Source organism: Pagrus pagrus (genome assembly GCF_965226575.1).
Source record: "Pagrus pagrus genome assembly, chromosome: 4".
Lineage (NCBI taxonomy): Eukaryota > Metazoa > Chordata > Actinopteri > Spariformes > Sparidae > Pagrus > Pagrus pagrus.
The window spans coordinates 30,791,934-30,913,829 of NC_140188.1; the positions used below are offsets into that span (position 1 = coordinate 30,791,934).

The following is a 121,896-nucleotide window of genomic DNA, read 5'->3' on the forward strand; positions in this document are numbered from 1 at the left end:
TGATTATTTGTGTTATTATGCAGCCTAAATGTGGCGATCCTTGAAGTCCTCAGAGATTCAGCAGGTCATTGTGACCGTTAGCAAGCAGACAGAGAACATACACACTAATCTATCACAGATATCTGTTACTGCTGTTTGCTGTTCACTTTGTGAAAGTAGGTTAAGGTGCTGATAAACACATGTGGTGCTGTTTCTGAGGCCTTATACTGACAATCACAGCGTTTATATTAGATCCATGTATTATCTGAACTGGCAGATCCAGTTTATTTGTCAAAATGCAACTTGTTTTAGCTCTCTATAACATGTGGCCCAACCTTTTGATATGGTAATTAAAGGTCCACTCCACTCCAGTTTTGCTGGAGAAGCCTTTTATGGCTGCAAAGGAGGCTGCATTTAATCTAACAAGTTGCCTCCAGTGATGTCACTCAGTGGCTTAATTGCATTATGGGTAATGTAGTTGCCATGTTTTGGAAAAGGAAGAAAAATGTGTGCAATACCACTGAATGACATCACTGAAGGCAATTTATCAGGTTACATGAGCCCTCCTCTGGAGCCACAAAACACGTTATACCATCAATACTAAAACATCCTTTAATGTGTAAGAGTGGTGGAGAAACCCTTTAATTACAATTCTCCTGTCTTGTCAGTGAGGTAATTTGCCAGCAGGGGTCTCTGTACACCTCCAGGACATTGTTATTATTGTATATGTTGACTTGGGAGCATAAACCACAATGTTCTTCACTTCAATGTCTTACAGTGGACACTAAGGCAAGGGTTTTCTAGTGTCAGTACAGTATTATATATATCAAAACTTGGGCTAAAAACCAAGGCTGTGCAGATTTTATTGATATATGAACATATTGAGTTTTCTTAAAGGAATGTAGCTGTAAGAAGCAGCAGCAGCAGATTGTGAGGACATTCAATTTAGATTCATACATTTCCCAGAGCCTTTGCCTGCCTTGTCATGTTTAACTGGTCATTGATGAATGTCATCAGATTATATTTGAAAGAGTCAACTCTGAAACCTTTTTTGAGTAACTTGAACCAACACACAAAAACTGTTTTATGTCATGCCAAAACTATAAAACGCTTCATGAAATATAAACAGGCTCCTTTCATATCAGCTTACCTTTGTTCTGTTAATGCTAATATAATATTTAATGATCTCTAAGATAGAACAAGTAAACTTTTCTTCAAGAGCCAAAAACACCATTATGTACCGGTGTCAAGTGGGCATCAGATTAGAAATGTGTTTGACTTCAAGTGAGCAAAACATAATGAAATAGCATTCATACTGTGACAAACAGAGCACTCATAGCCAATGTGCTTCATATAAATGTGCTGAAGAAAGTACATGTCAAATAAGGTGATTAGTTTATGAACAATACATGTTGACATGTATCTTTCCTCACAGTTAACAAATAATACAGAATACACGTGTGCTAATGTTGAAGCACAGATCAATTCAATTTTACATCTCTTCTCTTTTACCACATCTCCTGTATATGCAGGATGGAATCAGGCATATTAGAAACAGCCAATTAGAGTCAACTTGGATATTTTGCTACGATACACAATAACTAAGTTATAAAGAGGGGAACTGATGTTTATTTCATCAACTAAAAGCAACCCTGATAGCAGCGCCAGGGAATACAGAGGAAGTCCTAAGATGTATGATAAGCACCTGGATGAACCTTCCATCACACCTACATTGAAGGGGTTGAAGGGACTACATCTGGTTCACTGTCTACAAGAAGTTCAATAAAACAATACTGAGCTGCTTGGAGTCTCACTAAAAACTTGGTACTTCACCTGGATGGATGTGGTTTTGCAGGATGTGGCAGTGCACACTTAGGTGCGCTCGGGGACAGTCTCAGCCTGGGCTCTGAGTGCATGTTGTTATTCAATAATTTGTGTATTTATCCTCACAGCTATGTGACTGTTTAGTTGGTTGTGTGAGAAGTTTGCTGCTGGAAAACCTTTCAGGAAAAGAAGGCTCCAAGGTGATATAGTTTAAAGATGCTCAGTTACTTCAGTCTCCATTAAGTTGTGCTGTATGTGATGAATGGATCCTTCACACGACTTTCATACAAGCAACTGGAGTTTGTGTCTCCTGTGTGTTTTGTTTTATGGACTTTTTTTTTTTGTGAATTTATTTTGTTTTCAGATATTTAAACAAATACTTACAGTGTTCAGTTTGGTTTGGTTTGGTTTGGTTTGGTTTAGGCAATAAAAGTACTTGGTTGGGGTTACGCAACAAAACGCTCCGGTTAGGTTTGGGTAAAGATCATTGTTTGGATTAAAAAAGTGATCGTTGACTTTTGGTTTAACACAGGAGATGAACAGCGATGATCACAGAGAATAAAACATCCACTCTGTTGGAAGTTAAAACTGACGAGAGCCCCTGGTATGCACACAACTCACTGTCACTGTGTGCTAGAGGATGAAACTGAAGTTTACAGTCAACTATTAGAGTGAGGACAGTGATCCAGTACAGCCCAGAAATGGACTCTGTGGCCCTCTAGTGGTCTCTTTTTAAACACAGACGATTGACCATCCTGACAGTGCCAACTAACATACATGCTGCATCACGAGCAGATCAAGGAAATATTCTTCTCTAGGAAATATTCTTGTTCATTAAGGAAGACAGAAAATCCACATGTACAGATGATTGGCCTCAATAATGGTGGATTATTGCTGTTATGAGAGAAAAATGTGTCAGTTGGGTGTGAATGTCCAAATGTCCTCTGGATTGCAATGATCTGCAAAGTGTTTCTATCCTGACTTGTGCTGCCCTATGAAGAACCAAGTTGGTAATCGATTACCTGGAGAGTGGACCATTTATTGTCAAGTTGGTGACACCAGGCCTTAAAAAAACAAGTGGAGTAAAAGGTTGATTCTCAAAAGTCATTAGGAAATAGATGACTTATCACCTCACGGCTGGCACTTAATGACAGGATATAACACTCACTGTTGACTCTCAGTTAAACAGATATGATTTTACTTTCCTTACTTTGTCTGGAGTTGAAGACAAAGCAGAGCCAACAGAGTTTTGTTTACAGTTTTTGCCTTGAATGCCTTCTCAGTGAAAGTTAGATGAGAAGATGAGAGCCACTCTCACAATTTTCCTTAAAGGTCCAGTGCGTAGGATTTAGTGGCATTTAGCCAGGTGAGGTTAGATTGCAACCAGTTAAACAACCTTTGTCTCACACTCCCCTATGGTTGCCATTAGGTTAAAAAAGGCCCTCTCAAGAGCCAGTGGTTTGTCCGCTCTGGGCTACTGTAGAAACATGGCAGTGCAATATGGATGACTCTGTGAAAGAGGACCTGCTCCTTCTGTAGGTATATAAGGCTCATTCTAATGTAACAAAAACACAAGGATTCTTATTTTCAAGTCATTATGAATATAAATATTCCATTAGAATCAGGAGAGAGGAGAGAAGAAGATAATGTTTATGACAGTAGATGATATGAGATAACTGAGAAGTACTTGAAACTTAGACTATACAGGGAGTGATTTTGTGATTGAGGGGTGTCTGCCCTGAGCAGCAGCAGCAGCAGCAGTTACATGGAGTCCAGACAATTGCAGTGGTGGTGGCTGATGACTCTGATGAGCCTGATGAAATGGTGAAGCAAGGAAATGTGGGAAGACTGGGCGGTGATGGGGAGGTGGAGGGGGTGTGCGAAGCAGCAGCATGAATGAACTACATGCAGAGAGTGAGTCATATTTTAAAAAAGAAAAACAGCAGCAAGATGATAGGCTACAAGGGAAGGTGTGTTTCTGAGGTGTTGGATAGATGTGACCAGCATGACCCCAGATAATGACAGCAGGAAATTATGAGTGAGCATGTGTGAGAGGAGTAAATGACAAAACTTTCATAGGGCTTCACAATAAATCCCCCTGATCCTACACACTGGACCTTTAAGGCAGCAGCAGGCAGCCAGTTACTTTAGCATGAAGACTTTGTACAGGGAGGAGCAGCTTCCCTGGCTCTGTCCAAAGATAACACAGCTGCCAACCAGCACCCCAGAAGATCTCCAATTAACATGTTACAACGTGTTACAATGTTAGTTTTTTTAATTCAAATAAAAAAGTGTAATGAAGCAGCAGTTTTTCAGGGGGGCATGTGCAGGACAATTTTTTTTTACTCAGTATTTTGTATTAATTATTGAGCTTTAGAGGCACTGGTTGGCAGATTGTGTTACCTTTGTACAGAAGGCACTTTGGATAATAACGTCTGCCAGAACCACTCTAAGACTCTATCATCATCGAGCAAGCCTGAATATATAAATGAATCCTCTTGAACTTGTTATTTCAAGAGTTAAATGACTTTTTACTTGCCAGACTGGGTCATGTCTGCACAATTCTTCAAGGCCACAGTAGCAGAACAACCTTCATTCTTCTGTCAGAACAGTAGGGCAAAATTCCACCGTAGACGAGGAACTCTTCTTTTAAAAGAACTTGGATTTGTGAAAAAATAAACATGCATTTCAAGTTTTTTAATGCTAATGGGTGATGAAGCGTTCAAAACCAAAAAGAATGAGCCCACCCACGTATCTCTCCAGTGCCGTGAACAGGCTGTGTGCTGCATAATGTACTGCAATTCTGGCCCGAATTTCCCGCGCAGTCTTGCAGATGTGACGTCAGATGACGCTGAATGCACGTCCTTGGATACGGAAAGAAGACAAGCGCAGTGGACCCAAACTAGTGTTTGGGTAGTGATGGATTCTGCTACAGCCAGCAAACGACCCACCACCACACAAAGTCCACTAAAAAGTCATACTAAGAAGAAAACAAAGGTTTTATTGATGAGTCGAAACGAAATTACGACCAAAGCCGGGCTGGCACCCCAATAAACATCGGATAAGTGTTCGACTCATGGAGGCAGCTTCAACTTGAATTGGGACTGAAAACAGATGCTGACATGGCTCATTTCCTAGTAACCAGGTAATAAAACATTACAGGTCATGTTTAGAGCTTGATTTGAAAATCATATGAGATCACAAGGACTCGGAGTGACCTAATGTGCAAAGTAGCGTTAGCTGCAAACATGTAACTTAGTCCACCGCTGTGTATCACTGAACAGTTACAGACTCCGAAACATAAGATGTGGTTACATGGACAATATTTCTTCAATCTGGTTGAAATTATTTTGATTGGAGATACCAACGTAACTGTATACATGGACATCGAATTAAAATAAAACGCATGTTAACATGCCCGGAGCAAATAATCAGAACTCTTTTGACATGCGCAAAGTGCTTCCACCTGCTGTGAAGGGTCTAATCTGCTGGAAATATAACAGCAGAAGAAGAACAAGAAGGGTTTCTTTCTTTCTTTATTGAGAAAATTCCATTCATTATTCATTCATTCATTCATTTATTCGCACTGACTGTTAAAACAATTTTCAAGATAGACCCACTCTGTGTCCTGGGATCAGTATATGGGTTCTGCCGTTCTGCATAATCTGGAGTGATCTTTGGGTACAGGGGACAGTGAAAGAGGACCTATTATAGCTCATCAAGAATGGTAAACTTGGATTCCAGCTTTGTTGATCTTTAAAACAATTCACTGGGAGCTTAAACAATCCCTTAAATCTTTTACAATGTCAAACTAAAAAGTTGTATCAGCCACAAACCAGTTCTGTTTTGTTACCACCATGTTTTTGTCCCTTCACAAAGCAACGCCACCTTGTGTTACCTCCACGTGAGGTAGAGGTGCAGAAAGGATATGTTTATTCCAAACAGAGAGAAACATGTTTTCATGGTTATTAGGTACAAATATTTTCCTAATAACTGATCATCAAAGGTTTACACCACCCTTCTTGATCTGATAGAAAATTCATTCAAATCAGGTCAGACCCGATCAGTCTCCTCTGATTGAGGTGGCTACATGAGGTATTTTGATTGTGATTGGGCTATCACTCTGATTCTTAGTGAAATCTGCGAGCCAGAACGCCCCAGGGTGGAGAGAGTCAGGATGTAAGAGCTATGCTAATCCAACTTAGCAACAAAAATCAACAGAAACAGAAAATCGAGACTGTTGCGTCCACATCTTTACAGAGACCTGTCTCCACCACAACTTCCCGGACTCGACTCCCACTGGACTCAACGGGCGGACAATGTTCCACGCCGACAGAGTGCAGGACTACAACAACGAGGCCGGATGAGGACAGGTGGACTCTGTGTTGACATCATTGATGCTTGGTGCTCACACGCAGTCAAAGACTGTGTTTAACTGATGTCAAACTTTTAATGTGAAGATGCGGATCATATTATCATCGTCTTGTTGCTGCTGCTGGCATTCACCCCGATGCAAAATGAAGAAATGCACTACGTTTATGTATATATGTACGTAAATAATAAGTGTCCTATGTTTGTGTAGCATGAAGGATTTTACAAACTTTAATTTTGTCATGTAACACTGTGTTGTATAATGACAAATCACCTTGAACCTTAAAGGTACAATAAGTAAGAATTGGCCACCTGTCAAATTCATTCCCAAACCAGTCGGGGGCATCATGTCACTAGAGTTACCACTAACTGCTGCAAACTGTAGCTGTTGTTGGCTGGTTAGCTCAGTTAGCCGTGCAGTTAGCGACCTGGACTGGGTGCTAGAAGCACCGGGGGAGTGTTGGTGTTAGCACCGTTAGCGCAGGAGCTTTTGACCAGGATGGGCCATGGCTAGCTGGTTAGCATGCTAACTTCAGTAGATATCTCTGCAACACAATACATAGATGACATAACGTCAAACTGTTTTTCTTCACATTCTGTTGATAATTTTCAGACTTTTTTTTATGTTTTCAACTAAAAATCTTACATATTGCACCTTTAATATTAGGGTCCATACAAAAGAGGTGATCAAAAGAGGTGGTCACATTTAATGGAGTTGGCCATAGCTGAGGAATTGCAACTAGATATATATCACACCATCCCCAACAGGTGTCTGATATTACAAACAAATTATTTTTTTGCACTGTAATCTCAGAGAGCTGAGCCAGGCCAGAGGGCTAATTACTCAACACGCCCAGCACAAACATTTAACAGGTAAACAGTCATTCAAATAACTTTAACACCTTTCTTTCTGGGCCTTTTACTTACAGGGAGGGGTTTTCATTCATTCATTCATTCATTCAACCTTTATTTACATCTCAAAAAATCATTGAGGGCAAGCCCTCAATTTCAATGATGTCGAGAGCACAAATAAAAACAGAATAGAATAGGTGCAAAAATGTGATAACAAACAGAAACAACGAACATAATCAGAGAGCGAATAAACAGAATGGGTACATAAAAATGATAACAGATAAGAAGCATTATGACAGAACACAAATAAAACTGAAAAAAGTGCTTGAAAATGATATGAAATTACAAACAAACCTGACAAAAAACAAATAAAACTGAGGTGCATAAACAATAAATGGCAGACAACCATACAGGACAGCACGTAGTTAAAAACAGTTACATTCAAATGCTGAGTAGTTTGAATTCAAAGTCTTAAACTGACCTATAACCCAGGTATAACTGTATCAAGTTTAAATGTACATTTTAAAATGTTCCAAGTGTAGCACTGTAAATGAAAGCCGTTTTCCCAAATTCTGTGTTTACCCGGGGAACTTGGAGCATTATACCATCTCTATGTGTTGAATAGTGACTCTGTGAGCAGTTTAATAAAGAGCTGATGTATGGTGGCATGTTGCCCTTCAAGGCTTTAAAAAGAAACAGAAACCAATGGCTGTCACGTCTTACTGTTAACAGTTTCATATAGAATACATTGAGTGGAATAACAGTCACCAGTAATGAATCTGAGGGTGGAGTGATAAACCCAGTGTAGTGCAGTAGGAGTGGAGACAGAGGCATGTCTATAGATAACATCAATAATCCAGGACAGATAAAAAGACAGCCTCAGTGATCCGTTTCCTACAGAACATGGGGGAAGTAGTTCTGTTTCTGTATAAATAACCAATGTTTTGTCTTAGCTTGCTAACAAGTGTGTTAATATGAAATTTGAATGTGAGTTTCTGATCCAACCAGATACCCAAATATTTGTATTCAGAAACCCTTTGAAACTGGTCATACTTTGTCACCTGGTGCTGCCCCTCCAGAACAAACCTCACCTTCTATATGTGGCTATATGTCTTTTTTTAGTAGATACTGAGACATCAAATTCAAAATAATACTCAATAATAGGACAATCTGAGAATCTCCACTTGCAAGCAATCATCCAGTTTAAACCCCCATCCACCGCAGACGTCACTGTGGGTGTGAGGCATCCCATCTGAAGTGCCTCATCAGCCCTGTTTGACACCAGGTATGTTCACCTGAGAATCCCTCCCCTGTGGCAAGTTAGACGGACAGTTAGAGATGAATGAGAGACAAGAGGGGGGACAGAGAGAATAGTATGTGTCTGTACATTGTATGGTGGTGTGTATGTTTGCAAGTATGAACATGTCAGGTCAACATGTAGTAGTAGATACAGTCTCTGAGATATGTGTTCCTGGGTGACGAGTCGTGGCTTGTTGCCATTTGTCACATTCCCAAAGTCTCTGAGGAATCTCCAGCTTCCACAGGATGTGTCAAAGCAGCCTGAACCTGGAGACATGAGCACACACACAGGAAGACAGGTATCTACTGAGTATGGCCTTCAATCACAAAACATCAGTTTCATCAAAAAGGTTTTATGTTTAAAGATAATTTCAGTGACTGTCAATGAATTCAAAACAAGTTAGAATTCATTTTAACTGTTGAATCATTTTGAGGCTGATGTAAAGTCTTTATACACGAATAAAAAGAAAACACACACACACATTTAATTTGTATTGAAGCCCTGAGAGGTAACTAGAAAACAATTCTGGTGATCCATTTCCGTCTGATCTAAACCTTTCCTTCCCCCAACCTGTTTCACAGATGAAGAAAAGGAGGATTATAAGGAAGATTTTCGTGGTAAAACCTATTTTTTTCACTTGCTCTTAAATAGCAGAGAAAACACTTTGGATCAGATCTAGAAATGGATCACCAGAATTGATTGTTTGTTTTTTTCACTTGCCTCTCAGGGCTTCTGTAAATTTAAGTCAAGGTCCACTCACAGCTTTCAGTCACATCTTTCTCAGTGGATGGAGTGATGCTTAGCTGCAGAGCAGACTGAGCAAACTACTGATGAAGAGTGTGAGATGTGATTGGGAGCTCAGGAGGACTCCATATCACAGTATTGACTTAAAGATCCTATTTATTTATTTATTTATCATGATGAAAGTACTCTTTTTAAGGTCAAGAATCATTTTTTGTCAAAGTGTTAAAAATGTCATTACACTGATTTGTCTTAAATGTTTTCATCAATTCACAACTTATCACTTTAAATAGGCCAGAGTTTCACAGTAGACGGTTTCTATATTACTGGAGTGGAAACCAGATCTTTAGCCTCTCAAAATATTGCAACAATAAAGGATAAAATTGTATTTTTAAGGTTTAGAAGGTGTCAAATTTAGGTCATCCAGGAAGCTGTTGAATATGTAGAGAGTTCCTGTTTAAGCAAGTGAAATGTTTACAGATATTAGAAATTAATTTTGATAATAAAGATGAGATGACTACTACTACTAATAATAATATTAATAATAATAATAATAATAATAACAATAATAATAATAATACCTTCACATAGCCTGCCTTAATCTAAGTCAATGTTAGTTAGCCTAACTTTGCACACTTTGAAGTAAGACCTGGTGGGAAAAAGCCTTCAGCTGAGCAGGTTATAGAAATGAGGCTTATATAAACATAAGCCTACACCTGTCAGCCATGATGAAGATTTGAAAAGGCAGAAATCCACATTTCTACGAAGCAGAGGAGTCATTTGTTCCCCCTTGTGACCCGGCGCTGACAGGAGGCTCTGTACAGTAAGTCCAGTGTCCCTCCTCCATCCTCCTCTCCTCTCCTCTCCTCTCCTCCCCCGCCCGGCCCGTCCCGACCCGGCCCGCCCTCCCCGCTCTGCTCGGCTCTGCTCCGGCTCTCGTGCGGCGCTGCTGTAGATGCGGCAGACTGGAGCCACACGCTGTGTGACAGTGGATGCAGCAGCGGGGAGGATAACAGCAGCAGCAGCACCCTGACAGACAGACAGACAGACAGACACCGCGGAGGACAGAGACACTTCACCGTCAGCAGCCACTGTGAGCTCCTTTCCTCTTCTCTTTGATTTATGAGCTCCTGTTGCTTCTGATCTCAGGCTGTCCCCTGTCCACTCAGACAACTCTGTGTAATGATGATGTGCAGTCCATTAACAAGCTTTTTAAAGTCATTTGTAACACAGCTTACATCCAAGTAAAGACAGTGAGTATAAATTGTTGCATTTCAAATGTAGCTTCAAATGTATATTAAACTAGCCAGGCTATGTCATTCACTTTTAACTGAATAATTAACAATATCACTGAGAGCCTCCAGTCAGCCATTGTCCCTGTGAGATTCATGATTTAACTTCCAAGAGTGAGTAAAGCTGTGTCTACACAAAAAACATCCAGAGGCTGTTATCAGTCTGATGAGTAACTGTCCATAATGACTTTGACTTGTGAGACTGAATGAACTGTGAGACAACATCTCTTGTCTCAGACGTATCATATTTATTAGTGGGATGCAAACAGTGCTGAACCCAATTAATTCACCGTTGTTTTACACAGAATTCATGCTCATACTCATACAGTTAACATTTAGTGGCCCTTTAAGGATGAAAGAGAAAAAAAATACCTAACACAACACATTTCTGTTGCGGTTAGTGCTCGTCCTGTTACACTCACTGGCATAAAACATGAAGTTCAGCTTTTCTTTTAATTATCCCTTCAGTGCTGATACAATCTCAATCAGCTGAGACACGAAGGTTTGAATGCTTTATGAAATGGTTACACTCTCTGAAGACAATGTCCGTTCATCATTGTGGAAATTATTCTGTTGAAAGATCTGAAAGAGTTGAAAACAGAGTGAAGTCGTGGTTGATGTGGCAGTTGGAATTGAATTACTGAAAGAAAGTGAAGCGTCACGTTAAGTGTTAACACTGAGTGAAGCTGAAGTTTCATTTGAAGTGATAGTGCTGTAAGGAGCTGAACTCAGTGCATGTTGAAGCAGTACAAGGAGCTCAGCTGTCAGTGATAACAAAAAAGTTTCCCCTGTGTTGAAGTCCTGAAACAGAAATCAGTGCTAGTTCGTGTTTGAACTGACTATGATATACGTTATACTGCATGTCATTATATATAATATAAGTCAACCAAAACAAGATTTATGAGGCCCACTCTGATATTAATATGTTTCAAAACATATATTTGGTATTTCTGTACTGTATTTTCTTGCTATTCATCAGCAGACAAATCTGCCTTATCTGTAAAGAGCTAATCGGCCAACAGTGCTGCAGGGATGCAGGGTATCTGTAGTTAACACTGAAGTTAGCATCGATCTTGTTCCAACACAAAAAGCCTATGAGATTTTTGAATTGGGTTTTGGATTATTGTAGAAAATAAACTTTATGATACTTGCACGTTTTGTTCAGCATGATAATCTTCACGGATGAACACCACTTTAATGATTTTTGAAGCATAAATGCAACGCCAGAGGTGAAAAGCTAATGTTAGGCTACAAACAAACATCGTGGTCACATACCTTTGACGTCACCGCCACAAAGCGTCTTACTATGCTATACACACTTTACTATAAATTGATCAATCTATGAGTTGGAAAGTTAGAGTGGCAATGATTTGCAGCTACAGTTACTGTTTATTTCTGTAGTCACATTTGGACACCTTTTTTGAGGCATGTAAAGACACTTCATAATTCAAATGAGGGTATTTATTGACATATTTTATGCCATAGAACAAAACAAGAAAATCTATGTAGCTTGTGTTAACTACAGACCTTAATTCAGACATTTAACCAAAGACCCATTCAAACACCTATTGACTCAGAGTGGATGGAAGCAGAGGTGCCATAATGCTAACTTATTTCCAGTATTTAGGACTAATTTCTGTGGCACTCTATATTGGTTGGGCTCTAATGTATTTTATGAACTCAATGTATTACCAGTTGTTTTTTTATTTATTTATTTATTAACAGTAAAGTTGTCTTCAGACTCATCCAATAAACATGAAATGACCTTTTAAGAGTGAACGAAACAAATTTAAAAGGTTTTCACATTTGCTGTTATTTGCCTTGTGAGGATGGCTGATATACATTATTATTATTATACATTAGTGCTGCCACTGAAGTCTCTCTTTATTCATCACGTGATCACTCATTAACTGTTCGACTGGGATATTTTGCTACTGTAAATTAAAGTTCCTTCTCTTTGAACTTTCACAGAAACACCGACCCTCCCCCTCTCTACTTCAACTTCTGTCTCATGAGTAAAAAGTGCTGCTGTAGCTTATGGAGCCGCTGTGAGCTGTAGCTCTGACTAGGAATGTACGTGAGCTTGTAGGGCTTTTTTTTCTGCTAAAGCCTCCTCAGTGAATTAGCTCTCATTCTTACAAAGTCATGGGGGACCAGCACTGTTAACCCACTTCCCTGGGTCTGATCTTCAAATCCTTGCGTTCAGTCTTCTCACGTTATGTAAGAACAGTCAGTCTTTCTGGGAGGCTGCTGTTCACTGGCAGAACGAAGAGTTAAAGTCAGACATGTGTGTCTTCTTTTCTGCATGTTATTGTGTTATCTAAATGTTGGTGTTCAGTTGACACAACGGTACTTATTCCTGCAGCGCTTACTGTACTTAGACAGGACTGTTAGCAGTCTGTGAGTCATCAAGTACTCACCTCTGCCTCCAACCTACACACAACATACGTTCTCATTTATGTACAGTAGTGTTGACTGACTGTCTCAGCCATGTTGTTGCTGACTATCAAAGTTGAATAATATAAAGAAAAATAATGGACATGATGTCAGCTTTGTGATTATTATATCAGTGATGTGGAAAATGTGGTCTGCAGCCATAGAGTATTAAACATATCAATCAATCAATCAATCAATTGATCAATCAATCCAACTTTATTTGTATAGCACTATTCACACATCATAATAACACAAAGTGCTTCACATAATGAAAACAATAAAAACCTTCCACCCCCCACCAAGCCCGGCTGAGCGCACACAGTCATCAAAGCAAAAGGGGGACACACCAAACATCAAGACACCCCAAGACCCATGCACAGCCCCTGGAGACTCAGCTCCGCACCCAAACCGCCAAACCCATACCATCCTCCACAATGAGAAAGACAGCATCACACCCGAAACAAATGCAAAACAGAGGCATCCCAACCAGCGGCCCCAGACTCCCCAACCCATCCAGTGAAAGACAAGGAGACAAACAAACAAACAGAAAACACATAGCTATTATAAATAAGGCACATAAATTATTCAGAAATGAAGTACATAAATAAAATAAAGCAATATCATAGATAAAATATATCAATAAAAACAATAATAAAAACAATAATAAAATGCAATCTAATTCAATCAGAAAGCCATATTACTGCAAACGGCAACTCACGAACATTAAAGACAAACATCCGCAAAGAAAAGACAATATGTGTTCGGTACTGTACAGAGTTACTGCACTGAGGAAGGGAGAGTATATTTCATTTGGTTTTCCTGACAAATATCAAGGACCAAAAAAAAACATAAGGTCAGGAACTCAAGTTGATCGGGACTGTCTCAACTAGCACTGACTCTATTGGACCTCAGCTTCAGCCCAAGTTGAGGACACTTAGCCAGCTCTTACTAAACAAATGGACCCTCATACAAAAGGTTTGAATAGACTCATTAAAGCTTGTTGAGGAGTCATAGTTTGTTCACTGACTCTGTGTGTGGTCATTACTGTCACTCAGTAGGATGTCTCTGGGTTGCTGGGGGCCTTCCTGTGTGGAGTTGGCATGATCTCACCATGCCTGCTTGGATTTTTCAACGATCAGTCCACAGACGTTTAGTTTGTTAACAGTTGTCTGTCTCTATGTGTCAGCCCTGTGATTGACTGTCAAATTTGGACAGATTGGAATTTGAATACCTTAAAAGTGCCATATGTAAGATAGTTGATTGTTGAGTCTCATTCACAGGTTGTCAGATACTGATGCTCTGGGTTGGTGGCTGGCTTGACCTACCAAGACTAAACAATAAGCCATCTATTTCTGGAATTGTTTTTGCAGCTTTAAGACAGGGACACATCAGCTTAAAGCTGTCCAAAAATATTTATTTTAGAAACTAGAAGTTTAATTCTGTTTCCTCCTCAACTTTTAGTTTTGCAGATGTGATGTGCCACAACATTTGTTACAGTGACTAACTAGATGGTAGGTCTATCCAATTGCATCCAGAGGCATTTTGGTCACATCCTTCCACTGTACAAAAGTAAGTCACAATATTCCCTGACACGAGTGCTGCCCAATTGTGCTGGTGATGTCATTTGCAATCTGTGCTGTAGTGATCGGTCGGTGGAGCTGTGGCATTGAGCTCCATTGAGTACACCCACCCACTCAATCGCGATCATGGACAACCCGTGTTGTCCACCTTAATGCACGCACACTGGCACGCCAGCAGTTAATTGATTGATGGTGATGATTCTGACAAACTATAAAAAATGTAGTTTTGTTGCACATTTTTCCCCAGCTGGGTGAAAGTTAGCATTCAGAAGGTGATATAGCATAGATTAAGCAAGCAGTTCCTTTTTTTATTATTCATTTATGCACTAAAATTGTTTAGTTGTACTTGTGTGTGATCAGAATTTTAAAAACACATTCATGCTTACAACTCATGGAGCACAGAGGAAGTAGATCAGCGCCCAGCAGCAAATATGTATCAAAATCTCTATTGAAGGAGACCTATTGTGAGAATAAATATTGTTATTACACCGTGGAAGGATCTTTTCTGATAGTGGCATAAATTGTGTCCGCAAAGACAGTCTGCAGCTGCCAGACTTTTAATGAAAGAGGGTTTCATAGCCTTTCATAGTATCTTCACACACTTTGCTTACCCTGTGCTAAGACCTCAGTTTCAGGTTTACTTTACAGTTCTCTTAAGACAATCCTAGTCAGATTCCACATTGAGAACCAGTGGCGCTGTTAGGCATTTTACATCCAAAACACAAAGTTTTAAAATCACTTCTGTAAATGAAGGTCCTAATCAAGTTCTTGTAATGTTTAACACCAAATTAATTTTCAGAAAGTTACATCCCACCAGTCTTGTAAAATAGTAAGTATGGAGCATCATTTTCAACACAACCCATGACTGTGTATGTCTCTCTCCAGAGGAATTTCCTTAAAGGTGCACTATGAGAAGAGAACAAGAGAAAAATGGAAGAAAAACATCTGTTATGACTGATTTTCATGACTGAATAAGCAGAACACACTTTCACTGTTATACTCTGTTGATATTTGCAGGGCCCTTCTAAGTAGACACCTCCCTAGTTTCAAACAGACTTAATTCCCCACTGATGATGGCTTGTTTATAATGGAAATATATCAAATACATATTTTTGAGTTTGTATTATTATCTTATTAATGTTGTAGATATAAACTTTCTGAGATTGATTTTCTTTTCCAAAGTACATAGTGTACCTTTAAAACAAAAAGCCAGCAATTTACACTTTGTCTCCTTAGTTTAGAGCAGAGAAAAATGGTGGCTTAGGGCTCTATCTTATGCTCGGCGCAAAGCAGCACACAGCACAAGTGTCATTACTAGTTTCAGACAGACACAGTTGTCATCTTCACTCCCAGCACCCACGTTGTGCAAATAGTTAAGTAACTCACACCCACCTGTGCACCCCTGGATGTGTTGGTCTTACAGGGAGGTGTGGTCAGGTGCACTGATGGAGGATTTCTATCATGAGGCAGCAGAAAGTGACAGCACTATAGCCCAACAAAAAGCTGGTCTGAAGTCAAAGGCGCAGTCTGTTTTCTGCTGTTTAAAGGACGCATTAGAGGGGCCCACACAGGCGGGTTCACACCGTTCATACACTCTGATTTTATGATCACTTTTCCATGTCATGTCACTGTAGCAAATATCGTGGCACAATTAATCAACAAATCTAAAAGCTGTAGTCAGGAGTTTTAAATAATCAATGAAGTTTATCAGCTGTTCCTTGTGTGCAAATTTGCATGTTAATGTAGAGATACACTGTTTCTGCTGCTGGGGGATCTCTGCAGGTGATGTCATTAATATTTTCCTCATTAAGGACGTATTTCTCCCCTCTCATCCCACCTGTTATTGATCAGGATGACTTTTTATGACCCGTCCCATCTGGTCCACGGACTGAGATCAGTGCACACATAGAGGGACGCAGCAGCTCCTCCTCCTCCTCAGTTTAATGTCAGTGTATTTTTTCATATGCAGTCAAACAGAGTTGTTGATGGGACAGATGATTGCCACTGGTTAATATGTGTCCTGGCACACCTGGCTCTTAAAGGAAATGGGAGACGACACTCGGTTTATCTTACGCTCGGCACAAAGCCGTGACACTTGGTTTGAATTATGTTCCGCCCAAAATACACCCATGACTAAGTCAGAGTCTAAATACCACCTCTTTGTGCCATTTGCCTCACTTTGCGCCCAGATTATCCGCTGTTTCACTAGCAAAATGAACTTGGACTAAATAGGGTCCTTAGTGTGAACAGAGGGCCAAACATCAAGAAAATATTAGCCTTTTTCAGAGCTGATTGGCTTAAAGGAATAGTACGACATTTTGACATTCTTGTCCACTGAAAAATTCAGTACCATCTGCTTAATATTAAGAAAGTCATCTGTGACTTCCTGGAGGTTCTCAGCCAAGATGCCAAGAAGTAGTATTTCTTTAATGTTAGCCCTGGACTGAGGTGATACTAGCCTTGAGTATTTTGAATCATGGACTATAGGTTAGAGGCAGAAAAATCTTTATTTGTCCCACACGATCTTTCTCAGAGCAATGTAGGGAAACCTGTTCTCTGCATTTAACCAATCCCTGAGGAGCAGTGGGCAGCCATTATTTGGCTCCTGTGGACTATCTCCAGCTCTAGGTCAGTGCCTTGGTCAGAAGCATTGGAAGGAGAATTAACATAACAATCAGTGTTTTGATGGTGGATGAAACGGCAGCCTGGCTGTCATTGACAGCCTGGCCGAAGTCACATTGTCACATTATGCCTTTGTATGTTTAGTCACGTAAGCTCTGTTTACGTGACTAAACATATGAAGTAAGCCAAAGCATGATCTTTTTTAAAGTAGTTTTGGTGCCTAAAGCTAACCAAACACAACCCTCTGCACAACTGAAGTAGCAACGAACGCTGCATGATTACTATTGCTAACTAGACTGTGGAGCCCTTCACGTGTAAAGCTAACACTGGAGGGGTGAGTACAGTGTCATTGTTGGAATCTTACAGTAAGGCCTCTGACCAAGCTGCCGAATTTGACGAGTCGTGAGTGAGAACATGTCGCAGCCCACTGGGTTACCATACATGCTGCCTTCAGTCACCATGCTGCCCACTATGGTTCAGACATTTAGTTCATACATACGCATTTAGTGCTGTACCAGGGTGGTTTTTGGTCTTATTTTCAAAGCGACCTGTGGCACAAAAAATCTGTAGCTTAGAGTTTTGTTCTGAGTTCATTCCAGTTAAATCAGGCATTTGGCATGATTTTGTATCATCACTTTGATGTCTCCATTTAGCTGACCACTTTATTTGATTCTAATGTGCCTTTAATCCAGGGCATCAAGTCTTAGAGTCAGATACAGGTGTAACAGTACTGTACTGTAGATAATCTGAAGCAGTACGATCCCAGGTCACTGAGTTCTCTGCCTCTCCTGTCTCCCCTCTCGTCCAGAACAGTGCAGTCCCATCCAGGTTGACTCGTGACATGTTGGCATACGTAACCTCTCTCCATTTCCATGGCTCCTTCTTATCAGTACCTCTTGACACCCAGAAAATACTTTTCTTTGGCTTCTCTCTCCTTGCTGTCAGTGAAATGTGTCTGCGTGTAGGTGTGATCAGGAGGGCAAGTGAAGGAGCAGTCGATTCCCATACATTAGCTTGGCTTGGTGCTTGGTGGTGTACCTGAGTCTGCAGATTTTTTCCCAAGCTGGTAACTCCAGCCCCCTCCGGCTCCAAGCAGATCAAGGGTAGAAAAGAAAGTTGATTTTAATCCCCAAGGGGATTAAGAACCCCATGAGTGATTAAATGAGACTTCTGTCTCAAAAAGGACAAATTACTGTACCACCTCAAACTTGGGAACCATTTTTACAGTGGTCTGCACAGAACAAAGTAGATTAGACATATCTCCATTTCGATGATCATTAATCACCTCGCGATCACAGGGTAGATTGCATATTTCTGCTGCTTAGAGTCCTGCCAGGACAATGGAAATGGATTTTGTCTGACGCTGACCTCAACTATCTTTTCCCAGGAAACGTATATACATTTCCATTGAAGGTGGACTAATAATGAACTATCACAAGTAGAGGTGCTCAATACATGTACAAACATATCTTTAAGACCAGATCTTCAAGCTGAACTGAATGTACAAGGTACAAGGTAAAGATGTTGTCATCTTTACAAGGATTTAAAAAACAAAACAATGTTGGAGTCCTTTGAGCCCTGCTACATGTATTTTGGAAAAAGGAGTTTTGAGGATGAGTTGAGTAGTCTCACAGCCTGAGTAGTGAAGCTGCTCTGTAGTCTGGTGGTATGGCAGCAGATACTTCTGTATCTGTAGGCTGAAAGATAACAAAAGCCACAGAAACAATCATGGCGTGATAACTCTGTTGCAGATAGATTGTTGCTGAGGTATTAACTTTATGGACATTGCATTCATAGTAGGACTGCAACTCTTATTTTCATTATCAATCAATCAGTAGTTATTGTCTTGGTTAAGTGGTGAATAATTTGGTCTGTCAAAGGTAAAAAAAAATGCCTTGTTTTGTCAGACAGTTCACTGTACAATTATATGATATAATATCTTCACACTAAAGAAGCTGGAACCACCCATTTTTTGGTACTTGTGCTTGACAAATCACTGAAAGCAAAAGTTAGTTGGTTACTTTATAAGCATTTTTGTTATGTTTCTTGAAAACATTCCAACATTAACATGCCAACAACAATCAATAAATGAAATGCCGTGAGAAAAAAATAAGAAAGAATATGATATTTTAAGATGAACTTTTTTAAAAGCAAAATGACAGATATTCAGTGATTGTAGCATCTCTAGTATGAATATTTGTATTTATAATGTATTTATCCTTTTTTTTGCCATTTTAAATAGTTAACAGAATATCTGGGTTTTGGACTTTATGCTACAGGAGCTGTGGTTGGGCATGTGTCACTATTTTCTGACGGTTTAAAGATCAAACTATCACGAAGAAAATAACTGGCAGATTGGTTAATAATGGAAATTCTCATTTTATTATTATTTATTTACCATCTCTATCCAAATCAGCCATGAAATATTCATTGCAAAGTGTAAAACATTCATGCTGACTGTATCTGCAAAAAAAATGAACGTTTTTATGGTCATGTTAAGAAACTCAAAAGCTTGTCAAATTGTTTAAATATTAAAAACATCATAGCGACTTTTAGACAGGATGCAGAACCTGGTCTCTGCTGTCGAAGCATTTTTTTTATACCCTACCATCCACTGCCAGCTCTTCTCCATCTCTTTTAACTGCAGTATAAGAACATCATACTTACAGCCTTCTGTACTGAACAAATTTAATGGATTGTAAATCATATGAGACCTGGTTGATTTTAGGCCAACAAATATTTTAAGTGATATTGAGCAGTCTGTGCTCACCAGGGAAATACAGTTTCTACTCTGCTCCCTATCTCCCCCTCTCTCTAAAACACACACACACACACACACACGCTGTTACTTACCACCATCTCTGCATCATCAGCACTATGTAGAGACTCAGCGGAAACAGCTCTGTTGTCTCTTCAGTCTGTCTGTCCAGTGACAGTGAAGCAGTGTCAGGCTCAGGAACAGAACTGTGTGTCAGAAAATACAGTGAAAGTAGTTGAGTAAACCTTGACTGGGAATGTGTGGGGAAAGACTCCTCACTCGCTCTGTGAGACGTGATCTTTGCAGTGCTATTGCTTGCACAGATGGCTGCCACTGAACATGCTGTTGATGATAATGTGATGACTGCAGCAACAGGATGAATAGTTAGAATGATCTGCTTTAATGCCAAAGACATCATTAGATGTTCTTCTAGCAGGATAAAGTCCTTAATGCTGCACAAAGAAAACCAAGAGACAAACACTGGTGCCAACTCAGTGAATTTGTCACTAGAATTAGCAACTTTCCAGACCCTCCAAGTGACTTTGTTTCTAAAAAGCGACTAGCAACAAATTTAGCGACTTGCTAGGGGACACTGCAAACAGCAGTACAGTTGTAGTGATGTTCTATGGTTATGTGACGCTCTCGCCCTGACACTTTCTCTTAAAATGTAAAAAAAAGTTTGCTTTGAGCTTATGTCTCACTCTTTGTCTCTGAATCAGGGTCTTCTATGGCATGTAGATATTTCAATAGTTAATTTTATCTTCTCCTTCCCTTTTGTAGGTTTTTATGTTTCACTTCAAACACATGTTGTCCCTGTTGTGAGTTTGTGACTCTTTGGCAGAATATTTCTCTGTATACCTTTTACATAGCTTAAAGTGATCTCTCACTGCAACCTACACAACAACCAAACTTTATGGAAATGAGTATGCGATGACACCATCAATATGCAAATGAGTATACAATGTCATCTGGCGACTTCTGGTGACTTGCCAGCTTCTCTGATTGGAAGAAGAGGCAAAACTGGGGACAAAAAGTTGTCATAAGGGATATTCACTTGTCCAGTAACGACAAACGTCTGGTGGTCTTCTACACTTCAAGGTTGTAGACTTCAGGCAGTGACTGAATGCAAATAGTGTGTCTGACTCTGTTCATTTGTACAATTGGTTCCTTTGAGCGTCATTTAAGCAAATTAACATTATTATTACATTTGATCCTGTGTAAAACAGGTGCTAAATAAAATGTTGGGATCAGCAGGTCTGTACAAACCTCCATAGGAATCCATTCAGTAGCTGCTATGGTTATTTCATTTTGGATGAGATGGACCAAGTACTTCCATCCCTACAGACACAACACTAGTCTTGGTATAAATGTATAATTTATAATCAATCTGAAATAGACAGCCAAATCACTGTTCAAATACGTCGGGACACTCATTTTGCTAAAACGCTGCGTCTAATCTATGATGAACATTTGATTGGAATTCACACTCACCTCACTTTAACCTCGACCACACATACACACCAACTCTTTAGCCTGCAGCAACGATAAATCACATCATCATTGAATTATTTGTGTTTCCATTTGCATTCTTTTCATAGCATCATGAACTGTCTCCACATGTTGACTTTAGAGAAATTAAGATGTACATTATGCTGCCAGCTCTCAGACCTGTTATTGTATCTTAACAGATCACCTCTCTGAAAGCTAAACTATATGACCCTAATATGCTGTGTATATCAGTATCGGCCCCCCAAAAAACAAATCAGTCGGGCCAAATGTGTATATATTTTATGTGTTAGCACTCTGTGTGTAGCGGCCATGTTCTTTTGGGAGTAAGGACATGCCACCACCACTACTGAGGCAGATGGTTTTGAAAACACATCATTAGCTCATTGTTTTAGCCTTCCTTCCATGCCAAGACTGGATTCTCCAGCCATGAATATGAAGAAAAAATGTCAGCCTTGCAAAGTGGTGTATACGAGGATGCTGAGCTTGATTAAAAAATGGACAAGCTATTGAGAATCCAAACGCAACGGTCTTAAATGTTGCTGTGTTTCTTTTGGCATGTCTCCCCTTCTTCTGTTTTTTGGCATAAAGCTAAGCTGTGTGACCTCCAAATATACCAGCAGGACACCAAACCCTAAGTTGCAGGTGTGAAATTAGACATGTCAGCAGATAATGAACCATGACTGACCTCTGTTCTGATTTCCGATTTTGCCCTTCTGACCGCTGTTACCTTTTAATCCTTCTCTCTCCTTCATCCATACCCTTCCTCCCACAGACAGAGACCTGGTATGGACAATAAGGCGTTAGAACCTGATTCTGTAAGTATCCCAATGGAGGAGGCCATTGTATGTAATGGAGGCAGCCAACCCCAGCCTCAGCAGCAGCAAGAAGCATCCATGTTGATCCACCTGAAGAAGGTTGAGAACCAGATCACTGAAGCACAGCGTTTCTCCCACCTCCCCAAACGCTCAGCCGTGGACCTGGAGTTCAACGACCTTTCCTACACCATCCAGGAGGGACCCTGCTGGAGGAGGAGAGGTAACAAGCATCTATCCATTCCTCAGACACGTTACTTGTTGAGTCAGTGTGTATTTTAACCCGCTCTCTTCATACGTCCATGGTCTGAATTGTGTTAAAAACCTAAAGTCATAAAGGTTACACACTACAGTGCCCACAGAATGTAAAGTCATTTTCAGAACATATCCCACAATGCAATGGTATTGTGATAATAATAATGATATACAGTGGGTACGGAAAGTATTCAGACCCCTTTACATTTTTCACTCTTTGTTTCATTGCAGCCATTTGCTAAAATCAAAAAAGTTCATTTTATTTCTCATTAATGTACACTCAGCACCCCATCTTGACAGAAAAAAACAGAAACGTAGAAATTTTTGCAAATGTATTAAAAAAGAAAAACTGAAATATCACATGGTCATAAGTATTCAGACCCTTTGCTGTGACACTCAGATTTAACTCACATGCTGTCCATTTCTTCTGATCCTCCTTGAGATGGTTCTACTCCTTCATTGGAGTCCAGCTGTGTTTAATTAAACTGATTGGACTTGATTAGGAAAGGCACACACCTGTCTATATAAGACCTTACAGCTCACAGTGCATGTCAGAGCAAATGAGAATCATGAGGTCGAAGGAACTGCCCAAGGAGCTCAGAGACAGAATTGTGGCAAGGCACAGATCTGGCCAAGGTTACAAAATAATTTCTGCAGCACTCAAGGTTCCTAAGAGCACAGTGGCCTCCATAATCCTTAAATGGAAGAAGGGACGACCATAACTCTTCCTAGACCGGGCCGTCCAGCCAAACTGAGCAATCGTGGGAGAAGAGCCTTGGTGAGAGAGGTAAAGAAGAACCCAAAGATCACTGTGGCTGAGCTCCAGAGATGCAGTAGGGAGATGGGAGAAAGTTCCGCAAAGTCAACTATCACTGCAGCCCTCCACCAGTCGGGGCTTTATGGCAGAGTGGCCCGACGGAAGCCTCTCCTCAGTGCAAGACATATGAAAGGCCGCATAGAGTTTGCCAAAAAACACATGAAGGACTCCCAGACTATGAGAAATAAGATTCTCTGGTCTGATGAGACCAAGATTGAACTTTTTGGTGTTAATATTAAGCGGTATGTGTGGAGAAAACCAGGCACTGCTCATCACCTGCCCAATACAATCCCAACAGTGAAACATGGTGGTGGCAGCATCATGCTATGGGGGTGCTTTTCAGCTGCAGGGACAGGACGACTGGTTGCAAAAAAAAAAGCATGACAGAAGATCCCCAAATCCAGATGTGTAAAACTTGTTGCATCATTCCCAAGAAGAGTCATGACTGTACTAGCTCAAAAGGGTGCTTCTACTCAATACTGAGTTTTTCTTTTTTAATAAATTTGCAAAAATGTCTACATTCCTGTTTTTTCTGTCAAGATGGGGTGCTGAGTGTACATTAATGAGAAATAAAATGAACTTTTTGATTTTAGCAAATGGCTGCAACGAAACAAAGCGTGAAAAATGTAAAGTGGTCTGAATACTTGTGAAACTACACCTGTGAGTGATGATGCATTCACGTGCAAGGACAACACCATCAGTGAGATGTATGTGATAGGTTATTGAGGTGGAATATGAGTAAGATGTTGAAGAAGGCAATTGAATACAAGTGTGATGTTGATGAAGTGCTGTGTGGGGAAGGCTTCTTCAGGGATCAGTGGCAGCTCCCGGGCTGGCAGACCCCCTATAAGAAACAGACAGAAAGAGAAAAACGGAAGAAGGTGAAGAAGGGTGAGGCAGGAGAAACCAGAAAGGTGGGCATGAAGTGTGGTGAGGTTTATATAGGCACATGACAGGAAGGGGAGTGATTGAGATGTGGTCCTGCTCCTGAACTACAGCTAAAACTTTTGTCTCCATAAATGCTGATAAGTCAACAAAATACAACAAATTATAGCTAAATACACTGTTCTTGTTTATTGCCTGGACAGTTTGCGGTTCTGTTTGGTTGCAACCGATGTGGACAAATTGAAATTTTGACCTGATCATGGTGCTAGAGGTGAATTTAACAATATTACATATATTAATATGTAAGATTATTACATTTGATCCTGTGTTAAATAGGTGCTAAATAAAATGTTGGGATCACCAGGTCTGTACAAACCTTCATAGGAATCCATTCTGTAGCTGCTATGGTTATTTCATTTTGGATGAGATGGACCAAGTACTTCCATCCCTACAGACACAACACTGGTCTTGGTTAAATGGTTAATTTCTGCCTCTCTGAGCTTCTCTGATCATGAATGTAAATAACATAACCAGTGAGGGGTACTATATCAAATTGCTTCTATCTGGCCCAGCAGCTACAGTGGGGTATATAACTCACCTCTATTTAGCCTTGTAGTAGCCCTGTTCCCTGCAATTGACAGTCAGTGTGAGAAAAACCCTGTTACTGGACATATTCTTTATTCAGAAATTGCACTAAACTACACCAGTAGCACATGACTGACTGACTGACTGAGCCTCTAGCAGTGAGTGCTGAACTGCTGCTGATAGTTACTGTAAACCCTGATCCTTATTGATCTTTCTTGTCAGGATATTTTCCCTACATACTGTAGAGACAAAGGGAACAAAAGAGAGAGCAGGGCCAATTGTTTCTGATGCACTTTCCAGGATCCATCAGTGTCCATGGATTTCACACAGAGGCTCAGTGGACGCTGCACAGTGGAGTTATACTGTATACTGTAATATGCAAATACTGTAGCTATACACATACTACCATTTTGTATTTTAGTCAATAGAGATCAATGTTATCTACTATTTAACCTGTTGCAACAGTGGCAAAATCTTAAGTCAGAGATTGGAGGGGACCTCCATCCAACAAACAAACAAACAAACAAACAAACAAGTTGATATGGGTAGTAACAGCACTGCTCTGAGGCTGTGTACTTTGTGCTACTGAGTTAGCTGCTGAACAGCTGTGTATTGTGAACACAGCACATCGTTGACATCGCTCACCATATCGAATAACCTAATGTCACACTCGCATGTAAGAAAACACCTAACACTCAAATCAATGTAAACAACAAACATGGTTACTTTCTTTGCCATTCGTGTGTGATTAGCTCGCTAATAGCTGTTGGCAATTTATCCACTCAGACCCAAACCTAAACCTTTACAGAATACTGGAGCTATGAAAACTAATATTGACCTGTTCTCAAAGAAATTGCGCCTTTAGTACAGCTTTCTTATATTCAACCACCCATTCAGAGGAAATAGTGTTAAGGCTGTGAATGTGGTAAGAGGCTGTTAACCAACCAGCTTCTATCCATGAGCCTGATGTGAAGTGTGTACTTTGTGCATGTGTTTGAGTGTATCCTCTGAGGTTTCCAGTAAGTACTGCATTTTCTGAGACAGTTTAGGTCATCAATAATGTAGCTGACTGGGTGAGCCAATTGATAGAGGAGAGGAGGTGAGGTGAGGTGAGGAGAGGAGAGGAGAGGAGAGGAGAGGAGAGGAGGTGAGGCGAGGTGAAATTGTGTGCCAGGACACATAAATATAAATTATTTTCGAGCTTTGAAGAAACTACAAGTAGACACTTATGATGATGAATGATGAATGCATTTCACTTTCTGACTTGTTGTTCAGTCTCAGACTTAACATGTGTTTCAACTTGTTTGAGGTGTCTTTTTAGTAGAGTTCTTTAAAGAAGAGTGTGTTTCCACAGCCAGTGCAGAATGTGACCCTGCAGTGTGTAAACGAAGCACACAGTGAGCTTGTAGTATTTTTAAAATGGTACTGTTGCTGTGTTATCGAAGGGTTTTGACTCCTTTCACTGATCAATATTTCCAACTTGTTGAATTAATATATACCAGCAGCAGATGAGGAATTGAGTCAAATAAATATGCCATTTTACTTTATGCCTTTACTATGCCTCGTATGTTTTAATCTATGAATACATGGAATCCGGTGCAACTTGGCCCAAATCATAGCATTTTGCGGTTAAGCTGACCATATAATTCCTTTAAGAATAAGAAATAATCAGAGGAAGAAGCAGAAGGAGATTCTTTATCATCACATTCATACTCATTTTGACCTGATAGTAGTGGTAAGCAAGGGCATTAATCACACTGAAATTCGTTCTCTGTATGTAACCCATCCCTGAGGAGCACTGGGTAGCCACCGTGCGGCGCCTGGGGACCAACTCCAGATCTAGACCGTGTCCTAACCCTAACCTAACCTAAGAGCACAGGCATGAGAATTAACTTAATCAACCTCCTTGTTGGAAATAAGGTGCAATAAAGGCATGACTGAACACTCTGGGTACCATTAACATACCTTAGCCTCAGCACAAATGTATTTCTTGGGAATGTGACAAATGTCTGATTTAAACTTTAGGAGCTCTAACAAGCCTAAACAAATTCAGTAATTCTTTCTTGAATAACTTACACAGGGGCCAACCAGAACATAGCTGCGAGCCAAGATGACAGCAGCAAATGTATAACTTGTAGGCTACAAGTTATACATTTGCTGCTGTCATCATTTAGCTACAAGTTGTAGCTAAATATATTTATGTTAAGCATGTAGATGTATACAAACACTTGTACATTCAAAATCTAAAATAAAATAAGATAAGATCAAAAAGCTGTCAATTTTAAATCATCAGATTCCAATCTTAGGAGGAGAAACAACAGAAGTAAGACAAACTGAAAATATAGTGATTTAAACTGCGATGTTACAGACATCACTGTTATATAAGTCAGCTATCACCCTGTCGAGGGTGACAGCAGTCTATCTCAGCATGCACTGAGCAACTGTCAGGGTAACCCCTATATTAAGTCAGGTCAGCTCTGGGACACTAGAATTGCTAGCATGGTGAACTGCTACAACTGAATGTTGTGCTCGCTCTGTTGGGGACAGATGGGACAGTTGTTGATGAGCAGCCTCGAGACTTCTAGTTCCAAAAAACATAAAATGTAGTTGTTGTAGCACAGTACAAATACTGCTCCTGTCATAGGTTGTGAACGATATATTGCTGAAAACTGATGCAGGCTAGAGCTCAGTGTTGTTAGACTGAATTTTCAGGCAGGATTGTCATGGTTTGAGTTTGTGGTTCAGTTATTTCAGCATTTTATAGTGCAGGTAATGTGATGTTTTCCACATTAATGAGATGTATTACTTCACCCACCAGCAGCTCATCTGATATTTATCACAATGTTTAGTTTTATTTTTATGACCTGGAACGCCCAATCAGCAGATTTCCTGATCCACCACTACTGTGATAAAAGCAAACGTGTGTCTGCAGTTTAAAGTGTAATCAAAGGGAATATAGCTTAGGCCTACACTTGGAAATTAGATTGAAATTAACTCAATTCATGGGTGGGTTAAAATGAAGATGTGATTTTCTTTGCAGTTAGTACTCTGCGTTATTTCAGCTGCATTATAACCAATCCTGTCCCTGTTTAAATATCCTTGAAGCAGACGGCAAACAGTTTTGCTGGATGATCACTTTATTTGTTCAAAGGCTGATCTCTGGAGAAACTCTAACAGCTGCATCTGCTTTGCTGTCTGGTTTTGTGGTTTGTGTGAGTTCACGTCCTGTTTCATTCTCGCAGGTTTATCTCTCATTGGACATGTTGGAATGTGATGCTCCTGCTGATATATGCAATGCCCCCTTCGCTGTTCCCAGGTTTCAAAGCCTTACTGAAGTGCCTGTCCGGGAGGTTCTGCAGTCGGGAGCTGATAGGAATCATGGGGCCCTCGGGGGCCGGGAAGTCCACCTTAATGAACATTCTGGCTGGATACAGGTGAGAGTACCTACATTACCTTCTATTTTACAGTTAAGGTAAAAGGTCAATGATATATATTTCTTATCAAGGAATGTGATTTGGACAAACCACCAAAAGAAGGTTTGCAGCACAAGAAATCAGCTTTCATCATACACACATCTATGACATAGATACTGCTATACAGAAATTAAAGCTTTATTTAACTGGTGTGTTACCATGTGTTTATACACTGCCTGGCCAAAAAAAAAAAGTCACCACCTGGATTTAACTAAGCAAATAGGTAAGAGCCTTCCATTGGATAATTACTGCAGTGATTAATATGTTTCAGCTGGCAACAAGTCATTTAACCCTAACTGATGCAGTGAGTAGCTTCTCATTTCTTTAACAACCATGTCAGAAGACATATTCTGTGGTCGTGGAAAAGCTGTTACTCTGTTTCAGAAGAGTCAAATTATTGGCCTGCATCAAGCAAAGAAAACAACTAAGGAGATGCTGAAACTACTAAAACTGGATTAAGAACTGTCCAACACATTATTAAAACCTGGAAGGACATAAGTGAACCATCATCAATCTTCAAGAAAGAAATGTGGTCAGAAAAAAGGTCACTTAAATTTTTGGTGAAATCAAATGGTTAAAAATCAACAGTAGAACTCACGGCTATGTTTTATAGTGAAAGTAAGAGCATTTCCACACGCACAATGTGAAGAAAACTCAAGGGATTGGGACTAAACAGCTGTGTAGCCTTAAGAAAACCACTTATCAGTGATCAAAGATTGGACTCATTGTATTTCATGTTCAGTCTATTCCTTTCACTACAGTCTATCCAGCCCATTGAACTATCCAGTGTGTGTTTGTGTGTCCTTCCTGCTGCCCAGGGAAACAGGGATGAAGGGCCAGGTCCTGGTAAATGGGAAACCCAGGGACCTGCGGACATTCAGGAAGATGTCCTGCTACATCATGCAGGAAGACATGCTGCTGCCACACCTCACTGCACGAGAGGCCATGATGGTGAGCTGGCTCATAGCACAGCCTCAAAATGTTAAACATGTTAAAGTGTGTCTTTATTTTTTAACTTCGTGTAAATGAAACTCGTAATAAAGATGTTAATAGTTATTGTGCCAATATGCTGCAGGGATGATCCTGACCTGAGACTGCCATCTACTGCCCTTCTTGCCTGTACAGCTGTGAAATACCTGTTGCATTAAGACATTGTGACACATTATTTCCTCCTTACTGCAGGTTTCAGCCAACTTAAAGCTGAATGAAACGATGGATGTGAAGAAAGAGCTGGTGAGCTAAACAAACATCTAATAGCTTTACACAGAGTAACAGATAATACTGTATTTCCTTAAATAGCAAACAAGGCCTTGTATAAGAGGCAGGCCTTTATTTCTAATTCTTTGTTTAATAAGTAGAAGTGGTTACATTTTAGTATGATTTTTTTTTTTTGTCAAAGTTGCACTGATCAATAACAACAAATCAAATGACTGCAGCTCCCTTCAGCTCTATGAAATGTTAAAGTATCTTTCATCTTATTGTTTGCGTTTTACAGTCCACAATACTACTTTTTACTGCATTGTCATGCTCTCAGGAACTTAGCTTACAGCTACAGGCAGCTCTTTTCAGAAAATAACTCTGATGAAACCTGCTGTACACCTGCCCAGCACCAAACAGCAGGTTAGCAACCGGCTGGTAAAGAAAGCAAAACAATCTGCATCTGAAGAAAAATATTTTTTTTGACTTGGTGGAGACCAAAACAGAGCTAAAAGGGGAAGATTTGCATTCATTCATCACTAGAAACATGAATAAATAAATTTATAGTGTTGCTAGCTTGTTAACCAACTCAGAATAAACTAAAATAGCCAATACTGACAATTTCAATATGTCAATATTGTCTTTCAATTCACCCCCACGTTGTCAAAAAATCACATTAATGCTCAATTAAATTTTTGTTGGGGAGTTATGTTTTTTATTTCTAATATGACTTTCTCTGTAAGGTAGCTCTTTGGATATCTGTGTGGATGTTCTATGTTGGTTAATGACATAATCAGTGACTGAGTGATTATGTCATCAAGCATTAAAATACTTTTAGCTCACAAAAGCCACACACTTTCTATGCTTTGTGTTCTTGAATGCAGCGCACAGCAACACTCTTAATGGCCTTTTCTTCTTAATGTCTGCATCACTTATAAGCCATTGCTTTCTAAGAAAAAAAGAGAAGCTTTGATGTTCAAACAGGTTGTTAATCCTCTTCTCTCTCTTTGACTTTCTCTGTCTAGGTGAATGAGATTCTGACTGCATTAGGGCTCCTTGAGTGTGCTCACACTCGTACCAGCTCGCTGTCAGGTGGTCAGTGTAAACGGTTGGCTATCGCTCTGGAGCTGGTCAACAATCCTCCAGTCATGTTCTTTGATGAGCCCACCAGGTGAGACAGGCAGACAATGGTTACATTTACAATTCAAAGATGTTTCCATGAAATTGATGTATGTTACTGAAAATATTATGTACAGTGGACACTCACTGCATTAAGGAGTAGACTATTGCAAAAGTATCCAGAGGAAACAGTGTGTCAAACTGGGATTGAAATGCAAACAAAACTTTTAGAGTTCTGTTTATACTTTGCCAAGTTCATTAGTTAATGGACAAATAGTGAGAACATTGGGATTAAAAAATGTAATTCTTTTGTTCCAGAAAAGTTCCAGTCTGTCCAGACAGCACATCTGGTTGCATATTTAAAATGTGTCTTGTGACAGTTAGACATATGGTGTTGGACTGACTTTTGAAACCCAAACAATTATACTCATAATTACAGTGGTGCCATCTGGCATATATGAGCTGCTGGATGCTCTGGGACCATAGCTCTCTGGCAAATGAGCTCTTGAAGGGAAGAATGACTAAAACAATCTCAATAACTCAACAAAGATCGATTAATTTCTCCTTTGGAATCTTTAATAATTACCAAAGTATTCCTTAGCAAGACTGCTGCCCCTTCACTGTGTCTTCTTAAAAGTGTACTATGCAGGATTTTCCTACGGAACCATTTACAAAAACAGTTCCTCTTGATAATCCCTTATGACACACAAGTGTGTGGCAGTGTCTATGTGCAGAGACCCTTCCCTCTGCCTGTATTCTATTGTTTTCTTCTTATTTTCACTGTGTTCGGGACATTTCTGGGCATCAGCGATTCTGGTGAAAGATAGTTCATTGTTAGCTGACTTGCCAACCCAAAGTATCTGTATTTGATGAGCTGGGAATGAGACTCAACAATCAACTATCTTTCTTGCTTACTGCTCCTTTGAATGATGAGTTTACAAACATCATATCCTGCAATGAATCCAAATAAAAAGGACGTAGTAATTAAAATGTCCAACAAACCCCCATTAGCTAAACTTATTTGTAAGAGAAACAAAATGCTGCGTGCTGTCTGAACTGATGAGCTGGTGGCAGCTGCAGTTAGCAGGTACTCTGGTGATATGTTGCCCCCTACTTGTTTTGAATATGAATTGGGAAGGTGGCCAATTCTTACATATTCTACCTTTTTTAAATTCGATGACGGTGAAGGTAAACTGGCTAAACTTTGGCTTTTTTAAACCTAACTCATCATCTGAACGACAAACCGTGTGTCATGATTAATAATATGTCCTTGCCAACTGCCAGATCTTAGCATTTAACTTGACGAGTACAATGTTAGCATTAACGATAGAAAGTACGGCCAAACCTAAAATACACCCAAGTTGTTAAGTGAAATAGGATGATCCTTTAAAGGTTAGTGTTGCAACCAATCTCTTCCCACCAACCACAAGAATAAAAGCAAAGAAAAAGTTGTATACCCAACACTGATCACCAAAACAAAATTAGATCACCTTAAAAGAAAAAGTAAATATTTGGGGAAATATGCTTATTTGCTTTCTTGAAAAGAGATAGATGAGAAGATCAATACAACTCTCATATCTGTTTGCAAATATGAAGCTACTCTCAGCAGCTGCTTCACTCAGGAAGTGAAGGGTCAGAACAGGACAGGACAGTTGGCTTGACTCTGTCCAAAGGCAACAAAATTAGCCTACTAACACCTCTTTCTTTCCAGGGCTTACACAAGAAATATTCCAGTGTGTAAAATGGCAAACACAGCAGTTTGCATATAGATTAAGTGTTAATTAGTGAGATATGGAGGTGCTGGTTGGCAGATTTCTGTAATCTGTGGACAGAGTTAAGCAGTGTTGGCAGTGCAAACCATGCCTTTATAGCAGATTCACAGTATGTGTTTACCACTAAAGCAGTATACCTGATCAGGAGGAGTCTCTCCAATCGTGTCTCAGACATCCATTCCCCCTCAGACTGAGGCTGAAGAGCCTCTCCACAGACACACTGAGCGCATCTGTGTTGAATATCATAGATATAAGGAGAGGTCAGATGATTGTTGTATGAGCGTTCATGAAAAGGCACATTTGAGATTTTTTTTTTTAGCTGACCAATCTGCAGATAATTGTTGAACTTATCTAATGCAAGGAACCACATATTTGATAAGTAAGTGTAATATGATTACAGTACAGGGTTACTTTGTAATTGCGTTACACTCGATACTGGAGCTAAGCTAGCTTTTTCTTCCTGTGTCAGGTTTTCATGCTAAACTAAGCTAATTGGCTGCCTGCTGTAGCTTCACATATAGTGTACAGACATGTGAGTGGTATAGATCTTCTCATACAGGCCTAAAAAAAAAGAAAATGAAGAAAACTTTTCCTTTAACCATGCAGTAGGTCATTTCTGCTGTGAGGGGTCTCTCATTCAAAATAAAACAAAATACTTTAGTCGTGCGGAATCATGGGAATTGTCTTTGTTGTTAAACAGCCACCATTGCTGATGAAAATCTATCTGCTGTGGCAGAAATGTTCACAGATGGGGCAATGTTTTTAAAGTTTTATTCACATTATGATTAGTCACGTCGCAGACTTCCTTTCTAACTGTTCTGAAAGTTATACAGCCGACCAAACATAATTTGGGTTTCTGTGGTTTGAACATTGTTGGAAACATTTGGGATAATTAAGTACACAACTCATCAAAAAAAAAGCAACAAAGATCAAGTCAGTTTTACATATTTTATTTTAGAGGCAAGTGATAGCATGATACATTATGTTAAACATTAATGACATATCAGCCAGATGTCTACCTACAGTATTCTTTAGTGAGTTCCTTTAGCTTAATGATGCCCTTGCATGCATGTCTCAGGGATCATTTTACTCATTTAACGTAGATGTAATAAACTCTCAGAGTACAAAATAAATCAATAAATGGGGTTCATTGTCAATAGCCTGGCTCTTACTCGTTTATGTCTCCCCCTTAAATAACTTCCCAGCTGCTCATTAACTTTGACCCTCCTGTATGTCCCTCTCTCTGTGCAGTGGCTTAGACAGTGCGTCTTGCTACCAGGTGGTCTCACTAATGCGCTCTCTGGCGCTGGGAGGACGGACCATCATCTGCACCATCCACCAGCCTAGTGCCAAATTGTTTGAGATGTTTGACAAGGTACACATTTGCTAATAAGTGAGGGAGTCAATGGACATTCTAGTTTGTATTTAATGTATGAGAAGATGTGCTTGCACGACAATACTGCAACATTTTACACAGACACTGGCTGAAAAGAAAAAAGGAATTACAGTTTCCTTTTTGATTTTTACATCATCATATTTACTTGAATATTTTTGTCCCTCCACAGCTTTACATTCTCAGTCAGGGACAGTGTATCTACAAAGGCTCAGTCCCTTACCTCATCCCCTATCTGAAGACTCTGGGCCTTTATTGTCCTACCTACCACAACCCTGCAGACTTCAGTATGTCCAACTCACATGTATTCATGTATCTGCTGCACTTTGCTGAGGAGGATCTTAAACATTTCTAATTCCATCATTATCTGTGCGTCTCTGCTTTTCCCTCTGGTTCAGTCATTGAAGTGGCATCAGGGGAGTATGGAGACTTGAACCCTGTGCTGTTTGAAGCAGTCCAAGGTGGAATGTGTGCATTAGAGGAGAAGAAGCAGCAGTGTGAGAATGGCCCATCACTCTGTGCAACAAAGTGCCCGATGGTATGTAGTATATGATGTGCTGCTGTACTGTAGTCATGGCTGGATTACAAACTGTGCAAAGCAGGCAACTCTTCTGGGGCCTCAGACCCTTAGGGGTTGATATTATGCATATGTGATACATGTTTAAAGGAATAGCTCAGCATTTTGGGAAATACGTTTATTCGCTTTATGCCAATGGCTTAGCTTATCTTAGCACACATACTAAAATAGGGGGAAACAGCTAGCCTTGCTCTATCCAAAGAAAATCATCTATTAGAACTAATTGACAGTTTATATCTCGTTTGTTTAGTGTAAAAGGTCTGAAAAGGAGTGATATGGGTTTTATGGCATTTATGTGCCAGACTATTTCTTGGCTGGACATAGTGACTTCCTGGAGTCTTCTTGTGACCGAGAAGCAAAGTAGGACAGTGTGACATTATTTACAGTTGAAGCATATATCTGGTCCTGTTATGTGAACCACTCACAATGGGTGGAAGCTAAAATATTACATGATAGAAAAACAAATTGAAGCTTAAAGCAACATTATGCATCAACATATCCAATTTCTAGAAGTAATCATCAGCTTGTGGGTATTGTAGTTTTTAGACTCGTCCGTCATGACAAAATAACAGACAAAACATGTTTTCTCAGAGATGAAGTTGTAAGGATTAAAACTGGTGGTCACAACATAAACCTACAGATAGTTGAACCATCCAGGAGAGCCCTGTGTTCCTGTGTGAAGTAACAATGACGATATTATTAAAGACACATTTGTCAATGTTTGAGTTCCTCTGCTTCCATTTTCCCCAGGACGCCGGACACATAGAGAGCCATACTTTTGCCACAAGCACACTAACACAGTTCTGTATCCTCTTCAAGAGAACCCTCATAACCATCTGTCGAGACCAGGTGGGTGACAGCATCTGTTCGAAAATACTTTATACACTGTGTGGCTGCATACTGTTTCCAAAAGCAAGAAATAGTATCTATCTGCCAGAGTGTGTCATCTTAAAAAAAAAAGTGACATTACCTAAAACAGTCATCTGCTTTTGTGTTGTGCTCAGGTTCTGACCCACCTCAGACTGATTTCCCACATTGCCATCGGTCTGTTAATAGGCTTGCTCTATTTGAACATCGGCAATGATGCCAGCAAGGTCTTTAACAACACCGGGTTCCTCTTCTTCTCTATGCTCTTCATCATGTTTGGAGCACTCATGCCAACTGTGTTAACCTGTAAGTCTAAGACGAGGGAATGTACTCATATTCTATTTTGTGTTAATATTGTTGTGCCAATCAATGAGACACAGTCTCAAAAACCCCATGGGATGTGAGTTTATATTTACAGATGTATATGAACATTTTTTCTGCACCATCTGTTAGTTCCTCTGGAGATGTCTGTGTTCCTGCGGGAACATCTTAACTACTGGTACAGCCTGAAAGCCTACTACCTGGCCAAGACCATGGCTGACATCCCATTCCAGGTGAGCTGGCAGTGTTGGGGTGCAGGGATGGTTTGCTGACAGACCTGTTACTCACAGCAAATACAACTACATAGTACAACACTGCACTCTGGTGTTAGTTGAAGGCACCACCACCTTCTCTGTTGTAGTAGATCACACTGTGCATGGATCTGTATTAACTGGTGATATGCAGCCCCCCTGTTTGTTTGGAAAATTAATTGAACTGCTGGTCAGTTCTTAATATTGCACTTTTAAGCATGCAAAAGAGTCAGTTTCCCTGACTGAACACTTGCTACAGCTTCATTTGTAATATTAACACAACACACTTTGCAGCTCGGGAGCTTCTCAGGTGCAGTAGTCAGGAAAATAGTGACGGCCAATAGGAAACAGTTCAAAGAAATGGTGATACGTCTCAGCCCTCAACACAGTCTGATAGGAATTAAACTGAGCCTACTGACGAATCTAAAATCACACTGAGTACTGTTTGGCTAATGACTTAATGGAGTCAGTGGAATCAGTGATAGATGGATAGAGCATTCGCTGCAGTAATGTGTTGCCAATATCTTCTATTGTATGTGTGGTGTGTCTCACTCATCTCTACATGAAAACAGAAAAACATAAGCGGAGTCAGAGCTGTGGGTTGAACCATATCTGTATCGAAATGCCTGCAACTTTTATCTATTATACACCTGAAATATAAGCTCATTTTAATTTTGAAGACAATGAAAGAAATACATTTAACAACGCATTTAATTGTATTCATTTTGTGTCTGTGTTTTATGTGTTATGTGTGGAGGTTAGAGCACTAACTTCAGTACAGTTTCCGCTGACATCAGTGTATGTTAAATTGACATAATTTAATTTTGGGGCAACCTGTTCCTCCACTAAATAAAAGCTGTTATTTTAGGTGATCTGCCCCATCATGTACTGCAGCATTGTGTACTGGATGACTGAGCAGCCTCCGGAGGCCAGCCGCTACCTACTCTTCATAGCCCTGTCCACCTGTACTGCCCTGGTAGCCCAGTCCCTAGGCTTGCTGGTTGGGGCTGCCTCCACCTCACTACAGGTACTGCAGGTTTGCATGGTTAAATGTAGGATTTCTTGGCTCACATTACACAAATAAGATTAATCTGTCCTCTGTATCCATATACAGGTAGCCACATTTGTTGGACCTGTCACAGCTATTCCAGTGCTGCTCTTCTCTGGATTCTTTGTGAACTTTGACACAATCCCCAAATATCTGCAGTGGAGCTCCTATGTGTCCTACGTCAGGTGTGTACCAGTATGAGTGGTTTTTGATTCATTAGCAGTAGCGCATAAGAGTGATGGTGTTGGTTGGTAAGTCTGTCTGTCTGGAGTAAAATATCCTATGGAACCAGCAGCTCAGTTGTTAGAGCTTGGGCCCCATGTATAGAGGCTGTGTCCTCACTACAGCAGCCCAGGGTTTGAGTCTGACCTGCTGACAATCTTCATCTGTGCTGTCAATAAAGCCATGAAAACAGACAGACAGAAAATATATACTATATATAAAAGAAATCCTATTTATGAAGTCTTACTTAGATCGTATTTCCCAAGTAAACTGAGTAACTCACAACTTACTGTTTAGATTTGGACCTACCATACTTATCGTAGCTCTGTGTGAACAGTCTTCCTGTGCAACAGTGGACTCTTATAGACGGACAGTTCTTTAGATCATTATACCAAAATAAATGTTGGGCCCCGTGCACAAACATTTCCATCTTCTTATCCTAAATATCTTTTACTTTTTTCTTTGAGGTTTGTTCAAAGTCAACTTCAGCAACTAGACAAACATTAATGGCCCACTTCAGGATGATGCATGTCCCGTTCATATCCCTCTCATTTGTTTTGTATGAGGCTGACTTTGACTGTAACCTGAGGTAACCAGTTTGGTTTTAGTGTTTGCTTGTTGCAGCCTTTCACTTTACAACTGTAGAAGTGCTCCAACTGTCATAACTCATAATCATCAGGGACACTTAGCAATTTACCTCATGAAATAATACCTGAAGCTAAAAAATAAGTGGCGTTCACTGACTTTATGGATGTTGTTGACTCTTAATTTTCATGTGGGGTGACTCCTCTTGAACACCATACACACTATAAAGTTAATATTCTTGAACTTCTAACTGATTATTGATCATTTTGAATCCGAATCAAGAGATGATTTTCTTAGCTATTGCAAGCAGTCTCAGTGTTTTGTATCCCTCCCACAGGTATGGATTTGAAGGGGTCATCTTGTCCATCTATGGAATGAACCGTTCAGAGCTGGAGTGTCCGGGGAAGGTGTGTAAGTTCCAGCAGCCTGAAGAGGTCCTGCAGTTATTGGACGTGGAAGATGCAAAGCTCTACATAGATTTCATTGTCCTGGGCATTTTCTTCATCATCCTACGGCTGGCCACCTACGTTGTCCTCCGCTACAAGATCAAGTCTGAGCGATAAGTTTTGCTCGGCTCATCTTGCAGATCTCAAGGTCCTCCATAATGTCAATCCAGACCTGGTCTCTTTCTGTGCACAGAACATAACCTCTATCATGTGGGAATTTCATTTCATTTGTCGCATTGCTGCTAAAAGGACAGATCATACATTCTGATCTGTTCTACTGCCAACAGCTGTGAAGGGCAGTGACTGACGATGCAGAGCAGTGAACAGCCATCTTATAAATCAGCATATACCTGTTTACCTCAGACATCAGGACTTAACTCCTGCACACAAAGCCAGGACACAGGAGGAGGAGGACACAGAGACTGAGCCAGGTTCAGCATCAAATACTCTACGTTTCATATTCCTGCAAGACAGAAATGTTTTGAGAACAAGGTGGATGTGCCTGTTTATTCTACACTGTGTGCTGCCATTCTGTCCGTGTTGGAGGGTTTGGAGTTTGGTCCACAAAACTGCCCCGTTGAGAAATTCATATCCAAACAGAGTGTTTACATTGCTCTATTAGTGAAAAAGTAAACCTGAGGACAATCGGTTGCACGGGAGGAGGAGTGTGATGTATTGTGAGCTGGATGAAGGCAGTTTGAGTTTGTTTTTGTTGTCCTATAACAGAACCTGGGTAACAGATTGGAGTCCCAAAACATTAACTGTACTTCCTGTGTATGAAATCATTGTTTGAGCTAGATCGTTTTTTTTAACATGTTGATAGTTGTAAATTAAGCTTTGTCATGATTGTCTACCGAAATTTGGTATTTTTTGTACTTCCACAGTATAATCTCAAATCTTTAAAATCATAGTTAAAATAGAATTGTTCAGTTTTAAACATTTGATACTGTACTGTATTATCTTTAGTATTATATACATATGCAATTATATAAGTGTATTTAAGCAAAATAGATGAATTACTGTATCGTTATTCTTTTGTGTCCACACTACAGCCAGTAATATCACGAGGAAACAACATGCTCATGCAGTCATGTTTGGTGCTATCACTATCAGTTTTTATTTGAATGACATAAAAAATGCATCTGGACTGCACATTACAAGCATACTGAGCACTTGGAGAACAACCAAAGAAAAATAATTATAACTGGAAGTATGCTCACATTTTATTTCAGTGTATTGACAATCTTTCTATTGTGGTTTTATTGTTGTTCGAAACATATTTTGGAGAACTTATCGCTGAACTGTACTGTACAGCTACTTGATATTCCAATAAACACTAATTCATTTAAATGTATAATTTATTGCCTCCACCAAGGAGGTTACGTTTTCAGCCATGTCTGTTTCTTGGTTGGTTGGTTTGTCAGAAGGATTACGCAACTAAACATATTTCCATGAAACTAGGATGAAGGGTGGGTCTCGGCCCAGAACAGACCCCATTAAATTGTGGCGCAGATCCATGGATCTTGCGCAGAAGTCAGGTGTATTTAGGAAGCTGGTTTCCATGAGGGAGTACAAATGGGGACTGTTGGGCCTTGGCAGGGGGATGCACTCTACTGAGTGCCATTCTAGTTGTTATTTTGAATGAAACAGTCCTTCACAGAGCGGTGTTCAGGAGGAATCTGATCCCCATACAATCTCAACTGGCTCCTTTTGACATGACCGACCTGTGGTTTTGCTCTACTTCCATATGAAATCATCGTCCATTCTTCAGCCAGCCACCGTAGGTAGACTGCTCTTTTTAGTTGCAACCAGCAGCTCTAACTCACTCTGTCGGTCGGTTAGTCCACAAACATTTCCCACGCTTGGGCAACCACAGTTTTGACCCTATAGGAGGCTGACATTTGGAGGTAGGGTGATTAAAAATTATTTCAATATTATTTTCCTTGACAGAAATATAACAAATGTTGATATAATTACTGTTAATCACCTATGGAGCCTACACCAGAAGAGGGGGCACTAATGCACCTTAAACTCTGGATGCCACCCGTTAGAAAGAGTCATGTTGCAAGGATACACCGTGGGTATGTTTTTACACATGCATTCTACCTCAAAGCTGAGAAAGTGTTTCTCATGTTCTGACAATATATGATAGTTTATGTATATATGTTTTTATATGTGTTTTATTATAATAATGATCCAACATTTAGTGTGAGAATTATCAATATTGATTGATGTGAGAATTTTAATCATATTATTCAGCCCCACTGACCAGACCAGATCTGTGGTCGTCAACTATACTCAGATCCTGTGCAAGAGTCCTAAGTCTTATATTCCACAAGTAGTAGTCCACAAAAATCTATCCCTTCATCTGTCCAGAGAGCTGTGTCCACCCCACAGCACCCACAACTTTCTTTCAATAAGGCTGAAATTTGCCATGAAGGTCAAGTGTGTGAGGTTGTGAGCATGTGAATGCAGAAACGCATGGATGCATGTGTGTACATGGTTGTCTGGGGGCAGCTATTGTGAATTTGCACTTTTATCTATGATTCATTCTTTCATTTAAAAAAACCTACAAAGCTTAAAACCACAGGTGAGAGTCAGAAGGTACATCAACCGGAGCTACAGCCTCAGGCTCAGCTCCATCTTTATAATTATGGTCCCATACGGTGCCTGCATTGCTGATGCAGCATCGGACCGCCTGTCGTTTCCTCTTACTTTATCTCTCAGGGCAGTGACTCACTTCCAAATTGAAGGAAGTGATCAACGGGTTTACGATTGCCTCACAGCCGGAGGTGCTGTCTCTCATCCTTGGTGCTTTACATTCTGCGCAAACCGCTCCAGTGGAGGTCACAGTCTGATGAAGCCAGCAGAACCACATCATCAGCAAAATAGATCTAATCCCGATGCCTCCATGCCATATACTCTCCACATCTCAGCTCCACAAAGAGATTCTGTCCATGAAAACTGCTAACAATCAGTGGCAAGGTGACATTTTTTAACAGCCTGATCATTGGTTAGGTCGAAATTGCCTTGTGGAAGCATTCAACCTGAATCAGCCATTGAGGTTGATTAAAGTCAAGCTTTTCTCAGTTAGTTGATCTTCTGGAATACTCCTCTTTCATCACAAATCGCACACTGTGGAAAATATGAAGTAGTATAAGAACATAAGCAGAGATGGACTGAGTGGAGCTTTAGCAGAACATTGTTTTTTATTTCAGTGCGATGAAATGCTGATCATTAATGATACAATAAACAGCAAAGACCAAACCTTGCATCAAGACTACAATTGCTCCCAACAAACTCATTTCAAGCATGGATTGACAACAGCTGGCAAATATCTTCCCAGTGAAAATGAATCAGGAATGCTGCGATACTCACTTTATAATTTATGTAACGTAGAAAAATATGCAAGCAGTCGTTTATGAAAGGTCTTCCAAAACTTCAGCCCGCTGCTGTTCAAAAATCAGAGCAAGCAAACAGTAATTATTGTAAATATCTGATCTTTCACAATCCTTAACAATACTTTTCATACAGCATTTTTAAATGTTGCTGTATGAAAAGCATTGATTTTCCTCAAAATTAGACAAATTGGATAAAGTGAGTTTCAAAAAAACTCTCTTCATGTGATGTGGTCTGTGTAATAGCGTCTTCAGACCAAAATTAGCATGTATATGTAGGTTTTTAAAATGTGGGTAAACCCATTAAAAATAGGCGAACAACTCTTCTCACATTGCCAAGAGGCTTTCTGTTATTTGTTTTTCTTATGGGTCATGTGTATCATCATGAATGTGCCGGAAAAGCAGGGAGCAGTAGAAAGCAGCAGATCATATATCTCATCAGACTACATCCAAAAGACGTGAAACTTGTTTTAAAAAGTCTCAACAAGTACCATTCTGAATTAGATACATCGTTTTTTTCCAAAGCTTTTGATGACATTGCTGAGGAGTGAGACATCTAGCTTCTTTTTCATCTGTGTCAAGAGTTGCACATGCTCAGTAGCGATCAGGCAGCTGAAAGGCTCAGACCACACAGCAGTCACAAACAGCAGTTACATTTTCAAATCTTTAACTTCAGTCTCTCTTTCAAACTCAGAGCCGACTAAACAATCTTCAAGCGCTGCTTGACAGAGACGGATGGAAAGATACGAAGTCCTAACTTCCGCACACATCATCGCATCACACCTGAAAAGGAGAGTTCCAAGGAGATAAATAGTGGCCGCAGCAGGGTTAATTTACCTGGGAGTAAATCCTGATAAAACACATTCACAATGCACACAAAAGCCAGATGTTAGCGGGTCTAAGTGTTTGGCCAGTGTGAAAGGGGTATAATATTTTTGCACTGATGCAGGCCACCATCATTTGTATTTGTGAGATTCTCAATATATGATAGTGTTTAGTCATTGGCTTTTGCATTAGTTTGTGGTTAGAAGTAGTGCCACTGCTTTACTGTCTGGGACAACTGCTCATAGATGACTTCCTGGTTACCAGTAGCTGTACCACATCCTCATTCTTCTTTGTTAGTTTTACGAGCCTGGTTGTGGGTCACCATGGTCATATCCCAGCCGTTCACCTGTACTATTTTATCTCCCATCCTCATGCCTGCCTCATGTGCTGGTCATCCTATACAGGTATATATTGTATGTATATATATATATATATATATATATATACAGTATATATATACATACAGTGTGTATGTATGTATATATATATATATATATATATATATATATATATATATATGTGTGCATATATATATATATATATATATATATATATATATACATATATACATTTAGGCTAAAAAACGTACAAACTTCAAACAACTCCTGTTGTATTGTAAAAGTCACAGAAAATGGCTCAAAAATGCATTGACTTTATAATATATATTTTATTCTTTTCAGAAAGAGCCTGGAGGTTGAAAGGGAGACAACTCTTCACTCTTTAAGCTGCAAATCAAATAAAAGAATGTGATTAATTTCACTCAAAAAAAACACAGTCTACATTTGTCAGTAGATCTCTTTTGTTTCACTGGGTTACTGAAGTAACACATTCACTTTAATAAGAAGTTCATTCAGTTGTTATGTCTTGTGTATGTCTTATTGACTGATGATCTATAAATATTGTCTAATATAAAATGAATATAAAAAATAAAGGATAGCATTTATCAGTACTGAAGTAATTCAAAAGTATGTAAAAGTCTGGATGGTTATGACTAAGAACTTTACCATCCTCAATAAAGTCGTAAGGCTTCTCTAGAATATTTTAGGTTAAGGGGAAATGTTTCCATCTATTCAGTTAATATCTGAACAAATGTCACAGTGATCATATATATTATTACACATTGTTACCTGCAGCACAAGAGAATATGTACTCTGTCTCAGCCTGGTCACCTGAGAGGAAAAAGCTGAATTAGAACAACAGCGTTTGAACAAATAGAACAGTGAAAGCTCCTTCATTTCCCAAATGCCAGCTTCATTTGTTCATTAATCCATGTTCACTGGGCTCTAACCCATCATACCGTGGCCTGAGTGAATACTTGATTCTGACTCTGATTAGGTGCAGGCTGTCAACTCAGACCTGATACACGGACACAGACTTCACCAGTAGTTCCAGTGAAACCGTCTGTTCGATGTTCTAAACTAATGTGCTAGAGCTGACACTTGACTTTAGAAATAAATGAAATTAAAATTAAAATCTAAATCTCATTCTCTTATTTACAACACTGAATGTAGTCCTTCAGAGCATGAACACTGTAACAAACAGGATAGAAGAAGTAGCCTACACTCATGGCTGTAGCGGTGAACCATAAACTTGGTCAACTTTAAGTGTACGCTGGCTAAACTGTCCAATGATAAGTAAAGGTTAACTCATTAAAAGGTGACTAATCCCCCTGTTATGAAAGATCTGGGTAAACTGAGTTGTTATGTGTGTTTGCGTTGAACAGATGGCTGGACTGAGTGTCTGTTTACTTGGCTGATAGTAGTCATAGATCTTGACCACAGCTGGCTTCAGGTTCTGCACTGGGTGCTCCTCTTCAAGCTGTAAGCTGTGGTTGATGGGTTTGTCCTTTGCTAACTGTTGGAGGAAAAACAGATGACATAATCAGAAAACAAATGTGGAGAGCACCATCTATTGTTTTTCAATGTGAATTCCTCTCACCCTGTGTAAATACACAAGAACATGATCTTCCTTCTGTTCAACACGAGCCACCTGCAGGGCATCTTTGAGCTGTGAGGAGATGATATTCAGCTGGGTTATCACGTTGTCATGACAACAACAACCGACACAAATGATGTTCAGGTTAAGTTACTGGAATAACTCACCATCTGCAAAGACTGAGGGTGTGGGGCAAATCCAGAGAGCATTTTGATATCCAGGATCACCATGTTCGTACTGTTCTGCTTCCCACTATATCTGTAAAACAAATATAAAAATATGTTTTTGCACACAGCGAGACTGTGTTTTCGATGACCTACAACTAGAGAGGATAGTGTGCGTAGAATAGAAATATTCCTCTATTGTTGCTGCAAGTTGGATCTAGCTGCTGAACATTTCTTACAGGGACTTGAGCACCAGAGTGAGTTTAGGTCTCTGCAATATGCAGCTCGCCACTGCTTTGACCTCCACACCGAGAGTTGTGACATCAGCAGGAGTTGGGATGTTGTAGTGAAGAGACATCTGAAAAGAGTCCAACAGGAAGATTGTAATATTCATGATATTTAAATTTGAGGATTAAAGCAGAATTTGACATGTAGTGACCTGAGCCTCTGACCTGCATCGAAGCACATGCAGTGCCCTTCACCTCTAGGCTGTACTTTCCTGTCATATCTTTCAGCACGTCCTCCTGGTAGAGCAGTTTGTTGTCTTGATTCACATCAAATATCAGCTGGCCACTGGAAGACTGGACTGTCACTGTGCTTGAACCCTCCAGACTGAACACCAGAGTGGAGTAGAGAGCCAGAGCCTGAAGAGCCACCACTGTGTCCTACAACACACACACAGACACAGGAAAGTTGGACCTCAGTTATAGCAAACGTGTTTACATGTAGATTGTGTTTATTCTATGGTTCTTATCATCTACAGGAATCATCTGTTTTTTTTTATTATTGTTCCACCCGGTTTATAGAACTGACCAAGCGGCAACCTCTGGGTCTAAAAACTGAAGTCAACAAGGAAGTACCAACAACTGCAGTTCCTCTAATGGCCACTAGATGCTGGCTACAAAAGGAGGTCAATCCCCATTGAAGCCCATGTTAAAATGCTCAACTTTACAGCAGAAACAAACTTCTTTACAGCCTGGTACATAAGCAGTTTTGGTCTCTAGCTTATTTTCCCGCTCATGCAACTGGACAGGTGAATATTTGTATAACTCACTAATTTAAAATGCTAAAGTTTCTGTGTAATTAAAGGCGTGAATGCTTTGAGTTAGCTAGTTAGCTGGCTAGTAGGCTAGCTGTCTTGAACTCTCCACTGTGTTTGTGGTGTTGGTGCCTTTTAGAGAAGTTTAAATGTAGATATGGAACACATTACAGTATATGGCTTGCTGTGCATTTAATTGGACTAACAGACTGGAGTGGAGGGACAGACACCAGTGCTATGGATTAACAGTGACCCTGTAACTGGCAGACAGCAGCTGGAGCTGGTGAGCTTGGAGGAGTCAGCAGTGGGCAGAGTCAGGAGCTTCTGGAGGAATAGTCACCCAGAGTCAAGGAGGGCACAGAGTTTATCTTGTTGGTGAATGCTAACTTTAGTCAGAGGCATACAGTAACTGAACACAAACACAAACACACACCTCGGTGCCACTTGTTGCTTGCTATCTTGCAGCTACTGTTCAAAAAGGTATTCTAGATATTTGGGGTGAATGAGCCTGCAGTCAAAGTCATGTGAGTAACTTGAATCAACACAAATCACAGACTTACATGAATAACATGAGATGAAATTCGCTTGTCTTTATGTGTGAACACAGATAGCTTGTTAGCCTTAGCTATCTTGGTAGCTTTCAGTTTGGCAGGCTTGTTTAACTAACTAGGTTCGCTTCAGCTCCACCCACACTCCAACTATTGGTGTATTTTTGTTCAGCCGGGAGTCAGGCGGTGTCAGGCACTGCCAAGATGGTGACGGCAACTTGAAGATTCATTTTGGCTGATGAAAAACATCTCTGCTTCTCTTGGTGGAATAATCTCAGTGGTGAGTTCAACCTCAGTGGATGGAGCTAAAATGGTTTCTCTGGCTAAGAAGCACAGTGAAAAGGGCAAATATAAGACAGGGCTAATTATGAAGCTGCGTTGGGCACATACTGAAAACAAAATGCAGTCTATTCTAAAGCAAGAGTTAGCATAGCTGAACTCCTAAGGGACTAGCTTAAACTAAGCTACACTAGTTTATGTAGCTACACTGCTGACTTTAACTGCCATGGAATAACAAAAACACGTCATTACTATTTTCTCATTTTCTTGACACATTTAGTTATGGTGTAAGAATAAGATGCCATTTTAAGTTGTTTAAAATGTGTTAATGTAACCCAGCTGTAGTGTCAGCCAACTGAGTTTCTGTTAGCATTGTTTTGTGTAGTGCCCCTTTAAGACAAGTTAAGACAGGGTCATATTACCGCAGCGTGACGATGGCCAATAGCATTGTTTGTTACTGAGGGATCGCGGGCTCAGAGGTTCATTACTGCTGCGCCTTACTGCGTCACATATGTGTCTGCTCGACGGTGCTATGTGTTAGCCTGCTTTTTTTTTTCTTCTTTTTTTGTTGTTGTTTTTTTTATTTTTTATTATTGTTCTTATTTTCTTTATTTATTTATTTTCCTCCCTTCCCTTTTAAGTTTACTGACATTAATAATAATAACCTCAGTTTACGGTGATTGTTGCAGTGTTTATTTATATTTGATGATACATATATTTTGGAGCACCTGTCTGCTGTTCTGTGTTTATATGTACATTTCTAAATAAAGTTAAAAAAAAAAAAAAAATGTGTTAGCCTGCTTTTCTTCTCATTTATATATGATGTTTCCATGCTAGGTAAGCATTCATATTTCATGTGGCAATTGTCTGTGTTGTGATAAGTAATATGGTTATGTTCGACTGACCGAATTGGTAGCAGGTCAATGTTATTTGTACGTTAGCAGTAAAATGCTAATTCGCTAATAGCCGCCAATGCTAGGCGGACTTTACAGTTATTACTATGGTGTTTAATGTATGTTTGATGTGAAATGCAACGAGCTAAAACTCTGTGTAGTGCTATATTAAGAGTATGTTATATTGTTGGGCTGAGAGGTTCATTATGTGTCTGCTCGACGGTGCTATGTGTTAGCCTGCTTTTCTTCTCATTTATATATGATGTTTCCATGCTAGTGGGTGGTCAGTGGATCGGTGACGGTACGTTTCCTGTGGCTGCCTGGAGGACAGCTGCCGCCTGCCATCTATGGGATCTCGTCTGATCATTTTCAGGCAAAGCATTCACCTCACACTCACATATAGAGCTCTATATGACTATTTTTTTCTTTTTCGCTGGCCAGCAAAACATTTTTTGATAAGAGACGATTAAAGGACAGATGGAGAACTTTTCTCGTTTTTGAGTTGAAGACCGTCCGGTAGACTATTGAACTGTTCTCAAAAGCTGAGAAAGAGACTTTCAATTCAATCAGAATTTCCTCAGAAAGAGGGAAATGTATGTTGTGTTTTCTTGTTTTTTTTGTTCAACATATTGATAAAGAGTTGAGAAAGAGACTTTCAATTCAATCAGAATTTCCTCAGAAAGAGGGAAATGCATGTTGTGTTTTCTTATTTTCTTTGTTCAACATATTGATAAAGAGTTAAGGTTATACAGTGGTTGTATGATTTGCACTTTCAGCATTTGCATTCAGTGTAAAGGTGGAATGACGCATTTCAGTTCAGAAATTAATGAATGTAAATAAACTGAACAGGTAGTAAACTTCTACCATAACTCTGGTAAATCCATTATTATTACTATTGGTTACATTAAGAACCAACCTCACATTCTAATGTGTGGAAGACAAAGAAGAAGGAAATCAATATTTTCGGTGAAGCTGTGTCTCCATTGGTGGCCACCACGCCTTTCTCGCCAATCATCCGATAACAGCCTAAATGAAGCATGTCTGGTCGCCAGTCATTTCTCCACAATATAGATGGGCAAAACAACGTCTGACAGATAATTAAAAACACATGATCTATTCCAACCAACAAGGGTTAGTCTAAAAGAATCCTTTTAAAATCAAAGATGGCATAGGTTTTCTTACTTCCTAGCATCCTAGCACACAGTGCTGCCATCTTTACCTGGTCTGTGTTAACTTTAATGAATGAGACCTTGGACAGAGTACAATATGTGTGTCCAAAGAGAGAGTGAAATCTTTTTTTTATGTTATGTTTTATATTATGTAGATGGTAATCATACAAAAACAATATTATTGTAGTGGGCCTCTGTCAGAGATGGTGACAGTTTCATGCACACTGAAACAAACGTTACCTGCTTTTGTGATGAAGCAACTGTCCAATCAATCATTATTACCTCCAAAAGTACACTTACTTTATTATTTCCCGCCTTATAAGTCACTAAAAAAAACTAAGTATTGTAAAACAAACTGTATGGACCATGTGACTATAATAAATGTCCACTTGAACTACCACAAGGCTCTCCTGTTTGATCCTGCACTTCCCAGCACACAGCAGTTATCACTGTTTGGATGCAGGCTGTTGTGTGGACATCCCACCTTGGAAAAACGCTTCAGTCAGCACACATTTGACAAAAGTTAGCATACTAACAGGATACACAGCATCATGACTCATGTTAGCTGGTGTGTGCAGCTGATTAATGTCATTGCACTGACAGACAGAATTCCTCATGCTATGTTTGCTATGCTTGACCTTTAGCTGAAGAGGGTTTTTTTCTGATTTTATTTGTGGGCTTTGTCATTAGTGGTGTAGCCTTCAAGACTTTAATCAACAATAATGGAAGAAAAATTGTCGACCTCTACAGTAGCTCTGCCTCAGGCCCAGCTCCAACTGTTTGGGATGTACCTGTGTGGAGGAGAAGCCACCATATTGGTTCTGCTGCCCTGTGAGCCATCTGACGATGCGGGTGGCATAACCCAGGTCTTCAGCAGTAGGAGAGGCACTGAGTTTGGCCATCAGCACGTAGGAGCTGATCTCCACAGACAGAGAGGTTGACGTTTCTGTTGCTGTCTGAGACCAGTGGAGGAAACCTTCTACAAACAGACATCCACAAACAAATAAACGGGCACAAGGTAAGCTCCATTCACAGTAATGAAGCCTCAATAATTGCATTTAGGAGGATGATTCACCTTGGTTTAATGCAACCTTGTCGAGTTGCTGCAGAAGGTGAGCACGGGTCTCCATGTCTCCTGCCAGGGTGAAGACGTACGCCAGCAGAGCTGTGGTGTAGGTGTTATTGAGGTCACTGATGGACTCATTGAGGCAAGACAAGCTCCTGTTCACTGCATGATGCTGTAAATGAAATGAAAAAATGATAAAAAAAGAGATTGTTGTTGTTCATTTCATCAGCGGCCATGTAGAAATGATTCCACTCAGATACAACAGATGGTTTGTTGTGGTTGCGTGCAGGTGTGTGGGTTCAACATTTGTAGAAACTAGAAAGAGCAGACTGAGAAGACATAACCTAGTGTAATTAAAAAGGCAAAGTGATGGAAACTTAACTGACACTTACAGTACATGTATTTATGACACAAGTGTGTCAAAAACATGTCAGCCAACAATCTACTCCCTTTTTCCAGATGCTCACACCAGAAAGTCAGACATGATAATCCCTCTCTGGCTTCCCACCCATGAACATTACCAACTGTGTGTGTTGGAACAGATTTACATTCATTCCAGGCTTAAAATGAGTTTTACATATTTGAGGCAGGGCAGCAGAAAATACTAGTTTCACCCAAATCAGTGATGAACGTTCTAAAGCTGTGTTTTTGTACAGTAATCTGTGAGGCCCAGTCACTTAGGTGGTCTGGCATACTTACTGAGTGCAGGATGAGTCATCAACATTTTATCATTTTCCAGGAAGTTACAACCCTAAAGAATACCTACAAAATGACTTTTTGCTGTTGTTGGGCCTGATACCGGCCTATAGTGTGAAAGCAAGACATACAGTATGTGATAAAATCACTTCAACATCAATTTTGACTTCATGGAAACTTACAGATCAAATTTTTGAAAACAGATGCTTTGACTTACAGTGACTGTCATGTTCATCTCCAAGAAGGCAGCAGTGATGTAAGCGCTGAGAGTCACTTCATCAGACACACCGCCCTGTAGAGGGGATTCAAAGATTCAAGAATCAAGATTCAAAGATTTATTTGTCACATGCAATTATACAAGTACAGCAGCAGGGAAATTAAATTGCAAACCACTCCGTCGACTGTGCAAAAAAATTGTGCAACCAGAAAATAAAATTTAAATAAGAAAATAAATCTGAAAAAGAGAATAAAATAGCAAACTTAATTTTAAATAGAAACACTATATATATACATATTATAAACAAGAAATAGATATAAATAAGAGACAAAGACAAAAGTATTTACAGAAAAAGAAGAAGACCGTGTGTAGCAGGGTGTGTATGTATGTGTGTGATATATGGTGTGTGCTGAGTGTGTGTTATGTTGGTTTATGAGAGTTAATTGTCTGAATGGCCTAAGGGAAGAAGCTCCTCCTCAGACGCTCAGTCCTGGCCATGACACTGCATAGGCACTTGCCAGAAGGCAGCTTCACAAACAGTTCATGGTTGCGGTGGTGAAGGCCCATCATGATCCTGGTCACTCTGGACCTGCACCGCCTGATGTAAATGTCCATAAGGCAGGGCAATGCAGTTCTAGTGATGGGCTCAGCACATCGGATCACTCTATAGAGAGATTTCCAGTCCTGGGCGCTGCAGTTGCCGTACCAGGCGGGGATGCTTCCAGAGATGACGAAAAAGGTGAAGGTTTTCTGCAGCCCTATGGAGATCTTAAATTTCCTCAGACATCTGAGATGATACAGGCGCTGCCTAGCCTTCTTCACCAGCGAGGTGATGTGAGTTGTCCATGTTAGGTCCTCAGAGATATGAACTCCGAGGTACCTATAGCTGCTCCACCGGGGTCCCGAATATCTTTAGTGGTGCATAATGGGACCTCTGCTTCTCCCTCCTGAAATCTACTACCATCTCCTTGGTCTTGGTGACGTTCAGGTCCAGGTTGTTGGTCTTGCACCATGTTGTTGGAGATCAGGCGCTGATCTCCAACAACATGGTGCAAAAGCAGTCAACCTGTAGTCAGTCAAATCCTTAGTCTGTGTCATCCGCAAGTTTCACGATGGTGTTGGTGCTGTGTGTGGCTGCACAATCATTGGTGTACAGGGAGTAGAGCAGGGGGATCAGGACACAGCCTTGGGGGGCGCCTGTGTTGAGGGTGCGTGTGCTGGAGGTGCAATTTCCGATCTTCACCACCATGCATCAGGATGCATAAAAGACTCTCCAAAATCCAGGATGGAAACGAATCTTGTGACTGCCCGTAATGCTAAACAGTACTTTTACTATTAGTATCACAGTCTATTCTGCAGCTTTTGGCAATTTCCTTGGTTTACTGATCCTTATGAAACCATGAGCTGTCAGTCCAAACGCACACAAAGGAAGATTGTACTACAGGCGGGCTTGCTGAAAATCCTGATGTGAAATACATTGCAGTGATTTTCATACATACGCTACAAGACTTTTCAGAATACCTTCATTCTGTTGTTAAAAAGGCTTCCTGACTGCTCAAAACAGCCATTTTCTCGTTGTTTACTCTCCAGCCAATCCTTAGTCTGTTGAATCTTCTCTGGGTCAATGTAGACGAAAGACTGTGCTTTGACAAAGGATCTTAGCACAAAAGCAGTCAACCTGTAGAAGAGTTAAACAAGGTTAGATATTCACAAAAAAAAGATGTGCCTGTGTCACCAGTTACCATGATGCACTAATTATAATCAGATACCAGATAATTAGTACAATGTTCAATGTTAACGTTTATTTATGTGTTGTTCTTTGGGTGTGTATTCAGTGGTGTTCTCACCAGGTGTTCCCGACTCCTGTTCCGAATGTACTGTAAGCACCATCAATGTGCTTGTAGTTAAGCTGTCTCTGATAGCCTGTATAATAATAATAACAAACAAATCAAGATGATTATTATTATTATATGTCAAAGAATTTGGTGTAAAAGACATCTTTACTTTTTTACATTTAAACTGCTCACACTTTTTTTAATGTATATATACTGTATACATATATTTTTTTATAAATTACCCAAGAGCCTCCGAGCCACTCTGACATACAGTAGGTTGCAAACAGCAGACCGTTTCAGCTGGTGCACCAGCTAGTTAGAAGTCCATGACTAGATACGTGAGTTTTTGTCTTCGTCTTGAAAACACCAACAGAAACTCACCACTGGTCAGGAAGTTGGTAGCTTTTTCCATGATGGTTGTGGTCAGCTGATGTGTGTTTTTCAGGTACTGGAGGATGTAGATATTAGGGGCCAGGAGCGCCATGTTCTGCTCGCCACATCCATATGGCATCTTCAGCAGTCCATCCAGGTTCTTCAGGGCTCGGCCCAGAATGTCGCCTGCACAGAAATGAATTGCCCATCTCAAGAGTTTTTTGCAAATTGTTCATTTTTTTCACATTGAAATGACTTTCAATGGATTGTCTGGAATATAGTGAATCAATCTATAAACTCATGGCAGTCATAACAAACAGTAAAATTAGGCTATGTCAAATTTGAAGTTAGTGGGCTACAAAATGCACATTTTATATATTTTATTTTATAGCCCAAGATCACAATCACATTACCTCAGTGGGCTGTGTACCACACAGCAAAGTATGTTGTATGAAAGGGACTTCCAGTAATTGTTTTGTTACAGCTATCATGAATGAAATTCGAGTAATCTGATTACCCAGCACTGATAGTGAAGCACGGGCAGATCCATCGATCACATTCTCAGGGAGTAGTAGTTCTATTTCTTCTGTCAAAGCTTCTCCTGGGAACAGAAATAAACAAAACAACACATGGATCAGCACTGGTGCTGAGGCAACTTCCAAATTACAGATGTCAGTTCGAATGATTACTGAATTAAATGCCATAGGATTTGCTACTTATGGGTAAGGGGCCAGAATTCAGAGGTAGCAGCAGCATGATGGCTTACTGCTGCTCGCTGTAGCTTTCTTTGGCTGGAGCAACTACCTGCAGTTAGCAAATAGATCAGTTAGCTATGAAGCTAAGTGACCCTGTTAGCTGAAGAGAGGGCAGCTCAGCTCTTCTTAGCTCGGTAAAAAAGAGAAACTGAAATTCAGATGGTAGATGGTTGTATTTTTCTGCAAAGAAAAGAAAAGGTGTAAAAATACTGTAACAAACTGCCATACTACTGTTGGGACCCACAGATGAAGTCGTTCACTGTGGATTTCAAAATGGACTCTGAACTGGTCAGGGTAACAGACCCCCCTCTGACCAGATAGTCAAAACTCCAGCTCCTTCCTTTGTTCTCTCTCTTCTCCACCTCTCTCCCCACGGGGCTGCCTGCCATCAAGATCTCTTCTTCTGGATCTTCTGGGCCAAACAGCTGCTGACAGCTGACAGCTGCATTTCTAGCAGGCCCAAAGAACTTCTCCTCACTGCAGCAACACGAGGTCCTGCTAGTATTCCAGCTCAGTTAGCACCAGCCACTGCGATGCAAAGCTTGCCAGCTAAATCCACAACCTGAGCAAGTCAGCACCGAGCTGCTATCCTTGCAAAGGAAAGGAGCGACCAGTTTCCTCTATCTGCTGTCTTTCATCAGACCTTGCACAGCAAGAACAGCATTGTTCAACATTGGAATTCCAACCTTCTCCTGCTTGGCTCATCAGCAAAGGAACCACCAGCACCTTTTCTTCAAAGACTGGTAATGTTGAACTGGGCCTAGATAGCACAGCATAGCACAGCCAAGCACAGGACTTTAAACTCTGGTTGATATAATGCACATGTGTTAAATCTACAGTATGTGTTTGTTCATTGTTTGAGGGTTATTGTGATCTCAGGTCAGGTTATTGGTAGTTTGCCTTCCTAGACGGCTAATTTGACGTTAGTAGACTCAGGGTCTTTGCATGCAACTAACTATCTTCTATAACCTGGCATCACGTCTCACACACACACGCACACTCCTTCAGCCTACAATCACACTCACAGTGAGCACATGATGCGAGAACCACCATTGTTTCTTTGTTCTACCAGACACACACACACACACACACACACACACACACACCTGCATATAGTACATGTTAGTTAGATTGTGTGTTTTCATCTTTGTGTTAAATAAAAGACTTTTTGACCTTCATGCTGTCTATTTAATGTTGCACAAGAGTGAATGTTGTCAACCTCGAATCTGTCAAGGACTCCAGAATCCTTCAACCATTACAGCTGTTATGGTGATTATGGTCTTAGTTATTAAGTTAATTATTAATCAGAGTTACAAACAGTTTAGTACCTTTTTATGAGACTGATTTGGTGAATTGGCTATCTTTTAGTTGATCTAATGTAAATTGGATCTCATTATTAATCATAATGAGTGATTGTCCCTGATAATCATTAATATAATAATAATAATTATTATTGATAGCTAAATTTAACCCAAAACTCCCTATTAATGTTGCATGAGCACTACATAATGGTGCCTCATGTGAAGTATGTACACTACTTACCCCCATCTGAAACTACTGGGACTATTGGACTGTCACCTCTTGAGGTACAAAGTGGTATTTGAGGCAGGATGGCCCGGGGCTAGCTAGTTTGCATGCTAACTTTAGTAGAGTAGTTGTGTTTGACACAATATCAACACTGTTTCTTCACACTCTGTTGATAATGTTGGTTCATGTTTTGAATGTTTTAAACTAAAATTCTGGCCATATATTACAAATTGCTTTTTTAAATATTGCTAATTGCCCTAATTTGCTACACTTATAATGATCACCATGAAGACCAAGAAGCTATAAGTCTTACCTTTGTTGGAAATATTGAAATTCTAATGGTCATTTGGGTTTGCTCAATGTCTGGCTGTCAGTCATGACCATGTTTTTAAACAAGAACATGCAATGGGTAGTGTGGTAGGACAGCTGCAGAAATTGTTTCACTAAAAATATTTTGAAAATATAAGAAAACCTTTCAAATAAATCTCATATACAGAACATTTAAAACACATACAAGATACATACAGCACAGACGGTAATTAATAAACACTGCACAAGTGTTTGACCCTAAAACAGGAGACAGCCTCAGAGATGTTGGCATTAACACTCCTGGTCCAAACCAGACTGACCTTTAGGACAGAGCAGCCAGTTGTAGGTTTTTGTCATCTCAGTTCCCTCGGCCTGAGAAGAGAAGAGGTGGGAGATCATTTAAAGGATAACTACTTTAAATGATCTGATCTTTTAAATGATGCTGTGTGTTGATGCCCCGTCACTCGCATTGTCTGGATATATCGGCGCTACACTGGATCTAATTTCGTCCGAACGACTTCAAATGACACCAAAGTTATCTGGGTGAGTAAATGATCATATATTTTGCTAGAAATAAGGTCCAGGTTGTAAAAAACGGTAGTTATCCTTTAACTTGTACGTGTGTGTAAACGCTTGTTGGTTGTTATCATCAAATGTAAGGTTATTAGTTCTGGCCCATACTCTTTGTTGTCTTGCTTTAAGGTACTCACCTTTACTATAAGAGGTCGTGTGACCACATCAATGCGACCTCTCTCTGGCACGCTCACAATCTCATTGTCACATGACATGTGAGATGCCACAGCCTCAGCAGTTACTGACACATTCACAACCCCTAAAAAGATCCATTATCCATTACTGACATATTCAGTTTTTGTTGCAGTTGTGTCAGAGTATTGTTACTCTGTGGAGACTGGAGTTTATGGTGCTGTACAATGTGGTACAATATGAACGTGGCTCTGAACTCATCATAAAAACAAATGAAATATGACACACATTGTGAAGGAAAATTCTGTTTAGACGGCATTAGATTGAGCTAGTTTGAAGCATTTAACACATGTATGGTGGTCAGAGCTATGCATGAAATATGTAACATGAGAAAATCAGAACCACAGTTCTATTTGTAAAAAATAGTGTTGACAAAAACTCTGAATGTTTGACCCTTACCTAAGACTGAGGGGATCATGGTCCAGCTGAGGGTTTTGCGGTCATTGGCACACAGACAGGATGTGTACTGGTCACCAGAGAGAGGGGTGACGGTGTAATCTAAGGATGGGGCCAGACTCACACTGACCTAAGAAACACAATCTCATTTTTGAATCGGTAAAGTTACCAAAAAAAAAAATTGACAGTCGCATAGCTGTGAACAAACTTAATCAAGAAAAGAAAAGAAGCAAGCATTATTGTAAGGACTATTTTAAGGCAATCATCAATATGTATTTCTTTAAATAAGTGATTCTATTGTATCTATCTATAATCGCAGTGTCTTCTTTTTAGGACAGGACGGTTGTGTCAAATGTACATTTCATGTAGATTCACCAGTTTATTAGCAGAATACATCTCTTGACTCCAGTACCTAAAGTCTTTCATGCACTACAGACAATAAGTGATGGGAAGGTATTGATTACCATAATGCAGCTGGACAGGTAGTTGAAGGTGGTTGCCTTCAGTTCAAAGTGCTCCCCTCGGATGATGGAGTAAGGCAGGCTGAGCTCGAGGAAGAACGGCTGGAAGACAGTGAACTGTTTACGAGGAGCCAAGCCAAAACCCTGAGGGGACAAACAGAACGCCTCCGTCTCCCAGGTGGTGATGGTGTCTGGGACGGTGAGGGACACATCCTTTGTTCCAGCCTCCCTGGACCAGCAAATACACAGACAGATTTTACATCTGTTAATTTTAGTCTGTGTAACTTATTACTGTGCTTTGGGTAGCACTGTACTGTCTGCTATTTTGGATTGAAGCTGTATACAGCTCCCAAAATTTCCCCAATGGACAATAAAGTATATCTTATAATATCTTGGATTCACATTTTGGTATATCGAACTCTCTGTGAAGTTTTCTTTTCAGAACAGTTTCAGCTTAATTTTCTTTACAACATTGAAAAACATGGCGGTCATGTAAAGAAGCTTGTGACAGATGCTCACCCAACTTCCACCAAATTCCATATCCATGTCTCGGGGAAGAAAGTGCGGACCGTAACAATTGGTAGAGCAGCAACATGTGATAGAAGATCCTCATGTGATGATTTAAGTAGATACGCAACATCTGATGAAACAGGACAACTTTCAACCAGAGTGAGAGGTAGACTTGAAACAATGAATTTCAGGTTTTTCTTGCAAGTATTCAGCATGCATTACTTAATTTGACCAAAGAAAGAAGTCTCACAAGGGTGGTGGTGGTGGTAGTATCGAGTAGTAAATCGGTGGTATTGTGTTCCCTTGAAGTTCACACATGATGGCATCCTAAAGAACAAATTTGTTGCCATCTTCAGGCCCAAATTCTAGACAAACCAACAACATATGACATGTCACTGCAGAGCTGGATCAGTATTGTAGTATCCATTGTTCAGATTGTTATTCAGCCTTGTATTTGCACAGCGAATATGCAGTCAGCGATCCATTAGAGGTAATATTATTACTTATTAACATAAGAATTACCTTGAAAACTCCATAGGCGCTGTTGTCATCACCATGTGGCATAATATATCTTCTTTGTCTCACATTTAAACATGATACAGGATCTTCTACATCATTTGGGAAACCGGAGGCTTTCTTTACTGGCAGCAAGTCAAATATCTGAAAAGAAAGATGACAGCCAAGGCTATAAATGACCAAGGACTGACTCAGAGAAAAGTCTCAACAGCTATATGGTACTCTTTTACAGGAAAAATGCTACAGTTTGTATCAGTGAAAAAACACTGGTGCCTTTCTGTGCAGTAAAACTACTTTAGTACCACATTCATATTATATGAGAGGCAGTGTAGTGATGGGAATGAATCCAAATTAGGATTAGGATTTTCAACACATTAGACAGCCTGAAACCCCATTTGAAGAAGATTATTTCTCCAGGGGAGGTCAGGTGATTTTAATATTACTTGCTCTGGTCATTACTTTTAATCCCTCCCAGAGAGTGCATGTGGATAATTTTTTTATCCCAATTACACAATTACCTCCTGTTTTTTGACAAACTTGCTTGTCGCCCCTCTAATTTAAATCACCTGGATCGACATACATGTATTCTAAAGTGGATGGTGTGAAGTGCTTCCACTTTTTTACATCAGCTGGGTGACAAATTTGACTTCAGTGTGAAAAATTGTTTTGATGGAGACACCACATAAGGATGTAAAAAGCTAATCAAATGTGTTGTTTTAATGGAAAAAATGTTTCTTTTGAGCATTGTTTCCCTGAAGCCTATATTCACCTAAATGTCTTTCATATCTCTGTTTGATCCGACTGAGTTAAGACTCATAAAGGAGTACGATTCTTGACTCACATAGTATTGCTGCCTCCCCTTGCTCCCATCTCATTACTTTACTTTCCCTGATAACATTTTGCCCACCAGTCACAGGACGTAGACCTGTACCTTTCAGGTTACAAACCTACCACTGTAACATGGTACACAATATGTTAAAAAAAATATATAATCCATCTGCTGTATTTGCCAGTAGTTACCTTGTCTTCATCCAGAGTCTTCCCTGGCTCCATGATGAGGACACTCTGGTCAACGGCACTCACACCACACAGAGAGTCCGGCTGGGCCGTCACCTGCAGGGTGGTTTCCTCTCCTGGTACGGCTGAAGACGGAGAAAACTCCAAGGACACCTGACACATACAATTACATGCATACACACATGCACATTCACACACAGACACACAAGTAGTAATATAATATGGACACATTTCCTTATGTATAGATGTTGGAAAGTGTGTTTAGATTTCCATCACAGTGTCCCTAGAACATATCACATGATCACGTGTACTTGTGCCTCCCAAGTGAAATCATTGAGAAACTAGATGCCTAAGTATTAGACCAAACTCATATATCATTTCAGACCTAAAGCTGAAAAGCTCAGATGAATCTCCATACATGTATGCCTTTTTCTTTTCTCACTGACCTTGTTACTGAAGCATTTCTCTGTGGAGAAGTCAGCACTGTGTGCAATCACAGTTTCACTGGGGAGGACGGTGTAAGCCACAACCTGGATGACTGGTGCTATCTCTGGAGACACCTTCAACGTAAAGGACACCTCGCCCTCAGTCACTGAAACAGCAAACTGAGTGTTATGATCCAATGTATCAACCAACACAACACACATCCTCTGCAGATTACATCAACAAGTATATGTGTGAAAACTAAACGATAAATCTGAGATAATTTCCTTCTTTCTCTCCCATTATCTCCCCTGTCTTTCTCCACCAAGTGTAAAACAGAACACAGAACTGGAATGAGAGTGGTGCGAACAAATCTGACTCTGTGAGTGGAGGATGCTTGTTAAACTCTTGGTTCAAACAATCTTTAAGTACCATGATTATTTTGCACGTCCACCTTTTTAAGTCCTTGCGTGACAATGGTTCCTCTGGATAAGATCTGCAGAATTAAAGGGAAAATGGTAGAAGTGTTTAATTCCCCTTCAGCTCAGAACAGGCCAAAAGATTTTCTAAAGATCAGATTCTAGCTGAGTTGTTGCAGTTTATTGCATAGCGCTACTCACCAAATACATGATATCCACAGAGCCCTGTGTCTCTCCTACTATTGTATATTGGATGGAGATGGTCTCTTCCTTTTCACAGGGAAGGGGTATGTCCTTCCCCTTCACCTCCAGAGAGCTGACTGATTTAATATGAGGAGCAGACGGTTGGACCGAGGACAATGTGTGATGTGCCCTCTCATAGTGTGGACTTTGATGTGATGGCTCAGGCCTTTGTGTGAGGCTTGCCTGGATTGTAAAGAAGAAGAAGTGCTATTTACCAACTAAAAAATAATACAACATTTTTTTATGCCTCTGCACCTGAGGAATTATGTTTTCTGTCTGAAATATGTCCATCCATCCCATTCTTGCGAACGCGATATCTCAGGAACACCTTGAATGACACACAACTGTCAACTGTCCACTTGGACTCAAGGATCAACTGATTAGATTTTGGTGGTCAAAGGTTAATGTGACCTCACGTCTGTCCCATTCTCAGGAATGTCTAAAGGCAATTTCCTCAAATTTGGAATAAAGCGGCTGAAAGGTGGTTCTCACCAGAAATTCTTCACTGGACTCGTACACGTCAATACAGAGAAAACTTCTGTTTCACCAAGAAATTTACCTTTTAATAATTCCTTCTAAGTCTTCACAACATAGGCCATATTATATGAGACTGTACGCAAATGGATGCAAAACCTAACTGATGCGCAGAGGCTTACAACAGAGAGCTTATAATTCTAGTTTAATACCATTTTTTTAACATAGCTGTTTGCAGGGCAGTGATGTAATGTAACTATTTGTTGCTGTATAAGATTAATAATTCGAATCTGATGATGGGTGGTGATGATTGCTGTCACCAAGTTTTGCCCACAGGTTAGCTGACATGTAGCCTACAGCTAACAGATTTGGCTGCCCAGTAATAGTAAGTTTGTTGGGAAAGCTACAGTTATCAACATTACCTAGTAATGATATGATATTATAGGGAATCCAACCTGGTGGCAGGATTGAGAATAACTGTAGGAATAACCAGTCTTCTTGCTGACGATCTTGTTTGCTTTTGTGGGTTATATAGCAGCATCAGTATTACATTCTGATGGTTTTGTTACTCCTTAAGGTACGTTGAACATAGGTGTTGGCTGATAGTGTTACCTAAGTTACTGACCCTTGGTTAATCCCCTTCTTTGACTGTCCTTGAACCTCTCTAGCTTGTGGAATTACAGGTAACACTATCAATAAATAATATTTTGGTCCTTCCTTCTCCCAATTGCAAATAACTCCTCCTCCAAAGCCTCTACTTTAGATGGTGCTTCTGCCCAGTGGAAGAGACGAGGATTTAACTGGGTGGGTGACTTGTATGTGAAGGGGACTTTCCCCTCCTTCACAGAACTGAGGGAGAAATATCATTTGAATTTTTCTTTTAGGTTTCTTCAAGTCAGGGACAATGTGAAATCACACATGCAGGACTACAGCACTGCAAGTCCAGACAAACATGACGACTGTTTAAATAAGCAGGCGGATTCAGAGAAGTTGATATCTTATATCTACAATGTTCTGCAAATCATTAATGCCTCGTCCACTGAGATCAACAAACATGCGTGGGAGGATGAGCTGGCCAAAATATTTCCAAAGACAAATGGGACAAAAGTTTACAGTAAATACAAACACAAACTTGGAGCAGTTTCTTATCCTGTATGAATGCAGAGACCTCTACTCTGATGCTTCAAATAAAAAAGTGTGAAATATTAATAACTCTATTTGGGAAAGGAACATCCCATGCAAAGAAGATAGCCACGTATGCTAATTTGGGATGTCTTGGACCAACCAAAGGAAAGTTATCAGGACCAATCCAGCATATTTTACTTTAGCAGCACTGGTGATTGACTATGATCTAACTCCAGATGGAGCCCAGGGGGTCAATGCAAAAGAAAGAGTGGTAGCTGAAGAGGCAAGTCCAACCACAGCAAAGAAGTATATCGTGTTTTTCCCCATAAATGAGTCAGATGTTTAGAAAGGCAATCAGCTGTTTGAAGCAACCCTGATAAGGTCAAGTTAATATACAAGTTCAGTGTCCATTACAAAATCATACACAGTACAAGGTATGGTATCTATTAGGATGTAGTAGCCATGTAAAGACATTCCATATACAGTATGTATGGGTGAAGCTGTGGTGAACTGTGGCTGAAATGTGAATGGGAACAATAAAAGTGTAATCAAAGCAGAAATTTCTACACCACTTGTAGAAGAAATTAACAAAGTAGGGCGAGTGTTTTCAACAAAAAACTGTAACATAGCTTGCTGACAGACCTACTTACAATTCCCTGGTTATAGTGTATGAATTTTAAACTGGCTACACAACTTTTTGCTTTAGCTTAAGTAATTACACATTGCACAGTGTAGGCCTAATGGCGGTAAAACAATGACACTATTCACGTATAGATTGGTTCCCTATAAATCGTGCTCTCACTGTGCCTCTGTTATTCCCGCAAAAATGGAGTTGGCATTACGGCACAGAGGAAGTGTAACGCAACCAAAACAGGAGGAGGCATTATTTTCTAAGGTTGCTATCCCCAGGTAACTGTGGAACACTTTAACTTATGTTATAATTATAATAATAATTTTATTTATAGAGCACTTTCCATCAAAGTGCTGTACAGTTACAAAACATTTAAAACATATAATCCAGCTTAAGCAAGGAGCTACCACAACACACTACAGTAAAATATAAAGTGTGAAAACACAGCAAGTGGATTGTCTACTTTTGACTTTTAAAAATGTCTCAATTTGCGAATAATCAGGGTGATGATTTACACTGGTCTTGGCTCTACTGTGGACTAAAAGCTTGTGAGTGTAGCTTTTGCTGCAGCAGATTTTCCCACGATCATGTCACTACCATTTAATACCATAATCATTTACTTACAATTAGTTGAATGTCTCCTTTGAAGCTGGTTGTGTTTAATGAGAAAGTGACGATACCATCACTGTCCGTTGTGAGGTTCTGCTGCAGATGTGATGAGGACATTGCACCATGGAACAAATGGACCAGCTTGTCAGGGATAGGTGTATTATTGTAGTAAACAGCTTTAACCTGTTGGAAGCAAAAAGTTGTATCACTGAGAATGCAGATGGCTTCAGGTGCACTGTGTTCCTCACAGTGAAGAAATGAAGACCACATCTATCTCTTACTTTTCCTTCCAGAATTACTGCTTGGTCGTAAACCTTGGGTGTGTCAATAAAGGACAGCCTTCCAATAACGTAAGAAAGCATCACTCTTTTCGTTTGTAAGAGTACAGTACCTGTAAGAAAAACTGCCATGTTACAACAGTCTGCCATATTGTTGAAAAAGAACACCATTTTTTTAGAAATATGAAAACTGAAACTTGCCTGTCCCCTCCTCTGTCCCTTTGGCTATGAGATGCAGTTCATCATGCAGTGACCTGAAGTCAACTTTAGTGAAAGTGGACATCTCAGTCATAAACGTGGCACAGCCATTCTTTTCTGTCTAGATAGTACAACAATAAAGATGTATTAAAACAAAGAGTTGTAGCTGTCACAGTGCCTCACTGAAGTTTTATTAACCCACTAAATCACTTGTCCCACCAACTGATACTGTCATTTGTCATTACCCATCAGATCATCAACAAGTTTAGAATATTTTAGTTCAAATATCTGGCGATTATTTGACATTTAACCATAGCAATTCGAAAAAACAGCCCAGACAAAACTGCAGCATGGTGAGAAGCTCAACTTATCTGGGTTTGTGGTAACTAATGACACCTTACAATTCCATAAAAGAGCTAATAAAATCCTAAAATCACTGTAAACCACGGCCTTGTGGGGTTTGTTGCTTTATGAAACAGTTTCAGCATGTACATGGAAAGGTTTCATAAAGTCAGATTGCCAAGCAACATTCAGAGTCGGCAGCAACACACAGACGCAGCAAAAAGCCAGCTTTAACTGTCAACAGACAAGTTTTCTGCTTCAATATCTTCATGAAGTCAATGTTGATTGCACAATGTAATGCAGTGATTCTTAACCATAGGGCCACCTAGAGGGCTGCAAAAAACTTTCAGTTTTGCACCTGTGGGCCACGAGGGTCGCGGGACTGCATAGGGTATCAACTGAAGACACCAGAGACAAGCTATGGCTGTGTCTCAAATCAGGGGCTACAACGCCGCGCGAAGGGCGTCCCAATTCGAAGGCTCCTCCAAATGCACCCCAAATGCGGCCTTCTTTTCCCTCTTTTTGGAGGATGCACGGCTACTATCCTTCACGGCCTCCCATATTCCAAGATTCTTTGCGCGCCCGAAAAAGAAGAAAGAAAGAAAGAAAATTGCGACATCAAGTGGTGTAGATCGTCACTTTCGCGGGCCTGGGCGGCAGAAATCGTGATGTCAGGGTAAGGGGCGGGAACATCTGGTGACGCAACCAGGAAATGCGCCGAAGGCTAGACCGTCCCATTTAACAACGGTGGACGCAACTTTCGAAGGTACCTCCGCAAAGGCCGCGTCCTTCGAAGGATGCAGCCCCTGAATTGAGACGCAGCTTGTGTTATCCATGAGACGCTCAGTTACAATGCAGCTTCCGACCACATGGTGGCGGTAATGCGTCAGTAAGTTGTTTAACAAGCTCACAGAAGAACAGAAGAAGACATTCAGCTAGCCGCTCACCTGTAGCAAAAGTGATCGAGAAGTTTTTAACACGAAAAAATGAAGACAAAAGTGGTGCCGACCCCCCCAAAAAGACTAAAATAATGCACAAGTGTAAGAGCCCAGTGTGTGGAGTGTGGTCTGACGCTATCTAACCAAGCTCGTGGGAAAGCCGGTGGAATTTTTCAAGAGAAAAAAAAATGGGCTGCAGATGCAGAAAAGGTCCAATTGGGCCACGACCGCCCCCCTCGTGGTCCAATTGTTGAAAAACACGCACTCTTCAGTGGCGAGAACGCGCTGTATGTGCCCTTTTTTTTCTTCTCGCCCCTGCCCTTCAAAAAGTCTGTGCACACCACTGGCCTCAGACATACAGCATCAACTTCTTGAAAGAATAAAAAGTAGTCCATTTTCCATTTTTTGTTTGCTATCGCTGGGCCAGTAGTTTGCACGGAGACATACTGTTCTGTGGAGAGCTACCAATACGAGCTACAGCTCAGAAATGTTTCCGCTGCATGGATAACTACTTTACTGAGAATGGCCTGGACTGGCAGAAATGTGGCAGGTCATCAGACAGATACTGGATTGTGCACCAGAATGGACACACTGTTTTCTCCACCGTGAAAGCCTTTCCACGAGGTGATGACTGTGAGTGTTAAAACCATCAACTTTATTAAAAACAGTGCTGTGAACTCCAGATGTTTTGCCAAGCTTTGTGAGGACATAGAAGCAGATCATGTCCAGCTGCTCTATCACAGTGAAGTGAGATGGCTCTCAAGAGGACTGGTCCTCAAGCTTTTGTTTGGACTGAAGAATGAGGTCTTCACTTTATTCACTGAGAAAAAATCTCCTTTTGCACATTACTATGCCAACACAAAGTTCACAGCAAAACTTGCCTACCTCTGTGACATGTTTTCACTACTGAACCAGCTGAACATCTCTCTTCAAGGAAGAAACAGCAACATATTTTTTGTTGCAGACAAAGCTCAAGCTTTTAAGAGAAAACTTGCTTTGTGGACCAAGAGGGCCCAGGAAAAGAGGATGGACATGTTTCCAATTTTGTCTGACATTTTGGAAAACTCCCCTCAGGTGAAGCTCAGTGACTCAGTCTCTCAGCACCTCTCACAACTGGCAGAGAAATTTGATGAATACTTTCCTGGGGATCCCAGAGAGGGACACATGTGGATTTTAGACCCATTTTCTGTGGATCCCATTGCAAATGATGTTGCTTTCCCCTCACAGCTGGAATCCCAGCTTCTGGAAGTTTCCACCGACAGCACTTTAAAGTTGCAGTGGGGCAAACTGGACCTGGGCTCCTTCTGGATTGCTGTCTCAAAGGAGTACCCATGTCTTGCACTGAGGCTGTGAAACTCCTTCTCCCATTCACGACTACATACCTGTGTGAATCAGGATTCTCCATTGTGGCAGCAACTAAGACCAAAGCCCGAAACAGACTCAGAGCAACGCTGGAGGCTACTCTGAGAGTGAGCCTTTCCCCCATTCCACCCAGACTGGATCTGATTGTGTCTCAGAGGCAGGCCCAAGTATCTCATTAAGAGGTGAAGATAAAAAAGTAGTTGCAGCTTGTTAAATATGGACTGTTTGACTGTTCATTGATTTGATTGTTCATTTGTCAAAGACATACAGAGCAACATCTGGTTCTGCCATGCAAAAATGCTGCAAGCAATTGTTAAATACATTCGCAGATTTTAAGGCTATAGTGTCATTTGCACTTTATTTCAATTTTATTCAGTTTATTTAATTTAAAAAATATATTATTTTGAATGTATTTATTTTATCACCACCTTTTTTATTGATTGATTTTTTTCCTTTTTTTGCTAAAAGTAAAATCTAAACATTGTTCTTTTTTTATTAATAAGCCTGACTTAAGCCTTTACATTTTTTCTTGCTTGATTTGTTCCATGAATTATCAGCAAAAGTTAATAAAAGTTTGATAGAAAATCTTTGTGGCTATCACATTTTATCATGTCATTTTATTATATATTAAACTTTATTAAGGTTGTACCTTGTTAAACTGTAAGTGGATTTGGTTTATTATTGAATACAAATCAAACCAAGAGTGAGATCAATTAAACCTATAGAGTGTTAATATTTAATGGGCCTCAAGGTCAAAAGGTTAAGAACCCCTGATGTAATGGATATAGAAGAATGAAACCATCGGCATGACATTTTTTCCCTGTAAACCTCACTATCACTTTACAGTGTTGTGTGCCACCAGCCGGCAGTCACCTGGGAAAAGGACGGTTAACTGGCGATCCATTTCTATTATAGACTAAATGGCTGAGTGAGCTCATGTTTTGTCCTGTGATATTTCTATTTGTGACTCTGATGAAAATGGAAACGATCCAGTTGTCTTTGCAACAGCGGCGCTAACAATAATTTCACTTGGGAACGCTCGGGGGGGAAAGTTGTGTGTTTCACTTTTGATTATTAAAGGTGCATGAATGAAATCATTTTGTCTGATTAGAAACAATTACTGCAGACTTGCATAAATCGGATGCGTTTATTCAATAGTTAAGGTGAACACCTAGATAAATGTGTTTTTCCAGTGTTTATTGTTCTTAAATGTAATGCATTCCAAATCAGTTATCCTGTCTCCTGTAATGAGTCACACGTCTAGTTATTTCATTTATACACATCAACTCACTCAACTCAAACTTTCCATTAAATGTAACCCTTTACACTGAACTAATGTATTTAAATAAGATGGAAAATGTACATGTAATAAAATATTATCAGGCAAATTGTTTTTTTAGTGTATTTATATCAAATGTTTTATGTATTTTAATGTGGTTTTGTGTCACGTGGAGTTATATCAACTGTACCTGCTTTGCCTCCTTGTGACATGGGGCGCTTGTGTCAGGGAAAGGGACTCGGCCATATAAATAGGCCATAGGTCGGCACATCATCAGTTCAACAGAGCCTGGCACAGGCTGTCCATATGTATATCTGAATAGATGGAAAGTTTTAAACAAATCAGTGTGTTGAAAATGTTTCACTCATTATCAAATCATGAAAATGTCACTTGTCATGTGTATCAGTGAGGAAGTCTCATGACTTACTTTGCACAGACTTCCACGTAGATTTTCTCCTGCCCAACGCTTATCTCATCGGGCACCTTTATTTTTACACTAAATTTTGGTAAAACTGAGGATAAAAGGTTGTTGTTAGCATTTGTTGTTTACGATGGAGTATTAGGGCCACATTGAGGGGAAAAAAAATCACAAACTTCGAGAATAAAGTCGTAATTTATGAGAATAAAGTCGTAATTTATGAGACTAAAGTAGTAATTTATGAGAATAAAGTCGTAATTTACGAGAATAAAGTCATAATATTACGAGAATAAAGTCGTAATTTATGAGAATAAAGTCATAATATCCTAACATGTTGTTTTAGAGGAAGACAGTTGGTAAAATGAGGGCCGTGGAGGATTTTGTGGAATTGTACTTTAGGATAGGTTTCACATACAAGGAGATACTTAATCTTTTGGCACATCAGCATCATATCATCATAAGTATTAGGACTTTAAAAAGACAATGCAAGAAAATGCATTTTTTCCAGAGACATATCTTTTAATAACTTCACAAGTAAGTAAACAGTCCGAATAAAATCGCTTCATACAAAGATCTGCAAGTGACCTCAAGAAATCCAATGTCTTTGGCTTACTTTTGTAATCCATGACAACTTGATCACAAATGATCAACACATATGTTCTGTAAACAATAATAACCTTGCTTTGATCACAACAGATCAATACATTTTCTGTAAACAATAAAAACTTTGGTTTGATGCAAACACATCAATACATGTTTCTGTAAACAATAAGCAACCTGTCAAGATCAACATACTTCTGTAAACAATCTGATCACCTGTTTGTCACAACCATTCAATCGACCTACTTCCGTTTTAAGTACTTCGACTTTTTTCTGACTTTATTCTCATAAATTACGACTTTTTTCTCGTAATATTATGACTTTATTCTCGTAAATTACGACTTTATTCTCATAAATTACGACTTTATTCTCGTAATATTACGACTTTATTCTGATAAATTATGACTTTATTCTCGTAAATTATTACTTTATTCTCATAAATTACGTCTTTATTCTCATAAATTACTACTTTATTCTCATAAATTACGACTTTATTCTCGAAGTTTGTGATTTTTTTTTTCCCTCAATGTGGCCCTAATACTCCGTCGTAGTTGTTCATTACAAACTGTGGAAGGGAAAAATAAATGTTATTTACCATATTTCTCCACCTTGAAGCTTTGCTCTATTTTATTTCTGTTCATCCACAAAGTAACTCTGTAGGTTCCTTCCCGGGCCTCAGAGTTCAAGGGGTAAGACAGCTGCAGTATTTTCCCATTGGATGTGATGTTTAGCCACTGTCTAATGCGGTTGAGATGAGCATCCTGTTAAATAAAATCAATAGGAATAACATATGTGTTTGGGGGAGACTTTGCTAGACCTACTGTACCTGATCTCAAAATGACTAAATCCTTGGCTAAATCACACAGCTGCTCATGATTTTGTGATAACATGAAGAAATCTACTTGTCAATCCTGAATGTAAAAACATTCACATACGAAAAGAACATGTTTATATCCACATTATGTTTATATCACATTTATATTACAGTAAACAAAGATTAAAATGTATTTCTAGAAGGTTGATGTGCCAAATTTAAAGGTGCAATATATAAGAAATGTACTTGAAGACATTCAAAAATGAAATTTAAATATCAACAGAATGTGAAGAAATAGCAGTTTTGACATTATGATGTCTATGTATTGTGTTGCAGGGATAGCTACTGAAGTTAGCATGCTAACCAGCTAGCCCTAGCCGGTCCTGGTCCAGAGCTCCTGTGCTAGTTTGTCTAAGCCTGAACACTTCCCTGGTACTCAAAGCTCCAAACCTGGACTGCTAGCTGCATGGTTAACTAAGCTGATTAGCTAACATTAGCTACAGTTAGCAGCAGTTAGTTAATTGTGGTGTTATGCTGCCACCTATTTGTTTTGATTACGAATTCAACAGGATGCCAATTCTTACATATTGCCCCTTTAAAAGGGTTAGTCAACAACAGGGAAACACAATTAGCACTGCTCACTTAATTATCCCTCCACAAATCAGCTTTCATTCTAAAGAAAAACAAACAAAAAACAAAACACAAAGATGCATAAAGTCCAAACAAATTCAGCCTGATGGCCTGAATACACATTTGGTTGTGGATATTTCAGAGTCTTACCTGAATTTCAATCACGTTGAACTGCAAGAAGAGAGAACAAAGGGATTTGTTAAAAGGTGGGTTATTATACAGCTCCCCTAATAACTAGATAATAACCATGAGGCCAGCTGCACAAAGTAAGTTTTAATATTCACATGGACATTGATAATGATAGCCTTGGTACTGCATTTACTTCATTATTAGATTCCACTGGCTTCAGTCAGTGTGTACATGAACCGACTAGAGCCTCTAAAAGTAGAATGGGAGGCAGAGGCTTCAACAGTCAAACCCTAACCCCATGATGCACTGAGCTCCTCTCTTTCTCTCTATCTGCACACATTCATGTCTCATTAATACATGTTCCTGACTTGGCTTCTTCCCCAGAGTCTCTGTGCTCTCTCATGTTGCAGTTTCCCATGGATGGTGGTTGGCCCTGCTGCTCTGGTCCTACTTGACTTAAACTATCATCATTATTATTATTATTATTATTATTATTATACTTTTAGAATTATTAATACACATATCTCAATTAGTGAAGCTGTTATTACTGCTGTGGGTGCTACATATGAAATGCTTGTCACGCTGTAAACTGAATATTTGGTCTTTGTTCACGTTTATGCATGGTGAAAGAAATAAAGTGATTGTTATGCAGCAAATGAAGAATAACCCTGTGGATTCTGTGAGGAACACAGCACACAGCCATGTGACAAGAAACATTTCCCACCAACAATATACTATTTATCTTACTGTTATATATTCACATTATAATAGGATAACTCATATTGTTTTAACAATACATTTTTCGTGTTAAATCCAAAAACCACTTATCTTGTTATAACGTCGAACATTTCATGTTATTTGATAACTTATTGTTGTAACATTAAATGTTAGCGTCATACCATGATGACATAACCCTAACCCTTATATGAACATGATAATATAATGTGAAAATGTCTTGCTGTAACAAGGAACGATTTATGTTATAACAATAAGTTACCACGTTATAACAAGACAAATATTATATAGCTGAAACAAGAAAAGTTTCTTATGTTAAAGTAAAACGTTTGTGTTTTGGAACAATGTAAAAATATCTTGTTATTGATTTCATGTTATAATGTGAAACTGAGCCATCAGAAAAAACATTTGTTGACCTTCACCACATGCGAGTTTACCGAAAAGGGCCCTGGTTGTACTATCGACCCGGAATCATCAGGAGAAGGTATTTAAACAGACTGATTAAACACATATTAAAGGTCAAAGAGCAGTTTAGGTCACATTTTGTTCTCCAATCCACTTTACCTGAGTGATTAACGTGGCTCACTGGGACACAAATTTAAATCTGCTCTATGATCACTCAGTATTACCTCAACTGTGTTTGAATGAGGTCTAAAAGAGTGAAGAGACATTTCAAACACTCACCAGCGTGTTGACCGGTCTGAACTTGGTGTCCAGTGTGATGACTCTGAAATGCACTGAGAGAAATGCAAAGAGATTACATGAAGTTACTACACCTTATCTAAAGCTGTGTCAGACATCGTGATGGGCCACTGAAATCAATGTAGCTTATCAATGCAGGGATGGCATCATCATTGTCAAAGTGTATTAATTGGACTGAAACACAACTTGCTAATAGCTTTTTAATATTTGTCATGTTTTCTTCAACTTTAGAACAATATTTAGCCAATCAAAAACAATCATTGACACTTCAAGGTGCAATATGTAAGAATTCAAGTTGAAAACATTTAAAAAGTAACTAAAGTTATAAACAGAATGTGAAGAAATAATAATTTTGACATTATGACATCTATGTATTGTGTTACGGAAATAATTTCTTAAGTTAGCATGCTTACAAGCTAGCCCCAGCACGTCCCAGTCTAAATCTCCTGTGCTAGCGGTGTTCACACCAACATTCTCCCTGGCGCTCCAAACTCCCGGTCAGGACCACTAGCTGCACAGCTAACTGAGCAAACCAGCTAACACGAGCTAAAGTTATCAGGAGTTAGTGGATACTATAGTGATATGCTACCCCTTATTTGTTTAAAGTGTGAATTTTACAGAGGCCAATTCTTACATATTGCACCTTTAAAAGGAACAGTTCACCCAGAAGTGAAATATCTGTCATTGTCTAGGCTACACTCCTCCATGTAAAGTCGGGTGAAGTTTCATAGTCCACAAAACAAGTCCCCAGCTACTTCAGTTGATTAGCAGAATGCTGCAATGCTGTTTTGCTGTGAAGCTCCAGAAATGTTTTGTGGACTACGAAACTTCAACCGACCTCCCATTGGCATGTGGGTGAGTAATGACTGACTTTTGGATGAACTGTTCATTTAAGATCTCATTTTAGCAAAGGCACGATCTCATCAGTTCATCAGCCGTACAATCTCTTTTTTCCATCTTTATTCCAGTTATGTTTCGTGGGGATCTGAAACCAATATCAGCATGTACTGCGATAAAGGCTGGGAGACACAAGAAATATTTTGCTTCAATCAAGAGAAACACAGGTTAACAAGGATGCAGAAGCATCTATTGATAAAAACTTTTATTGTGATAGATTCTGGATCATCAGTTTAAAATTACCTGTTTGTCCAGGGAGGTAAATTGGTTTATCTGTTTGGATGATTGTGACAGGCTGATGGATTTTGATCATGACTCTTCTGACGTCTTCTGAGTGAAATGTGGCGCCTTGTACCTCTACCTTGAAATGCTGCACCTCATTTTTCTGCACGAAAGGAGCCTGTGGCAGAAATATAGAGACCAGCCGAAACAATCATTTACTCACAAAAAAAACCCATCAGCCTCACTGTATTGATTTTTACTTATCTTTCGTAAATCACAGGTAAAAAGTAGCATCAAACTGTTTTTTTATGTAGATCATGGCTAAATATAAATGGTGCAAATCCTGGAAAAGCATTTAGGTTTCAAATGTGGACTACATGAAACCAACTGTGTGAAAAGCTGACCTGAAACTGCGCACAGGTATGAAATGCTGTGCTGGTTGTCTTCTCAAAGAGGACCGCCCTCTTCTCTTGGGAGATCAGAGTGATGTTCATGACCAGAGTCTCACTGGGCTGCAGGAGACTCGCACAGAACTTGGTCTGAGCTCCAGCTTCAACAACTGCAGGAACGGCAACCATGTACTGCCTGCAGCCACAGAAACACATACACATGCAGAAGATACATGATAAGAAAGAAAGATTGTGCTAGAAAATAGGCAGATCAGTTAATGCTCAGGAACACATTAGAATGAACACACCAAACTGCTGAAAAAATCTAAACACAGTAGATCTCTTCAAATCCACTGTTCGACTGTCTTGTGGACAAGTTACAACAAATATATAAATGTTTCAGACAATTCAATCAAACCTACGGTTCGGCCACCACTTGACCCACAAACATCCAGCTTAGGCAAACAAATAGTGTCCATGTCCTCGTCTGAAGCCCAGGACGATCCATGGCTGACTGAGATGAGCCTCAGAGTGTCTTCTGTTACATAGTGTCTGATACAGAGCTCCACCTCCTTTCACTCATCACACACACACACACACACACACACTTTGGCTTATTTTGGGGATTTATGTGAAAATACCTCCTTTCGATGATGTCACTTTTTAGATGGTTTAAAAGGATACTTTTTTTTAACAATACGTTAAAAAAAAAACAATAAATAAAAATATTATGTTATAATATAACATAATTATAATAATAATATTATAATTATAATTATATTATAATATTATGTCTAAAACATGCAAATCACAAACAGAATCAATGACCAGGCACAACCCAGCAGGAGCCCAGAACACACTGAGAATGTGCTCGACTTCCTGGAGATTATTGTCAATTTCTCCTCCACTGTCTGTTTAGGTTTCCCAGGTCTGTCCAGTAGCTTCCATCGTCAAATGATGGAAGCTACTGGACAGAAATGGTGGTGATCAGCTGATGACTCTGCTCATCTCTTCACCCCATGTCAAAGACATCCAGCCATAGATCTGATGATGCAACCACAAATATGATCAATGTTGTTTGACCTTGTGGTTCTGGTACCAGGTACACTTATGCTTGAACATGATGTTAGTTATGGACTGTTTGTTCAGATTCACGTATTTGTACCAGTTTATTGCATTTCAATAATAGAAAATATTACTGCCAAAGGCTCCTTTGGTGCAGAATTAAGTTGGGCAGAATTTCCAGGTGAAGATACAAGTTGACACATTTCACTCAAAAGACCTCAGGAAGGTCACGGTCAGCGCTTCTCAGCTAATGACTAAACAGATAAACCAATGTGAACTGGACAGACAGGTAACTATTAACTGATCACCCTATCAGAATTCATTGTTGAGTTTGTAGGAAATCATGTTACCCACCTGAGATTTTTTTTTTTTTTAACAGCTTCTCCGTTGACTACTAAACAAGACTCAGTTATCAGCAAAGACACCTTCAAGCAGGTTTCAAAGTGCAAATCCCTGCTGTGCCGGGCTGATGTGCTGAGTGAAACGAGCCGCAGCAATTTACATTTCCATTACCAGTTTTAACACACTGAGCTGAGCTTAGCCGCACGCGAGATGGACCTTTCTCCAGTGTAAAGCTGACATGCGTCAAAATTTCAAATGTCAACATCAGAACTTCCTGGTATTATCTGAGTGACTCTCTGAGGTGAAGTACTGTCATTCTAAACTGAAATTATTTTGAGGAAACAGGTAGTTTCCTTTGATGTAAATCTGAATTTGAGGGAAATATTGAAAATATTTGACTATTAAGTGGGCTTTAATGTTGAAGTTCCTCATCAGAAGCTCCTCATATTATGTTAATTTTTACATTGGACTAATTATTCACACAGGTGAAATGCCATGGCCTCCATCTTCTAAGGCTTCAATGTGATCAGAATTAGGATGGTAAAATGGTTTAAGCAAATAATCAGTGAATGAATTCCTTAAATGCTCAATTAATTAATTAACTAATCGATCAATTAACTCGTCAATTAATTAACAGACTGACTGATTTAATGTGAAATTGCAAATTGCGTTCATAGGTCGGTGCTATTATTTTGAATTCTGTTCTTGCACTGCATTACTGTAATATCTATTAAATACAGGCACCACAAAATAACTGGGGCTAGTTTGACTGGGGTTTTTGGAGTGGAGGCAGGTTTGACCGCAGTGCCCTCCTTTACTTTAATGTGACATTTTGTCTTGTCTCTTTGTTAGATCACCTGTGCTTTGTCTTGTTTTACCTTTAAAATAAAATTAAAGAACATGTGTCAGCTATTCATTCTCAGTTCTAGTTTATTCTAGTAAAAAACCCTGTAGCTTGGAGACCTTATCATTTGTTCTTAAAGGAGCACTCTGTAGTTTTGGTGAATAAATGTAAATGAGAAGAGAAAGATCTTTATTGGCTGATTTTTTTCTGCCTAAACAAACTAAATAAACAACCCCTATTTGTTTTCATGACTGAATAAACAAACTGACTGAAAGGTTTGACTGAAAGTGTGGTGATTTTGAAAACTTAATTTTAGTCTCTGAAAGTCACGCAACATGAGCATCAGTTCACTTAACTCTGACTGCACTACACTATAATCAAGCAGCCAACATGGTAAAAAAAAAAAATCATAGTTGTTTTGACAGATATTACATTTGCAGTACGAGTCATCACTAGTGGGAATGGTCATTTTTGCATTACTATTTTCATTTTTTTCATCAAAACACTATTAAAATCTTGATGATGTGACATTTGTGGGAGTTTGTACCAAACAAACATGTTTTCTTCCATCTGGAGAACAAGATTACAAATCTTGACCAGGACATCTCTGCAGCTCTACAGTACTTCAGTATACTGCCGTCTGTCACACATTTTACTAGAGCCCGACCGATATATCGGCTGGCCGATATTATCGGCCGATATTAGGCATTTTCCAAACTATCGGTATCGGCATTTATAATGGCCGATAAATGAATATTTAAAAAATAAAATAAAAATGGACAAAACACCCTTCAACCATGTTATGAGTGTTGGCGTTGCATATTTAGTCCACCAGAGGACACTCTACAACGTCCCTGTTGGCAACACTCGTGTTTAGAACGCCACAAACCCGACAACCAGCTGATCCAGGCCAGAGTCTGGCAGAGCGAACCAGTTATCCACGACTGAGATCATTGTTGAAGTGTGTTCATTGTAAGTTGGCAATTGTCACGAGAAATACATTGCTTAATTAACAATTAAAAGAACATCCCCATCAGTTCTCTTAACTCAAATAAGCATGACAAAATTTGTGACTACCATGTCCAGTTATCGGCCGTTATATCGGAATATCGGATTTTTAAATCACTAAATATTTGTATCGGTATCGGCCTTAAAAATCCTTTATCGGTCGGGCTCCACATTTTACCTTTATGATAAAGTTGCTGCCTCGGATATTGCACTTGGCCTTACTGCGATTAGTTGTGCAGCCCTAAATAAGACAACTGAGTTATCATTTTTGAGAATTAATTTATGGAAAAAGAAAAACAATACATATCAATTCATTTCTGTCAAGGAAAAGTATTTACACCTATTAACATTACAGTGAATTGAGCAGTCATTTTATACATTATATAGTATAGTAACAGTAAATGACTGGTGAGCTCTCATCAGATGTTGCTTCATGGTGGCTGTTCACCCACAGGCTTCACATCACCAACAAACACTTGAAACAGTACATCGACCACTTCGACTCATGTCAGGTGCAGCGCTGCAAGATTCAACTGCTGAGGACGTGTTCATGGCTCATGACCCTCACTTCTTCTTGGTATACTGTAAATTAAAAAGAGAATTTAGAATTGCAGTGTGTAATTATTTGTACATCAACATGAAAAAGGCCTTCATCCTTACTTTATCAAGAATCCAGTCTGCGTCTGCAATAGCTCTTTGGATGATCATTTGTATCCTCTCTGGGTCATCTTCATCGGAGTGACTTTTGTAACCCTGGAAACCAAAGCCAAGGATCAGGATAATATAGTGTTGGGGAAGCTGTTTTATGTATCCAGGCTAGGAAAACCATATCAAACATGTTTAATGATGACACATAAAGGATGTATGATTCATTGTTCTTAGATGTTGTGAAGGCCATGAATATGTTAGCAATATCTACATGAAGAAAACACAATCAGAGTTTGTCATGGTTATGGAAGAAAGGTCAAAGGTCAGTGCTGGTATGTCAGCTGAGGAGAAAGGACTGACAGTGTCCCGGAGGAATCAACAATTTCAATGTTACTTTTTAAATAATTTAAATACTGTATTGTCTACATCCATTTTTACTGGCCATAGTCTTCTTCTTTCCTGCCTTTTTTGACCCATCGTGAATGTGTATTGTGTCACCTGCATGCACATGACAAGACAAACCTGCTCCACAGTGCTATGACAGGTCACTCCACTGGGAACCCTTCATTTTCTGATGAGTTTCAGAGGACAATCCTGAGTCAAGTGTAGTCATTAACGTTATGTCATTTTTTTAGGCAGAAATGTACTCCCAGATCTTAGCTATGACTTTGGCGAGTACAATGTTATCATAAATGAAAGGATGGACAAATCTACAAGAATGAGAGCCAAGTTGTAATGAACTTGAATTATCCTTAGCTGGATAGTTGAGAATACTTTGAAGTCTCATTAGACTTTGTGGACAACAACTATGACTGCCTGGTGGAGAAAAACATGCAATTACTCTAACTGTAATACATACTATTTGGTATTTTATACTGAAAAATAAAACACCCATGACTATATGTGTAATGATCTGTTAATCATCATTTTAGAGCCAATTACTTAGTGTTGCCTGGGAGAGCAGGTGACAGCAGCCACAACTCTTGAGTATTCGATTAGTGTCTTTGTCAGAAACTATGGCAAAAGTCCTGTATGACCTGCCCATGAGTACAGAAAACATGCAAACTCTGCAAAGAAAGGCCTCGTCAGATTGTAACCCTGGATTTGTTTTGCTGTGAGGTGACAGCATTAACCACTGAGCCTTCATGGCACTGACTATAGGACTGACCTCACTGCCTATCAGACTGTTTTAGATTTCAAACTGATCTACAGCTTTACATACATGTAGACTCCTTTGGTGTTTTCATTGTCACAAGAGTCAAATGATGAGCAGCTCAGTCTCCTGCTTGAAAGTTTGGAAATTACTTGTTTATGAGCCAAATTCTACATAATACTTTGTCCAAGATCAATTGAAAAGCATTGGGCTTGTCAGTAGTTGGGGCACGTGACGACCTCACCTGTTTTATGGCATGTCGGTAATGCTGCTGCATTGCTGTGGATGGTAACTGCCTGCAACATCTGAGGAGATATCGATAGAGCTGCACTGGTGTCTGGATCAACTCAACTGCAACCAAAGGCGGCATCCCTTCCTCCTCTGTTTAAACTGCTGCTGGTACAAATACAAATCAAGAGCACATTAGAATTAGAGACACTATAATCACCACAGAAAAAGGAATTCATAAAGAATGAATGGCTTTGTGTTTACATTATCATACAAAGCATATGAACCAGCAAGATCAGCTCTGTGCTTGGTTTAGTTTGAGTATCGTGTGTTTGTCTTGGCAGCACTTCATGGACCAGCTGACAGACAAATTCAAACATTAATCCAGTTTGATCGCACTTTTTCATCATTTCTACCGGATGCAAAAATTGTCTCAAAAAGTTTCTGTGTCTACACAAAAAACTTCATAAAGTGACAACGTGTCAGTGGTGCTAGCTATTTTCTGTTTTGTTTTTTTATACGTATGCAAAGTGCTTTACAATATCATTGTAAGGGCTATCTATACACTAGTCTCTTTCGTTAAATTTTCAATTTCAATTTTAAAATGAGACTATTCTCTATCTCAAAGTTGCAGGGTTCTTTTCAGGATTTCACCTCCTGTAATGTCTACATGTGGCTCATATACCAGCCCAGATACTGACTCGCAGTAACGCAGAGGTCTGCAACAGCAAACCTTCTTTCCCTTGTGTAGTCAACTGTCGGGTTGCATTTATCATGTGCCAAATATCATACGACTATCTGGCATAGAAACTAAATCAAACATATTATTCAAAGTGTTTTATTAATATTAAAAATAATTGAAAAAAATCCAGAGAAAAGGTCCAAAATGCTTCGTACACAGTGGCATGTCTACACTTTATCCTCGGCTGACCTTAGCTGTTAACTACGTTGGATACAATGCAGCCAGTACGTTAGCTAACTAGCTAGGTGAGAGCGTAACTAAGCTGCTACAACACAGTGCCGACATTATCACCACCAAACAAACGTATAGCGTGAAGCTTACTGTAGCTGTGGACCGCAGTGAAGGCTGTCACAGGGCGTCCAGCATTATAAAACAGCCCACGGTGTCACATTATGACACTAGTGCACTGTAAGCGGATGTGTTCGTTGCTGTAGTCTTCTTCTTGTGTTTAATGCTGTTAGCATCTATGTTACATTGGACCACTGCTGCCCTCTGCTGACTGTATTAAAAACACCTGACCGTCCACCCGTGGTAGATGAAGGCGAGTACATTTGGGTTGTTGGTCTGTTATTTATTTGTTTGTTGGTTGGTTGGTTTGTCTGCAGGATTACACATAAACTATTAAACAGATTTCCTTGACTTTTGGATGGAGGATGGGTCTCGGCCCAGAATAGGCCCCTTTCACTCTCAGTGCGGATCCAGAAATTTTTCTGAGCAAATAATGAACGAATCTTCAGGAAGAAAATCAAATATCTGTAAGTGAGTATTTCATGTGGATCCTAGATGTGGTTATCTTAAATCATGGTTAAGCAATTATGGGTGGTTTATAATTTAGTGTGATACAGGGCTATCCAGTTTCATATTGGACTAGGCTTGACTGAATTAAAGGGCACTGTTGGGCCTTGACGAAGGTATACGCTCTGCTGAGTGCCATTCTAGTTGAATTTAAGTTGGATAAGGTTAACTCAAGAGGCAAAATTACCAATAGTTTTTAGATCTGTACCTAATACTTAATTAAAATCATTATTCACCAGTAGTACTTTGACCTTACTCCTTAGAGTGAGCCTTACTCTGGAGAAAGGTCCATCCCTCGTGCGGCTAAGCTCAGCTCAGTGTGTTAAAACTGGTAATGGAAATGCAATTTGCTGCGGCTCGTTTCACTCAGCACATCAGCCCGGCACAGCAGGGATTTGCACTTTGAAACCTCCTTGAAGGTGTCTTTGCTGATAACTGAGTCTTGTTTAGTGGTCAACGGAGAAGCTGTTAAAAAAAAAATCTCAGGTGGGTAACATGATTTCCTCTTTTGAGTGAAATGTGTCAACTTGTATCTTCACCTGGAAATTCTGCCCAACTTAATTCTGCACCAAAGGAGCCTTTGGCAGTAATATTTTCTATTATTGAAATGCAATAAACTGGTACAAATACATGAATCTGAACAAGCAGTCCATAACTAACATCATTTTCAAGCATAAGTGTACCTGGTACCAGAACCACAAGGTCAAACAACATTGATCATCTTTGTGGTTGCATCATCAGATCTATGGCTGGATGTCTTTGACATGGGGTGAAGAGATGAGCAGAGTCATCAGCTGATCACCACCATTTCTGTCCAGTAGCTTCCATCATTTGACGATGGAAGCTACTGGACAGACCTGGGAAACCTAAACAGACAGTGGAGGAGAAATTGACAATAATCTCCAGGAAGTCGAGCACATTCTCAGTGTGTTCTGGGCTCCTGCTGGGTTGTGCCTGGTCATTGATTCTGTTTGTGATTTGCATGTTTTAGACCCCCTGACTGCCCCTGGGTATTTTTGTCTACTAAGACAAAATAAACAATTTGAAGACAACATTTTAGGCTTTCGTAACCCGTGGTGAGCCCTTATATTTATTATGTTCTACATTTCACAACTAAAGCCAGTCAGTCAAATGCAAACTAAAGTCATGAAAAGATTTTAATGAAAATATTTTTATTTATTGGGTTTTTTTTAACGTATTGTTAAAAAAAAGTATCCTTTTAAACCATCTAAAAAGTGACATCATCGAAAGGAGGTATTTTCACATAAATCCCCCAAATCAGCCAAAGTGTGTGTGTGTGTGTGTGTGTGTGTGTGTGTGTGTGTGTGTGTGTGTGTGTGTGTGATGAGTGAAAGGAGGTGGAGCTCTGTATCAGACACTATGTAACAGAAGACACTCTGAGGCTCATCTCAGTCAGCCATGGATCGTCCTGGGCTTCAGACGGGGACATGGACACTATTTGTTTGCCTAAGCTGGATGTTTGTGGGTCAAGTGGTGGCCGAACCGTAGGTTTGATTGAATTGTCTGAAACATTTATATATTTGTTGTAACTTGTCCACAAGACAGTCGAACAGTGGATTTGAAGAGATCTACTGTGTTTAGATTTTTTCAGCAGTTTGGTGTGTTCATTCTAATGTGTTCCTGAGCATTAACTGATCTGTCTATTTTCTAGCATAATCTTTCTTTCTTATCATGTATCTTCTGCATGTGTATGTGTTTCTGTGGCTGCAGGCAGTACATGGTTGCCGTTCCTGCAGTTGTTGAAGCTGGAGCTCAGACCAAGTTCTGTGCGAGTCTCCTGCAGCCCAGTGAGACTCTGGTCATGAACATCACTCTGATCTCCCAAGAGAAGAGGACGGTCCTCTTTGAGAAGACAACCAGCACAGCATTTCATACCTGTGCGCAGTTTCAGGTCAGCTTTTCACACAGTTGGTTTCATGTAGTCCACAAAAATTCTCCCTCAAACATTTGAAACCTAAATGCTTTTCCAGGATTTGCACCATTTATATTTAGCCATGATCTACATAAAAAAACAGTTTGATGCTACTTTTTACCTGTGATTTACGAAAGATAAGTAAGAATGAGTAAAAATCAATACAGTGAGGCTGATGGGTTTTTTTTGTGAGTAAATGATTGTTTCGGCTGGTCTCTATATTTCTGCCACAGGCTCCTTTTGTGCAGAAAAATGAGGTGCAGCATTTCAAGGTAGAGGTACAAGGCGCCACATTTCACTCAGAAGACGTCAGAAGAGTCATGATCAAAATCTATCAGCCTGTCACAATCATCCAAACAGATAAACCAATTTACCTCCCTGGACAAACAGGTAATTTTAAACTGATGATCCAGAATCTATCACAATAAAAGTTTTCTCGATTGAAGCACAATATTTCTTGTATCTCCCAGCCTTTATCTCAGTACATGCTGGTATTGGTTTCAGATCCCCACGAAACATAACTGGAATAAAGATGGAAAAAAGAGATTGTACGGCTGATGAACTGATGAGGCAGTGCCTTTGCTAAAGTGAGATCTTAAATGAACAGTTCATCCAAAAGTCAGTCATTACTCACCCACATGCCAATGGGAGGTTGGTTGAAGTTTCGTAGTCCACAAAACATTTCTGGAGCTTCACAGCAAAACAGCATTGCAGCATTCTGCTAATCAACTGAAGTAGCTGGGGACTTGTTTTGTGGACTATGAAACTTCACCCGACTTTACATGGAGGAGTGTAGCCTAGACAATGACAGATATTTCACTTCTGGGTGAACTGTTCCTTTTAAAGGTGCAATATGTAAGAATTGGCCCCTGTAAAATTCACACTTTAAACAAATAAGGGGTAGCATATCACTATAGTATCCACTAACTCCTGATAACTTTAGCTCGTGTTAGCTGGTTTGCTCAGTTAGCTGTGCAGCTAGTGGTCCGGACCGGGAGTTTGGAGCGCCAGGGAGAATGTTGGTGTGAACACCGCTAGCACAGGAGATTTAGACTGGGACGTGCTGGGGCTAGCTTGTAAGCATGCTAACTTAAGAAATTATTTCCGTAACACAATACATAGATGTCATAATGTCAAAATTATTATTTCTTCACATTCTGTTTATAACTTTAGTTACTTTTTAAATGTTTTCAACTTGAATTCTTACATATTGCACCTTGAAGTGTCGATGATTGTTTTTGATTGGCTAAATATTGTTCCAAAGTTGAAGAAAACATGACAAATATTAAAAAGCTATTAGCAAGTTGTGTTTCAGTCCAATTAATACACTTTGACAATGATGATGCCATCCCTGCATTGATAAGCTACATTGATTTCAGTGGCCCATCACGATGTCTGACACAGCTTTAGATAAGGTGTAGTAACTTCATGTAATCTCTTTGCATTTCTCTCAGTGCATTTCAGAGTCATCACACTGGACACCAAGTTCAGACCGGTCAACACGCTGGTGAGTGTTTGAAATGTCTCTTCACTCTTTTAGACCTCATTCAAACACAGTTGAGGTAATACTGAGTGATCATAGAGCAGGTTTAAATTTGTGTCCCAGTGAGCCACGTTAATCACTCAGGTAAAGTGGATTGGAGAACAAAATGTGACCTAAACTGCTCTTTGACCTTTAATATGTGTTTAATCAGTCTGTTTAAATACCTTCTCCTGTTGATTCCGGGTCAATAGTACAACCAGGGCCCTTTTCGGTAAACTCGCATGTGGTGAAGGTCAACAAATGTTTTTTCTGATGGCTCAGTTTCACATTATAACATGAAATCAATAACAAGATATTTTTACATTGTTCCAAAACACAAACGTTTTACTTTAACATAAGAAACTTTTCTTGTTTCAGCTATATAATATTTGTCTTGTTATAACGTGGTAACTTATTGTTATAACATAAATCGTTCCTTGTTACAGCAAGACATTTTCACATTATATTATCATGTTCATATAAGGGTTAGGGTTATGTCATCATGTTATGACGCTAACATTTAATGTTACAACAATAAGTTATCAAATAACATGAAATGTTCGACGTTATAACAAGATAAGTGGTTTTTGGAATTAACACGAAAAATGTATTGTTAAAACAATATGAGTTATCCTATTATAATGTGAATATATAACAGTAAGATAAATAGTATATTGTTATGGTGGGAAATGTTTCTTGTCACATGGCTGTGTGCTGTGTTCCTCACAGAATCCACAGGGTTATTCTTCATTTGCTGCATAACAATCACTTTATTTCTTTCACCATGCATAAACGTGAACAAAGACCAAATATTCAGTTTACAGCGTGACAAGCATTTCATATGTAGCACCCACAGCAGTAATAACAGCTTCACTAATTGAGATATGAGTATTGATCATTCTAAAAGTATAATAATAATAATAATAATAATAATAATAATGATAGTTTAAGTCAAGTAGGACCAGAGCAGCAGGGCCAACCACCATCCATGGGAAACTGCAACATGAGAGAGCACAGAGACTCTGGGGAAGAAGCCAAGTCAGGAACATGTATTAATGAGACATGAATGTGTGCAGATAGAGAGAAAGAGAGGAGCTCAGTGCATCATGGGGTTAGGGTTTGACTGTTGAAGCCTCTGCCTCCCATTCTACTTTTAGAGGCTCTAGTCGGTTCATGTACACACTGACTGAAGCCAGTGGAATCTAATAATGAAGTAAATGCAGTACCAAGGCTATCATTATCAATGTCCATGTGAATATTAAAACTTACTTTGTGCAGCTGGCCTCATGGTTATTATCTAGTTATTAGGGAAGCTGTATAATAACCCACCTTTTAACAAATCCCTTTGTTCTCTCTTCTTGCAGTTCAACGTGATTGAAATTCAGGTAAGACTCTGAAATATCCACAACCAAATGTGTATTCAGGCCATCAGGCTGAATTTGTTTGGACTTTATGCATCTTTTTGTTTTTTGTTTGTTTGTTTTTCTTTAGAATGAAAGCTGATTTGTGGAGGGATAATTAAGTGAGCAGTGCTAATTGTGTTTCCCTGTTGTTGACTAACCCTTTTAAAGGGGCAATATGTAAGAATTGGCATCCTGTTGAATTCGTAATCAAAACAAATAGGTGGCAGCATAACACCACAATAACTAACTGCTGCTAACTGTAGCTAATGTTAGCTAATCAGCTTGGTTAACCATGCAGCTAGCAGTCCAGGTTTGGAGCTTTGAGTACCAGGGAAGTGTTCAGGCTTAGACAAACTAGCACAGGAGCTCTGGACCAGGACCGGCCAGGGCTAGCTGGTTAGCATGCTAACTTCAGTAGCTATCCCTGCAACACAATACATAGACATCATAATGTCAGAACTGCTATTTCTTCACATTCTGTTGATATTTAAATTTCATTTTTGAATGTCTTCAAGTACATTTCTTATATATTGCACCTTTAAATTTGGCACATCAACCTTCTAGAAATACATTTTAATCTTTGTTTACTGTAATATAAATGTGATATAAACATAATGTGGATATAAACATGTTCTTTTCGTATGTGAATGTTTTTACATTCAGGATTGACAAGTAGATTTCTTCATGTTATCACAAAGTCATGAGCAGCTGTGTGATTTAGCCAAGGATTTAGTCATTTTGAGATCAGGTACAGTAGGTCTAGCAAAGTCTCCCCCAAACACACTGAAAATACATTCCTATACATTCCTATACAATACATTTATTCCTATTGATTTTATTTAACAGGATGCTCATCTCAACCGCATTAGACAGTGGCTAAACATCACATCCAATGGGAAAATACTGCAGCTGTCTTACCCCTTGAACTCTGAGGCCCGGGAAGGAACCTACAGAGTTACTTTGTGGATGAACAGAAATAAAATAGAGCAAAGCTTCAAGGTGGAGAAATATGGTAAATAACATTTATTTTTCCCTTCCACAGTTTGTAATGAACAACAAATGCTAACAACAACCTTTTATCCTCAGTTTTACCAAAATTTAGTGTAAAAATAAAGGTGCCCGATGAGATAAGCGTTGGGCAGGAGAAAATCTACGTGGAAGTCTGTGCAAAGTAAGTCATGAGACTTCCTCACTGATACACATGACAAGTGACATTTTCATGATTTGATAATGAGTGAAACATTTTCAACACACTGATTTGTTTAAACTTTCCATCTATTCAGATATACATATGGACAGCCTGTGCCAGGCTCTGTTGAACTGATGATGTGCCGACCTACGGCCTATTTATATGGCCGAGTCCCTTTCCCTGACACAAGCGCCCCATGTCACAAGGAGGCAAAGCAGGTACAGTTGATATAACTCCACGTGACACAAAACCACATTAAAATACATAAAACATTTGATATAAATACACTAAAAAAACAATTTGCCTGATAATATTTTATTACATGTACATTTTCCATCTTATTTAAATACATTAGTTCAGTGTAAAGGGTTACATTTAATGGAAAGTTTGAGTTGAGTGAGTTGATGTGTATAAATGAAATAACTAGACGTGTGACTCATTACAGGAGACAGGATAACTGATTTGGAATGCATTACATAAATGTATAACAAACACTGGAAAAACACATATTTATGATAATATAATTTATTTATTTAAGTGAAACACACAACTTTCCCCCCCGAGCGTTCCCAAGTGAAATTATTGTAAGCGCCGCTGTTGCAAAGACAACTGGATCGTTTCCATTTTCATCAGAGTCACAAATAGATACATCACAGGACAAAACGTGAGCTCACTCAGCCATTAAGTCTATAATAGAAATGGATCGCCAGTTAACCTTCCTTTTCCCAGGTGACTGCCGGCTGGTGGCACACAACACTGTAAAGTGATAGTGAGGTTTACAGGGAAAAAATGTCATGCTGATGGTTTCATTCTTCTATATCCATTACATTGTGCAGTCAACGTTGACTTCATAAAGATATTGAAGCAGAAAACTTGTCTGTTGACAGTTAAAGCTGGCTTTCTGCTGCGTCTGTGTGTTGCTGCCGACTCTGAATGTTGCTTGGCAATCTGACTTTATGAAACCTTTCCATGTACATGCTGAAACTGTTTCATAAAGCAACAAACCCCACAAGGCCGTGGTTTACAGTGATTTTAGGATTTTATTAGCTCTTTTATGGAATTGTAAGGTGTCATTAGTTACCACAAACCCAGATAAATTGAGCTTCTCACCATGCTGCAGTTTTGTCTGGGCTGTTTTTTCGAATTGCTATGGTTAAATGTCAAATAATCGCCAGATATTTGAACTGAAATATTCTAAACTTGTTGATGATCTGATGGGTAATGACAAATGACAGTATCAGTTGGTGGGACAAGTGAGTTAGTGGGTTAATAAAACTTCAGTGAGGCACTGTGACAGCTACAACTCTTTGTTTTAATACATCTTTATTGTTGTACTATCTAGACAGAAAAGAATGGCTGTGCCACGTTTATGACTGAGATGTCCACTTCCACTAAAGTTGACTTCAGGTCACTGCATGATGAACTGCATCTCATAGCCAAAGGGACAGAGGAGGGGACAGGCAAGTTTCAGTTTTCATATTTCTAAAAAAATGGTGTTCTTTTTCAACAATATGGCAGACTGTTGTAACATGGCAGCTTTTCTTACAGGTACTGTACTCGTAGAAACGAAAAGAGTGACGCTTTCTTACGTTATTGGAAGGCTGTCCTTTATTGACACACCCAAGGTTTACGACAAAGCAGTAATTCTGGAAGGAAAAGTAAGAGATAGATGTGGTCTTCATTTCTTCACTGTGAGGAACACAGTGCACCTGAAGCCATCTGCATTCTCAGTGATACAACTTTTTGCTTCCAACAGGTTAAAGCTGTTTACTACAATAATACACCTATCCCTGACAAGCTGGTCCATTTGTTCCATGGTGCAATGTCCTCATCACATCTGCAGCAGAACCTCACAACGGACAGTGATGGTATCGCCACTTTCTCATTAAACACAACCAGCTTCAAAGGAGACATTCAGCTAATTGTAAGTAAATGATTATGGTATTAAATGGTAGTGACATGATCGTGGGAAAATCTGCTGCAGCAAAAGCTACACTCACAAGCTTTTAGTCCACAGTAGAGCCAAGACCAGTGTAAATCATCACCCTGATTATTATTATGATTATTATGATATTATGATATTATTATGATTAAGAGAATGTGAGCAAGATTTATAGGGAACCAATCTATACGTGAATGGTGTCATTGTTTTACCGCCATTTGGCCTACACTGTGCAATGTGTAATTACTTAAGCTAAAGCAAAAAGTTGTGTAGCCAGTTTAAAATTCATACACTATAACCAGGGAATTGTAAGTAGGTCTGTCAGCAAGCTATGTTACAGTTTTTTGTTGAAAACACTCGCCCTACTTTGTTAATTTCTTCCACAAGTGGTGTAGAAAATTCTGCTTTGATTACACTTTTATTGTTCCCATTCACATTTCAGCCACAGTTCACCACAGCTTCACCCATACATACTGTATATGGAATGTCTTTACATGGCTACTACATCCTAATAGATACCATACCTTGTACTGTGTATGATTTTGTAATGGACACTGAACTTGTATATTACCTTGACCTTATCAGGGTTGCTTCAAACAGCTGATTGCCTTTCTAAACATCTGACTCATTTATGGGGAAAAACACGATATACTTCTTTGCTGTGGTTGGAACTGCCTCTTCAGCTACCACTCTTTCTTTTGCATTGACCCCCTGGGCTCCATCTGGAGTTAGATCATAGTCAATCACCAGTGCTGCTAAAGTAAAATATGCTGGATTGGTCCTGATAACTTTCCTTTGGTTGGTCCAAGACATCCCAAATTAGCATACGTGGCTATCTTCTTTGCATGGGATGTTCCTTTCCCAAATAGAGTTATTAATATTTCACACATTTTTATTTGAAGTATCAGAGTAGAGGTCTCTGCATTCATACAGGATAAGAAACTGCTCCAAGTTTGTGTTTGTATTTACTGTAAACTTTTGTCCCATTTGTCTTTGGAAATATTTTGGCCAGCTCATCCTCCCACGCATGTTTGTTGATCTCAGTGGACGAGGCATTAATGATTTGCAGAACATTGTAGATATAAGATATCAACTTCTCTGAATCCGCCTGCTTATTTAAATAGTCGTCATGTTTGTCTGGACTTGCAGTGCTGTAGTCCTGCATGTGTGATTTCACATTGTCCCTGACCTGAAGAAACCTAAAAGAAAAATTCAAATGATATTTCTCCCTCAGTTCTGTGAAGGAGGGGAAAGTCCCCTTCACATACAAGTCACCCACACAGTTAAATCCTCGTCTCTTCCACTGGGCAGAAGCACCATCTAAAGTAGAGGCTTTGGAGGAGGAGTTATTTGCAATTGGGAGAAGGAAGGACCAAAATATTATTTATTGATAGTGTTACCTATAATTCCACAAGCTAGAGAGGTTCAAGGACAGTCAAAGAAGGGGATTAACCAAGGGTCAGTAACTTAGGTAACACTATCAGCCCACACCTATGTTCAACGTACCTTAAGGAGTAACAAAACCATCAGAATGTAATACTGATGCTTCTATATAACCCACAAAAGCAAACAAGATCGTCAGCAAGAAGGATTCCCCATAATATCATATCATTACTAGGTAATGTTGAAAGATGTAGCTTTCCCAACAAACTTACTATTACTGGGCAGCCAAATCTGTTAGCTGTAGGCTACATGTCAGCTAACCTGTGGGCAAAACTTGGTGTCACCATCATCAGATTCCAATTATTAATCTTATATAGCAACAAATAGTTACATTACATCATTGCCCTGCAAACAGCTATGTTAAAAAAATGGTATTAAACTAGAATTATAAGCTCTCTGGTGTAAGCCTCTGCGCATCAGTCAGGTTTTGCATCCATTTCCGTCCAGTCTCATATAATATGGCCTATGTTGTGTCCAGTGAAGAATTTCTGTTGAGAACCACCTTTTGGCCGCTTTATTCCAAATTTGAGGAAATTGCCTTTAGACATTCCTGAGAATGGGACAGACGTGATGTCACATTAACCTTTGACCACCAAAATCTCATCAGTTGATCCTTGAGTCCAAGTGGACAGTCGACAATTGTCTGTCTCTCAAGGTGTTCCTGCGTTCGCAAGAATTGGATGAATGGACATACAGCATGTCAGAAAACATAATGCCTCGGGCGCAGAGGCATAAAAAAAATGTTGTATTATTTTTTAGTTGGTAAATAGCACTTCTTCTTCTTTACAATCCAGGCAAGCCTCACACAAAGCCCTGAGCCATCACATCAAAGTCCACACTATGAGAGGGCACATCACACATTGTCCTCGGTCCAACCGTCTGCTCCTCATATTAAATCAGTCAGCTCTCTGGAGGTGAAGGGGAAGGACATACCCCTTCCCTGTGAAAAGGAAGAGACCATCTCCATCCAATATACAATAGTAGGAGAGACACAGGGCTCTGTGGATGTCATGTATTTGGTGAGTAGCGCTATGCAATAAACTGCAACAACTCAGCTAGAATCTGATCTTTAGAAAATCTTTTGGCCTGTTCTGAGCTGAAGGGGAATTAAACACTTCTACCATTTTCCCTTTAATTCTGCAGATCTTATCCAGAGGAACCATTGTCACGCAAGGACTTAAAAAGGTGGACGTGCAAAATAATCATGGTACTTAAAGATTGTTTGAACCAAGAGTTTAACAAGCATCCTCCACTCACAGAGTCGGATTTGTTCGCACCACTCTCATTCCAGTTCTGTGTTCTGTTTTACACTTGGTGGAGAAAAACAGGGGAGATAATGGGAGAGAAAGAAGGAAATTATCTCAGATTTATCGTTTAGTTTTCACACATATACTTGTTGATGTAATCTGCAGAGGATGTGTGTTGTGTTGGTTGATACATTGGATCATAACACTCAGTTTGCTGTTTCAGTGACTGAGGGCGAGGTGTCCTTTACGTTGAAGGTGTCTCCAGAGATAGCACCAGTCGTCCAGGTTGTGGCTTACACCGTCCTCCCCAGTGAAACTGTGATTGCACACAGTGCTGACTTCTCCACAGAGAAATGCTTCAGTAACAAGGTCAGTGAGAAAAGGAAAAAGGCATATGGAGATTCATCTGAACTTTTCAGCTTTAGGTCTGAAATGATATATCAGTTTGGTCTAATACTTAGGCATCTAGTTTCTCAATGATTTCACTTGGGAGGCACAAGTACACGTGATCATGTGATATGTTCTAGGGACACTGTGATGGCAATCTAAACACACTTTCCAACATCTATACATAAGGAAATGTGTCCACATTATATTACTACTTGTGTGTCTGTGTGTGAATGTGCATGTGTGTATGCATGTAATTGTATGTGTCAGGTGTCCTTGGAGTTTTCTCCGTCTTCAGCCGTACCAGGAGAGGAAACCACCCTGCAGGTGACGGCCCAGCCGGACTCTCTGTGTGGTGTGAGTGCCGTTGACCAGAGTGTCCTCATCATGGAGCCAGGGAAGACTCTGGATGAAGACAAGGTAACTACTGGCAAATACAGCAGATGGATTATATATTTTTTTTTACATATTGTGTACCATGTTACAGTGGTAGGTTTGTAACCTGAAAGGTACAGGTCTACATCCTGTGACTGGTGGGCAAAATGTTATCAGGGAAAGTAAAGTAATGAGATGGGAGCAAGGGGAGGCAGCAATACTATGTGAGTCAAGAATCGTACTCCTTTATGAGTCTTAACTCAGTCGGATCAAACAGAGATATGAAAGACATTTAGGTGAATATAGGCTTCAGGGAAACGATGCTCAAAAGAAAAATTTTTTCCATTAAAACAACACATTTGATGAGCTTTTTACATCCTTATGTGGTGTCTCCATCAAAACAATTTTTCACACCCAGCTGATGTAAAAAAGTAGAAGCACTTCACATGACCCACTTTAGAATACATGTATGTCGATCCAGTTAATTTAAATTAGAGGGGCGACAAGCAAGTTTGTCAAAAAACAGGAGGTAATTGTGTAATTGGGATAAAAAAATTATCCACATGCACTCTCTGGGAGGGATTAATAATAATGACCAGAGCAAGTAATCACCTGACCTCCCCTGGAGAAATAATCTTCTTCAAATGGGGTTTCAGGCTGTCTAATGTGTTGAAAATCCTAATCCTAATTTGGATTCATTCCCATCACTACACTGCCTCTCATATAATATGAATGTGGTACTAAAGTAGTTTTACTGCACAGAAAGGCACCAGTGTTTTTTCACTGATACAAACTGTAGCATTTTTCCTGTAAAAGAGTACCATATAGCTGTTGAGACTTTTCTATGAGTCAGTCCTTGGTCATTTATAGCCTTGGCTGTCATCTTTCTTTTCAGATATTTGACTTGCTGCCAGTAAAGAAAGCCTCCGGTTTCCCAAATGATGTAGAAGATCCTGTATCATGTTTAAATGTGAGACAAAGAAGATATATTATGCCATACCGTGATGACAACAGCGCCTATGGAGTTTTCAAGGTAATTCTTATGTTAATAAGTAATAATATTACCTCTAATAGATCGCTGACAGTATATAGACCCTTTCCAAAAAATTAGAATATCATGGAAAAGTTTATTTATTTCCATAATTCCATTCAAAAAGTTAAACTTTCATAGATTATAGATTCAGGGCCCACAATTTAAACAATTTCAAGTATTTATTTGTTTATTTGTACATAATTTGGGCTTCCAGCTCATAAAACCCACGAAAACAGGAATTCAAAAAATTAGAACACTGTGAAGAAATCAGCCCACATTTTGCAGGGCATGAATGTTTTAAAGTGAGTGTCACACACTAATCATCTACTAAACTCAAAGCACCTGCACAGGTTTCCCCAGGTGTCATTAAATTGCTTCACTTTGGTTCAATTGTCTCAGTTCGGTTCAATATGGGGAAGACTGCAGACTTGACAACTGGCCAGAAGACCATCATTGATACCCTCCATAGGATGGGTAAGCCACAAAAGTTCATAGCTAAGGAGGCTGGCTGTTCACAGAGTGCTGTGTCCAAGCATATCAATGGAAAGTCTAGTGGAAGGGCAAAATGTGGCAGGAGAAGATGCACCAGCAGAAGAGATGACCGTGGGCTTCAGCCGATTATCAAACAAAGAAGATTCAAAAATCTGGCAGAGATCCAGAAAGAGTGGAATGAGGCGGGAGTCACAGCTTCAAAAACCACCACATTCAGACGCATCCGGGAGATGGGCTACAACTGTCGGGTTCCTCGGGTCAAGCCACTTCTGAGCCTGAGCCAATGTAGGAAGCGTCTCAACTGGGCCAAGGAGAAGAAGGACTGGACTGTTGGCCAGTGGTCCAAGGTCCTCTTTTCTGATGAAAGTAAAGTGTGCCTTTCATTCGGGAATCAAGGTCCAAGGGTTTGGAGGAAGATGGGTGAGGAGCAGAACCCAAGCTGCTTGAGGTCCAGTGTGAAATATCCACAGTCAGTCATGATTTGGGGTGCAATGTCCGGTGCAGGTGTTGGTAAACTCTGCTTCCTTAAATCCAAGGTCACCGCAACAGTCTACCAGAATGTTTTAGAGGACTTCATGATTCCTTCTGCTGAGGATCTGTATGGAGATGCAGATTTCATCCTCCAGCAGGACCTGGCCCCTGCCCATACCTCCAGAAGCTCCAAAACCTGGTTTGATGCCCATGCCATCACAGTGCTTGACTGGCCAGCCAACTCGCCGGACCTAAACTCTATTGAGAATCTATGGGGTATTATCAAGAGGGAAATGAGGGGCACCAGACCCAAAAACAAAGAAGAGCTGACAGCAAGCATCAAGGAAATCTGGGCTTCCATAACTCCCAGGCAATGCCACAGGCTGATTGCCTCAATGCCACGGTGCATCAAGGCAGTGATTAAGGCAAAGGGATTTCCAACCAAGTATTGAAGGTTGACATATCGTTTTGAAAGTACCATATTTTGATTGATTTGATGTGATCCTAATTTCTTTCTCTTTTTTCTGCAAAAACTGAGAAGTACATGGTGATTTCTTCACAGTATTCAAATTTTTTGAATTCCTGTTTTCGTGGGTTTTATGAGCTGGAAGCCCAAATTATGTACAAATAAACAAATAAATACTTGAAATCATTTAAATTGTGGGCCCTGAATCTATAATCTATGAAAGTTTAACTTTTTGAATGGAATTATGGAAATAAATAAGCTTATCCATGATATTCTAATTTTTTGGAAAGGGTCTGTATTTGCTGTGCAAATACAAGGCTGAATAACAATCTGAACAATGGATACTACAATACTGATCCAGCTCTGCAGTGACATGTCATATGTTGTTGGTTTGTCTAGAATTTGGGCCTGAAGATGGCAACAAATTTGTTCTTTAGGATGCCATCATGTGTGAACTTCAAGGGAACACGATACTACCAACACCACCCTTGTGAGACTTCTTTCTTTGGTCAAATTAAGTAATGCATGCTGAATACTTGCAAGAAAAACCTGGAGTTCATTGTTTCAAGTCTACCTCTCACTCTTGTTGAAAGTGTCCTGTTTCATCAGATGTTCCTGAGGTTATGTATATGATGCGGGGTTACGATATTCCACCAATTGTTACGGTCCGCACTTTCTTCCCCGAGACATGGATATGGAATTTGGTGGAAGTTGGGTGAGCATCTGTCACAAGCTTCTTTACATGACCGCCATGTTTTTCAATGTTGTAAAGAAAATTAAGCTGTAACTGTTCTGAAAAGAAAACTTCACAGAGAGTTCGATATACCAAAATGTTCTTGCATGAGAGCTATAGTTTTTCTCTGACTAATCCACATAGTAAAAGTGTTTTCCTCCCACTTACAAAATCCAAAATATTATAAGATATACTTTATTGTCCATTGGGGAAATTTTTGGAGCTGTATACAGCTTCAATCCAAAATAGCAGACAGTACAGTGCTACCCAAAGCACAGTAATAAGTTACACAGACTAAAATTAACAGATGTAAAATCTGTCTGTGTATTTGCTGGTCCAGGGAGGCTGGAACGAAGGATGTGTCCCTCACCGTCCCGGACACCATCACCACCTGGGAGACGGAGGCGTTCTGTTTGTCCCCTCAGGGTTTTGGCTTGGCTCCTCGTAAACAGTTCACTGTCTTCCAGCCGTTCTTCCTCGAGCTCAGCCTGCCTTACTCCATCATCCGAGGGGAGCACTTTGAACTGAAGGCAACCACCTTCAACTACCTGTCCAGCTGCATTATGGTAATCAATACCTTCCCATCACTTATTGTCTGTAGTGCATGAAAGACTTTAGGTACTGGAGTCAAGAGATGTATTCTGCTAATAAACTGGTGAATCTACATGAAATGTACATTTGACACAACCGTCCTGTCCTAAAAAGAAGACACTGCGATTATAGATAGATACAATAGAATCACTTATTTAAAGAAATACATATTGATGATTGCCTTACAATAGTCCTTACAATAATGCTCTCTTTTCTTGATTAAGTTTGTTCACAGCTATGCGACTGTCAATTTTTTTTTTTTTAACTTTACCGATTCAAAAATGAGATTGTGTTTCTTAGGTCAGTGTGAGTCTGGCCCCATCCTTAGATTACACCGTCACCCCTCTCTCTGGTGACCAGTACACATCCTGTCTGTGTGCCAATGACCGCAAAACCCTCAGCTGGACCATGATCCCCTCAGTCTTAGGTAAGGGTCAAACATTCAGAGTTTTTGTCAACACTATTTTTTACAAATAGAATTGTGGTTCTGATTTTCTCATGTTACATATTTCATGCATAGCTCTGACCACCATACATGTGTTAAATGCTTCAAACTAGCTCAATCTAATGCCGTCTAAACAGAATTTTCCTTCACAATGTGTGTCATATTTCATTTGTTTTTATGATGAGTTCAGAGCCACGTTTATATTGTACCACATTGTACAGCACCATAAACTCCAGTCTCCACAGAGTAACAATACTCTGACACAACTGCAACAAAAACTGAATATGTCAGTAATGGATAATGGATCTTTTTAGGGGTTGTGAATGTGTCAGTAACTGCTGAGGCTGTGGCATCTCACATGTCATGTGACAATGAGATTGTGAGCGTGCCAGAGAGAGGTCGCATTGATGTGGTCACACGACCTCTTATAGTAAAGGTGAGTACCTTAAAGCAAGACAACAAAGAGTATGGGCCAGAACTAATAACCTTACATTTGATGATAACAACCAACAAGTGTTTACACACACATGTACAAGTTAAATGATATTCCACCTCTTCTCTTCTCAGGCTGAGGGAACTGAGATGACAAAAACCTACAACTGGCTGCTCTGTCCTAAAGGTCAGTCTGGTTTGGACCAGGAGTGTTAATGCCAACATCTCTGACGCTGTCTCCTCTTTTAGGGTCAAGCACTTGTGCAGTGTTTCTTAATTACCTTCTGTGCTGTATGTATCTTGTATGTGTTTTAAATGTTCTGAATATGAGATTTATTTGAAAGGTTTTCTCATTTTTCAAAATATTTTTAGTGAAACAATTTCTGCAGCTGTCCTACCACTTGCTCTTCTGGCAACCCATTGCATGTTCTTATTGCATTATTCTATAAGCATGGTCATGACTGACAGCCAGACATTGAGCAAACCCAAATGACCATTAGAATTTCAATATTTGGAACAAAGGTAAGACTTATAGCTTGTTGGTCTTCATGGTGATCAGTGTAGCAAATTAAGGCAATTAGCAATATTTAAAAAAGCAATTTTTAATATATGGCCAGAATTTTAGTTTAAAACATTCAAAACATGAACCAACATTATCAACAGAGTGTGAAGAAACAGTGTTGATGTTGTGTCAAACACAACTATTCTACTAAAGTTAGCATGCTAACTAGCTAGCCCTGGCCCATCCTGTCTCATAAGGTGACAGTCCAATAGTCCCAGTAGTTTCAGATAGGGGTAAGTAGTGTACATACTTCACATGAGGCACCATTATGTAGTGCTCATGCAACATTGATAGGGAGTTTTGGGTTTGATTATCAGGGATAATTATTAATTATGATTAATAATAAGATCCAATTGACATTAGATCACCTAAAAGATAGCCAATTCACCAATCAGTCTCATAAAAAGGTATTAACTCTTTGTTTCTCTGATTAATAATTAACTTAATAACTACAACCAACATTTACAGCTGTAATGGTTGAAGGATTCTGGAGTCCTTGACAGAGTCGAGGTTGACAACATTCACTCTTGTACAACATTAAATAGACAGCATGAAGGTTCAAAAGTCTTTTATTTAACACAAAGATGAAAACACACAATCTAACTAACATGTACTATATACAGGTGTGTGTGTATGTGTGTGTGAGTGTGTGTCTGGCAGAACAAAGAAACAATGGTGGTTCTCGCATCATATGCTCACTGATGTGAATATGATGCCACATAAATAGAAGATGGTTAGTTGCATGCAAAGACCCTAAGTCTATTAAAGTCAAATTAGCCGTCTAGGAAAGCAAACTAACAGTAACCTGACCTGAGATCACAATAACCCTCAAACAATGAACAAACACATAGATTTAACACAACCAGAGTTTAAAGTCCTGTGCTTGGCTGTGCTATGCTGTGCTATCTAGGCCAAGTTCAACATTACCAGTCTTTGAAGAAAAGGTGCTGGTGGTTCCTTTGCTGATGAGCCAAGCAGGAGATGTTTGGAATTCCAATGTTGAACAATGCTGTTCTTGCTGTGCAAGGTCTGATGAAAGACAGCAGATAGAGGAAACTGGTCGCTCCTTTCCTTTGCAAGGATAGCAGCTCGGTGCTGACTTACTCAGGTTGTGGAATTAGCTGGCAAGCTTTGCATCGCAGCGGCTGGTGCTAACTGATCTGGAATACTAGCAGGACCTCGTGTTGCTGCAGTGAGGAAAAGTTCTTTGGGCCTGCTGGAAATGCAGCTGATTTTCTTTACTTTGCAGAAAAATACAACCATCTACCATCTGAATTTCAGTTTCTCTCTTTTACCGAGCTAAGAAGAGCTGAGCTGCCCTCTCTTCAACTAACAGGGTCACATAGCTAACTGATCTACTTGCTAACTGCAGGTAGTTGCTCCAGCCAAAGAAAGCTACTGTTAAGGGTACAGCGAGCAGCAGTAAGCCATCATGCTGCTGCTACCTCTGAATTCTGGCCCCTTACCCATAAGTAGCAAATCCTATGGCATTTAATTCAGTAATCATTCGAACTGACATCTGTAATTTGGAAGTTGCCTCAGCACCAGTGCTGATCCATGTGTTGTTTTGTTTATTTCTGTTCCCAGGAGAAGCTTTGACAGAAGAAATAGAACTACTACTCCCTGAGAATGTGATCGGTGGATCTGCCCGTGCTTCACTATCAGTGCTGGGTAATCAGATTACTTGAATTTCATTCATGATAGTTGTAACAAAACAATTACTGGAAGTCCCTTTCATACAACATACTTTGCTGTGTGGTACACAGCCCTATGAGGTAATGTGATTGTGATCTTGGGCTATAAAAATAAAACTGATTTGATTTGTATTAGAGCAACACTAGGTAGTTTGGACTCATTACTACCCCAGGCTGGTTGAGAAGCGCAATTATCTGTTACTAGAGTCGTAAATACTGTTGCTGTATGAGCATCCCTGGGGAAAATGAATACACGTGAATTTGTTGACGGAGCCGGCGAATCACGAAATGGTCTGAAAAAACCTCACTGGAGTGCCAACAAAAAGCTAGATTCAGAGATAGCAGTTGGTAGTTTGTTAGTATATAGGCTGCACAGCACATTAGCATGCTAGAACTATTCTCATACCGAGTTGGTTATAGTGATTGCACCGACTAAATTACTTCCAAAACACAACGCTTGGGCGTGAATGTGTTTAGTAACGTCTGAAAATATAACTATGTTTTCGAGAGTTACTGAATACAATTGCAAGTTGACGTTGTTCGGCGTAATAACTACAATCAACTCGGTATGACAACAGTAAGTAGCATGCTAACGTTACCTCCCGATCACACTGTTCAACAATTACGTTGATTATCTGCATGAACTAAGGAATCCACAACTTTTCAAGACAAGACGTTCATAGTGTTTTAGTAAGTTAGTCATCGTTTACAGTCACTACATGAAAACGTGCAAGCTGACATTGTGTTTGGTGTAATAACTACAAACAACTCGGTACGACAACAGTAGCTAAGTAGCATGCTAACGTTACCGATAACAACAATAGCCTGACGTTACCTCCCGACCACACTGTTCAACAATTATGTTGATTATCTGCATGAACTAAGGAATATAGAAAAATAGAGCCCCAATGAACACCACAGAACAACAAATCAACTCAAAGTAAAAGTCGGTAAGATAATAAATATGTATATATGTAATATATGACTTACAAATCCAGTAGCATCAAGGCTAGGTCGCCATCAGTTCTTTCAGCTCGCACCACATAGTGTAAGCTGGTCTAATATTATTTGTGTCCGGCTCATGTTATATCACTTTCTCTTTTTCTTTTCTTCGCCTCCTCAGACAATACCTTCTTGGCTTTTTTAGCTGGCTTGGCCATGGCGTTGGTTTACAAAAAATCCAAGTAGCTGCTGGCTAAATCCACTGACGAATAAACGTGTCGTAAAGGAGGTCACACTAGACTTCTTTACGTCAGGTATGTAGCTACCCGCTCAGGGAAGTTACGTAGTGCGGTTTCTGCCAGCGCGACCCCCCTCAGGCTGCAGAGGCATCACCATTCATCCTATTAACCGTTATTCTACCACTTAACTGAGTTTACAAATATTATTTTAAGGTCAAAGAACTACCTAGTGTTGCTTTAAAGTGTCTAGGGATCATCATGTGGCTGTGCATTTTGTAGCCCACTAACTTCAAATTTGACATAGCCTATTTTTACTGTTTCTTATGACTGCCATGAGTTTATAGATTGATTCACTACATTCCAGATAATCCATTTAAAGTCATTTCAGTGTGAAAAAGAAAAGATCAATGTGCAAAGAACTCGTGAGATGAGCAATTCATTTTGTGCAGGCGACATTCTGGGCCGAGCCCTGAAGAACCTGGATGGACTGCTGAAGATGCCATATGGATGTGGCGAGCAGAACATGGCGCTCCTGGCCCCTAATATCTACATCCTCCAGTACCTGAAAAACACACATCAGCTGACTACAACCATCAAGGAAAAAGCTGCCAACTTCCTGACCAGTGGTGAGTTTCTGTTGGTATTTTCAAGAAGACAACAACTCATGTAACTCTTCTAACCAGCTGAACCTGTCCTTCGCAACCTGCTGTATGTCAGAGTAGCTCCGAAGCAGTTTATAATATCTATCTATATATATATATATATATATATATCTTTTTCACCAAATTCTATTACAAATAATAATAATCATCTTGATTTGTTTGTTATCATTATTATACAGGCTATCAGAGACAGCTTAACTACAAGCACAATGATGGTGCTTACAGTACATTCGGAACAGGAGTCGGGAACACCTGGTGAGAACACCACTGAATACACACCCAAAGAACAACACATAAATAAACGTTAACATTGAACATTGTATTAATTATCTGGTATCTGATATCCTTGTTTAATTCTTCTACAGGTTGACTGCTTTTGTGCTAAGATCCTTTGTCAAAGCACAGTCTTTCGTCTACATTGACCCAGAGAAGATTCAACAGACTAAGGACTGGCTGGAGAGTAAACAACGAGAAAATGGCTGTTTTGAGCAGTCAGGAAGCCTTTTTAACAACAGAATGAAGGTATTCTGAAAAGTCTTGTAACGTATGTATGAAAATCACTGCAATGTATTTCACATCAGGATTTTCAGCAAGCCCGCCTGTAGTACATTCTTCCTTTGTGTGCGTTTGGACTGATAGCTCATGGTTTCATAAGGCTCAGGAAATTGCCAAAAGCTGCAGAATAGAATGTGATATTCATAGTAAAAGTAACTGTTCAGCATAACGGGCAGTAACAAGATTCGTTGCCATCCTGGATTTTGGAGAGTCTTTGATGCATCCTGATGCCTCCCCTCTACAGGGCGGTGTGTCTGATGAAGTGACTCTCAGCGCTTACATCACTGCTGCCTTCTTGGAGATGAACATGACAGTCACTGTAAGTCAAAGCATCTGTTTTCAAAAATTTGATCTGTAATTTCCCATGAAGTCAAAATTGATATGTATGTATGTCTTGCTTTCACACTAGGCCAGTACCAGGCCCAACAACAGCAAAAAGTCATTTTGTAGGTATTCTTTATGGTAAATTAGAGTTTGTAACTTCCTGGAAAATGATAAAATGTTGATGACTCATCCTGCACTCAGTAAATATGCCAGACCACCAGAGTGACTGGGCCTCACAGATTACTGTACAAAAACACAGCTTTAGAACATTCATCACTGATTTGGGTGAAACTAGTATTTTCTGCTGCCCTGCCTCAAATATGTAGAACTCATTTTAATCCTGGAATGAATCTAATTCTGTTCCAACACACACAGTTGGTAATGTTCATGGGTGGGTAGCCAGAGAGGGATTATCATGTCTGACTTTCTGGTGTGAGCATCTGGAAAAAGGGAGTAGATTGTTGGCTGACACACTTGTCACAAATACATATACTGTAAATATCATTTAAGTTTCCATCACTTTGCCTTTTTAATTACAGTAGGTTATGTCTTCTCAGTCTGCACTTTCTAGTTTCTACAAATGTTGAACCCACACATCTGCACGCAACCACAACAAACCATCTGCTGTATCTGTGTGGAACCATTTCTACATGGCTGCTGATGAAATGAACATAGTAACCAATGAAAAACTATCATCATTGATGGAAATGATAACAACCTCTTCTTTATCATTTTTTCATTTCATCTACAGCATCATGCAGTGAACAGGAGCTTGTCTTGCCTCAATGAGTCCATCAGTGACCTCAACAACACCTACACCACAGCTCTGCTGGCGTACGTCTTCACCCTGGCAGGAGACATGGAGACCCGTGCTCACCTTCTGGAGCAACTCGACAAGGTTGCATTAAACCAAGGTGAATCATCCTCCTAAATGCAATTATTGAGGCTTCATTACTGTGAATGGAGCTTACCTTGTGCCCGTTTATTTGTTTGTGGATGTCTGTTTGTAGAAGGTTTCCTCCACTGGTCTCAGACAGCAACAGAAACGTCAACCTCTCTGTCTGTGGAGATCAGCTCCTACGTGCTGATGGCCAAACTCAGTGCCTCTCCTACTGCTGAAGACCTGGGTTATGCCACCCGCATCGTCAGATGGCTCACAGGGCAGCAGAACCAATATGGTGGCTTCTCCTCCACACAGGTAAGTCCCAAACAGCTGTAGCTGGGCCTGAGGCAGAGCTACTGTAGAGGTCGACAATTTTTCTTCCATTATTGTTGATTAAAGTCTTGAAGGCTACACCACTAATGACAAAGCCCACAAATAAAATCAGAAAAAAACCATCTTCAGCTAAAGGTCAAGCATAGCAAACATAGCATGAGGAATTCTGTCTGTCAGTGCAATGACATTAATCAGCTGCACACACCAGCTAACATGAGTCATGATGCTGTGTATCCTGTTAGTATTCTAAACTTTTGTCAAATGTGTGCTGACTGAAGCGTTTTTCCAAGGTGGGATGTCCACACAACAGCCTGCATCCAAACAGTGATAACTGCTGTGTGCTGGGAAGTGCAGGATCAAACAGGAGAGCCTTGTGGTAGTTCAAGTGGACATTTATTATAGTCACATGGTCCATACAGTTTGTTTTACAATACTTAGTTTTTTTTAGTGACTTATAAGGCGGGAAATAATAAAGTAAGTGTACTTTTGGAGTTAATCATGATTGATTAGACAGTTGCTTCATCACCTGTGTCAATCAAATTCAGCCTTTGACATGATCTATCCTTTGACATGTGGGCCCCTGGGTCAGAGAAATATTGATTGGCTTGACATATCTATTCATAGGTCTGCAGCATATTGTTAGTCTGACTGACTGTGTGTGCATCGAAAAGCAGGTAACATTTGTTTCAGTGTGCATGAATGTGTCACCATCTCAGACAGAGGAAGTGGAAATAGATTAACCCAGTAGTATTAGCTAGCCAGCCCATTACAATAATACTGCTTTTTGTATGATTACCATCGACATAATATAAAACATAACATAAAAAAAAGATTTCACTCTCTCTTTGGACACACATATTGTACTCTGTCCAAGGTCTCATTCATTAAAGTTAACACAGACCAGGTAAAGATGGCAGCACTGTGTGCTAGGATGCTAAGAAGTAAGAAAGCCTATGTCATCTTTGATTTTAAAAGGATTCTTTTAGACTAACCCTTGTTGGTTGGAATAGATCATAAAAAGGAGATAAGGCGTTCTCCAGCAATTAGCTGAGTTTAGAGCGGCAAGGTGTATGGTGTGTGTCCCCGTCAAAAGACACGGATACAGATGTCCAGTTTAGTGGTGGATTTATTTGACTATGGTTCTTCTAGCATTTACACACAATAAACCCAGGATGTACAGGTGAGTGTTGGGAAAACAGGCAAAAGGAAAATCGCGAGCTATCCACTGCTGTATCAGGAGGAAAAACTAAACTTTCACAGGACGGCATCTCACACACAGGTGTGGTGCGTTCCATAGCGTCGGAACAACTGTGGTGCGTTCATGAGCGTCGGACATATGAAAACTCACCAAGAAACACAATAACTGAACAGTATTTAGTTGAAAACACATAAACAACATGGGCTTTCTAACGCAGCCGCCCCCAACTGTCTACACAGACAGTCGAATCCAAGATAGAAAGTCTCCCAGCTTAGGGAGCTGGACCAGACGAGCTACTGGTCGAACGTATGTCCGATCTTTGACCTTGGTGGCAGCGGTCCGGATGCGTCCATCAGCTCCAGGGTAAGTGGTTGTTACCTTCCCAACAGGCCATAAAGCTCGTGGGAGCTGTGGATCCACAATGAGCACCACTTGATTTCGTTCGAGCTGTTTCCCATCCTTTAGCCACTTTTGTCTCTCCTGTAGGCTGGGCAGACAGTGACTGATAAATCTGGACCAGAAGTGGTCGACGAGGACCTGGCTGTGCCGCCATTGACGATTCCCGAGGGTGTTACTGGTGTCGTAAACAGCCTTTGGAAGTGATGCATCATAGCGTCCCATTAGTAGGATACTAGGCATGATGGGATCTGGATCAGCTACGTCCACGAGACGTAACCAAGGGGCTTAGCATTCAGGATGCCCTCTACTTCCACCAAAACTGTGCGGAGCACTGTTTCAGGCACGGACTGCTCCTTAAGTACCACCTTTAAAGCAGTCTTGACGGACCTCACTTCTCTCTCCCACGCTCCACCGAAGTGGGGAGCACTGGGGGTTTGAAGCAGAACTCAATCTGCTGTTCTGCTAACTGTTCCTTCAGTTGAGGGCCCATGGACTTGAAGGCCTCAAGTAGCTCCCGGGCTCCACCGGTGAAATTGGTTCCGTTATTGGACAGGAGCTTGAAAGGTTTGCCTCTTCTGGAGATGAAACGTCGTAAAGACATCAGAAAGGCGTCAGTGTCGAGATCTAAATGCACACAACGGGTTGTCATGCACTTAAAGACGATTCCCCAACGCTTCTCCGTTCGGCGTCCAATCGTGACTGTGAATGGACCGAAACAATCGAATAGAAGGGTGGTTTATGGAGGCGTAGACGAGCAGGTGGTAAATCCACCATCTTAGGGACAGAAGGATTGGCCCGCCATGCCTGGCATTGCATGCAGCGACTCTGACACCTCTTCACCGCTTCCCTCCCCCGCAGAATCCAGAACCGACGATGCAGCTCACCTAGCACTCTTTCGGGTCCAGGATGCAGGAGGGTCCCATCGAAATCCTGAATGATGAGGTTGGTCAGCGGATGCTTGGGATCTAGAAAGACCGGGTGGATGGTGTCTTGTGGTAGCTGCTCTGCTCTCCGTAACCTCCCCCTGACTCTGCGAAGTCCTGTGTCCTTGTTGTACTCCAACTGCGCTCGTCTCAGGAGGAGGTTCTCAGCCTTGATGTAGTCAGCTGCTTCACTGGGTGAGTCAGAGTTTGGGTCGGCCGCCCCGTGAAAGGACCGTGCGGTTGTCTGCATCAAATCCTTCCACGTGGAGAACTGACTGACATCAGGGAGTTGAAGACAGGTGTCGACAGTTACATGTCGGCAGAGGGATGATTTCTTAAGCTCACTATCATCTGTCTCCGGATAGGATGCTGGACTGGTCGGCCAGTGATCTTCTGCGTAACGCAGGAAATCAGGGCCTTGGTGACCAACGATGTGGTCGGGACAGCTCCTTCAGGGTCTTGCCCCGAGTGATGTCATCAGCGGGGTTGTTCGCACTGTCCATGTACCTCCAGTTGCTCACTTCCGTAAGGCTCTGTATCTCTGCCACACGTGTATCCACAAAGATCTTATAGTGACAAGATTCCGACTTGATCCAGTGTAGAACTGTAGTAGAGTCGGACCAGAGAGTGATCTTCCTGATGGGTAAGGTGAGCTCAGTGTGGAGAACACTGGATAGTTGCACACCGGTGAGTGCAGCACTCAGCTCTAGCCGTGGCATGGACAGCTGCTTCTTTGGTGCCAAACGGGACCTGGCCAGGACAAAGGAGACATGGACTTCATTCTGAGCATCTTCTGTCCGTAAGTAAGCAACAGACATTGCTTACCTGCTTAACAGACATGCAGACGTGCCGAGAGAAAGTGGAAGAAAGATCATCTACAAGTTTCCTTAGAATTCTTAAATGAGTGTCTGATCAAATATCAAAATGCTGTCAAATTTGCTAAAAGTCGGTTTCTATCCAATCTTGTGTCAGCTAACAACCATAAGCCTCAGTTTCTCTTTAGTACTTTGAATAATCTTTTGAACCCCTGTGATCACAGTGCTATTATTCCTTCATCCAAACTGTGTGAAGATTTCTTGAATTTCTTTATTGATAAAATTTCTGATATTAGGTCTTCTCTTTTGCCGTCTGCATCAGATCCTGCTGTCCCTCCTATATGCCCTGCTGTCTTTGAGAATTTTGAGCAAGTCTCCCTCCCATCTTTAACTGATATTGTACAGCACCTCAGGCCTTCCTATTGTCCTCTTGACAGCATCCCACCCCGCCTTTTTAAGGAGGTTTTCCATATCATTGGCCCCCGTGTTATGGACCTGATGAATTTATCTTTGATGACCAGCTGTGTTCCAGCTGCTTTAAAACATGCTGTGGTCCAGCCCCTCATCAAAAAGCATAACCTTGACCAAACAGTTTTATCAAACTTTAGGCCCATCTCCAAGCTTCCTTTTCTTTCTAAGGTCTTGGAGAAGGTGGTATATGAACAGCTTCAGTCTTTTATTGATCAAAATGATATCTAAGAGAAGTTCCAGTCTGGGTTTAAGTCACGCCACAGCACAGAAACAGCGCTTTTAAAAATGTTTAATGACCTTCTTTTGACAGCTGACTCTGGTAACTCTGCTGTCCTTGTCCTTTTAGATCTGACAGCTGCCTTTGATACAGTGGATCATAAAATTTTTCTGTCCCATTTGAACACCTGTGTGGGCATTAGGGGGCACTGTTTTGAAGTGGTTTCAGTCCTACCTCTCAGACCGGAGCTTCTCTTTCCAGCTTGGCCAGCATTTTTTGGCCACTTCCCCTCTAAGTTGTAGAGTGCCCCAAGGTTCTGTTTTGGGACCCCTCCTTTTCTGGATATATATGTTGCCTCTGGGATCCATATTTAGAAAGTACAACATCTCTTTTCATTGTTTTGCTGATGATGTACAAATCTATTTACCCCTAAAGATAAATGGGCGAGCCTCTGTTCAGGCTCTACTAGACTGCCTTAAAGATATCCAAACTTGGATGGAAGTTAATTTTCTGTCTTTAAACAAAAACAAAACTGAAATCATTTTATTTGGTCAACAAAATCTGCTTGATGGATGTGACAGCGCCATTGGCTCCCTTAAGTTTTACTGTCATCCTTTTTGCAAGGAACCTTGGTGTTATTTTAGAGAGTGACTTTAGGTTTGACAAGCAGATATCCTCCATAGTCAAGACAAGCTTCTTCCAACTAAGGCTGTTGGCAAAAGCAAAGGTTTATCTCCCAAGAAATGTATTTGAGAGATTAATTCACACCTTTATTACATCACGTTTAGATTATTGTAATTCCTTGTTTGTTGGCCTTGACCAGAAAGCACTGCGCCGCTTGCAGGTTGTTCAAAATGCGGCTGCCCGCCTGCTGACTGGAAAGAAAAAACACGAGCACATTACTCCTGTCCTTGCATCTTTGCACTGGCTTCCTATTAATTTTAGGATTCAGTTTAAAATTGTATGAATTGCTTTTAAATGTATGAATGGTCTAGCACCACCTTATTTATCTGAGCTTTTACAGTTGCACACCACTGCTAGGGCACTTAAGTCATCTAACCAGCTGCTCCTGGCAGTACCCAGGTCCAGACTCTCCACTCGTGGAGACAGAGCCTTCTCAGTCGCAGCTCCTAAGCTGTGGAACAGCCTACCTCTCCATGCTAGAGCTGCACAGTCTGTTGAACATTTTAAAACACTCCTAAAAACTTATCTTTTCTCCTTGGCGTTCACTCCCAGCTAAGCAAGCAATCTTGGCTCTCTCTCTCTTTCTTTCCCTCTCTCTCTCTTTTTTACTCTCTTTTCAGTCTCTCTTTTTAATCTAAATTTGTTTTAAATTGACTACTATCCCTTGTGTTGTTTTAATCGTTTGTTGTAGTGTTTGTGATTAACTTTGTTGTGCTTTTGCAATTGTACAGCACTTTGGTCGACTGAGGTTGTTTTAAATGTGCTTTATAAATAAATTGTGACTTGACTTGACTTGAGACCCATAGGCTCTCTCAGAAGCGTCACAGAATATGTGCTGATCTCTACTTGATGTCGGCTAGTCTGCAGACACTGGTGCATAACATCTCGGGATCTCCATCTGGATGAGGTCTGGAATCTCTCCCTCCCAGGCAAGCCATCGCTCACGGAGGCTCTGTGGCTGGATCGACTCATCCCAGCCGATTTGTTCCTTCCAAAGATCCTGAACTAGAATCTTGGCTCTGGTGGTAAACAGTACAATATAACCTACGGGGTCATATTGGCAGGCAAGTACCTTGTAGACGTTCCTCAATGTGGGTTTGGTTCTCTCCACTGGTCTATGTTTGTACTTTAGGGAGTCACGGAGGCAATCCCAACGTAGCCCAAGAGTTGGCTCCTGCAGGTCCATGCTGGATTGCGAAAGCCACAGCTCACTGCTCTCGGATCTGACGTCGGGTGGAAGATGCTCAATAACCTCCGGGATGTTGCTAGCCCACTGGCGTATCTCGAAGCCCCCAGTGTGGAGTAGCTGGGGCAGACCATCCTTCGCTTTCTCCTTTGAGTGGGTGCTGCGGAGACAGTTATCCACGTAGAATGACTGCTCAACACAATCAACGAGATGGGTGTTGGACTCACTCGTGTCCTGGACGTGCCGCTGCAGGGCATAGATGGCACAGCAAGGGCTGCACGTAGTGCCAAATGGAAGGACTTGCCATTCATAGATCTTCGGCTCTTCTGTCCTCTTCATGTCCCGCCAGGTGAAGCGCAGAACAGGTTTGTCGGCTGGCAGAAGGCGTATCTGGTGGAACATACTTTTGATATCACCACTCACTGCAACTGGGTACTGCCGAAACCGAATGAGGGCTCCTAGCAGCGATGGGCCTAGGGCAGGTCCAGGAAGAAGAAGGTCGTTGAGAGACTTTCCTTCGTACTGAAAGGAACAGTTAAAGACAATCCTGTCTTTGTTGTTGTGTCGCACCATATGGTGAGGTATAAACCAGGATTCCGGAGTTGATGTTGCTGCCTCTGGTGGCACCACTGCTACGCAGCCCATCTTCTCTAGTTAGTGGATCTCCTGACAATAGACCTTGGCTCGCTGTGGGTCTTTGGTGAGTCTCCTTTTCCGTGGCAACACTGCTCCATAGGAGCTTGCAGGGTGGTGGAGTTGGCTCGGCGAAGCAGCAGTGTAGCATATATTTGGACCCCTTCAACATTGACCCTGACATTGGAAGTCTGAAGCAAGTTTAAGGCTTGCTGATCTTGCTTTGATCGGGTCACCTGCTTCTCGCTTGTGTACAGCAGCGTGTCAATCTGCCAAAGGCATTCAACGTTCTTGTAGAGTTCAGAGGTAGGTTAGACTGTTGCTGTAAACAGGCACTGCTGGTTGGATGCAGGAACGTGGTCGACACTGGTGGGACCTTGAAGTGACCAGCAAAGTTTGATGTGGACTGCAATGGGTCCTCCGGGGGGTCCCAACTGCACCGGCTCTATGGGTGTCAGGAGATGAGCCATGTCAGATCCTATGAGCGACAGGGGTTGAGCGTGATCCACAGGAGGCAAAGGTAGGTGGCGGAGGTGCTTATATCTCCGTTGGAGGGTTCTCACTGGATATGAATGCTCTGAGAGTCCCAGGTTGTCAGCGGTGAATGCCTGACATATGTGATACTTCTCTTCAGGTTTGGGCAGTGAAGACACGTAGAATGCGACTGATGCACCGTGAAGCTGCACCACATCTTGGTGAACAGTTCGGAGGGTAAGTGTTTCAGGCTGCAGGGTGAGGTTCAGGCGTTGCACTGCGTGTGGCAAGATGATGCTTTGCTCCGAACCATCGTCTAGAACTGCATAGTCTCCAGTACTCTGTCTTGATTATGAAGTAGAACCTTCACAACCTTCAACATCACCTTGGGGGATCTGTTTGGTCTGTCCAGATACACTTTTACAGTCGGAGCGGTCACCATGAGCACACTCTTCTGGGTTTGCTGGACTGCATCGTGTAGCACTGTTAGATGTTGCTCTTTGCAATGATATTTGGTATTGCACGGTCAATTGAGGGTGCAAAACTCGGGCTTGTGAGATCGTCCACACTTCCAACATCGATGTCCATTCTTTATCCACCTCACAACCTGGTTTGTGTTCAATTTCTTGAACTCGGTGCAGGCATTCAGGAAATGCTCTTTATTGTCGCAGTGGGGACAATATGGTCTGAGTTTGGACGAGGACTTAGGCTGTGAAGACCGTCCTTTGGGGCTTTGGTCTCCACTGGCAGTGAGGAGGAATGCTGTCAACTTCTCCTTCGATCGGTTGAAGGGACGTTGGTCCTTCTTCGGTGGCTTGGGTGCTTCATAGTTATAAAGTGAAGCTGCTCGACCTGCTATGCGTTTAGCTTGGGATTTCATCTGTAGCCAGGAACTCAGATCAGGTAGGGTGTCAGTTTGGTCGGTACCTGTTCTAAGTATACCTTGGTTCAGACAGTATTCCACAAACCCATCACGATAGCTTGGTGGCATCTTGCTCAGTAGTCGGTCGACATGAGATCCACATCGCAGTTCGTAGCCGTTCTGTCCCTCCAGGGTCCTAAGCATGCCTACCAGTGACTGGATGAATAGGGCGAATGCATCAAAGGCTTCGGAGTCACCAAACTTGAGGGCTGGAGTGTTCAGGATGGCACCCAGTTCACTTTGGACGAGCTGACGAGGTTGACCATACTTGTCCTGTAGAGCTTGCATAGCTGCTGTAAACGGCCTTGGATCGTGCATGTAGGCTTTGGCCAGTTGGAGTGCACTCTGTAGCTTCAGATGTCCAAGGAGCACTTGACATTTGTACTGTTCGTTCAAGTGCACATGGCTGCTCAGAAGGTTGTCGAGCGCCATCTTCAATAAGGCGAAGTCACTTTCTTTGCCACTCTCAAAGCAAGGAATCATAGGTTTGGGGATGCCGTAGGATGGGGCGAAGAACGGAGACACATCAGCTACCTGTGGCTGTTGTGGACTGGATTGAGGCAAGGCTGAAGCGGAGTACGATGCTGCTTGGACAGGATAGTTGAAGGCTGACTGAGTTGGGTGATACTGCGCAAGATGAGCTGAATATGGAGTAGGGACGAGGTTGTAGTTCACCAGCGCTAAACTAGGAGGCAAAGATGCAGAAGGAGGAACAGATTGTAACAGTGGGGCAAGAGATGGATACTGCGCTGGAGGCGGAGCAGGGGCCGCGATAGTCTGAGCCAACGGTACTGAAGGTGGAGCCACACGAAGCGCTGGAGGCGGAGCCGCGGGAAGCAGAGCTGCATGGAGCGCTGGAGGCGGAACTACATTTGCTGCCAGCGGAGCCGCGGCTGTGGGGGGCAGAGCCAGAGGTTGGTTAGCTGCAGATGGAGCCATGGGAGGCGGAGCTAGAGTTGCTGGAGGTGGAGCCGTGTGTAGCACTGGGTTACTTGTCTTGTGCTGATCTGATGAATGTGGTGAGAATCCGGCGCCACCAGGATCCAGGAATTAGCTGAGTTTAGAGCGGCAAGGTGTATGGTGTGTGTCCCTGTTAAAAGACACGGATACAGATGTCCAGTTTAGTGGTGGATTTATTTGACTGTGGTTCTTCTAGCATTTACACACAATAAACCAGGCCTGGGAAAACAGGCAAAAGGAAAATGGCGAGCTATCCACTGCTGCATCAGGAGGAAAAACTAAACTTTAACAGGACTGCATCTCACACACAGGTGTGGTGCGTTCCATAGCGTCGGAACAACTGTGGTGCATTCATGAGCGTCGGATATATCACCAAGAAACACAATAACTGAACGGTATTTAGTTGAAAACACATAAACAACATGGGCTTTCTAACAGACCATGTGTTTTAAATTATCTGTCAGACGTTGTTTTGCCCATCTATATTGTGGAGAAATGACTGGCGACCAGACATGCTTCATTTTTTCACTCTTATTGGATGATTGGCGAGAAAGGCGTGGTGGCCAGCAATTGAAACACAGCTTCACCAAAAATATTGATTTCCTTCTTCTTTGCCTTCCACACATTAGAATGTGAGGTTGGTTCTCAAACACAGCCGCTTAACACATTTTAAACAACTTAAAATGGCATCTAATTCTTACATCATAACTAAATTTGTCAAGAAAATGAGAAAATAGTAATGACGTGTTTTTGTTATTCCATGGCAGTTAAAGTCAGCAGTGTAGCTACATAAACTAGTGTAGCCCAGTTTAAGCTAATCCCTTAGGAGTTCAGCTATGCTAACTCTTGCTTTAGAATAGACAGCATTTTGTTTTCAGTATGTGCCAAACGCAGCTTCATAGTTAGTCCTGTCTTATATTTCCCCTTTTCACTGTGCTTCTTAGTAGGGCTGCACGATTATGGCCAAAATGATAATCACGATTATTTTTATCAATATTGAAATCACGATTATTAATCACGATTATTCATTATGTTAGGTAAAACATATCTTTTTATTGCATTTTCTTTTTTAAACAAACCGTATGTGAACAAGGCTTCAAATTGAAACTTAAAATAATAATAAATCATAAATAATAAAATAAAATGTACCCAAGACAAAGGGCAAAAAATAATTATGCCATTGCAGAGTGCAATCATGTAGTGCAAACAAATGAAAAAAATGAAGCCTATGCAGAAAAGGCACATACTACAAGGAACAGGAACATACCACAGGCCTACAGATTTTTGGAGAGAAGCACCAGCCTGTCAACATGTTCTGGCTTCAGAGCCGCCACTGGGGTAGGCGTAAACATGTGACGTGATGTGAAGCACGAAGTTGGGCAGTGAACAGTGACAACTAATTTGTCTTCAAAATAAGAGCTTTACATTGCACCCCATTGGATTTTAGAACTGGTTTCTTGCGAGGGGCTTTTAATTTGAAAGTAGCGACCTTTCGTAGCTTGCCGCTACACAACAAGCTGACAGCAGCTACTAGCTGTTTGGTTGTGTCCGCTAGCTGTCAGCTACAGAGACCGAGGAGACGCTAGCACCTCCCGGATCTCAGCGGCTTTCCAGTTGCTCATCTTGACATCCGCGGATGAAGTGATGGACTGATTGCTGTGATCAGCTGATACTGTCTGCTTCCGACATTGCGTCTCACTCTCACACTGTTGAATATAATTTGAGGCTGCTGCAGGGTGCGCTTGCTATTTAGGCAGCTTAATGAAGCCCTAACCTTTTGTTCGCCCCCTGGTGGTTGGCTGACTATTGGGTTGAGAAAGTGCTTGATTTGATATGCAACAGAGCCCGCTTTCTAAATGTTAATATCGCGACGATCATATTAATTTAATTGTGGCAGCCAAAATCGTGATTAAAATTCGATGAATTGTGCAGCCCTACTTCTTAGCCAGAGAAACCTTTTTAGCTCCATCCACTGAGGTTGAACTTACCACTAAGATTATTCCACCAAGAGAAGCAGAGATGTTTTTCATCAGCCAAAATGAATCTTCAAGTGGCCGTCATCATCTTGGCAGTGCCTGACTCCGCCTGACTCCCGGCTAAACAAAAGTATACCAATAGGTGGAGTGTGTGTGGAGCTGAAGCAAACCTAGTTAGTGAAGCAGGAAGCAGGAAGTCGTACGCCGAACCGCACAACGCCGAACCGCACTAGCGAGGCGCCAATTTTTAAAAAAAGAACCTTTTTTACCTTTTAACTGTGTGGGATATTTTAACTGTGCGCAATCTTAAGAGTGGGGAAGGTCCCCCAGGACATTTCGGCACCAGAGCTGAAACTAAAGTACAACTCACCTCCGTGTGCCGACCCTGTGGACCGAGGCATCAGATCTCCTACACAGGCTGCAGGTATGATGGCAGTGTGTGAGTCCTGCCTCCCCACCCTCTCAAAACTGAGGGAGAGTGTCTCTGGCCTGCAGGCAGACCTCAAGGAGAGGGACAAGGTCCTCATGGATTTTTCCACCGTCGCCACGACCCAGGCCAAGCTTATCGCCTATCTGAAAGCATCCGGCGCTGGTGACCGGAGCCTGCAGCCACGAACAACACAACCCTGCCGTGGACCGGCTCTATCACCATGGGAACCCCAGCACCAGTACCCACCGAGTCCAACTGGCACCGCCAGGGAGCCAAGCCCAAGACATCGGCACTCTCCACCTCCTGCCTTCGCCCCGCGGAGTCACAGTGCTCCATCAGGGAGGATGGAGTAGTGGCTCCGACTCCGGTGAGCTCAACTCCACTCAAGCCGAGGAAACCCTGTTCGGTGGTGAACAGGGGCGCCGGGGCTCGTCCATCTCCCCTCCGCCGCCTCCGGATCTTCCACTGGATAACAGGTTTAACATTTTAAGCCTGCAGGATTTCCCTCCCATGGGCGCTTGGTCCAGCTCGCCTCTGGGACCTGTCCATCTAGCTGGTCATGGCTCTCATCAGTTCAGGAGCCCGAAGCAGTCGGGCCCCCCACCTCGATCAGGTGAAACCGCAGCCGGACACCACCACACCTCCGGGCGGACCTCCGGGCGCACCTCTGGCCGCACCTCTGTCCGCACCTCCGGGCACACCTCCGGCCGCACCGTCCAGGCAGCCAGTGGAGCAGCACACCCCTTCCGTATTGGTTGTAGGGACCTCTATGGTCAGGCACGTGGCTGTACACGGCGGCCGGACATTCTGCCACCCTGGAGCTTGCGTCTCAGAGGTTGCATCCTCCGCCCTGCAGCTGAACGCGCAGCACCGCTCGGCCTCCACCCTGGTCCTGGAGGCTGGCATCAACGACCTTAAAAATGAGCGGTCGGAGGTCCTCAAACAGTACTTCTCCGCCATGATCGACCGCCTGCTGGACACGGGGAAGTGGCTAATTATTTCCTGTCCGCTTCCCCCACCGCGTTATGGTGACGTCACCAGCAGCCGCCTTCGCCAACTGCACATATGGCTGAAGGGGTACTGCCTGATAAAAAGTATCCCATTTGTGGACAATTTTATGGCTTTTTTAAACAGACCCCACCTTTTTAAACACGACGGCTTGCACCCAAACCGGGAGGGATCGAGGCTTTTATCAGTCAACATTGACCCGACTGTCCGGTCCTGCACCACAACCACCTCCTGACTCACTACACCTACACACAGACCCTCTGCACCCCACTCAAGCTCGCCTTCAGCCCCCCCTACCTACACCATACACGCCCCCCCCCTCAGAGACCCCAGTTCATGCAATCAAAACCATAATTTCACACAGACAATTGAGACCCAGGACTGTTTTTAGACCAACCACTGTTTTTAACATTCCTCTGGAAACACGTGACGAGCGCACATTCAGCACAGACATTAAAATGGCTGTGCTGAACGTGCGCTCTCTTTCAAACAAATCTTTTATCATAAATGATGTAATTTTAGATAATAACCTGGACAGCATTCTCCTTACAGAGACATGGCTCAGCACTGATGCACCTGTTGTTCTCACTGAGGCTTCCCCACCAAATTTTTACTTTTTATTTTCAACTAGGGGGTGCAAAAGAGGAGGTGGTACTGCGTCAATCACAAAGAACACCATGCACTCTAACGAAGTCTGTTTTAACAGCTACTCATCATTTGAGTATCATGCCTTTGTTTTTAGCAGCCCACCTATCCTCTGTATAACAGTCTACCGACCACCCCAGTACTCCACTTCTTTTATTAATGAGTTTTCAGAACTTTTATCAATTATTCATTCCACTTTTAACAGAATTTTAATAACCGGTGATTTTAATCTACATGTGGACATCTCCTCAGATGCAATATCCAGAGTGCCTTGATTTTAAGCAGCATGTCACACAGCCAACCCACAGCAGGGGGCGCACCTTAGACCTGGTTATATCCTATGGCCTGTCCATTGGTGCGCCCTCTGTTGTGGACCTGGCTGTATCTGGCCACTTTTGTGTGTTTTTTATAATCACCAGTTTTAACCAGCGGGAGGCCCCTGTGAGAACAATGAGGAAAAGCTACCTAAATTCTGAAGTGGCTGCAAATTTTATCCGGATTTTACAGAGCACTCCTGCCGAAATTTTACCAGCACCCTGTGACTTAATCACTGACAACTTCAACAATAAAATAAAGTCAACACTGGACTCAGTGGCTCCACTTTTAATTAAAACAATCAAAAATAGACCTACACCCCCGTGGAGAACTGAGGAAATTAAAAAACTCAAAAGGGAATGCAGGAGTGCTGAAAGGAGATGGAGGAGATCAAAGCTAACAGTTCATTATGAAATATTACGTGAACAACTCAAAACTTACAATAACACAGTCAAACAGGCAAGAATCTCCCACTTCCAAAATCTAATCCATGATCATAAAAATAATCCCAAATTCTTATTCTCCACAATCGATCTTTTAACAAACAAAAATTTTAAAAGATCCTCCAAGACACCAGACAACGCCCTTTGCGAGGACTTTGCAGACCACTTCAGAAGAAAAATCAATGACATCAGATCCAGTCTTTTATCCCAACAGTTTTTAAGTGTCGACGCAACTGGATCATTGATGTCATTGATTTCACCTATGGAAAGTTTTGCCCTGGTTGATGCGAGGACACTTGGTAGAGTTTTCTCCCAGGTAAAGCCCACAACCTGCCTTTTAGATCCAATTCCCACACCGTTTTTTAAACACTCTATGGATTCTTTGAGGAACAACTGTTATATATGGTGAACTGCTCTCTTCAGACGGGTGTCTTCCCCACCTCCTTTAAAATGGCGGTGGTGAAGCCCCTTCTGAAGAAGAGCGATTTAGACCCCAATGTTTTAAATACTTATCGGCCTGTATCCAACTTACCATTTTTAAGTAAAATCTTAGAAAAACTTGTTTTTAATCAATGAAATGATCTTTTAAACTCAAAACATATTTTAGAGAGCCATCAATCTGGTTTTAGGATGAACCACAGTACGGAGACAGCCCTTTTAAAGATTTTAAATGACATCAGGAGCAATTTAGATAACCATAAACTTACAGTGTTGGTTCTACTGGATCTAACCACCGCCTTCGATACGGTAGACCATCACATTTTATTAAACAGACTGAGGGACCTGGTCGGCCTCTCTGGTACTGTTCTTAACTGGTTCACGTCCTACCTTACTGATCGACGTTTCTTTGTAAGTATGGATACGTGTTCCTCTAGAATCCACGAGACAAAGTGTGGAGTTCCCCAAGGGTCAATTTTAGGTCCAAGTCTTTTTAATCTTTAGATGCTTCCCCTTGGGGACGTCATCAGGAGGCACGGCATCAGCTTTCATAGCTACGCTGACGATACGCAGCTGTACATCGCCGTGACTCCTGATGACACAGGGCCAATTGATGCCCTTTTTAACTGCATTTTAGATATAAAGTCATGGATGGCAGCAAACTTCCTGCAGCTCAATCAGGACAAAACAGAGATTTTAGTCATTGGTCCTGAAGGCCAGAGAGAGAAACTTTTACCAAAGTTACAGGATTTTAAACCATCACAATCTGTAAAAAATCTGGGCGTGATTTTTGAATCTGAGCTCACTTTTATTCCACACATCAAAAACATAACAAAGATAGGTTTTTACCATCTTAAGAATATAGCCAGAGTCCGCCCGTTTCTCTCCCAGGCCAGCGCGGAGGTGCTGATGCATGCTTTTATTTCTTGTCGTTTAGATTACTGTAATGCCCTGCTCTCTGGTCTTCCCAAAAAGTACATGCATAATCTACAATTCAATCAATCAATCAATCAACTTTATTTATATGGCACTTTTCATACTGTACGGTAACACAAAGTGCCTCACAGAGGTTAAAAACAAAACAGAACAAAACAGAACAAAACAATACAAAACACCATGAAGACCACAAACCTCCCACCCCCACAAACATACACACAGATACACATTTACATACACACTCACACACATACACAGACATATGGACAGACAAACACACCCACACACAAACATACACACACCCACACACATACACTAGCTGTTGCTAAGGAGACATGGCTGGGCACCGAAATCACAGGTGAGGAAGAAGCTACCTTTGGGGGCCATGCACACCGAGAGGATTACTACAATCACTACAGAACTCAGCCGCACGCGTGCTGACGAGGACCAGAGGGCGGGAGCACATTACACCAGTTTTAAAATCCCTTCATTGGCTCCCCGTGCGCTTCAGGATTGATTTTAAGGTTCTTTTATTAGTTTTTAAATGTCTTAACGGTCTCGGGCCTTCTTATTTATCTGAACTACTTTTACTATATCGACACTCGCGGGCCCTGAGGTCCTCCGGTGCCGGCCTTTTAACCATACCACAAGTAAGAACTAAAGCACACGGGGAGGCGGCATTCAGTTATTATGGCCCCCGATTGTGGAACAGCCTGCCGGAGAACCTCAGGGCTGCAGAGACTGTCGATATTTTTAAAAAGAGGCTCAAGACCCACCTTTTTAATCAAGCTTTTAACTAAGCTTGTTTAATTCGCTTTTATTCCTTTTATGCTCTTACCCCTATTCTTATATTTTTTTTATTATTCTATTCTATTTTTTACTATTTCATTTAGCTTTTACTCTCTTAATCCATCAGCTTTAGCCTTTTTACCTTTTACGCTATCCTATTGTTTTATTGTTTTTCTTTTATGTCTTAATCGTTTTTATTACTTCAGCTTTTAGCTTTATACTTTGATCTTATTTTACTGTTTTAGTCCCTCGCATTTCCGGTGTTTCCATAATGGGGGCCTACCACACTGGGAGTTGTTTTTGGTCTGCCGATGGGGGTGCTGTCCCGTGGACGGCTCTGGCCAGGGTGCCTAGAGGGCTTTGCACCGTGGTGTGGGACCTCCTGTGTGCCTGGGCTGGGGGGGTCCCTGTGGCGGCACCCCCTGTGGTTATAGACCATGATTTCTCTCAGTGTGTGTGGTCCCCAAATGTAGCTGCTTCCTCACCTCAGGTCTTGGTGCCCAGCCATGTCTCCTCAGTTACGGTCAGTGTAGGTGCGTGGGTGTGGGTGTGGGTGTGAGCGTGTGTGTGCGTGTGTGTGTCTGTCTGTCGGTGTGTCTGTGTGTACGCCTGCGTTTGTGCCTGAGTGTGTATGTATTTATGTATTTATATGTGGGGTTGGGAGGGTTGGGTTTTTAAAAAATGTATTTTATGTTTTTATCCTCTGTGAGGCACTTTGTCTTACTGTATGTATGAAAAGTGCCATACAAATAAAATAAAGTTAAAGTTAAACCAGCCTGCCAAACTGAAAGCTACCAAGATAGCTAAGGCTAACAAGCTATCTGTGTTCACACATAAAGAGAAGCAAATTTCATCTCATGTTATTCATGTGAGTTTGTGATTTGTGTTGTTGGGTTTATTCAACCCACATATTTAGCATATCTTACAGACAGTAGCTACAAGATAGCAAGCAACAAGTGGCACCGAGGTGTGTGTTTGTGTTTGTGTTCAGTTACTGTATGCCTCTTACTAAAGTTAGCATTCACCAACAAGATAAACTCTGTGCCCTCCTTGACTCTGGGTGACTATTCCTCCAGAAGCTCCTGACTCTGCCCACTGCTGACTCCTCCAAGCTCGCCAGCTCCAGCTGCTGTCTGCCAGTTACAGGGTCACTGTTAATCCATAGCACTGGCATCTGTCCCTCCACTTCAGTCTGTTAGTCCAATTAAATGCACAGCAAGCCATATACTGTAATGTGTTCCATATCTACATTAAAACTTCTCTAAAAGGCACCAACACCACAAACACAGTGGAGAGTTCAAGACAGCTAGCCTACTAGCCAGCTTACTAGCCAACTCAAAGCATTCACGCCTTTAATTACACAGAAACTTTAGCATTTTAAAAAAGTGAGTTATATAAATATTCACCTGTCCAGTTGTCATGAGCGGGAAAATTAGCTAGAGACCAAAACTGCTTATGTACCAGGCTGTAAAGAAGTTTGTTTCTGCTGTAAAGTTGGGCATTTTAACATGGGCTTCAATGGGGATTGACCTCCTTTTGTAGCCAGCATCTAGTGGCCATTAGAGGAACTGCAGTTGTTGGTACTTCCTTGTTGGCTTCAGTTTTTAGACCCAGAGGTTGCCGCTTGGTCAGTTCTATAAACCGGGTGGAACAATAATAAAAAAAAACAGATGATTCCTGTAGATGATAAGAACCATAGAATAAACGCAATCTACATGTAAACACATTTGCTATAACTGAGGTCCAACTTTCCTGTGTCTGTGTATGTGTGTTGTAGGACACAGTGGTGGCTCTTCAGGCTCTGGCTCTCTACTCCACTCTGGTGTTCAGTCTGGAGGGTTCAAGCACAGTGACAGTCCAGTCTTCCAGTGGCCAGCTGATATTTGATGTGAATCAGGACAACAAACTGCTCTACCAGGAGGAGGTGCTGAAAGATGTGACAGGAAAGTACAGCCTAGAGGTGAAGGGCACTGCATGTGCTTCGATGCAGGTCAGAGGCTCAGGTCACTACATGTCAAATTCTGCTTTAATCCTCAAATTTGATTATCATGAATATTACAATCTTCCTGTTGGACTCTTTTCAGATGTCTCTTCACTACAACATCCCAACTCCTGCTGATGTCACAACTCTCGGTGTGGAGGTCAAAGCAGTGGCGAGCTGCATATTGCAGAGACCTAAACTCACTCTGGTGCTCAAGTCCCTGTAAGAAATGTTCAGCAGCTAGATCCAACTTGCAGCAACAATAGAGGAATACTTATATTCTACGCACACTATCCTCTCTAGTTGTAGGTCATTGAAAACACAGTCTCGCTGTGTGCAAAAACATATTTTTATATTTGTTTTACAGATATAGTGGGAAGCAGAACAGTACGAACATGGTGATCCTGGATATCAAAATGCTCTCTGGATTTGCCCCACACCCTCAGTCTTTGCAGATGGTGAGTTATTCCAGTAACTTAACCTGAACATCATTTGTGTCGGTTGTTGTTGTCATGACAACGTGATAACCCAGCTGAATATCATCTCCTCACAGCTCAAAGATGCCCTGCAGGTGGCTCGTGTTGAACAGAAGGAAGATCATGTTCTTGTGTATTTACACAGGGTGAGAGGAATTCACAGTGAAAAACAATAGATGGTGCTCTCCATATTTGTTTTCTGATTATGTCATCTGTTTTTCCTCCAACAGTTAGCAAAGGACAAACCCATCAACCACAGCTTACAGCTTGAAGAGGAGCACCCAGTGCAGAACCTGAAGCCAGCTGTGGTCAAGATCTATGACTACTATCAGCCAAGTAAACAGACACTCAGTCCAGCCATCTGTTCAACGCAAACACACATAACAACTCAGTTTACCCAGATCTTTCATAACAGGGGGATTAGTCACCTTTTAATGAGTTAACCTTTACTTATCATTGGACAGTTTAGCCAGCGTACACTTAAAGTTGACCAAGTTTATGGTTCACCGCTACAGCCATGAGTGTAGGCTACTTCTTCTATCCTGTTTGTTACAGTGTTCATGCTCTGAAGGACTACATTCAGTGTTGTAAATAAGAGAATGAGATTCAGATTTTAATTTTAATTTCATTTATTTCTAAAGTCAAGTGTCAGCTCTAGCACATTAGTTTAGAACATCGAACAGACGGTTTCACTGGAACTACTGGTGAAGTCTGTGTCCGTGTATCAGGTCTGAGTTGACAGCCTGCACCTAATCAGAGTCAGAATCAAGTATTCACTCAGGCCACGGTATGATGGGATAGAACGCAGTGAACATGGATTAATGAACAAATGAAGCTGGCATTTGGGAAATGAAGGAGCTTTCACTGTTCTATTTGTTCAAACGCTGTTGTTCTAATTCAGCTTTTTCCTCTCAGGTGACCAGGCTGAGACAGAGTACATATTCTCTTGTGCTGCAGGTAACAATGTGTAATAATATATATGATCACTGTGACATTTGTTCAGATATTAACTGAATAGATGGAAGCATTTCCCCTTAACCTAAAATATTCTAGAGAAGCCTTACGACTTTATTGAGGATGGTAAAGTCCTTAGTCATAACCATCCAGACTTTTACATACTTTTGAATTACTTCAGTACTGATAAATGCTATCCTTTATTTTTTATATTCATTTTATATTAGACAATATTTATAGATCATCAGTCAATAAGACATACACAAGACATAACAACTGAATGAACTTCTTATTAAAGTGAATGTGTTACTTCAGTAACCCAGTGAAACAAAAGAGATCTACTGACAAATGTAGACTGTGTTTTTTTTTGAGTGAAATTAATCACATTCTTTTATTTGATTTGCAGCTTAAAGAGTGAAGAGATGTCTCCCTTTCAACCTCCAGGCTCTTTCTGAAAAGAATAAAATATATATTATAAAGTCAATGCATTTTTGAGCCATTTTCTGTTACTTCTAGCCTAAATATGGTGGCCCTGAAGGTCAAAACACAACAAATATCACATTTCAGACATTTTAGATCATCAATAAGGTAAGACAACATTTCTTGAACAGTTGCCATAAAATCGGGTTCTGTTAGTGATCTCCTGACCTCAGGACCTTTCATCCCAGGACATCCACCGATGTGATACAAATTGAGATGTAGAAGACAGGGAGATCTGACCTGATCATGGGCTTCAGTATATATATATATGTATATATACAGCTCTGGAAAAAAATAAGAGACCACTGCAAATTTTTCTGAAACTCTACAGCCATTCCATTCCAGTGTCTGTTGAATTCCAACACAAGCACACCTCATTCTACTTAATGACGTACTGATTAGGTGATCACCTAAACCAAATCTTATTTAATGAGGAAAAGTATAAAAACCACTGCTGTGGTCATCAAATCAATCAAAAAATAACTATTGACCATTGACCAAGTTTTGAGTGAGGAAAAGAAGGGTTCAATTCTAGCTGTACTTGCAGAGAGATACAGTGAGCCTCAGGTTGCTTCCATCCTT

The 121,896-nt window shown here is 40.7% G+C and overlaps 4 protein-coding genes across 8 annotated transcripts; 2 read left to right on the plus strand and 2 right to left on the minus strand.

Moving 5' to 3' along the window:
- Positions 1 to 22,049: 22,049 nt before the first annotated feature.
- LOC311256421 (ATP-binding cassette sub-family G member 4-like) lies at positions 22,050 to 39,239 on the plus strand (the record flags this gene model as incomplete). Of its 4 annotated transcripts, XM_084351490.1 has the most annotated exons (14): positions 22,050 to 22,299; positions 27,935 to 28,052; positions 28,910 to 29,042; positions 29,274 to 29,324; positions 30,314 to 30,459; positions 33,431 to 33,554; positions 33,745 to 33,859; positions 33,971 to 34,110; positions 34,900 to 34,998; positions 35,154 to 35,322; positions 35,470 to 35,570; positions 36,457 to 36,615; positions 36,703 to 36,821; positions 37,781 to 39,239. In XM_084351490.1, 14 exons carry the CDS (start codon positions 22,050 to 22,052, stop codon positions 38,004 to 38,006), a joined length of 1,950 nt encoding a protein of 649 aa, XP_084207616.1. In that variant the 3' UTR covers positions 38,007 to 39,239. The 4 variants fall into 4 exon arrangements, with proteins under 4 accessions (XP_084207616.1, XP_084207619.1, XP_084207617.1 ...); XM_084351493.1 differs by lacking the exons at positions 22,050 to 22,299; positions 27,935 to 28,052 and adding an exon at positions 28,442 to 28,664; XM_084351491.1 differs by lacking the exons at positions 22,050 to 22,299; positions 27,935 to 28,052 and adding an exon at positions 28,442 to 28,635.
- A 3,520-nt stretch (positions 39,240 to 42,759) lies between these two features.
- Positions 42,760 to 72,888, minus strand: LOC311256217 (alpha-2-macroglobulin-P-like). The gene is made up of 36 exons (XM_084351067.1): positions 72,861 to 72,888; positions 72,454 to 72,634; positions 72,071 to 72,227; positions 70,913 to 70,965; positions 69,515 to 69,535; positions 68,516 to 68,681; positions 67,330 to 67,414; positions 67,093 to 67,216; positions 62,985 to 63,102; positions 62,787 to 62,896; positions 62,521 to 62,688; positions 59,625 to 59,849; positions 59,437 to 59,500; positions 59,028 to 59,173; positions 58,585 to 58,734; positions 57,571 to 57,708; positions 57,299 to 57,413; positions 57,058 to 57,178; positions 56,542 to 56,767; positions 56,081 to 56,207; positions 55,627 to 55,748; positions 55,237 to 55,288; positions 52,843 to 52,926; positions 52,335 to 52,511; positions 51,966 to 52,041; positions 51,640 to 51,796; positions 50,119 to 50,193; positions 49,215 to 49,377; positions 48,931 to 49,118; positions 44,664 to 44,876; positions 44,451 to 44,569; positions 44,215 to 44,305; positions 44,051 to 44,119; positions 43,861 to 43,966; positions 43,240 to 43,281; positions 42,760 to 42,837 (listed from the first exon to the last, which is right to left on the minus strand). The coding sequence occupies exons 2-36, from the start codon at positions 72,625 to 72,627 to the stop codon at positions 42,833 to 42,835; spliced, it is 4,227 nt and encodes a 1,408-aa protein (XP_084207193.1). The 5' UTR covers positions 72,628 to 72,634; positions 72,861 to 72,888; the 3' UTR covers positions 42,760 to 42,832.
- Positions 72,889 to 75,956: 3,068 nt separating this feature from the next.
- Positions 75,957 to 78,926, minus strand: lyrm9 (LYR motif containing 9). Of its 2 annotated transcripts, none has more exons than XM_084352007.1 (4): positions 78,790 to 78,926; positions 77,743 to 77,894; positions 76,358 to 76,450; positions 75,957 to 76,279 (listed from the first exon to the last, which is right to left on the minus strand). In XM_084352007.1, the coding sequence occupies exons 2-4, from the start codon at positions 77,866 to 77,868 to the stop codon at positions 76,262 to 76,264; spliced, it is 237 nt and encodes a 78-aa protein (XP_084208133.1). In that variant the 5' UTR covers positions 77,869 to 77,894; positions 78,790 to 78,926; the 3' UTR covers positions 75,957 to 76,261. The 2 variants fall into 2 exon arrangements, with proteins under 2 accessions (XP_084208133.1, XP_084208132.1); XM_084352006.1 differs by having other exon boundaries at positions 77,743 to 77,891; positions 78,790 to 78,925.
- A 1,756-nt stretch (positions 78,927 to 80,682) lies between these two features.
- Positions 80,683 to 121,318, plus strand: LOC311256218 (alpha-2-macroglobulin-P-like; the record flags this gene model as incomplete). The annotated part of the gene is made up of 36 exons (XM_084351068.1): positions 80,683 to 80,768; positions 80,995 to 81,175; positions 81,430 to 81,586; positions 82,651 to 82,703; positions 84,083 to 84,103; positions 84,968 to 85,133; positions 85,208 to 85,292; positions 85,405 to 85,528; positions 86,653 to 86,770; positions 86,859 to 86,968; positions 87,067 to 87,234; positions 89,490 to 89,714; positions 89,839 to 89,902; positions 90,166 to 90,311; positions 90,600 to 90,749; positions 91,600 to 91,737; positions 93,566 to 93,656; positions 93,776 to 93,881; positions 94,240 to 94,465; positions 94,791 to 94,917; positions 95,250 to 95,371; positions 95,503 to 95,554; positions 97,517 to 97,600; positions 99,254 to 99,430; positions 99,646 to 99,721; positions 99,832 to 99,988; positions 100,266 to 100,340; positions 101,097 to 101,259; positions 101,356 to 101,543; positions 119,201 to 119,413; positions 119,508 to 119,626; positions 119,772 to 119,862; positions 119,958 to 120,026; positions 120,111 to 120,216; positions 120,796 to 120,837; positions 121,241 to 121,318. The coding sequence occupies 36 exons, from the start codon at positions 80,683 to 80,685 to the stop codon at positions 121,243 to 121,245; spliced, it is 4,281 nt and encodes a 1,426-aa protein (XP_084207194.1). The 3' UTR covers positions 121,246 to 121,318.
- Between the last annotated feature and the right edge of the window lie 578 nt (positions 121,319 to 121,896).

What these genes read in the sequence shown, in the direction of transcription:
- LOC311256217 (XM_084351067.1), bottom strand. Translation starts at nt 72,627, where the DNA reads ATGGTTGCCGTTCCTGCAGTTGTTGAAGCTGGAGCTCAGACCAAGTTC. An exon ending in TACGTGGAAGTCTGTGCAAA is followed by an intron (nt 67,217 to 67,329) that starts GTAAGTCATGAG and finishes CCATCTATTCAG; the next exon opens with ATATACATATGGACAGCCTG. An exon ending in TTTTTAACAACAGAATGAAG is followed by an intron (nt 50,194 to 51,639) that starts GTATTCTGAAAA and finishes TCCCCTCTACAG; the next exon opens with GGCGGTGTGTCTGATGAAGT.
- lyrm9 (XM_084352007.1), bottom strand. Translation starts at nt 77,868, where the DNA reads ATGCCGCCTTTGGTTGCAGTTGAGTTGATCCAGACACCAGTGCAGCTC. An exon ending in ACCGACATGCCATAAAACAG is followed by an intron (nt 76,451 to 77,742) that starts GTGAGGTCGTCA and finishes TTTGGTTTCCAG; the next exon opens with GGTTACAAAAGTCACTCCGA.